Here is a 144,179-nt window from a genome sequence, read left to right on the forward strand (position 1 = left end):
CAGGATCAGTCAATATGAGGAGGGAGAAACCCTGTGTATTCTGGACCAGGATCAGTCAATATGGGGAGGGAGAAACCCTGTGTATTCTGAACCAGGATCAGTCAATATGTGGAGGGAGAAACCCTGTGTATTCTGGACCAGGATCAGGTATCAGTCAATATGGGGAGGGAGAAACCCTGTGTATTCTGAACCAGGATCAGTCAATATGGGGAGTGAGAAACCCTGTGTATTCTGGACCAGGATCAATCAATATGAGGGAGAACCCCCGTATATTCTGAACCAGGATCAGTCAATATGAGGGAGAAACCCTGTGTATTCTGGACCAGGATCAGTCAATATGGGGAGGGAGAAACCCTGTGTATTCTGAACCAGGATCAGTCAATATGTGGAGGGAGAAACCCTGTGTATTCTGAACCAGGATCAGTCAATATGGGGAGGGAGAAACCCTGTGTATTCTGGACCAGGATCAGTCAATATGAGGGAGAAACCCTGTGTATTCTGGACCAGGATCAGGTATCAGTCAATATGGAGAGTGAGAAACCCTGTGTATTCTGGACCAGGATCAGTCAATATGAGGAGGGAGAAACCCTGTGTATTCTGGACCAGAATCAGTCAATATGGGGAGGGAGAAACCCTGTGTATTCTGGACCAGGATCAGTCAATATGAGGAGGGAGAAACCCTGTGTATTCTGGACCAGGATCAGTCAATATGGGGAGGGAGAAACGCTGTATATTCTGGACCAGGACCAGTCAATATGAGGAGGGAGAAACCCTGTGTATTCTGGACCAGGATCAATCAATATGAGGGAGAACCCCCGTGTATTCTGAACCAGGATCAGTCAATATGTGGAGGGAGAACCCTGTGTATTCTGAACCAGGATCAGTCAATATGGGGAGGGAGAAACCCTATGTATTCTGAACCAGGATCAGGTATCAGTCAATATGGAGAGTGAGAAACCCTGTGTATTCTGGACCAGGATCAGTCAATATGAGGAGGGAGAAACCCTGTGTATTCTGGACTAGGATCAGTCAATATGGGGAGGGAGAAACCCTGTGTATTCTGGACCAGGATCAGTCAATATGAGGAGGGAGAAACCCTGTGTATTCTGGACCAGGATCAATCAATATGAGGGAGAACCCCCTTGTATTCTGAACCAGGATCAGTCAATATGAGGGAGAAACCCTGTGTATTCTGGACCAGGATCAGTCAATATGAGGAGGGAGAAACCCTGTGTATTCTGGACCAGGATCAATCAATATGAGGGAGAGCCCCCGTATATTCTGAACCAGGATCAGTCAATATGAGGGAGAAACCCTGTGTATTCTGGACCAGGATCAGTCAATATGGGGATTGAGAAACCCTGTGTATTCTGGACCAGGATCAGTCAATATGGGGAGGGAGAAACCCTGTGTATTCAGAACCAGGATCAGTCAATATGTGGAGGGAGAAACCCTGTGTATTCTGGACCAGAATCAGTCAATATGGGGAGGGAGAAACCCTGTGTATTCTGGACCAGGATCAGTCAATATGAGGGAGAAACCCTGTGTATTCTGGACCAGGATCAGTCAATATGGGGAGGGAGAAACCCTGTGTATTCTGGACCAGGATCAGTCAATATGGGGAGGGAGAAACGCTGTGTATTCTGGACCAGGATCAGTCAATATGAGGAGGGAGAAACCCTGTGTATTCTGGACCAGGATCAATTAATATGAGGGAGAACCCCCGTGTATTCTGAACCAGGATCAGTCGATATGAGGAGGGAGAAACCCTGTGTATTCTGGACCAGAATCAGTCAATATGGGGAGGGAGAAACCCTGTGTATTCTGAACCAGGATCAGTCAATATGTGGAGGGAGAAACCCTGTGTATTCTGGACCAGGATCAGGTATCAGTCAATATGGGGAGGGAGAAACCCTGTGTATTCTGAACCAGGATCAGTCAATATGGGGAGTGAGAAACCCTGTGTATTCTGGACCAGGATCAATCAATATGAGGGAGAACCCCCGTATATTCTGAACCAGGATCAGTCAATATGAGGGAGAAACCCTGTGTATTCTGGACCAGGATCAGTCAATATGGGGAGGGAGAAACCCTGTGTATTCTGAACCAGGATCAGTCAATATGAGGGAGAAACCCTGTGTATTCTGGACCAGGATCAGTCAATATGGGGAGGGAGAAACCCTGTGTATTCTGGACCAGGATCAGTCAATATGGGGAGGGAGAAACGCTGTGTATTCTGGACCAGGATCAGTCAATATGAGGAGGGAGAAACCCTGTGTATTCTGGACCAGGATCAATTAATATGAGGGAGAACCCCCGTGTATTCTGAACCAGGATCAGTCAATATGAGGAGGGAGAAACCCTGTGTATTCTGGACCAGAATCAGTCAATATGGGGAGGGAGAAACCCTGTGTATTCTGAACCAGGATCAGTCAATATGTGGAGGGAGAAACCCTGTGTATTCTGGACCAGGATCAGGTATCAGTCAATATGGGGAGGGAGAAACCCTGTGTATTCTGAACCAGGATCAGTCAATATGGGGAGTGAGAAACCCTGTGTATTCTGGACCAGGATCAATCAATATGAGGGAGAACCCCCGTATATTCTGAACCAGGATCAGTCAATATGAGGGAGAAACCCTGTGTATTCTGGACCAGGATCAGTCAATATGGGGAGGGAGAAACCCTGTGTATTCTGAACCAGGATCAGTCAATATGTGGAGGGAGAAACCCTGTGTATTCTGAACCAGGATCAGTCAATATGGGGAGGGAGAAACCCTGTGTATTCTGGACCAGGATCAGTCAATATGAGGGAGAAACCCTGTGTATTCTGGACCAGGATCAGGTATCAGTCAATATGGAGAGTGAGAAACCCTGTGTATTCTGGACCAGGATCAGTCAATAAGAGGAGGGAGAAACCCTGTGTATTCTGGACCAGAATCAGTCAATATGGGGAGGGAGAAACCCTGTGTATTCTGGACCAGGATCAGTCAATGTTAGGAGGGAGAATCCCTGTGTATTCTGAACCAGGATCAGGTATCAGTCAATATGGGGAGGGAGAAACCCTGTGTATTCTGGACCAGGATCAGGTATCAGTCAATATGGGGGAGAAGCCCTGTGTATTCTGGACCAGGATCAGTCAATATGAGGGAGAAACCCTGTGTATTCTGAACCAGGATCAGTCAATATGTGGAGGGAGAACCCTGTGTATTCTGAACCAGGATCAGTCAATATTAGGAGGGAGAATCCCTGTGTATTCTGAACCAGGATCAGGTATCAGTCAATATGGACAGTGAGAAACCCTGTGTATTCTGGACCAGGATCAGTCAATATGAGGAGGGAGAAACCCTGTGTATTCTGGACCAGGATCAGTCAATATGGGGAGGGAGAAACCCTGTGTATTCTGGACCAAGATCAGTCAATATGAGGGAGAAACCCTGTGTATTCTGGACCAGGATCAGTCAATATGGAGAGTGAGGACCCCCGTGTATTCTGAACCAGGATCAGTCAATATGTGGAGGGAGAACCCTGTGTATTCTGAACCAGGATCAGTCAATATTAGGAGGGAGAATCCATGTGTATTCTGAACCAGGATCAGGTATCAGTCAATATGGAGAGTGAGAAACCCTGTGTACTCTGGACCAGGATCAGTCAATATGAGGAGGGAGAAACCCTGTGTATTCTGGACTAGGATCAGTCAATATGGGGAGGGAGAAACCCTGTGTATTCTGGACCAGGATCAGTCAATATGAGGAGGAAGAAACCCTGTGTATTCTGGACCAGGATCAATCAATATGAGGGAGAACCCCCTTATATTCTGAACCAGGATCAGTCAATATGTGGAGGGAGAACCCTGTGTATTCTGAACCAGGATCAGTCAATATTAGGAGGGAGAATCCCTGTGTATTCTGAACCAGGATCAGGTATCAGTCAATATGGAGAGTGAGAAACCCTGTGTATTCTGGACTAGGATCAGTCAATATGGGGAGGGAGAAACCCTGTGTATTCTGGACCAGGATCAGTCAATATGTGGAGGGAGAAACCCTGTGTATTCTGGACCAGGATCAGTCAATATGTGGAGGGAGAAACCCTGTGTATTCTGAACCAGGATCAGTCAATATGGGGAAGGAGAAACCCTGTGTATTCTGAACCAGGATCAGGTATCAGTCAATATGGAGAGTGAGAAACCCTGTGTATTCTGGACCAGGATCAGTCAATATGAGGAAGGAGAAACCCTGTGTGTTCTGGACCAGCATCAGTCAATATGGGGAGGGAGAAACCCTGTGTATTCTGGACCAGGATCCGGTATCAGTCTATATGGGGAGGGAGAAACCCTGTGTATTCTGGACCAGGATAAGGTATCAGTCAATATGGGGGAGAAGCCCTTTGTATTCTGGACCAGGATCAGTCAATATGAGGGAGAAACCCTGTGTATTCTGGACCAGTATCAGGTATCAGTCAATATGGAGAGTGAGAAACCCTGTGTATTCTGGACCAGGATCAGTCAATATGAGGAGGGAGAAACCCTGTGTATTCTGGACTAGGATCAGTCAATATGGGGAGGGAGAAACCCTGTGTATTCTGGACCAGGATCAGTCAATATGAGGAGGGAGAAACCCTGTGTATTCTGGACCAGGATCAGTCAATATGAGGGAGAACCCCCATGTATTCTGAACCACGGTCAATATGAGGGAGAAACCCTGTGTATTCTGGACCAGGATCAGTCAATATGAGGGAGAAACCCTGTGTATTCTGAACCAGGATCAGTCAATATGAGGTAGAAACCCTGTGTATTCTGGACCAGGATCAGGTATCAGTCAATATGGAGAGTGAGAAACCCTGTGTATTCTGGACCAGGATCAGTCAATATGAGGAGGGAGAAACCCTGTGTATTCTGGACCAGGATCAGTCAATATGGGGAGGGAGAAACCCTGTGTATTCTGGACCAGGATCAGGTATCAGTCAATATGGAGAGTGAGAAATCCTGTGTATTCTGGACCAGGATCAGTCAATATGAGGAGGGAGAAACCCTGTGTATTCTGGACTAGGATCAGTCAATATGGGGAGGGAGAAACCCTGTGTATTCTGGACCAGGATCAGTCAATATGAGGAGGGAGAAACCCTGTATATTCTGGACCAGGATCAATCAACATGAGGGAGAAGCCCCGTGTATTCTGAACCACGGTCAATATGAGGGAGAAACCCTGTGTATTCTGGACCAGGATCAGTCAATATGAGGGAGAAACCCCGTGTATTCTGAACCAGGATCAGTTAATATGAGGGAGAAACCCTGTGTATTCTGGACCAGGATCAGTCAATATGGAGAGTGAGAAACCCTGTGTATTCTGGACCAGGATCAGTCAATATGAGGAGGGAGAAACCCTGTGCATTCTGGACTAGGATCAGTCAATATGGGGAGGGAGAAACCCTTTGTATTCTGGACCAGGATCAGTCAATATGGGGAGGGAGAAACCCTGTGTATTCTGGACCAGGATCAGTCAATATGAGGAGGGAGAAACCCTGTGTATTCTGGACTAGGATCAGTCAATATGAGGAGGGAGAAACCCTGTGTATTCTGGACTAGGATCAGTCAATATGGGGAGGGAGAAACCCTGTGTATTCTGGACCAGGATCAGTCAATATGTGGAGGGAGAACCCTGTGTATTCTGAACCAGGATCAGGTATCAGTCAATATGGAGAGTGAGAAACCCTGTGTATTCTGGACCAGGATCAGTCAATATGAGGGAGAAACCCTGTGTATTCTGAACCAGGATCAGTCAATATGAGGGAGAAACCCTGTGTACTCTATTCTGGACTAGGATCAGTCAATATGGGGAGGGAGAAACCCTGTGTATTCTGGACCAGGATCAGTCAATATGGGGAGGGAGAAACCCTGTGTATTCTGGACCAGGATCAGTCAATATGAGGAGGGAGAAACCCTGTGTATTCAGGACTAGGATCAGTCAATATGAGGAGGGAGAAACCCTGTGTATTCTGGACTAGGATCAGTCAATATGGGGAGGGAGAAACCCTGTGTATTCTGGACCAGGATCAGTCAATATGTGGAGGGAGAACCCTGTGTATTCTGAACCAGGATCAGGTATCAGTCAATATGGAGAGTGAGAAACCCTGTGTATTCTGGACCAGGATCAGTCAATATGAGGGAGAAACCCTTTGTATTCTGAACCAGGATCAGTCAATATGAGGGAGAAACCTGTGTACTCTGGACCAGGATCAGTCAATATGGGGAGGGAGAAACCCTGTGTATTCTGAACCAGGATCAGTCAATATGGGAGGGAGAAACCCTGTGTATTTGGGACCAAGATCAGTCAATATGAGGGAGAAACCCTGTGTATTCTGGACCAGGATCAGTCAATATGGGAAGGGAGAAACCCTGTGTATTCTGGACCAGGATCAGTCAATATGAGGAGGGAGAAACCCTGTATATTCTGGACCAGGATCAATCAACATGAGGGAGAAGCCCCGTGTATTCTGAACCACGGTCAATATGAGGGAGAAACAGTGTGTATTCTGGACCAGGATCAGTCAATATGAGGGAGAAACCCCGTGTATTCTGAACCAGGATCAGTCAATATGAGGGAGAAACCCTGTGTATTCTGGACCAGGATCAGTCAATATGGAGAGTGAGAAACCCTGTGTATTCTGGACCAGGATCAGTCAATATGGGGAGGGAGAAACCCTGTGTATTCTGGACCAGGAATCAGTCAATATGGGGGAGAAACCCTGTGTATTCTGGACCAGGATCAGGTATCAGTCAATATGGAGAGTGAGAAACCCTGTGTATTCTGGACCAGGATCAGTCAATATGAGGAGGGAGAAACCCTGTGTATTCTGGACTAGGATCAGTCAATATGGGGAGGGAGAAACCCTGTGTATTCTGGACCAGGATCAATCAATATGAGGGAGAACCCCCGTGTATTCTGAACCACGGTCAATATGAGGGAGAAACCCTGTGTATTCTGGATCAGGGTCAGTCAATATGAGGGAGAAACCCTGTGTATTCTGGACCAGGATCAGTCAATATGGAGAGTGAGAAACCCTGTGTATTCTGGACCAGGATCAGTCAATATGAGGAGGGAGAAACCCTGTGTATTCTGGACCAGGATCAGTCAATATGGGGAGGGAGAAACCCTGTGTATTCTGGACCAGTATCCGTTATCAGTCAATATGGGGAGGGAGAAACCCTGTGTATTCTGGACCAGGATCAGGTATCAGTCAATATGGAGAGTGAGAAATCCTGTGTATTCTGGACCAGGATCAGTCAATATGAGGAGGGAGAAACCCTGTGTATTCTGGACCAGGATCAGTCAATATGGGGAGGGAGAAACCCTGTGTATTCTGGACCAAGATCAGTCAATATGAGGGAGAAACGCTGTGTATTCTGGACCAGGATCAGTCAATATGGAGAGTGAGAAACCCTGTGTATTCTGGACCAGGATCAGTCAATATGAGGAGGGAGAAACCCTGTGCATTCTGGACTAGGATCAGTCAATATGGGGAGGGAGAAACCCTGTGTATTCTGGACCAGGATCAGTCAATATGAGGAGGGAGAAACCCTGTGTATTCTGGACCAGGATCAGTCAATATGTGGAGGGAGAACCCTGTGTATTCTGAACCAGGATCAGGTATCAGTCAATATGGAGAGTGAGAAACCCTGTGTATTCTGGACCAGGATCAGTCAATATGAGGGAGAAACCCTGTGTATTCTGAACCAGGATCAGTTAATATGAGGGAGAAACCCTGTGTACTCTATTCTGGACTAGGATCAGTCAATATGGGGAGGGAGAAACCCTGTGTATTCTGGACCAGGATCAGTCAATATGGGGAGGGAGAAACCCTGTGTATTCTGAACCAGGATCAGTCAATATGGGAGGGAGAAACCCTGTTATTTTGGACCAAGATCAGTCAATATGAGGGAGAAACCCTGTGTATTCTGGACCAGGATCAGTCAATATGGGAAGGGAGAAACCCTGTGTATTCTGGACCAGGATCAGTCAATATGAGGAGGGAGAAACCCTGTATATTCTGGACCAGGATCAATCAACATGAGGGAGAAGCCCCGTGTATTCTGAACCACGGTCAATATGAGGGAGAAACAGTGTGTATTCTGGACCAGGATCAGTCAATATGAGGGAGAAACCCCGTGTATTCTGAACCAGGATCAGTCAATATGAGGGAGAAACCCTGTGTATTCTGGACCAGGATCAGTCAATATGGAGAGTGAGAAACCCTGTGTATTCTGGACCAGGATCAGTCAATATGGGGAGGGAGAAACCCTGTGTATTCTGGACCAGGAATCAGTCAATATGGGGGAGAAACCCTGTGTATTCTGGACCAGGATCAGGTATCAGTCAATATGGAGAGTGAGAAACCCTGTGTATTCTGGACCAGGATCAGTCAATATGAGGAGGGAGAAACCCTGTGTATTCTGGACTAGGATCAGTCAATATGGGGAGGGAGAAACCCTGTGTATTCTGGACCAGGATCAATCAATATGAGGGAGAACCCCCGTGTATTCTGAACCACGGTCAATATGAGGGAGAAACCCTGTGTATTCTGGATCAGGGTCAGTCAATATGAGGGAGAAACCCTGTGTATTCTGGACCAGGATCAGTCAATATGGAGAGTGAGAAACCCTGTGTATTCTGGACCAGGATCAGTCAATATGAGGAGGGAGAAACCCTGTGTATTCTGGACCAGGATCAGTCAATATGGGGAGGGAGAAACCCTGTGTATTCTGGACCAGTATCCGTTATCAGTCAATATGGGGAGGGAGAAACCCTGTGTATTCTGGACCAGGATCAGGTATCAGTCAATATGGAGAGTGAGAAATCCTGTGTATTCTGGACCAGGATCAGTCAATATGAGGAGGGAGAAACCCTGTGTATTCTGGACCAGGATCAGTCAATATGGGGAGGGAGAAACCCTGTGTATTCTGGACCAAGATCAGTCAATATGAGGGAGAAACCCTGTGTATTCTGGACCAGGATCAGTCAATATGGAGAGTGAGAAACCCTGTGTATTCTGGACCAGGATCAGTCAATATGAGGAGGGAGAAACCCTGTGCATTCTGGACTAGGATCAGTCAATATGGGGAGGGAGAAACCCTGTGTATTCTGGACCAGGATCAGTCAATATGGGGAGGGAGAAACCCTGTGTATTCTGGACCAGGATCAGTCAATATGAGGAGGGAGAAACCCTGTGTATTCTGGACTAGGATCAGTCAATATGAGGAGGGAGAAACCCTGTGTATTCTGGACTAGGATCAGTCAATATGGGGAGGGAGAAACCCTGTGTATTCTGGACCAGGATCAGTCAATATGTGGAGGGAGAACCCTGTGTATTCTGAACCAGGATCAGGTATCAGTCAATATGGAGAGTGAGAAACCCTGTGTATTCTGGACCAGGATCAGTCAATATGAGGGAGAAACCCTGTGTATTCTGAACCAGGATCAGTCAATATGAGGGAGAAACCCTGTGTACTCTATTCTGGACTAGGATCAGTCAATATGGGGAGGGAGAAACCCTGTGTATTCTGGACCAGGATAAGTCAATATGGGGAGGGAGAAACCCTGTGTATTCTGGACCAGGATCAGTCAATATGAGGAGGGAGAAACCCTGTGTATTCAGGACTAGGATCAGTCAATATGAGGAGGGAGAAACCCTGTGTATTCTGGACTAGGATCAGTCAATATGGGGAGGGAGAAACCCTGTGTATTCTGGACCAGGATCAGTCAATATGTGGAGGGAGAACCCTGTGTATTCTGAACCAGGATCAGGTATCAGTCAATATGGAGAGTGAGAAACCCTGTGTATTCTGGACCAGGATCAGTCAATATGAGGGAGAAACCCTTTGTATTCTGAACCAGGATCAGTCAATATGAGGGAGAAACCCTGTGTACTCTGGACCAGGATCAGTCAATATGGGGAGGGAGAAACCCTGTGTATTGTGAACCAGGATCAGTCAATATGGGAGGGAGAAACCCTGTGTATTTTGGACCAAGATCAGTCAATATGAGGGAGAAACCCTGTGTATTCTGGACCAGGATCAGTCAATATGGGGAGGGAGAAACCCTGTGTATTCTGGACCAGGATCAGTCAATATGAGGAGGGAGAAACCCTGTATATTCTGGACCAGGATCAATCAACATGAGGGAGAAGCCCCGTGTATTCTGAACCACGGTCAATATGAGGGAGAAACAGTGTGTATTCTGGACCAGGATCAGTCAATATGAGGGAGAAACCCCGTGTATTCTGAACCAGGATCAGTCAATATGAGGGAGAAACCCTGTGTATTCTGGACCAGGATCAGTCAATATGGAGAGTGAGAAACCCTGTGTATTCTGGACCAGGATCAGTCAATATGGGGAGGGAGAAACCCTGTGTATTCTGGACCAGGAATCAGTCAATATGGGGGAGAAACCCTGTGTATTCTGGACCAGGATCAGGTATCAGTCAATATGGAGAGTGAGAAACCCTGTGTATTCTGGACCAGGATCAGTCAATATGAGGAGGGAGAAACCCTGTGTATTCTGGACTAGGATCAGTCAATATGGGGAGGGAGAAACCCTGTGTATTCTGGACCAGGATCAGTCAATATGAAGAGGGAGAAAACCTGTGTATTCTGGACCAGGATCAATCAATATGAGGGAGAACCCCCGTGTATTCTGGACCAGGATCAGTCAATATGGGGAGGGAGAAACCCTGTGTATTCTGGACCAAGATCAGTCAATATGAGGGAGAAACCCTGTGTATTCTGGACCAGGATCAGTCAATATGGAGAGTGAGAAACCCTGTGTATTCTGGACCAGGATCAGTCAATATGAGGAAGGAGAAACCCTGTGCATTCTGGACTAGGATCAGTCAATATGGGGAGGGAGAAACCCTGTGTATTCTGGACCAGGATCAGTCAATATGGGGAGGGAGAAACCCTGTGTATTCTGGACCAGGATCAGTCAATATGAGGAGGGAGAAACCCTGTGTATTCTGGACTAGGATCAGTCAATATGAGGAGGGAGAAACCCTGTGTATTCTGGACTAGGATCAGTCAATATGGGGAGGGAGAAACCCTGTGTATTCTGGACCAGGATCAGTCAATATGTGGAGGGAGAACCCTGTGTATTCTGAACCAGGATCAGGTATCAGTCAATATGGAGAGTGAGAAACCCTGTGTATTCTGGACCAGGATCAGTCAATATGAGGGAGAAACCCTGTGTATTCTGAACCAGGATCAGTCAATATGAGGGAGAAACCCTGTGTACTCTATTCTGGACTAGGATCAGTCAATATGGGGAGGGAGAAACCCTGTGTATTCTGGACCAGGATCAGTCAATATGGGGAGGGAGAAACCCTGTGTATTCTGGACCAGGATCAGTCAATATGAGGAGGGAGAAACCCTGTGTATTCAGGACTAGGATCAGTCAATATGAGGAGGGAGAAACCCTGTGTATTCTGGACTAGGATCAGTCAATATGGGGAGGGAGAAACCCTGTGTATTCTGGACCAGGATCAGTCAATATGTGGAGGGAGAACCCTGTGTATTCTGAACCAGGATCAGGTATCAGTCAATATGGAGAGTGAGAAACCCTGTGTATTCTGGACCAGGATCAGTCAATATGAGGGAGAAACCCTTTGTATTCTGAACCAGGATCAGTCAATATGAGGGAGAAACCCTGTGTACTCTGGACCAGGATCAGTCAATATGGGGAGGGAGAAACCCTGTGTATTGTGAACCAGGATCAGTCAATATGGGAGGGAGAAACCCTGTGTATTTTGGACCAAGATCAGTCAATATGAGGGAGAAACCCTGTGTATTCTGGACCAGGATCAGTCAATATGGGGAGGGAGAAACCCTGTGTATTCTGGACCAGGATCAGTCAATATGAGGAGGGAGAAACCCTGTATATTCTGGACCAGGATCAATCAACATGAGGGAGAAGCCCCGTGTATTCTGAACCACGGTCAATATGAGGGAGAAACAGTGTGTATTCTGGACCAGGATCAGTCAATATGAGGGAGAAACCCCGTGTATTCTGAACCAGGATCAGTCAATATGAGGGAGAAACCCTGTGTATTCTGGACCAGGATCAGTCAATATGGAGAGTGAGAAACCCTGTGTATTCTGGACCAGGATCAGTCAATATGGGGAGGGAGAAACCCTGTGTATTCTGGACCAGGAATCAGTCAATATGGGGGAGAAACCCTGTGTATTCTGGACCAGGATCAGGTATCAGTCAATATGGAGAGTGAGAAACCCTGTGTATTCTGGACCAGGATCAGTCAATATGAGGAGGGAGAAACCCTGTGTATTCTGGACTAGGATCAGTCAATATGGGGAGGGAGAAACCCTGTGTATTCTGGACCAGGATCAGTCAATATGAAGAGGGAGAAAACCTGTGTATTCTGGACCAGGATCAATCAATATGAGGGAGAACCCCCGTGTATTCTGAACCACGGTCAATATGAGGGAGAAACCCTGTGTATTCTGGATCAGGGTCAGTCAATATGAGGGAGAAACCCTGTGTATTCTGAACCAGGATCAGTCAATATGAGGGAGAAACCCCGTGTATTCTGAACCAGGATCAGTCAATATGAGGGAGAAACCCTGTGTATTCTGGACCAGGATCAGTCAATATGGAGAGTGAGAAACCCTGTGTATTCTGGACCAGGATCAGTCAATATGGGGAGGGAGAAACCCTGTGTATTCTGGACCAGGAATCAGTCAATATGGGGGAGAAACCCTGTGTATTCTGGACCAGGATCAGGTATCAGTCAATATGGAGAGTGAGAAACCCTGTTTATTCTGGACCAGGATCAGTCAATATGAGGAGGGAGAAACCCTGTGTATTCAGGACTAGGATCAGTCAATATGAGGAGGGAGAAACCCTGTGTATTCTGGACTAGGATCAGTCAATATGGGGAGGGAGAAACCCTGTGTATTCTGGACCAGGATCAGTCAATATGTGGAGGGAGAACCCTGTGTATTCTGAACCAGGATCAGGTATCAGTCAATATGGAGAGTGAGAAACCCTGTGTATTCTGGACCAGGATCAGTCAATATGAGGGAGAAACCCTTTGTATTCTGAACCAGGATCAGTCAATATGAGGGAGAAACCCTGTGTACTCTGGACCAGGATCAGTCAATATGGGGAGGGAGAAACCCTGTGTATTGTGAACCAGGATCAGTCAATATGGGAGGGAGAAACCCTGTGTATTTTGGACCAAGATCAGTCAATATGAGGGAGAAACCCTGTGTATTCTGGACCAGGATCAGTCAATATGGGGAGGGAGAAACCCTGTGTATTCTGGACCAGGATCAGTCAATATGAGGGAGAAACCCTGTGTATTCTGAACCAGGATCAGTCAATATGAGGGAGAAACCCCGTGTATTCTGAACCAGGATCAGTCAATATGAGGGAGAAACCCTGTGTATTCTGGACCAGGATCAGTCAATATGGAGAGTGAGAAACCCTGTGTATTCTGGACCAGGATCAGTCAATATGGGGAGGGAGAAACCCTGTGTATTCTGGACCAGGAATCAGTCAATATGGGGGAGAAACCCTGTGTATTCTGGAACAGGCTCAGGTATCAGTCAATATGGAGAGTGAGAAACCCTGTGTATTCTGGACCAGGATCAGTCAATATGAGGAGGGAGAAACCCTGTGTATTCAGGACTAGGATCAGTCAATATGAGGAGGGAGAAACCCTGTGTATTCTGGACTAGGATCAGTCAATATGGGGAGGGAGAAACCCTGTGTATTCTGGACCAGGATCAGTCAATATGTGGAGGGAGAACCCTGTGTATTCTGAACCAGGATCAGGTATCAGTCAATATGGAGAGTGAGAAACCCTGTGTATTCTGGACCAGGATCAGTCAATATGAGGGAGAAACCCTTTGTATTCTGAACCAGGATCAGTCAATATGAGGGAGAAACCCTGTGTACTCTGGACCAGGATCAGTCAATATGGGGAGGGAGAAACCCTGTGTATTGTGAACCAGGATCAGTCAATATGGGAGGGAGAAACCCTGTGTATTTTGGACCAAGATCAGTCAATATGAGGGAGAAACCCTGTGTATTCTGGACCAGGATCAGTCAATATGGGGAGGGAGAAACCCTGTGTATTCTGGACCAGGATCAGTCAATATGAGGAGGGAGAAACCCTGTATATTCTGGACCAGGATCAATCAACATGAGGGAGAAGCCCCGTGTATTCTGAACCACGGTCAATATGAGGGAGAAACAGTGTGTATTCTGGACCAGGATCAGTCAATATGAGGGAGAAACCCCGTGTATTCTGAACCAGGATCAGTCAATATGAGGGAGAAACCCTGTGTATTCTGGACCAGGATCAGTCAATATGGAGAGTGAGAAACCCTGTGTATTCTGGACCAGGATCAGTCAATATGGGGAGGGAGAAACCCTGTGTATTCTGGACCAGGAATCAGTCAATATGGGGGAGAAACCCTGTGTATTCTGGACCAGGATCAGGTATCAGTCAATATGGAGCGTGAGAAACCCTGTGTATTCTGGACCAGGATCAGTCAATATGAGGAGGGAGAAACCCTGTGTATTCTGAACTAGGATCAGTCAATATGGGGAGGGAGAAACCCTGTGTATTCTGGACCAGGATCAGTCAATATGAAGAGGGAGAAAACCTGTGTATTCTGGACCAGGATCAATCAATATGAGGGAGAACCCCCGTGTATTCTGAACCACGGTCAATATGAGGGAGAAACCCTGTGTATTCTGGATCAGGGTCAGTCAATATGAGGGAGAAACCCTGTGTATTCTGAACCAGGATCAGTCAATATGAGGGAGAAACCCCGTGTATTCTGAACCAGGATCAGTCAATATGAGGGAGAAACCCTGTGTATTCTGGACCAGGATCAGTCAATATGGAGAGTGAGAAACCCTGTGTATTCTGGACCAGGATCAGTCAATATGGGGAGGGAGAAACCCTGTGTATTCTGGACCAGGAATCAGTCAATATGGGGGAGAAACCCTGTGTATTCTGGACCAGGATCAGGTATCAGTCAATATGGAGAGTGAGAAACCCTGTGTATTCTGGACCAGGATCAGTCAATATGAGGAGGGAGAAACCCTGTGTATTCTGGACTAGGATCAGTCAATATGGGGAGGGAGAAACCCTGTGTATTCTGGACCAGGATCAGTCAATATGAAGAGGGAGAAAACCTGTGTATTCTGGACCAGGATCAATCAATATGAGGGAGAACCCCCGTGTATTCTGAACCACGGTCAATATGAGGGAGAAACCCTGTGTATTCTGGATCAGGGTCAGTCAATATGAGGGAGAAACCCTGTGTATTCTGAACCAGGATCAGTCAATATGAGGGAGAAACCCTGTGTATTCTGGACCAGGATCAGTCAATATGGAGAGTGAGAAACCCTGTGTATTCTGGACCAGGATCAGTCAATATGAGGAGGGAGAAACCCTGTGTATTCTGGACCAGGATCAGTCAATATGGGGAGGGAGAAACCCTGTGTATTCTGGACCAGTATCCGTTATCAGTCAATATGGGGAGGGAGAAACCCTGTGTATTCTGGACCAGGATCAGGTATCAGTCAATATGGGGGAGAAACCCTGTGTATTCTGGACCAGGATCAGGTATCAGTCAATTAGGAGAGTGAGAAACCCTGTGTATTCTGGACCAGGATCAGTCAATATGAGGATGGAGAAACCCTGTGTATTCTGGACCAGGATCAGTCAATATGGGGAGGGAGAAACCCTGTGTATTCTGGACCAAGATCAGTCAATATGAGGGAGAAACCCTGTGTATTCTGGACCAGGATCAGTCAATATGGAGAGTGAGAAACCCTGTGTATTCTGGACCAGGATCAGTCAATATGAGGAGGGAGAAACCCTGTGCATTCTGGACTAGGATCAGTAAATATGGGGAGGGAGAAACCCTGTGTATTCTGGACCAGGATCAGTCAATATGAGGAGGGAGAAACCCTGTGTATTCTGGACTAGGATCAGTCAATATGAGGAGGGAGAAACCCTGTGTATTCTGGACTAGGATCAGTCAATATGGGGAGGGAGAAACCCTGTGTATTCTGGACCAGGATCAGTCAATATGTGGAGGGAGAACCCTGTGTATTCTGAACCAGGATCAGGTATCAGTCAATATGGAGAGTGAGAAACCCTGTGTATTCTGGACCAGGATCAGTCAATATGAGGGAGAAACCCTGTGTATTCTGAACCAGGATCAGTCAATATGAGGGAGAAACCCTGTGTACTCTATTCTGGACTAGGATCAGTCAATATGGGGAGTGAGAAACCCTGTGTATTCTGGACCAGGATCAGTCAATATGGGGAGGGAGAAACCCTGTGTATTCTGGACCAGGATCAGTCAATATGAGGAGGGAGAAACCCTGTGTATTCTGGACTAGGATCAGTCAATATGAGGAGGGAGAAACCCTGTGTATTCTGGAATAGGATCAGTCAATATGGGGAGGGAGAAACCCTGTGTATTCTGGACCAGGATCAGTCAATATGTGGAGGGAGAACCCTGTGTATTCTGAACCAGGATCAGGTATCCGTCAATATGGAGAGTGAGAAACCCTGTGTATTCTGGACCAGGATCAGTCAATATGAGGAGGGAGAAACCCTGTGCATTCTGGACTAGGATCAGTCAATATGAGGGAGAAACCCCGTGTATTCTGAACCAGGATCAGTCAATATGAGGGAGAAACCCTGTGTATTCTGGACCAGGATCAGTCAATATGGAGAGTGAGAAACCCTGTGTATTCTGGACCAGGATCAGTCAATATGGGGAGGGAGAAACCCTGTGTATTCTGGACCAGGAATCAGTCAATATGGGGGAGAAACCCTGTGTATTCTGGACCAGGATCAGGTATCAGTCAATATGGAGAGTGAGAAACCCTGTGTATTCTGGACCAGGATCAGTCAATATGAGGAGGGAGAAACCCTGTGTATTCTGGACTAGGATCAGTCAATATGGGGAGGGAGAAACCCTGTGTATTCTGGACCAGGATCAGTCAATATGAAGAGGGAGAAAACCTGTGTATTCTGGACCAGGATCAATCAATATGAGGGAGAACCCCCGTGTATTCTGAACCACGGTCAATATGAGGGAGAAACCCTGTGTATTCTGGATCAGGGTCAGTCAATATGAGGGAGAAACCCTGTGTATTCTGAACCAGGATCAGTCAATATGAGGGAGAAACCCTGTGTATTCTGGACCAGGATCAGTCAATATGGAGAGTGAGAAACCCTGTGTATTCTGGACCAGGATCAGTCAATATGAGGAGGGAGAAACCCTGTGTATTCTGGACCAGGATCAGTCAATATGGGGAGGGAGAAACCCTGTGTATTCTGGACCAGTATCCGTTATCAGTCAATATGGGGAGGGAGAAACCCTGTGTATTCTGGACCAGGATAAGGTATCAGTCAATATGGGGGAGAAGCCCTGTGTATTCTGGACCAGGATCAGGTATCAGTCAATTAGGAGAGTGAGAAACCCTGTGTATTCTGGACCAGGATCAGTCAATATGAGGAGGGAGAAACCCTGTGTATTCTGGACCAGGATCAGTCAATATGGGGAGGGAGAAACCCTGTGTATTCTGGACCAAGATCAGTCAATATGAGGGAGAAACCCTGTGTATTCTGGACCAGGATCAGTCAATATGGAGAGTGAGAAACCCTGTGTATTCTGGACCAGGATCAGTCAATATGAGGAGGGAGAAACCCTGTGCATTCTGGACTAGGATCAGTCAATATGGGGAGGGAGAAACCCTGTGTATTCTGGACCAGGATCAGTCAATATGAAGAGGGAGAAAACCTGTGTATTCTGGACCAGGATCAATCAATATGAGGGAGAACCCCCGTGTATTCTGAACCACGGTCAATATGAGGGAGAAACCCTGTGTATTCTGGATCAGGGTCAGTCAATATGAGGGAGAAACCCTGTGTATTCTGAACCAGGATCAGTCAATATGAGGGAGAAACCCTGTGTATTCTGAACCAGGATCAGTCAATATGAGGGAGAAACCCTGTGTATTCTGGACCAGGATCAGTCAATATGGAGAGTGAGAAACCCTGTGTATTCTGGACCAGGATCAGTCAATATGGGGAGGGAGAAACCCTGTGTATTCTGGACCAGGAATCAGTCAATATGGGGGAGAAACCCTGTGTATTCTGGACCAGGATCAGGTATCAGTCAATATGGAGAGTGAGAAACCCTGTGTATTCTGGACCAGGATCAGTCAATATGAGGAGGGAGAAACCCTGTGTATTCAGGACTAGGATCAGTCAATATGAGGAGGGAGAAACCCTGTGTATTCTGGACTAGGATCAGTCAATATGGGGAGGGAGAAACCCTGTGTATTCTGGACCAGGATCAGTCAATATGTGGAGGGAGAACCCTGTGTATTCTGAACCAGGATCAGGTATCAGTCAATATGGAGAGTGAGAAACCCTGTGTATTCTGGACCAGGATCAGTCAATATGAGGGAGAAACCCTTTGTATTCTGAACCAGGATCAGTCAATATGAGGGAGAAACCCTGTGTACTCTGGACCAGGATCAGTCAATATGAGGGAGAAACCCTGTGTATTCTGGACCAGGATCAGTCAATATGGAGAGTGAGAAACCCTGTGTATTCTGGACCAGGATCAGTCAATATGGGGAGGGAGAAACCCTGTGTATTCTGGACCAGGAATCAGTCAATATGGGGGAGAAACCCTGTGTATTCTGGACCAGGATCAGGTATCAGTCAATATGGAGAGTGAGAAACCCTGTGTATTCTGGACCAGGATCAGTCAATATGAGGAGGGAGAAACCCTGTGTATTCTGGACTAGGATCAGTCAATATGGGGAGGGAGAAACCCTGTGTATTCTGGACCAGGATCAGTCAATATGAAGAGGGAGAAAACCTGTGTATTCTGGACCAGGATCAATCAATATGAGGGAGAACCCCCGTGTATTCTGAACCACGGTCAATATGAGGGAGAAACCCTGTGTATTCTGGATCAGGGTCAGTCAATATGAGGGAGAAACCCTGTGTATTCTGAACCAGGATCAGTCAATATGAGGGAGAAACCCCGTGTATTCTGAACCAGGATCAGTCAATATGAGGGAGAAACCCTGTGTATTCTGGACCAGGATCAGTCAATATGGAGAGTGAGAAACCCTGTGTATTCTGGACCAGGATCAGTCAATATGGGGAGGGAGAAACCCTGTGTATTCTGGACCAGGAATCAGTCAATATGGGGGAGAAACCCTGTGTATTCTGGACCAGGATCAGGTATCAGTCAATATGGAGAGTGAGAAACCCTGTGTATTCTGGACCAGGATCAGTCAATATGAGGAGGGAGAAACCCTGTGTATTCTGGACTAGGATCAGTCAATATGGGGAGGGAGAAACCCTGTGTATTCTGGACCAGGATCAGTCAATATGAAGAGGGAGAAAACCTGTGTATTCTGGACCAGGATCAATCAATATGAGGGAGAACCCCCGTGTATTCTGAACCACGGTCAATATGAGGGAGAAACCCTGTGTATTCTGGATCAGGGTCAGTCAATATGAGGGAGAAACCCTGTGTATTCTGAACCAGGATCAGTCAATATGAGGGAGAAACCCTGTGTATTCTGGACCAGGATCAGTCAATATGGGGAGGGAGAAACCCTGTGTATTCTGGACCAGTATCCGTTATCAGTCAATATGGGGAGGGAGAAACCCTGTGTATTCTGGACCAGGATCAGGTATCAGTCAATATGGGGGAGAAACCCTGTGTATTCTGGACCAGGATCAGGTATCAGTCAATTAGGAGAGTGAGAAACCCTGTGTATTCTGGACCAGGATCAGTCAATATGAGGATGGAGAAACCCTGTGTATTCTGGACCAGGATCAGTCAATATGGGGAGGGAGAAACCCTGTGTATTCTGGACCAAGATCAGTCAATATGAGGGAGAAACCCTGTGTATTCTGGACCAGGATCAGTCAATATGGAGAGTGAGAAACCCTGTGTATTCTGGACCAGGATCAGTCAATATGAGGAGGGAGAAACCCTGTGCATTCTGGACTAGGATCAGTAAATATGGGGAGGGAGAAACCCTGTGTATTCTGGACCAGGATCAGTCAATATGAGGAGGGAGAAACCCTGTGTATTCTGGACTAGGATCAGTCAATATGAGGAGGGAGAAACCCTGTGTATTCTGGACTAGGATCAGTCAATATGGGGAGGGAGAAACCCTGTGTATTCTGGACCAGGATCAGTCAATATGTGGAGGGAGAACCCTGTGTATTCTGAACCAGGATCAGGTATCAGTCAATATGGAGAGTGAGAAACCCTGTGTATTCTGGACCAGGATCAGTCAATATGAGGGAGAAACCCTGTGTATTCTGAACCAGGATCAGTCAATATGAGGGAGAAACCCTGTGTACTCTATTCTGGACTAGGATCAGTCAATATGGGGAGTGAGAAACCCTGTGTATTCTGGACCAGGATCAGTCAATATGGGGAGGGAGAAACCCTGTGTATTCTGGACCAGGATCAGTCAATATGAGGAGGGAGAAACCCTGTGTATTCTGGACTAGGATCAGTCAATATGAGGAGGGAGAAACCCTGTGTATTCTGGAATAGGATCAGTCAATATGGGGAGGGAGAAACCCTGTGTATTCTGGACCAGGATCAGTCAATATGTGGAGGGAGAACCCTGTGTATTCTGAACCAGGATCAGGTATCCGTCAATATGGAGAGTGAGAAACCCTGTGTATTCTGGACCAGGATCAGTCAATATGAGGAGGGAGAAACCCTGTGCATTCTGGACTAGGATCAGTCAATATGAGGGAGAAACCCCGTGTATTCTGAACCAGGATCAGTCAATATGAGGGAGAAACCCTGTGTATTCTGGACCAGGATCAGTCAATATGGAGAGTGAGAAACCCTGTGTATTCTGGACCAGGATCAGTCAATATGGGGAGGGAGAAACCCTGTGTATTCTGGACCAGGAATCAGTCAATATGGGGGAGAAACCCTGTGTATTCTGGACCAGGATCAGGTATCAGTCAATATGGAGAGTGAGAAACCCTGTGTATTCTGGACCAGGATCAGTCAATATGAGGAGGGAGAAACCCTGTGTATTCTGGACCAGGATCAGTCAATATGGGGAGGGAGAAACCCTGTGTATTCTGGACCAGGATCAGTCAATATGAAGAGGGAGAAAACCTGTGTATTCTGGACCAGGATCAATCAATATGAGGGAGAACCCCCGTGTATTCTGAACCACGGTCAATATGAGGGAGAAACCCTGTGTATTCTGGATCAGGGTCAGTCAATATGAGGGAGAAACCCTGTGTATTCTGAACCAGGATCAGTCAATATGAGGGAGAAACCCTGTGTATTCTGGACCAGGATCAGTCAATATGGAGAGTGAGAAACCCTGTGTATTCTGGACCAGGATCAGTCAATATGAGGAGGGAGAAACCCTGTGTATTCTGGACCAGGATCAGTCAATATGGGGAGGGAGAAACCCTGTGTATTCTGGACCAGTATCCGTTATCAGTCAATATGGGGAGGGAGAAACCCTGTGTATTCTGGACCAGGATAAGGTATCAGTCAATATGGGGGAGAAGCCCTGTGTATTCTGGACCAGGATCAGGTATCAGTCAATTAGGAGAGTGAGAAACCCTGTGTATTCTGGACCAGGATCAGTCAATATGAGGAGGGAGAAACCCTGTGTATTCTGGACCAGGATCAGTCAATATGGGGAGGGAGAAACCCTGTGTATTCTGGACCAAGATCAGTCAATATGAGGGAGAAACCCTGTGTATTCTGGACCAGGATCAGTCAATATGGAGAGTGAGAAACCCTGTGTATTCTGGACCAGGATCAGTCAATATGAGCAGGGAGAAACCCTGTGCATTCTGGACTAGGATCAGTCAATATGGGGAGGGAGAAACCCTGTGTATTCTGGACCAGGATCAGTCAATATGAAGAGGGAGAAAACCTGTGTATTCTGGACCAGGATCAATCAATATGAGGGAGAACCCCCGTGTATTCTGAACCACGGTCAATATGAGGGAGAAACCCTGTGTATTCTGGATCAGGGTCAGTCAATATGAGGGAGAAACCCTGTGTATTCTGAACCAGGATCAGTCAATATGAGGGAGAAACCCTGTGTATTCTGAACCAGGATCAGTCAATATGAGGGAGAAACCCTGTGTATTCTGGACCAGGATCAGTCAATATGGAGAGTGAGAAACCCTGTGTATTCTGGACCAGGATCAGTCAATATGGGGAGGGAGAAACCCTGTGTATTCTGGACCAGGAATCAGTCAATATGGGGGAGAAACCCTGTGTATTCTGGACCAGGATCAGGTATCAGTCAATATGGAGAGTGAGAAACCCTGTGTATTCTGGACCAGGATCAGTCAATATGAGGAGGGAGAAACCCTGTGTATTCAGGACTAGGATCAGTCAATATGAGGAGGGAGAAACCCTGTGTATTCTGGACTAGGATCAGTCAATATGGGGAGGGAGAAACCCTGTGTATTCTGGACCAGGATCAGTCAATATGTGGAGGGAGAACCCTGTGTATTCTGAACCAGGATCAGGTATCAGTCAATATGGAGAGTGAGAAACCCTGTGTATTCTGGACCAGGATCAGTCAATATGAGGGAGAAACCCTTTGTATTCTGAACCAGGATCAGTCAATATGAGGGAGAAACCCTGTGTACTCTGGACCAGGATCAGTCAATATGGGGAGGGAGAAACCCTGTGTATTGTGAACCAGGATCAGTCAATATGGGAGGGAGAAACCCTGTGTATTTTGGACCAAGATCAGTCAATATGAGGGAGAAACCCTGTGTATTCTGGACCAGGATCAGTCAATATGGGGAGGGAGAAACCCTGTGTATTCTGGACCAGGATCAGTCAATATGAGGAGGGAGAAACCCTGTATATTCTGGACCAGGATCAATCAACATGAGGGAGAAGCCCCGTGTATTCTGAACCACGGTCAATATGAGGGAGAAACAGTGTGTATTCTGGACCAGGATCAGTCAATATGAGGGAGAAACCCTGTGTATTCTGGACCAGGATCAGTCAATATGAGGAGGGAGAAACCCTGTGTATTCTGGACCAGGATCAGTCAATATGGGGAGGGAGAAACCCTGTGTATTCTGGACCAGTATCCGTTATCAGTCAATATGGGGAGGGAGAAACCCTGTGTATTCTGGACCAGGATAAGGTATCAGTCAATATGGGGGAGAAGCCCTGTGTATTCTGGACCAGGATCAGGTATCAGTCAATTAGGAGAGTGAGAAACCCTGTGTATTCTGGACCAGGATCAGTCAATATGAGGAGGGAGAAACCCTGTGTATTCTGGACCGGGATCAGTCAATATGGGGAGGGAGAAACCCTGTGTATTCTGGACCAAGATCAGTCAATATGAGGGAGAAACCCTGTGTATTCTGGACCAGGATCAGTCAATATGGAGAGTGAGAAACCCTGTGTATTCTGGACCAGGATCAGTCAATATGAGCAGGGAGAAACCCTGTGCATTCTGGACTAGGATCAGTCAATATGGGGAGGGAGAAACCCTGTGTATTCTGGACCAGGATCAGTCAATATGAAGAGGGAGAAAACCTGTGTATTCTGGACCAGGATCAATCAATATGAGGGAGAACCCCCGTGTATTCTGAACCACGGTCAATATGAGGGAGAAACCCTGTGTATTCTGGATCAGGGTCAGTCAATATGAGGGAGAAACCCTGTGTATTCTGAACCAGGATCAGTCAATATGAGGGAGAAACCCTGTGTATTCTGAACCAGGATCAGTCAATATGAGGGAGAAACCCTGTGTATTCTGGACCAGGATCAGTCAATATGGAGAGTGAGAAACCCTGTGTATTCTGGACCAGGATCAGTCAATATGGGGAGGGAGAAACCCTGTGTATTCTGGACCAGGAATCAGTCAATATGGGGGAGAAACCCTGTGTATTCTGGACCAGGATCAGGTATCAGTCAATATGGAGAGTGAGAAACCCTGTGTATTCTGGACCAGGATCAGTCAATATGAGGAGGGAGAAACCCTGTGTATTCAGGACTAGGATCAGTCAATATGAGGAGGGAGAAACCCTGTGTATTCTGGACTAGGATCAGTCAATATGGGGAGGGAGAAACCCTGTGTATTCTGGACCAGGATCAGTCAATATGTGGAGGGAGAACCCTGTGTATTCTGAACCAGGATCAGGTATCAGTCAATATGGAGAGTGAGAAACCCTGTGTATTCTGGACCAGGATCAGTCAATATGAGGGAGAAACCCTTTGTATTCTGAACCAGGATCAGTCAATATGAGGGAGAAACCCTGTGTACTCTGGACCAGGATCAGTCAATATGGGGAGGGAGAAACCCTGTGTATTGTGAACCAGGATCAGTCAATATGGGAGGGAGAAACCCTGTGTATTTTGGACCAAGATCAGTCAATATGAGGGAGAAACCCTGTGTATTCTGGACCAGGATCAGTCAATATGGGGAGGGAGAAACCCTGTGTATTCTGGACCAGGATCAGTCAATATGAGGAGGGAGAAACCCTGTATATTCTGGACCAGGATCAATCAACATGAGGGAGAAGCCCCGTGTATTCTGAACCACGGTCAATATGAGGGAGAAACAGTGTGTATTCTGGACCAGGATCAGTCAATATGAGGGAGAAACCCTGTGTATTCTGAACCAGGATCAGTCAATATGAGGGAGAAACCCTGTGTATTCTGGACCAGGATCAGTCAATATGGAGAGTGAGAAACCCTGTGTATTCTGGACCAGGATCAGTCAATATGGGGAGGGAGAAACCCTGTGTATTCTGGACCAGGAATCACTCAATATGGGGGAGAAACCCTGTGTATTCTGGACCAGGATCAGGTATCAGTCAATATGGAGAGTGAGAAACCCTGTGTATTCTGGACCAGGATCAGTCAATATGAGGAGGGAGAAACCCTGTGTATTCTGGACTAGGATCAGTCAATATGGGGAGGGAGAAACCCTGTGTATTCTGGACCAGGATCAGTCAATATGAAGAGGGAGAAAACCTGTGTATTCTGGACCAGGATCAATCAATATGAGGGAGAACCCCCGTGTATTCTGAACCACGGTCAATATGAGGGAGAAACCCTGTGTATTCTGGATCAGGGTCAGTCAATATGAGGGAGAAACCCTGTGTATTCTGAACCAGGATCAGTCAATATGAGGGAGAAACCCCGTGTATTCTGAACCAGGATCAGTCAATATGAGGGAGAAACCCTGTGTATTCTGGACCAGGATCAGTCAATATGGAGAGTGAGAAACCCTGTGTATTCTGGACCAGGATCAGTCAATATGGGGAGGGAGAAACCCTGTGTATTCTGGACCAGGAATCAGTCAATATGGGGGAGAAACCCTGTGTATTCTGGACCAGGATCAGGTATCAGTCAATATGGAGAGTGAGAAACCCTGTGTATTCTGGACCAGGATCAGTCAATATGAGGAGGGAGAAACCCTGTGTATTCTGGACTAGGATCAGTCAATATGGGGAGGGAGAAACCCTGTGTATTCTGGACCAGGATCAGTCAATATGAAGAGGGAGAAAACCTGTGTATTCTGGACCAGGATCAATCAATATGAGGGAGAACCCCCGTGTATTCTGAACCACGGTCAATATGAGGGAGAAACCCTGTGTATTCTGGATCAGGGTCAGTCAATATGAGGGAGAAACCCTGTGTATTCTGAACCAGGATCAGTCAATGTGAGGGAGAAACCCTGTGTATTCTGGACCAGGATCAGTCAATATGGAGAGTGAGAAACCCTGTGTATTCTGGACCAGGATCAGTCAATATGAGGGAGAAACCCTGTGTATTCTGAACCAGGATCAGTCAATATGAGGGAGAAACCCTGTGTATTCTGGACCAGGATCAGTCAATATGGAGAGTGAGAAACCCTGTGTATTCTGGACCAGGATCAGTCAATATGGGGAGGGAGAAACCCTGTGTATTCTGGACCAGGAATCAGTCAATATGGGGGAGAAACCCTGTGTATTCTGGACCAGGATCAGGTATCAGTCAATATGGAGAGTGAGAAACCCTGTGTATTCTGGACCAGGATCAGTCAATATGAGGAGGGAGAAACCCTGTGTATTCTGGACTAGGATCAGTCAATATGGGGAGGGAGAAACCCTGTGTATTCTGGACCAGGATCAGTCAATATGTGGAGGGAGAACCCTGTGTATTCTGAACCAGGATCAGGTATCAGTCAATATGGAGAGTGAGAAACCCTGTGTATTCTGGACCAGGATCAGTCAATATGAGGGAGAAACCCTTTGTATTCTGAACCAGGATCAGTCAATATGAGGGAGAAACCCTGTGTACTCTGGACCAGGATCAGTCAATATGGGGAGGGAGAAACCCTGTGTATTGTGAACCAGGATCAGTCAATATGGGAGGGAGAAACCCTGTGTATTTTGGACCAAGATCAGTCAATATGAGGGAGAAACCCTGTGTATTCTGGACCAGGATCAGTCAATATGGGGAGGGAGAAACCCTGTGTATTCTGGACCAGGATCAGTCAATATGAGGAGGGAGAAACCCTGTATATTCTGGACCAGGATCAATCAACATGAGGGAGAAGCCCCGTGTATTCTGAACCACGGTCAATATGAGGGAGAAACAGTGTGTATTCTGGACCAGGATCAGTCAATATGAGGGAGAAACCCTGTGTATTCTGAACCAGGATCAGTCAATATGAGGGAGAAACCCTGTGTATTCTGGACCAGGATCAGTCAATATGGAGAGTGAGAAACCCTGTGTATTCTGGACCAGGATCAGTCAATATGGGGAGGGAGAAACCCTGTGTATTCTGGACCAGGAATCACTCAATATGGGGGAGAAACCCTGTGTATTCTGGACCAGGATCAGGTATCAGTCAATATGGAGAGTGAGAAACCCTGTGTATTCTGGACCAGGATCAGTCAATATGAGGAGGGAGAAACCCTGTGTATTCTGGACTAGGATCAGTCAATATGGGGAGGGAGAAACCCTGTGTATTCTGGACCAGGATCAGTCAATATGAAGAGGGAGAAAACCTGTGTATTCTGGACCAGGATCAATCAATATGAGGGAGAACCCCCGTGTATTCTGAACCACGGTCAATATGAGGGAGAAACCCTGTGTATTCTGGATCAGGGTCAGTCAATATGAGGGAGAAACCCTGTGTATTCTGAACCAGGATCAGTCAATATGAGGGAGAAACCCCGTGTATTCTGAACCAGGATCAGTCAATATGAGGGAGAAACCCTGTGTATTCTGGACCAGGATCAGTCAATATGGAGAGTGAGAAACCCTGTGTATTCTGGACCAGGATCAGTCAATATGGGGAGGGAGAAACCCTGTGTATTCTGGACCAGGAATCAGTCAATATGGGGGAGAAACCCTGTGTATTCTGGACCAGGATCAGGTATCAGTCAATATGGAGAGTGAGAAACCCTGTGTATTCTGGACCAGGATCAGTCAATATGAGGAGGGAGAAACCCTGTGTATTCTGGACTAGGATCAGTCAATATGGGGAGGGAGAAACCCTGTGTATTCTGGACCAGGATCAGTCAATATGAAGAGGGAGAAAACCTGTGTATTCTGGACCAGGATCAATCAATATGAGGGAGAACCCCCGTGTATTCTGAACCACGGTCAATATGAGGGAGAAACCCTGTGTATTCTGGATCAGGGTCAGTCAATATGAGGGAGAAACCCTGTGTATTCTGAACCAGGATCAGTCAATGTGAGGGAGAAACCCTGTGTATTCTGGACCAGGATCAGTCAATATGGAGAGTGAGAAACCCTGTGTATTCTGGACCAGGATCAGTCAATATGAGGGAGAAACCCTGTGTATTCTGAACCAGGATCAGTCAATATGAGGGAGAAACCCTGTGTATTCTGGACCAGGATCAGTCAATATGGAGAGTGAGAAACCCTGTGTATTCTGGACCAGGATCAGTCAATATGGGGAGGGAGAAACCCTGTGTATTCTGGACCAGGAATCAGTCAATATGGGGGAGAAACCCTGTGTATTCTGGACCAGGATCAGGTATCAGTCAATATGGAGAGTGAGAAACCCTGTGTATTCTGGACCAGGATCAGTCAATATGAGGAGGGAGAAACCCTGTGTATTCTGGACTAGGATCAGTCAATATGGGGAGGGAGAAACCCTGTGTATTCTGGACCAGGATCAGTCAATATGAAGAGGGAGAAAACCTGTGTATTCTGGACCAGGATCAATCAATATGAGGGAGAACCCCCGTGTATTCTGAACCACGGTCAATATGAGGGAGAAACCCTGTGTATTCTGGATCAGGGTCAGTCAATATGAGGGAGAAACCCTGTGTATTCTGAACCAGGATCAGTCAATATGAGGGAGAAACCCCGTGTATTCTGAACCAGGATCAGTCAATATGAGGGAGAAACCCTGTGTATTCTGGACCAGGATCAGTCAATATGGAGAGTGAGAAACCCTGTGTATTCTGGACCAGGATCAGTCAATATGGGGAGGGAGAAACCCTGTGTATTCTGGACCAGGAATCAGTCAATATGGGGGAGAAACCCTGTGTATTCTGGACCAGGATCAGGTATCAGTCAATATGGAGAGTGAGAAACCCTGTGTATTCTGGACCAGGATCAGTCAATATGAGGAGGGAGAAACCCTGTGTATTCTGGACTAGGATCAGTCAATATGGGGAGGGAGAAACCCTGTGTATTCTGGACCAGGATCAGTCAATATGAAGAGGGAGAAAACCTGTGTATTCTGGACCAGGATCAATCAATATGAGGGAGAACCCCCGTGTATTCTGAACCACGGTCAATATGAGGGAGAAACCCTGTGTATTCTGGATCAGGGTCAGTCAATATGAGGGAGAAACCCTGTGTATTCTGAACCAGGATCAGTCAATATGAGGGAGAAACCCTGTGTATTCTGGACCAGGATCAGTCAATATGGAGAGTGAGAAACCCTGTGTATTCTGGACCAGGATCAGTCAATATGAGGAGGGAGAAACCCTGTGTATTCTGGACCAGGATCAGTCAATATGGGGAGGGAGAAACCCTGTGTATTCTGGACCAGTATCCGTTATCAGTCAATATGGGGAGGGAGAAACCCTGTGTATTCTGGACCAGGATCAGGTATCAGTCAATATGGGGGAGAAGCCCTGTGTATTCTGGACCAGGATCAGGTATCAGTCAATTAGGAGAGTGAGAAACCCTGTGTATTCTGGACCAGGATCAGTCAATATGAGGATGGAGAAACCCTGTGTATTCTGGACCAGGATCAGTCAATATGGGGAGGGAGAAACCCTGTGTATTCTGGACCAAGATCAGTCAATATGAGGGAGAAACCCTGTGTATTCTGGACCAGGATCAGTCAATATGGAGAGTGAGAAACCCTGTGTATTCTGGACCAGGATCAGTCAATATGAGGAGGGAGAAACCCTGTGCATTCTGGACTAGGATCAGTCAATATGGGGAGGGAGAAACCCTGTGTATTCTGGACCAGGATCAGTCAATATGAGGAGGGAGAAACCCTGTGTATTCTGGACTAGGATCAGTCAATATGAGGAGGGAGAAACCCTGTGTATTCTGGACTAGGATCAGTCAATATGGGGAGGGAGAAACCCTGTGTATTCTGGACCAGGATCAGTCAATATGTGGAGGGAGAACCCTGTGTATTCTGAACCAGGATCAGGTATCAGTCAATATGGAGAGTGAGAAACCCTGTGTATTCTGGACCAGGATCAGTCAATATGAGGGAGAAACCCTGTGTATTCTGAACCAGGATCAGTCAATATGAGGGAGAAACCCTGTGTACTCTATTCTGGACTAGGATCAGTCAATATGGGGAGGGAGAAACCCTGTGTATTCTGGACCAGGATCAGTCAATATGGGGAGGGAGAAACCCTGTGTATTCTGGACCAGGATCAGTCAATATGAGGAGGGAGAAACCCTGTGTATTCTGGACTAGGATCAGTCAATATGAGGAGGGAGAAACCCTGTGTATTCTGGAATAGGATCAGTCAATATGGGGAGGGAGAAACCCTGTGTATTCTGGACCAGGATCAGTCAATATGTGGAGGGAGAACCCTGTGTATTCTGAACCAGGATCAGGTATCCGTCAATATGGAGAGTGAGAAACCCTGTGTATTCTGGACCAGGATCAGTCAATATGAGGAGGGAGAAACCCTGTGCATTCTGGACTAGGATCAGTCAATATGAGGGAGAAACCCTGTGTATTCTGAACCAGGATCAGTCAATATGAGGGAGAAACCCTGTGTATTCTGGACCAGGATCAGTCAATATGGAGAGTGAGAAACCCTGTGTATTCTGGACCAGGATCAGTCAATATGGGGAGGGAGAAACCCTGTGTATTCTGGACCAGGAATCAGTCAATATGGGGGAGAAACCCTGTGTATTCTGGACCAGGATCAGGTATCAGTCAATATGGAGAGTGAGAAACCCTGTGTATTCTGGACCAGGATCAGTCAATATGAGGAGGGAGAAACCCTGTGTATTCTGGACTAGGATCAGTCAATATGGGGAGGGAGAAACCCTGTGTATTCTGGACCAGGATCAGTCAATATGAAGAGGGAGAAAACCTGTGTATTCTGGACCAGGATCAATCAATATGAGGGAGAACCCCCGTGTATTCTGAACCACGGTCAATATGAGGGAGAAACCCTGTGTATTCTGGATCAGGGTCAGTCAATATGAGGGAGAAACCCTGTGTATTCTGAACCAGGATCAGTCAATATGAGGGAGAAACCCTGTGTATTCTGGACCAGGATCAGTCAATATGGAGAGTGAGAAACCCTGTGTATTCTGGACCAGGATCAGTCAATATGAGGAGGGAGAAACCCTGTGTATTCTGGACCAGGATCAGTCAATATGGGGAGGGAGAAACCCTGTGTATTCTGGACCAGTATCCGTTATCAGTCAATATGGGGAGGGAGAAACCCTGTGTATTCTGGACCAGGATCAGGTATCAGTCAATATGGGGGAGAACCCCTGTGTATTCTGGACCAGGATCAGGTATCAGTCAATTAGGAGAGTGAGAAACCCTGTGTATTCTGGACCAGGATCAGTCAATATGAGGAGGGAGAAACCCTGTGTATTCTGGACCAGGATCAGTCAATATGGGGAGGGAGAAACCCTGTGTATTCTGGACCAAGATCAGTCAATATGAGGGAGAAACCCTGTGTATTCTGGACCAGGATCAGTCAATATGGAGAGTGAGAAACCCTGTGTATTCTGGACCAGGATCAGTCAATATGAGGAGGGAGAAACCCTGTGCATTCTGGACTAGGATCAGTCAATATGGGGAGGGAGAAACCCTGTGTATTCTGGACCAGGATCAGGTATCAGTCAATATGGAGAGTGAGAAACCCTGTGTATTCTGGACCAGGATCAGTCAATATGAGGAGGGAGAAACCCTGTGTATTCTGGACTAGGATCAGTCAATATGGGGAGGGAGAAACCCTGTGTATTCTGGACCAGGATCAGTCAATATGAAGAGGGAGAAAACCTGTGTATTCTGGACCAGGATCAATCAATATGAGGGAGAACCCCCGTGTATTCTGAACCACGGTCAATATGAGGGAGAAACCCTGTGTATTCTGGATCAGGGTCAGTCAATATGAGGGAGAAACCCTGTGTATTCTGAACCAGGATCAGTCAATATGAGGGAGAAACCCTGTGTATTCTGGACCAGGATCAGTCAATATGGAGAGTGAGAAACCCTGTGTATTCTGGACCAGGATCAGTCAATATGAGGAGGGAGAAACCCTGTGTATTCTGGACCAGGATCAGTCAATATGGGGAGGGAGAAACCCTGTGTATTCTGGACCAGTATCCGTTATCAGTCAATATGGGGAGGGAGAAACCCTGTGTATTCTGGACCAGGATCAGGTATCAGTCAATATGGGGGAGAAGCCCTGTGTATTCTGGACCAGGATCAGGTATCAGTCAATTAGGAGAGTGAGAAACCCTGTGTATTCTGGACCAGGATCAGTCAATATGAGGAGGGAGAAACCCTGTGTATTCTGGACCAGGATCAGTCAATATGGGGAGGGAGAAACCCTGTGTATTCTGGACCAAGATCAGTCAATATGAGGGAGAAACCCTGTGTATTCTGGACCAGGATCAGTCAATATGGAGAGTGAGAAACCCTGTGTATTCTGGACCAGGATCAGTCAATATGAGGAGGGAGAAACCCTGTGCATTCTGGACTAGGATCATTCAATATGGGGAGGGAGAAACCCTGTGTATTCTGGACCAGGATCAGTCAATATGAGGAGGTAGAAACCCTGTGTATTCTGGACTAGGATCAGTCAATATGAGGAGGGAGAAACCCTGTGTATTCTGGACTAGGATCAGTCAATATGGGGAGGGAGAAACCCTGTGTATTCTGGACCAGGATCAGTCAATATGTGGAGGGAGAACCCTGTGTATTCTGAACCAGGATCAGGTATCAGTCAATATGGAGAGTGAGAAACCCTGTGTATTCTGGACCAGGATCAGTCAATATGAAGAGGGAGAAAACCTGTGTATTCTGGACCAGGATCAATCAATATGAGGGAGAACCCCCGTGTATTCTGAACCACGGTCAATATGAGGGAGAAACCCTGTGTATTCTGGATCAGGGTCAGTCAATATGAGGGAGAAACCCTGTGTATTCTGAACCAGGATCAGTCAATATGAGGGAGAAACCCTGTGTATTCTGGACCAGGATCAGTCAATATGGAGAGTGAGAAACCCTGTGTATTCTGGACCAGGATCAGTCAATATGAGGAGGGAGAAACCCTGTGTATTCTGGACCAGGATCAGTCAATATGGGGAGGGAGAAACCCTGTGTATTCTGGACCAGTATCCGTTATCAGTCAATATGGGGAGGGAGAAACCCTGTGTATTCTGGACCAGGATCAGGTATCAGTCAATATGGGGGAGAAGCCCTGTGTATTCTGGACCAGGATCAGGTATCAGTCAATTAGGAGAGTGAGAAACCCTGTGTATTCTGGACCAGGATCAGTCAATATGAGGAGGGAGAAACCCTGTGTATTCTGGACCAGGATCAGTCAATATGGGGAGGGAGAAACCCTGTGTATTCTGGACCAAGATCAGTCAATATGAGGGAGAAACCCTGTGTATTCTGGACCAGGATCAGTCAATATGGAGAGTGAGAAACCCTGTGTATTCTGGACCAGGATCAGTCAATATGAGGAGGGAGAAACCCTGTGCATTCTGGACTAGGATCAGTCAATATGGGGAGGGAGAAACCCTGTGTATTCTGGACCAGGATCAGGTATCAGTCAATATGGAGAGTGAGAAACCCTGTGTATTCTGGACCAGGATCAGTCAATATGAGGAGGGAGAAACCCTGTGTATTCTGGACTAGGATCAGTCAATATGGGGAGGGAGAAACCCTGTGTATTCTGGACCAGGATCAGTCAATATGAAGAGGGAGAAAACCTGTGTATTCTGGACCAGGATCAATCAATATGAGGGAGAACCCCCGTGTATTCTGAACCACGGTCAATATGAGGGAGAAACCCTGTGTATTCTGGATCAGGGTCAGTCAATATGAGGGAGAAACCCTGTGTATTCTGAACCAGGATCAGTCAATATGAGGGAGAAACCCTGTGTATTCTGGACCAGGATCAGTCAATATGGAGAGTGAGAAACCCTGTGTATTCTGGACCAGGATCAGTCAATATGAGGAGGGAGAAACCCTGTGTATTCTGGACCAGGATCAGTCAATATGGGGAGGGAGAAACCCTGTGTATTCTGGACCAGTATCCGTTATCAGTCAATATGGGGAGGGAGAAACCCTGTGTATTCTGGACCAGGATCAGGTATCAGTCAATATGGGGGAGAAGCCCTGTGTATTCTGGACCAGGATCAGGTATCAGTCAATTAGGAGAGTGAGAAACCCTGTGTATTCTGGACCAGGATCAGTCAATATGAGGAGGGAGAAACCCTGTGTATTCTGGACCAGGATCAGTCAATATGGGGAGGGAGAAACCCTGTGTATTCTGGACCAAGATCAGTCAATATGAGGGAGAAACCCTGTGTATTCTGGACCAGGATCAGTCAATATGGAGAGTGAGAAACCCTGTGTATTCTGGACCAGGATCAGTCAATATGAGGAGGGAGAAACCCTGTGCATTCTGGACTAGGATCAGTCAATATGGGGAGGGAGAAACCCTGTGTATTCTGGACCAGGATCAGTCAATATGAGGAGGGAGAAACCCTGTGTATTCTGGACTAGGATCAGTCAATATGAGGAGGGAGAAACCCTGTGTATTCTGGACTAGGATCAGTCAATATGGGGAGGGAGAAACCCTGTGTATTCTGGACCAGGATCAGTCAATATGTGGAGGGAGAACCCTGTGTATTCTGAACCAGGATCAGGTATCAGTCAATATGGAGAGTGAGAAACCCTGTGTATTCTGGACCAGGATCAGTCAATATGAGGGAGAAACCCTGTGTATTCTGAACCAGGATCAGTCAATATGAGGGAGAAACCCTGTGTACTCTATTCTGGACTAGGATCAGTCAATATGGGGAGGGAGAAACCCTGTGTATTCTGGACCAGGATCAGTCAATATGGGGAGGGAGAAACCCTGTGTATTCTGGACTAGGATCAGTCAATATGAGGAGGGAGAAACCCTGTGTATTCTGGACTAGGATCAGTCAATATGAGGAGGGAGAAACCCTGTGTATTCTGGAATAGGATCAGTCAATATGGGGAGGGAGAAACCCTGTGTATTCTGGACCAGGATCAGTCAATATGTGGAGGGAGAACCCTGTGTATTCTGAACCAGGATCAGGTATCCGTCAATATGGAGAGTGAGAAACCCTGTGTATTCTGGACCAGGATCAGTCAATATGAGGAGGGAGAAACCCTGTGCATTCTGGACTAGGATCAGTCAATATGGGGAGGGAGAAACCCTGTGTATTCTGGACCAGGATCAGTCAATATGGGGAGGGAGAAACCCTGTGTATTCTGGACCAGGATCAGTCAATATGAGGAGGGAGAAACCCTGTGTATTCTGGACTAGGATCAGTCAATATGGGGAGGGAGAAACCCTGTGTATTCTGGACCAGGATCAGTCAATATGTGGAGGGAGAACCCGGTGTATTCTGAACCAGGATCAGGTATCAGTCAATATGGAGAGTGAGAAACCCTGTGTATTCTGGACCAGGATCAGTCAATATGAGGGAGAAACCCTGTGTATTCTGAACCAGGATCAGTCAATATGAGGGAGAAACCCTGTGTACTCTATTCTGGACTAGGATCAGTCAATATGGGGAGGGAGAAACCCTGTGTATTCTGGACCAGGATCAGTCAATATGGGGAGGGAGAAACCCTGTGTATTCTGGACCAGGATCAGTCAATATGAGGAGGGAGAAACCCTGTGTATTCTGGACTAGGATCAGTCAATATGAGGAGGGAGAAACCCTGTGTATTCTGGACTAGGATCAGTCAATATGGGGAGGGAGAAACCCTGTGTATTCTGGACCAGGATCAGTCAATATGTGGAGGGAGAACCCTGTGTATTCTGAACCAGGATCAGGTATCCGTCAATATGGAGAGTGAGAAACCCTGTGTATTCTGGACCAGGATCAGTCAATATGAGGGAGAAACCCTTTGTATTCTGAACCAGGATCAGTCAATATGAGGGAGAAACCCTGTGTACTCTGGACCAGGATCAGTCAATATGGGGAGGGAGAAACCCTGTGTATTCTGAACCAGGATCAGTCAATATGGGAGGGAGAAACCCTGTTTATTTTGGACCAAGATCAGTCAATATGAGGGAGAAACCCTGTGTATTCTGGACCAGGATCAGTCAATATGGGGAGGGAGAAACCCTGTGTATTCTGGACCAAGATCAGTCAATATGAGGGAGAAACCCTGTGTATTCTGGACCAGGATCAGTCAATATGGGGAGGGAGAAACCCTGTGTATTCTGAACCAGGATCAATCAATATGTGGAGGGAGAAACCCTGTGTATTCTGAACCAGGATCAGTCAATATGGGGAGGGAGAAACCCTGTGTATTCTGAACCATGATCAGGTATCAGTCAATATGGAGAGTGAGAAACCCTGTGTATTCTGGACCAGGATCAGTCAATATGAGGAGGGAGAAACCCTGTGTATTCTGGACTAGGATCAGTCAATATGGGGAGGGAGAAACCCTGTGTATTCTGGACCAGGATCAGTCAATATGAGGAGGGAGAAACCCTGTGTATTCTGGACCAGAATCAATCAATATGAGGGAGAACCCCTGTGTATTCTGAACCAGGATCAGTCAATATGTGGAGGCAGAAACCCTGTGTATTCTGAACCAGGATCAGTCAATATGGGGAGGGAGAAACCCTGTGTATTCTGAACCAGGATCAGGTATCAGTCAATATGGAGAGTGAGAAACCCTGTGTATTCTGGACCAGGATCAGTCAATATGAGGAGGGAGAAACCCTGTGTATTCTGGACCAGGATCAATAAATATGAGGGAGAACCCCCGTGTATTCTGAACCACGGTCAATATGAGGGAGAAACCCTGTGTATTCTGGACCAGGATCAGTCAATATGAGGGAGAAACTCTGTGTATTCTGAACCAGGATCAGTCAATATGAGGGAGAAACCCTGTGTATTCTGGACCAGGATCAGTCAATATGGGGAGGGAGAAACCCTGTGTATTCTCGACGAGGATCAGTCAATATGGGGAGGGAGAAACCCTGTGTTTTCTGAACCAGGATCAGTCAATATGGGGAGGGAGAAACCCTGTGTATTCTGGACCAGGATCAGTCAATATGGGGAGGGAGAAACCCTGTGTATTCTGGACCAGGATCAGTCAATATGAGGAAGGAGAAATCCTGTGTATTCTGGACCAGCATCAGTCAATATGGGGAGGGAGAAACCCTGTGTATTCTGGACAAGGATCAGGTATCAGTCAATATGGGGGAGAAACCCTGTGTATTCTGAACCAGGATCAGTCAATGTGAGGGAGAAACCCTGTGTATTCTGGACCAGGATCAGTCAATATGAGGGAGAAACCCTGTGTATTCTGAACCAGAATAAGGTGTTACCATATGAGGAGGGAGAAACATGTTACTATGGTAACCCCATTACCAGCAGACAGGAAGCAGTATCCGTTTCGGCTGGGAATGACAATGAATCAATATGAGGGAGAACCCCCGTGAATTCTGAACCACGGTCAATTTGAGGGAGAAACCCTGTGTATTCTGGACCAGGATCAGTCAATATGAGGGAGAAACCCTGTGTATTCTGAACCAGGATCAGTCAATATGAGGGAGAAACCCTGTGTATTCTGGACCAGGATCAGTCAATATGGAGAGTGAGAAACCCTGTGTATTCTGGACCAGGATCAGTCAATATGAGGAGGGAGAAACCCTGTGTATTCTGGACCAGGATCAGTCAATATGGGGAGGGAGAAACCCTGTGTATTCTGGACCAGGATCAGTCAACATGAGGAAGGAGAAACCCTGTGTGGTCTGGACCAGCATCAGTCAATATGGGGAGGGAGAAACCCTGTGTATTCTGGACCAGGATCCGGTATCAGTCAATATGGGGAGGGAGAAACCCTGTGTATTCTGGACCAGGATCAGGTATCAGTCAATATGGGGGAGAAGCCCTGTGTATTCTGGACCAGGATCAGTCAATATGAGGGAGAAACCCTGTGTATTCTGGACCAGTATCAGTCAATATGGGGAGGGAGAAACCCTGTGTATTCTGGACCAGGATCAGGTATCAGTCAATATGGAGTGAGAAATCCTGTGTATTCTGGACCAGGATCAGTCAATATGAGGGCGAAACCCTGTGTATTCTGAACCAGGATCAGTCAATATGAGGGAGAAACCCTGTGTACTCTATCCTGGAATAGGATCAGTCAATATGGGGAGGGAGAAACCCTGTGTATTCTGGACCAGGATCAGTCAATATGGGGAGGGAGAAACCCTGTGTATCCTGGACCAGGATCAGTCAAAATGAGGAGGGAGAAACCCTGTGTATTCTGGACTAGGATCAGTCAATATGAGGAGGGAGAAACCCTGTGTATTCTGGAATAGGATCAGTCAATATGGGGAGGGAGAAACCCTGTGTATTCTGGACCAGGATCAGTCAATATGTGGAGGGAGAACCCTGTGTATTCTGAACCAGGATCAGGTATCCGTCAATATGGAGAGTGAGAAACCCTGTGTATTCTGGACCAGGATAAGTCAATATGAGGAGGGAGAAACCCTGTGCATTCTGGACTAGGATCAGTCAATATGGGGAGGGAGAAACCCTGTGTATTCTGGACCAGGATCAGTCAATATGGGGAGGGAGAAACCCTGTGTATTCTGGACCAGGATCAGTCAATATGAGGAGGGAGAAACCCTGTGTATTCTGGACTAGGATCAGTCAATATGAGGAGGGAGAAACCCTGTGTATTCTGGACTAGGATCAGTCAATATGGGGAGGGAGAAACCCTGTGTATTCTGGACCAGGAACAGTCAATATGTGGAGGGAGAACCCTGTGTATTCTGAACCAGGATCAGGTATCAGTCAATATGGAGAGTGAGAAACCCTGTGTATTCTGGACCAGGATCAGTCAATATGAGGGAGAAACCCTGTGTATTCTGAACCAGGATCAGTCAATATGAGGGAGAAACCCTGTGTACTCTATTCTGGACTAGGATCAGTCAATATGGGGAGGGAGAAACCCTGTGTATTCTGGACCAGGATCAGTCAATATGGGGAGGGAGAAACCCTGTGTATTCTGGACCAGGATCAGTCAATATGAGTTGGGAGAAACCCTGTGTATTCTGGACTAGGATCAGTCAATATGAGGAGGAAGAAACCCTGTGTATTCTGGACTAGGATCAGTCAATATGGGGAGGGAGAAACCCTGTGTATTCTGGACCAGGATCAGTCAATATGTGGAGGGAGAACCCTGTGTATTCTGAACCAGGATCAGGTATCCGTCAATATGGAGAGTGAGAAACCCTGTGTATTCTGGACCAGGATCAGTCAATATGAGGGAGAAACCTTTTGTATTCTGAACCAGGATCAGTCAATATGAGGGAGAAACCCTGTGTACTCTGGACCAGGATCAGTCAATATGGGGAGGGAGAAACCCTGTGTATTCTGAACCAGGATCAGTCAATATGGGAGGGAGAAACCCTGTTTATTTTGGACCAAGATCAGTCAATATGAGGGAGAAACCCTGTGTATTCTGGACCAGGATCAGTCAATATGGGGAGGGAGAAACCCTGTGTATTCTGGACCAAGATCAGTCAATATGAGGGAGAAACCCTGTGTATTCTGGACCAGGATCAGTCAATATGGGGAGGGAGAAACCCTGTGTATTCTGAACCAGGATCAGTCAATATGTGGAGGGAGAAACCCTGTGTATTCTGTAAACCAGGATCAGTCAATATGGGGAGGGAGAAACCCTGTGTATTCTGAACCAGGATCAGGTATCAGTCAATATGGAGAGTGAGAAACCCTGTGTATTCTGGACCAGGATCAGTCAATATGAGGAGGGAGAAACCCTGTGTATTCTGGACTAGGATCAGTCAATATGGGGAGGGAGAAACCCTGTGTATTCTGGACCAGGATCAGTCAATATGAGGAGGGAGAAACCCTGTGTATTCTGGACCAGAATCAATCAATATGAGGGAGAACCCCTGTGTATTCTGAACCAGGATCAGTCAATATGTGGAGGGAGAAACCCTGTGTATTCTGAACCAGGATCAGTCAATATGGGGAGGGAGAAACCCTGTGTATTCTGAACCAGGATCAGGTATCAGTCAATATGGAGAGTGAGAAACCCTGTGTATTCTGGACCAGGATCAGTCAATATGAGGAGGGAGAAACCCTGTGTATTCTGGACTAGGATCAGTCAATATGGGGAGGGAAAACCCTGTGTATTCTGGACCAGGATCAGTCAATATGAGGAGGGAGAAACCCTGTGTATTCTGGACCAGGATCAATCAATATGAGGGAGAACCCCCGTGTATTCTGAACCACGGTCAATATGAGGGAGAAACCCTGTGTATTCTGGACCAGGATCAGTCAATATGAGGGAGAAACCCTGTGTATTCTGAACCAGGATCAGTCAATATGAGGGAGAAACCCTGTGTATTCTGGACCAGGATCAGTCAATATGGGGAGGGAGAAACCCTGTGTATTCTCGACGAGGATCAGTCAAAATGGGGAGGGAGAAACCCTGTGTTTTCAGAACCAGGATCAGTCAATATGGGGAGGGAGAAACCCTGTGTATTCTGGACCAGGATCAATCAATATGGGGAGGGAGAAACCCTGTGTATTCTGGACCAGGATCAGTCAATATGAGGAAGGAGAAATCCTGTGTATTCTGGACCAGCATCAGTCAATATGGGGAGGGAGAAACCCTGTGTATTCTGGACAAGGATCAGGTATCAGTCAATATGGGGGAGAAACCCTGTGTATTCTGAACCAGGATCAGTCAATGTGAGGGAGAAACCCTGTGTATTCTGGACCAGGATCAGTCAATATGAGGGAGAAACCCTGTGTATTCTGAACCAGAATAAGGTGTTACCATATGAGGAGGGAGAAAAATGTTACTATGGTAACCCCATTACCAGCAGACAGGAAGCAGTATCCGTTTCGGCTGGGAATGACAATGAATCAATATGAGGGAGAACCCCCGTGAATTCTGAACCACGGTCAATATGAGGGAGAAACCCTGTGTATTCTGGACCAGGATCAGTCAATATGAGGGAGAAACCCTGTGTATTCTGAACCAGGATCAGTCAATATGAGGGAGAAACCCTGTGTATTCTGGACCAGGATCAGTCAATATGGAGAGTGAGAAACCCTGTGTATTCTGGACCAGGATCAGTCAATATGAGGAGGGAGAAACCCTGTGTATTCTGGACCAGGATCAGTCAATATGGGGAGGGAGAAACCCTGTGTATTCTGGACCAGGATCATTCAACATGAGGAAGGAGAAACCCTGTGTGTTCTGGACCAGCATCAGTCAATATGGGGAGGGAGAAACCCTGTGTATTCTGGACCAGGATCCGGTATCAGTCAATATGGGGAGGGAGAAACCCTGTGTATTCTGGACCAGGATCAGGTATCAGTCAATATGGGGGAGAAGCCCTGTGTATTCTGGACCAGGATCAGTCAATATGAGGGAGAAACCCTGTGTATTCTGGACCAGGATCAGGTATCAGTCAATATGGAGAGTGAGAAACCCTGTGTATTCTGGACCAGGATCAGTCAATATGAGGAGGGAGAAACCCTGTGTATTCTGGACCAGGATCAGTCAATATGGGGAGGGAGAAACCCTGTGTATTCTGGACCAGGATCAGGTATCAGTCAATATGGAGAGTGAGAAATCCTGTGTATTCTGGACCAGGATCAGTCAATATGAGGAGGGAGAAACCCTGTGTATTCTGGACTAGGATCAGTCAATATGGGGAGGGAGAAACCCTGTGTATTCTGGACCAGGATCAGTCAATATGAGGAGGGAGAAACCCTGTATATTCTGGACCAGGATCAATCAACATGAGGGAGAAGCCCCGTGTATTCTGAACCACGGTCAATATGAGGGAGAAACCCTGTGTATTCTGGACCAGGATCAGTCAATATGAGGGAGAAACCCCGTGTATTCTGAACCAGGATCAGTCAATATGAGGGAGAAACCCTGTGTATTCTGGACCAGGATCAGGTATCAGTCAATATGGAGAGTGAGAAACCCTGTGTATTCTGGACCAGGATCAGTCAATATGGGGAGGGAGAAACCCTGTGTATTCTGGACCAGGATCAGGTATCAGTCAATATGGAGAGTGAGAAATCCTGTGTATTCTGGACCAGGATCAGTCAATATGAGGAGGGAGAAACCCTGTGTATTCTGGACTAGGATCAGTCAATATGGGGAGGGAGAAACCCTGTGTATTCTGGACCAGGATCAGTCAATATGAGGAGGGAGAAACCCAGTATATTCTGAACCAGGATCAGTCAATATGGGGAGGGAGAAACCCTGTGTATTCTGGACCAGGATCAATCAATATGGGGAGGGAGAAACCCTGTGTATTCTGGACCAGGATCAGTCAATATGAGGAAGGAGAAATCCTGTGTATTCTGGACCAGCATCAGTCAATATGGGGAGGGAGAAACCCTGTGTATTCTGGACAAGGATCAGGTATCAGTCAATATGGGGGAGAAACCCTGTGTATTCTGAACCAGGATCAGTCAATGTGAGGGAGAAACCCTGTGTATTCTGGACCAGGATCAGTCAATATGAGGGAGAAACCCTGTGTATTCTGAACCAGAATAAGGTGTTACCATATGAGGAGGGAGAAAAATGTTACTATGGTAACCCCATTACCAGCAGACAGGAAGCAGTATCCGTTTCGGCTGGGAATGACAATGAATCAATATGAGGGAGAACCCCCGTGAATTCTGAACCACGGTCAATATGAGGGAGAAACCCTGTGTATTCTGGACCAGGATCAGTCAATATGAGGGAGAAACCCTGTGTATTCTGAACCAGGATCAGTCAATATGAGGGAGAAACCCTGTGTATTCTGGACCAGGATCAGTCAATATGGAGAGTGAGAAACCCTGTGTATTCTGGACCAGGATCAGTCAATATGAGGAGGGAGAAACCCTGTGTATTCTGGACCAGGATCAGTCAATATGGGGAGGGAGAAACCCTGTGTATTCTGGACCAGGATCATTCAACATGAGGAAGGAGAAACCCTGTGTGTTCTGGACCAGCATCAGTCAATATGGGGAGGGAGAAACCCTGTGTATTCTGGACCAGGATCCGGTATCAGTCAATATGGGGAGGGAGAAACCCTGTGTATTCTGGACCAGGATCAGGTATCAGTCAATATGGGGGAGAAGCCCTGTGTATTCTGGACCAGGATCAGTCAATATGAGGGAGAAACCCTGTGTATTCTGGACCAGGATCAGGTATCAGTCAATATGGAGAGTGAGAAACCCTGTGTATTCTGGACCAGGATCAGTCAATATGGGGAGGGAGAAACCCTGTGTATTCTGGACCAGGATCAGTCAATATGGGGAGGGAGAAACCCTGTGTATTCTGGACCAGGATCAGGTATCAGTCAATATGGAGAGTGAGAAATCCTGTGTATTCTGGACCAGGATCAGTCAATATGAGGAGGGAGAAACCCTGTGTATTCTGGACTAGGATCAGTCAATATGGGGAGGGAGAAACCCTGTGTATTCTGGACCAGGATCAGTCAATATGAGGAGGGAGAAACCCTGTATATTCTGGACCAGGATCAATCAACATGAGGGAGAAGCCCCGTGTATTCTGAACCACGGTCAATATGAGGGAGAAACCCTGTGTATTCTGGACCAGGATCAGTCAATATGAGGGAGAAACCCCGTGTATTCTGAACCAGGATCAGTCAATATGAGGGAGAAACCCTGTGTATTCTGGACCAGGATCAGGTATCAGTCAATATGGAGAGTGAGAAACCCTGTGTATTCTGGACCAGGATCAGTCAATATGGGGAGGGAGAAACCCTGTGTATTCTGGACCAGGATCAGGTATCAGTCAATATGGAGAGTGAGAAATCCTGTGTATTCTGGACCAGGATCAGTCAATATGAGGAGGGAGAAACCCTGTGTATTCTGGACTAGGATCAGTCAATATGGGGAGGGAGAAACCCTGTGTATTCTGGACCAGGATCAGTCAATATGAGGAGGGAGAAACCCAGTATATTCTGGACCAGGATCAATCAACATGAGGGAGAAGCCCCGTGTATTCTGAACCACGGTCAATATGAGGGAGAAACCCTGTGTATTCTGGACCAGGATCAGTCAATATGAGGGAGAAACCCCGTGTATTCTGAACCAGGATCAGTCAATATGAGGGAGAAACCCTGTGTATTCTGGACCAGGATCAGTCAATATGGAGAGTGAGAAACCCTGTGTATTCTGGACCAGGATCAGTCAATATGAGGAGGGAGAAACCCTGTGTATTCTGGACCAGGATCAGTCAATATGGGGAGGGAGAAACCCTGTGTATTCTGTACCAGGAATCAGTCAATATGGGGGAGAAGCCCTGTGTATTCTGGACCAGGATCAGTCAATATGAGGGAGAAACCCTGTGTATTCCGGACCAGGATCAGGTATCAGTCAATATGGAGAGTGAGAAACCCTGTGTATTCTGGACCAGGATCAGTCAATATGAGGAGGGAGAAACCCTGTGTATTCTGGTCTAGGATCAGTCAATATGGGGAGGGAGAAACCCTGTGTATTCTGGACCAGGATCAGTCAATATGAGGAGGGAGAAACCCTGTGTATTCTGGACCAGGATCAATCAATATGAGGGAGAACCCCCGTGTATTCTGAACCACGGTCAATATGAGGGAGAAACCCTGTGTATTCTGGATCAGGGTCAGCCAATATGAGGGAGGGAGAAACCCTGTGTATTCTGGACCAGTATCCGTTATCAGTCAATATGGGGAGGGAGAAACCCTGTGTATTCTGGACCAGGATCAGGTATCAGTCAATATGGGGGAGAAGCCCTGTGTATTCTGGACCAGGATCAGGTATCAGTCAATATGGAGAGTGAGAAACCCTGTGTATTCTGGACCAGGATCAGTCAATATGAGGAGGGAGAAACCCTGTGTATTCTGGACCAGGATCAGTCAATATGGGGAGGGAGAAACCCTGTGTATTCTGGACCAGTATCCGTTATCAGTCAATATGGGGAGGGAGAAACCCTGTGTATTCTGGACCAGGATCAGGTATCAGTCAATATGGGGGAGAAGCCCTGTGTATTCTGGACCAGGATCAGGTATCAGTCAATATGGAGAGTGAGAAACCCTGTGTATTCTGGACCAGGATCAGTCAATATGAGGAGGGAGAAACCCTGTGTATTCTGGACCAGGATCAGTCAATATGGGGAGGGAGAAACCCTGTGTATTCTGGACCAAGATCAGTCAATATGAGGTAGAAACCCTGTGTATTCTGGACCAGGATCAGTCAATATGGAGAGTGAGAACCCCCGTGTATTCTGAACCAGGATCAGTCAATATTTGGAGGGAGAACCCTGTGTATTCTGAACCAGGATCAGGTATCAGTCAATATGGAGAGTGAGAAACCCTGTGTATTCTGGACCAGGATCAGTCAATATGAGGGAGAAACCCTGTGTATTCTGGACTAGGATCAGTCAATATGGGGAGGGAGAAACCCTGTGTATTCTGGACCAGGATCAGTCAATATGGGGAGGGAGAAACCCTGTGTATTCTGGACCAGGATCAGTCAATATGAGGAGGGAGAAACCCTGTGTATTCTGGACTAGGATCAGTCAATATGAGGAGGGAGAAACCCTGTGTATTCTGGACTAGGATCAGTCAATATGGGGAGGGAGAAACCCTGTGTATTCTGGACCAGGATCAGTCAAAATGTGGAGGGAGAACCCTGTGTATTCTGAACCAGGATCAGGTATCAGTCAATATGGAGAGTGAGAAACCCTGTGTATTCTGGACCAGGATCAGTCAATATGAGGGAGAAACCCTGTGTATTCTGAACCAGAATCAGTCAATATGAGGGAGAAACCCTGTGTACTCTGGACCAGGATCAGTCAACATGGGAACGGAGAAACCCTGTGTATTCTGAACCAGGATCAGTCAATATGGGAGGGAGAAACCCTGTGTATTTTGGACCAAGATCAGTCAATATGAGGGAGAAACCCTGTGTATTCTGGACCAGGATCAGTCAATATGGGGAGGGAGAAACCCTGTGTATTCTGGACCAAGATCAGTCAATATGAGGGAGAAACCCTGTGTATTCTGGACCAGGATCAGTCAATATGGGGAGGGAGAAACCCTGTGTATTCTGAACCAGGATCAGTCAATATGTGGAGGGAGAAACCCTGTGTATTCTGAACCAGGATCAGTCAATATGGGGAGGGAGAAACCCTGTGTATTCTGAACCAGGATCAGTCAATATGAGGAAGGAGAAATCCTGTGTATTCTGGACCAGCATCAGTCAATATTTGGAGGGAGAACCCTGTGTATTCTGAACCAGGATCAGGTATCAGTCAATATGGAGAGTGAGAAACCCTGTGCATTCTGGACCAGGATCAGTCAATATGAGGAGGGAGAAACCCTGTGTATTCTGGACCAGGATCAGTCAATATGGGGAGGGAGAAACCCTGTGTTTTCTGAACCAGGATCAGTCAATATGGGGAGGGAGAAACCCTGTGTATTCTGGACCAGGATCAGTCAATATGGGGAGGGAGAAACCCTGTGTATTCTGGACCAGGATCAGTCAATATGAGGAAGGAGAAATCCTGTGTATTCTGGACCAGCATCAGTCAATATGGGGAGGGAGAAACCCTGTGTATTCTGGACAAGGATCAGGTATCAGTCAATATGGGGGAGAAACCCTGTGTATTCTGAACCAGGATCAGTCAATGTGAGGGAGAAACCCTGTGTATTCTGGACCAGGATCAGTCAATATGAGGGAGAAACCCTGTGTATTCTGAACCAGAATCAGGTGTCAGTGTATGAGGAGGGAGAAACATGTTACTATGGTAACCCCATTACCAGCAGACCGGAAGCAGTATACGTATCGGCTGGGAATGACAATGAAAGGTGCACATTGTTACATAACCAGAACACTTCTATGGTTTTATATAAAGGATTGTTTATTCTACATGGAGCTGTTACTACAATTGAACGTTATCAAAACACTTAGTTTAGAATATGTACATAAATTCAACAATTGCATTCTTCTCATATTACTCTGTAGACTACTGACCTAGTCAAAGCTTCCTCTGGCGTCTCACCATCCATCTGCCTGTAGTTATTGAACTGAATCTACAGGAGGTTTGTTCGTTGTGAATGAGTGGGGAGGAAACAGCTGCAGGCAAGGTTCTGACAGATGGGTGTGTCTTGGTGGTGGCAAGGACGTCAAACCACACCCCCAAGCCAACTCACGTTTGGCTTCTGTCATAGCCGCCAGTATTTCTTCCAGCTGCTTTGTTTGTTTATTATCTAGCTGTATCCAGATCTCCAGGGCCGGCAGTAGCCTTTTGGGGGCCCCACTACCTCACTGCAAAATATTTTAGTGCCCCCCCTCTTGACGTTGGAGAGAAAAAAAACATCTGTTTTAAAGTTTATTTCCTGCAATTCTGTGAACTGTCTTGTGCAAGTTTTACATTTCCATAATACCTGTTAGTAAAGGTGTCAGCTAGAGATGACGTGCAGGAACATGCAGGGATTTGTAGTTTTTCACGATCTCTACTTTGATGCTAATTAGTGTTTTCAAATCTGAGAGTAAATAGAGCCAAATATAATCGATAAAAGTCATCTTGTCCAAGAGAGATTTAGGGGTTAATAAAATGTCACGCCAGGGTAAGCCTACATGAAACACAAACCTTATTTTAAGTGTTTCTAACAATCCCCAATGGGAAGAATGAATGGTGGAAAATAGACTGGAACCATTTCCCTGTTTCACCGCTAGGTTGTATGGGTATTATCACACCTCCAATGTGGGGCTCTATACACAGCATATACAGTTGAATCATAAGTTTACATACACTCAGGTTGGAGTCAATAAAACATTTTTTTCAACCACGCCACAAATTTCTTCTTAACAAACTATAGTTTTGGTAAGTCGGTTAGGACATCTACTTTGTGCATGACACGTAATTTGTCCTATTGTTTCCAAACAGATTATTTCACTTATAATTCACTGTATCACAATTCCAGTGGATCAGAAGTTTACATACACTAAGTTGACTGTGCCTTTAAACAGCTTGGAAAATTCCAGAAAATGATGTCATGACTTTAAAAGCTTCTGATAGGCATCAGAGTGTGGAGTGTCCACCACAAAGCCCTGATCTGGAGTGGAGTGTCCATCACAAAGCCCTGACCTGGAGTGGAGTGTCCATCACAAAGCCCTGACCTGGAGTGGAGTGTCCATCACAAAGCCCTGACCTCAATCCTATAGAACATTTGTGGGCAGAGCTGAAAAAGTGTGTACAAGCAAGGAGGCCTTGCAAACCTGACTCGGTTATACCAGCTCTGTCAGGAGGAATTCACCCAATTTATTGTGGGAAGCTTGTGGAAGGCTACCCAAAACGTTTGACCCAAGTTAAACAATTTAAAGGCAATGCTACCAAATACTAATTGAGTGTATGTAAACTTCTGACCCACATTCTCTCTACTATTATTCTGACATTTCATGTTCTTAAAATAAAGTGATTTTTACTAGGATTAAATGTCAGGAATTGTGAAAAACTAAGTTTAGATGTATTTGGCTAAGGTGTATGTAAACTTAGTTTCAGTAACGTACTGAGCTGATGGAGGAATTTAGTAACGTACTGGAGGATGAAAGACGACACCTGGGCTGTTTTACGCGACAGATTTAAATGATTGACATGAAAGAGGAGAGGGACACAAATCAGATGAAGGCTGCTGGGAAAAACTTCAAAGCCAAAAATAATGCAGCAGATGAGAGGCGGAAGATATTTCAGACCAGAGTCTCTCTCTCGGGACATATGTGATGATACCGAACAGTTAACCCTATGATGACAACAGACAACTAGTCCCACCAATACTTAGTAAGCATAAATAACTGGTTAACATCAATGACTACAATGCATGTCAAAACTACCCAGTGGTGTAAAGTACTTAAGTTAAAATACATTAAAGCACTACTTTAGTCAGTTTTTTGGGTATCTGTACTTTACTCTTTATATATTGGACAACTTTTATTTTTACTTCACTACATTCCTAAAGAAAAGACTTAAACAAGGTTTTACTCCATATAATGTTCTTGAGTACTTAGCAGGAACCTGGTCCAATTCGGGCACTTATCGAGAGAACATCCCCTGGTCATCCCCACTGGCTCTGATCTGGAGGACTCACTAAACAGAGAACATCCCTGGTCATCCCTACTGGCTCTGATCTGGAGGACTCACTAAACAGAGAACATCCCCTGGTCATCCCCACTGCGTCTGATCTGGAGGACTCACTAAACAGAGAACATCCCCTGGTCATCCCCACTGCGTCTGATCTGGAGGACTCACTAAACAGAGAACATCCCTGGTCATCCCTACTGCCTCTGATCTGGAGGACTCACTAAACAGAGAACATCCCCTGGTCATCCCTACTGCCTCTGATCTGGAGGACTCACTAAACAGAGAACATCCCTGGTCATCCCTACTGCCTCTGATCTGATAGACTCACTAAACAGAGAACATCCCTGGTCATCCCTACTGCATCTGATCTGGAGGATTCACTAAACAGAGAACATCCCTGGTCATCTCTACTGCCTCTGATCTGGAGGACTCACTAAACAGAGAACATCCCTGGTCAGCCCTACTGCCTCTGATCTGGAGGACTCACTAAACAGAGAACATCCCTGGTCATCCCTACTGGCTCTGATCTGGAGGACTCACTAAACAGAGAACATCCCTGGTCATCCCTACTGCATCTGATCTGGAGGACTCACTAAACAGAGAACATCCCTGGTCAGCCCTACTGCCTCTGATCTGGAGGACTCACTAAACAGAGAACATCCCTGGTCATCCCTACTGGCTCTGATCTGGAGGACTCACTAAACAGAGAACATCCCTGGTCATCCCTACTGGCTCTGATCTGGCAGACTCACTAAACACAAATGTTTCATTTGTAAATTATGTCTGAGTGTTGGAGTGTGACACTGGCAAACTGTCAATGTAATAAAACCGTGCCATCTGGATTTCTTAATGTAAGGAATATTAAATAATTCATACTTTTACTTTTGATACTTAAGAACATTTAAACCCAAATACTTTGACTTTTTACTTTACTTTTTACTGGCTGACTTTTACTCAAGTTATTTTCTATTAAGATATCATTACTTTTACAACAGTATGAAATTACTTTTTCCACCACTGAAACTAACGCTACTAGTAATTTACTGTTCTCAGTCCCGTTACAGCATGTTGCATAACGTCATCATTCGACCAAGGTGTATCATAAGCTCTAATTCAATTACAAAATGGGAAGATAAGTTCTAATAATGAGTTGATTCTCTTTAGTTGAGCTGACACCCTGTTGTCGTGGAGAAACAGCAATGCCTGGATCTTGAACTAGCCGGGCCAATCAAACGCCCCCCAGAACCCGAGACGAAAACAGCTCATATTGATGTTTTGGCGCTGGAGGGAGAGAAAAATATTCCTCAGACTGAGATTCTGAGTTTACAAAAAAAGAGCTACTGCGAATTCAGAAACAGAAACGCCTTCAGGGAAACAAATGTGGAAAGAATGCTAATCTTGTTATTTATTAAAACAATGCTTTCCCAAGCAATGTGGTTCCCCCGCTCATGTTCTGGTGCTTCCAGTTCCCCCCTTTATGATAGAGAATAACAATGACTTAATAATACATTTTAATACAGATAGTCTTATTAAAAATTGCACGTCAGTCAAAATATAATATTGCTTTTTACATGTTACACTACACACACACACACGTTAGGCTGCAAAAATTGTTCTCAATCAAGGTTCTCCTCATCGCATTCACATCAACAGCATGTTGCACCTGGCCATCTTCTCCATTCTCCTCATCCTCCTCAGGTAGCTTGTCTCCTTGTCTCTTGCTAAAGTTATACAGAACTTCCACTGCAATTGTGATTGTCAGTGTAGTGTCCATCTTCATGCAGAGCACCACCTGTAGGGGAGGGAATCTTTTCTTCCATACTACAAAAACTCTCTCTATGAGATCTCTTGTCAGGATATGAGAGGTGGTGTGTTCTCTCTCTATGAGATCTCTTGTCAGGATATGAGAGGTGGTGTGTTCTCCCTCTATGAGATCTCTTGTCAGGATATGAGAGGTGGTGTGTTCTCCCTCTATGAGATCTCTTGTCAGGATATGAGAGGTGGTGTGTTCTCTCTCTATGAGATCTCTTGTCAGGATATGAGAGGTGGTGTGTTCTCTCTCTATGAGATCTCTTGTCAGGATATGAGAGGTGGTGTGTTCTCTCTCTATGAGATCTCTTGTCAGGATATGAGAGGTGGTGTGTTCTCTCTCTATGAGATCTCTTGTCAGGATATGAGAGGTGGTGTGTTCTCCCTCTATGAGATCTCTTGTCAGGATATGAGAGGTGATGTGTTCTCTCTCTATGAGATCTCTTGTCAGGATATGAGAGGTGGTGTGTTCTCTCTCTATGAGATCTCTTGTCAGGATATGAGCGGTGGTGTGTTCTCTCTCTATGAGATCTCTTGTCAGGATATGAGGTGGTGGATTGTCTCTCTTCAGGTGTCTGGGGGTTTAAAAGGGGAGTCATAAGGTTCCCATGACAATAATATCCATTGTTACGTAGTAGGGGGCCTTCATATGCTCCCCTTTCCAGCATTGCACACAGACGACTATTGTCAAAGTATCTGCTGTCATGGGTGGATCCTGGCCATCTAGCTAGGATGTTGGTGAGCTGACCTTTGACATCACAGACAGCCTGCAGGTTGACGGAGCAGTAGGATGTTGGTGAGCTGACCTTTGACATCACAGACAGCCTGCACGTTGACGGAGCAGTAGGATGTTGGTGAGCTGACCTTTGACATCACAGACAGCCTGCACGTTGATGGAGCAGTAATCTTTCTGATTACAGAATAGTTCTCCATTCCCACCACCAGGGTTCGGAATAGGAATGTGTGTCCAGTCTATTGCCCATAGTACACATGGGAATCTAGCTTTTCTGTAAAAATCCAGCTGCTGTTTCCTCTGTCGGACTGAACCTGATGTACTCATTCTTCAGGCCGGCAAAAGCACTGGACACTCTGGCTACAATCCTGTAGACGGTTGACTTGTGGAGTCCAGAAAGGTCCACATCCATCCACCATCTGGAAACATCCAGTTACATAGAACCGTAGAGTCATCAGGAGCTGAAGTAGTAGGGGTACATCCTCGTTACAGTCGTTCCCACGCTTGGTCCAACCTTTCTTTCCAGTAGCATTACAGATTCCTTGGAGAAGCGGCATCTCCTTGAAAACTCATCATTATCATAAAAAAACTCAACAGGATACAACCTGTCTCGTAATGTTCTCTGAGGAACTCTGTCGTTCTGGTCTCTCCACAGTCGATATCCTGTCATTTTATCAGTTCAACCACATCAAGTGGCAGTTCAGAATTCATCTCCAATCTAAGTTTATATTCAAGCTTAAAATGACTCTAGGTTTAAAGTGAAAACTAAAACTTATGATTAGAGGAAGGATTCATTTTAACTAGGATTAATTTAAAAATAGATTTAAAGTTTGGTGCAACAAGATGAAGATGAAACTGGGTTAAATTAAGGCTTAAGAGTTCCTCCATGTTGGTGCAACCTACCCTGTATATTAGGTTTTCCTAGATTTAGGCAGATCCCTGTATTTGGCATGACAATGAGTGAAAGGTAGTTGCATGACAGCACCAACAAACTGGACCTCTGGTCAGCTGTATTAGAGGTGATATCACTCAGGTCAGCTGTATTAGAGGTGATATCACTCAGGTCAGCTTTATTAGAGGTGATATCACTCAGGTCAGCTTTATTAGAGGTGATACTCAGGTCAGCTGTATTAGAGGTGATATCACTCAGGTTAGCTGTATTAGAGGTGATATCACTCAGGTCAGCTGTATTAGAGGTGATATCACTCAGGTCAGCTGTATTAGAGGTGATATCACTCAGGTCAGCTGTATTAGAGGTGATATCACTCAGGTCAGCTGTATTAGAGGTGATATCACTCAGGTCAGCTGTATTAGAGGTGATATCACTCAGGTCAGCTGTATTAGAGGTGATATCACTCAGGTTAGCTGTATTAGAGGTGCCCATCAATTGCATTAATGCCATCAATACACCTCCTGTAAGCAATTCAGGCCATCTATAGACCATAACTGTAGATAGATCGAGAGACACTCCCTTGCCGATGGTCATTGTCCAGGACAGAGTGTGTTAACCTGAATGTCTGACATTAAAACATCAGGAATGTACACGCTTTATGATCAGTCGTGTTTGACAACGACAGACTTTGGGGTGGAATCTGGCCAAAGCGAGAGTTGGGTAAAACAGGTCACCAAGCTTTCAGTTAATGGATCCAACATACTTGGCAACAGAAAGTTAAAATTATGAACAGGTCTATGTCCCCAATGGAACCCTATTCCCTTTGTAGTGCACTACTTTAGACCAGGACCAATTTGGGACACAGGCCAGGTCTTGGCAGACTAACGACTTGGTTGGCCCCCTTTGGTCTGGCTCAACAACAGAATACAGACAGTAACAAGTATCTAAGTCGTGTGGTCACAATGAAGGCCCAAAAGACCTGGGTAAAAGCTGTTCAGCCGTTTAGTCAGACCCTTCTTCCTATTGTGATGGTAATATGGATATAATGATAGTTAAGACGTTTAGTCAGAGAGAGGGGGGATACAGAGAGCTTCTGCAGGTAAGTCCTTCACATCATCATACATTAAAGTCTTTAAATAGTTAATGTGGTGTCAACACTTTAACAAAATAGAAAACAAATAACTAACAACCAATAAGAGTCTTGCAATGAATCTGCCCTCTGTTCCGACCCGTCTCCATGGCAACACCCTGGTCAATTATAGTAGGTCCAATTGTCCATCTCCTGGCCACCCACCTCCCTGGCCCCAGCCTGCCCTCGTCCCCCCACCCATCTTCTGGCCACCCCTGGGCTGGGCTTCACACTGCAGCCCCCTCTCCTCTGTTCTCTAGCCCCAGTCCTCTCCTCCTGTCTCCAGCTCCTCTTCTGCTACCTCCGGCCCTTCTCCTCTCCTCCTGTCTCCAGCCCCAGTCCTTCTCCTCCTAGCTCCAGCCCCAGTCCCTCTCCTCTCCTGCCCCAGTCCTTCTCCTCTCCTCCTCTCTGCAGCCCCAGTCCCTCTCCTCTCCTCCAGCCCCAGTCCTCTCCTCCTAGCTCCAACCCCAGCCCCTCTCCTCTCCTGCCCCAGTCCTTCTCCTCTCCTCCTCTCTGCAGCCCCAGTCCCTCTCCTCTCCTCTCCTGCCCCAGTCCTTCTCCTCTCCTCCTCTCTGCAGCCCCAGTCCCTCTCCTCTCCTCCAACCCCAGCCCCTCTCCTCCTGTCTCTAGCCCCTCTCCTCCTGTCTCCAGCCCCTCTCCTCCTGTCTCCAGCCCCTCTCCTCCTGTCTCCAGCCCCTCTCCTCCTGTCTCCAGCCCCTCTCCTCCTGTCTCCAGCCCCTCTCCTCCTGTCTCCAGCCCCTCTCCTCACACCACTGAGTGATCATTGTTTTGTTTCCCTCCACTCAGCACGGTGTGATTGATAGAGGAGGCTGAGCGGTCGGAGCCCTCGGCTGCCGTCCCGTTAACGTTCTCCTGGCGCTGACAGCACAAGATCTGCTTGAAGGTGGCGCTCATCTCCTTGTCCCGGTAGCTGTAGATGATGGGGTTCATAGCAGAGTTAAACTCAGCCAGAAGCAGGAAGAACTTCTCAAAGTCCAGGACGTTACAGTTGGCACAGAACACATCGAGGAGGATGAGAACCAGCCCTGGCGTCCAGCACACGATGAACGCACCTGGAGGAGAAGAGAAAAGTGAGAAAGTAAGACTATTCAGTTAGAGAATGAGACTGTTCAGTTAATCTGACCACCAGAAGGAGATGACTGGTTAGAGAATGGGACTGCTCAGTGTGGCCAGAAGTTAGTCTCAACCTACAATTGTTGATTGTTGATTTGAATGAAACCATACAAGTTGTTCCATTGTAGAAGTGGTCAGGAAGTGATTTTTGACCTGAATGGCAAAACATTCAGGAGATGGGGTCAAAGTTGACCCCGTCTACATACCTTACCATGAAACATTCGTCTTCGTCACTGGAAAATATAAACGACTGAAATGGATATATCTTTTTAAAAGCTTACAAGCAGGGATTGTCAAACTGTTTTATAATTTCTTAACCTTAAAAGTTAAAACTATCTAAATGTTGTGTTGCATATATGTTGTAGCTTGGACCTTATTTTACATCAGAGGTGTTTGTGTTGTGCCATCAGTTGAGACACAACGTGCACTTGAACACAAGTGCACCCCTAGAATGTTTATTCTAACAATGTGCCCTCTAAACTGGGTGCTTGGAGACGCATGCGATCCGCCCCATTAGTTTGTGGTGTATTAGATCCACGTTGTTTCTATGATAGAATCAACAACATTATATCAGCCCCATTTGAATGCAACAAACCAAAACAAATGTAACTTTGCTAGATTGAGTATGATTTTGTTGCAGGCAGAGCCAGAGCGCAACGGTCTTTCAATCATCCGCAAAGTGAAAACGCTTTTCAGATCAGTTAAGATTCGGAGCGCAGAGCCGCACATGCACATTTGTTGATATTCTTTGCTAGTTAGCAAGTTAATAGCCCAATTAAATAATGGGGAGTTACTGTTTCCTACAAGAGCACAAAAACCACTAAACCAGGCCTGTATTCAACATCTCATATAGACTACTGTAGGCCTGAACACCTCATACAGACTACTGTAGGCCTGAACACCTCATACAGACTACTGTAGGCCTGAACACCTCATACAGACTACCGTAGGCCTGAACACCTCATACAGACTACCGTAGGCCTGAACACCTCATACAGACTACCGTAGGCCTGAACACCTCATACAGACTACCGTAGGCCTGAACACCTCATACAGACTACCGTAGGCCTGAACACCTCATACAGACTACTGTAGGCCTGAACACCTCATACAGACTACTGTAGGCCTTCACACCTCATACAGACTACTGTAGGCCTTCACTGAACACCTCTTATAGACTACTGTAGGCCTGTATTTAACACCTCATATAGTCTATCATAGAAATCAAAAGCTGTTTCCATGTGAAAATGTTATGTGCTTTACTCCATTGGTTTTGTTGGTAGGCCTACATTATGCTCCAATATCCACAATAACCTATTGGCTCATGTCTAAAACTGTCAGGGTGCAGCCTATTGGCTACTGTCTAAAACGGTAAGGGTACAGCCTATTGGCTACTGTCTAAGACTGTAAGGGTACATACAATCTATTGGCTACTGAAACTGTAAGGGTACAACCTATTGGCTACTGAAACTAAGGGTACAGCCTATTGGCTACTGAAACTGTAAGGGTACAGCCTATTGGCTACTGAAACTAAGGGTACAACCTATTGGCTACTGAAACTAAGGGTACAACCTATTGGCTACTGAAACTAAGGGTACAACCTATTGGCTACTGAAACTAAGAGTACAACCTATTGGCTACTGAAACTAAGGGTACAGCCTATTGGCTACTGAAACTAAGGGTACAACCTATTGGCTACTGAAACTAAGGGTACAGCCTCAGTGTCCACTGTAAAACGCTCACCAGAAGTTGCACACAATTCTCACAACGTTCAAGTTTCCTCTCACAAAGCCTACAATTTGCTCAGTGCCCCAAAACGTTGGAGGGAACATTGGACATGACCATTTAAAGTTGGCATTTGATGGTGGGTGGACAGGAAGCCATCTTCGTGGTAGTAATTACAAAGTTTAAATTCTAATTTCAATGGTGCACCAGGTAAATTAGAGTGTTCTGAAGGCATAGGTCCATTCTATGAATTGTGTTTCTATGATTGAAATGACACCCACCCTGTAGTCAAGAGCATGCTGTGTCTCAACCGATGGCGGCACGACACAAAAACCTGGATGTAAATTAGGGTCTAAGCTACAACAGAATTGCATCTGTTTTTACATGCATACTTATTTTCCACCATAATTTGCAAATAAATTCATTAAAAATCCTACAATGTGATTTTCTGGATTTTTTTTCTCATTTTGTCTGTCATAGTTGAAGTGTACCTATGATGAAAATTACAGGCCTATCTCATCTTTTTAAGTGGGAGAACTTGCACAATTGGTGGCTGACTAAATGCTTTTTTGCCCCACTGTATATCCAACACCGAATGAGACATTTTCTACATGCGCTGATATATCCAACACCGAACGAAAGATAGTCTACCTGCGCTTGTTGGAGGATGGGAAGCCAGTCAATCACATGGTCGGAAAACAGACCCTTGAGCACTCTCATGCCATTGGTAAATTGTTCCTCTTTATAGGCTTTAGTCTTGTGTAAAGTTTAACCGTTATTCATATTTGGGATCATTTAATTTAGTTTGTCAGAAATACTTTTGTATAATTTTTTTTTTGTGTGTTGTCATTCGAGGCGTTTTGGATGCCACAAAGGCCACATTTTGTGCTGTTTGCCCGGAGGGTCATGGATGAAGAGGTGCATCTCCTTCGGGGCAGATCGTGTCTCCGTGAACATGGGCCACCGTGGGGGAGTGATTGCCCACCTGCAGAGAAAGGCAGGGGGGCATATAATCCCGATCCACTGTATGCCACATAGAGAATTTATTAGTTACAAACCTATGATTTAGTGTGTGCATGCGCTAAGTGCTGGAATGGTAAATACCACAGAATTATTGTTTTCTGTTGGCACAAGAGACAGGGGGGAGATGGTGAATTTTTTTGGAAGATTCTGTTCTGACTTTCACAGACTAGAACTGGCACTACTGACCATTCAGAAGGTGGCGTGGATGATCTCAAAGCCATGTTTGGTGGTTTGCTAAAGGATGAGGGTGTCCAGACCCCAGTGGAGTCTTTCAGAGTGCTAAACATGACCAGGCCAAGCCTCCTCACCTTCGGCGATGATGGTGTGGCAGAACTGATGAGGCATTTCAAGGAGCCTCTAGAGAGGTAAGAATGTATTTGACACTGCATTGCCATATGAGACAATGTTATGTTTGGAAAATATGCAAACTCACTTGCTCTCTTCAATCCTGCAGATCAGGGTACAACATGGCTGCAATCCAGGATGAGTGGCAGGGGCTGAAAATCCTGGTCAGCCACAGTGTCAAGGACAAGTCCTACAGTGGCCTGTGGGGGACCATGTTGACAAAGGATCCCTACAGGCACGATTACAAGGTCGACTAACAGTCCTGAGTGCTATCCTATGGTTGGTTTGATAAGTTGATGGTAAGAGTTTAAATGAAATTGAAAGATATCTTTTCCCTAGAACATACTGGAGTTGGTGCAGCTTATGCAGGTTCTGCCCATTTCAGCTGCCAAGTGAGAGCGAGGCTTCTCTGTGCAGAACCGGATTAAGAATTCGACAAGAAGCTGCCTTGTGATCTCCATCAACAAAGACCTGATGAGGATCAGCCTGGAGGGGCCTTCTGTCGAGGAGTTGGATCCCACTCCTGCCGTGGACCGCTGGCTGACCTCTAAGCGTGCCAGACGGCCAACATACAAAACCAGCTGGACAACTGATATCCTTTGCGTTTAGTAGGCATGGGTCATGGGTCAATGTGCAATTTTGGTGGTATGTGCTGTTCCACAGATGTGTGTCCCTTAGTACTTAGTATAAATATGTATGTAATAAATTGTTAATAAACTCTTACATTTTTCACTGTGCTCCTACATTTTTTCATTTAGGAGCACATGTACTCCTTGGGGAGAAAGTTAGCGTAGAGTCCTGTTATACCACCCCTACTTTGTCACAACACAACCGATTAGCTCAGACGCATTAAACTCTTTGGGAAAGGTGGGGTGCTGGGAAAGGGTCCCAGCTACATAAATGGTCATTTTGTTCGATAAAGTCCTTCTTTATATCCCAAAAAAGTCAGTTTAGTTGGCGCGCTTGATTCAGTAATCCACCTGTAAGGGAATCCCAAAAGTTACCAATAAACTTCATCCAAACAAGTCAAATAACGTTTCTAATCAATCCTCAGGTACCCTAATATGTAAATAAATGATCAAATTTAAGACGGAGAATAGTATGTTTATTACCGAAGATAAATAACGAAGTGGCCGCCCTTTTCCACGCGCACCACAAGATTACAGCCAAAACGAGAGCCACCTTGAAAAACTACAAATTCTGGTTCATTTTTCAAAACACAAGCCTGAAACTCTTTCTAAAGACTGTTGACATCTAGTGGAAGCCCTAGGAACTGCAATCTGGGAGATATTCCTTTGATTTTCCCATAAACAAGCATTTGAATGGGCAGAAACCTCAACAACAAAATAAACTTGGGTTTTCACCTGCCATATCAGTTCTGTTATACTCACATGCATTATTTTAACAGTTTTAGAAACTACAACCAATTATATGCATATCCTAGCTTCTGTGCCTGAGTAGCAGGCAGTTTACTTTGGGCACCTCAGTCATCCAAACTTCTGAATACTGCCCCCTAGCCTTAAGAAGTTTTAAAGGAGGAAATAAATTCCAAAAATGAACTTTTAACAAGGCACACCTGTTAATTAAAATGCATTCTAGTTGACTACCTCATGAAGCTGGTTGAGAGAATGCAAAGCTGTCATCAAGGCAAAGGGTGGCTACTTTGAAGAAGGTCAAGTTTAAAATATATTATGATTTGTTTAACTCTTTTTTTGGTTACTACATAATTCCATGTGTTATTTCATAGTTTTGATGTCGTCACTATTATTCTACAATGTATAAAATAGTAAAAATAAAGAAAAACCCTGGGATGAGCACGTGTGTCCCAAATAGGACGCATATATAGTTAGTAGTTCTCTGTTAAGGTCAAGGCCTCTCCTTGGTTCCTCTGAGTAGTTCTCTGTTAAGGACAAGGCCTCTCCTTGATTCCTCTGACACAAAATGATCCTCCTTATCTCCAACTAAAGACAACATGTTCTTGACCATCACAGCAACATCATTTACACATATAGCTACAATTCTGCTTTTAATCAACATAACATTCTGATTATATCCAAAGACGAAGATGCATGAAGATTTACGCTCTACGATGACATTCAGCTGAAAATCTCTGTGTTAAAAACATAACAATATTCAGACTTTGTAAGAGAGCAGATGTTTTGTTGAAGCAGAGAGAGAAGCTTTATGTTCTGCTCAGCGGGTCTGGCTGTACACCTCATGTCTCAGATATTCCGAGAGAGGCTCTCAGGAGTTAAACAAGCTGTAAGAGAGGAGCAGTCGACTCACGTTCTACCTGGAACCCAAAATAACATTTAGGTTCTCCCAACCGACAGGACAGAGACAGGGAGAGAGAGAAGAGCAGCCGACTCACATGTTCTACCTGGAACCCAAAATAACATTTAGGTTCTCCCAACCGACAGAGACAGAGAGACAGAGACAGAGACAGAGACAGAGACAGAGACATAGACAGAGAGAGAGACAGAGAGAGAGACAGAGAGAGAGACAGAGAGAGAGACAGAGAGAGAGACAGAGAGAGAGAAGACAGCTGTGGGTTGTGAATGGAAAGAGAGAGAAACAATGACATCTGAAATATCTATTTTTGGGGGGAACTTTGAGTGTAATGTTTACTGTTCATTTTATATTGTTTATTATCTATTTCACTTGCTTTGGCAATGTAAACATACAGTATTTTTCCCATGCCAATAAAACCAATCGAATTGACAGCTGTGAATTGTGAATGAGGAGAGAGACAGACATCTGTCAAATTTAATGTTATGTGTCACATGCTCTGAAAACAACAGGTAAATACCATGAAATGCGTAATTACAAGCCCTTAACCAACAATGCAGTTCAGGAATTAGAGTTGAGAAAATTTAATCAAGTTAATTTGTACATTTAGGTAGGGTAGTTAATTTGTACATATAGGTAGGGGTGTGTCAAGTGACAATGTACAGTGCCTTGCGAAAGTATTCGGCCCCCTTGAACTTTGCGACCTTTTGCCACATTTCAGGCTTCAAACATAAAGATATAAAACTGTATTTTTTGTGAAGAATCAACAACAAGTGGGACACAATCATGAAGTGGAACGACATTTATTGGATATTTCAAACTTTTTTAACAAATCAAAAACTGAAAAATTGGGCGTGCAAAATTATTCAGCCCCCTTAAGTTAATACTCTGTAGCGCCACCTTTTGCTGCGATTACAGCTGTAAGTCGCTTGGGGTATGTCTCTATCAGTTTTGCACATCGAGAGACTGACATTTTTTCCCATTCCTCCTTGCAAAACAGCTCGAGCTCAGTGAGGTTGGATGGAGAGCATTTGTGAACAGCAGTTTTCAGTTATTTCCACAGATTCTCAATTGGATTCAGGTCTGGACTTTGACTTGGCCATTCTAACACCTGGATATGTTTATTATTGAACCATTCCATTGTAGATTTTGTTTTATGTTTTGGATCATTGTCTTGTTGGAAGACAAATCTCCATCCCAGTCTCAGGTCTTTTGCAGACTCCATCAGGTTTTCTTCCAGAATGGTCCTGCATTTGGCTCCATCCATCTTCCCATCAATTTTAACCATCTTCCATGTCCCTGCTGAAGAAAAGCAGGCCCAAACCATGATGCTGCCACCACCATGTTTGACAGTGGGGATGGTGTGTTCAGCTGTGTTGCTTTTACGCCAAACATAACGTTTTGCATTGTTGCCAAAAAGTTCAATTTTGGTTTCATCTGACCAGAGCACCTTCTTCCACATGTTTGGTGTGTCTCCCAGGTGGCTTGTGGCAAACTTTAACCGACACTTTTTATGGAAATCTTTAAGAAATGGCTTTCTTCTTGCCACTCTTCCATAAAGGCCAGATTTGTGCAATATACGACTGATTGTTGTCCTATGGACAGAGTCTCCCACCTCAGCTGTAGATCTCTGCAGTTCATCCAGAGTGATCATGGGCCTCTTGGCTGCATCTCTGATCAGTCTTCTCCTTGTATGAGCTGAAAGTTTAGAGGGACGGTCAGGTCTTGGTAGATTTGCAGTGGTCTGATACTCCTTTCATTTCAATATTATCGCTTGCACAGTGCTCCTTGGGATGTTTAAAGCTTGGGAAATCTTTTTGTATCCAAATCCGGCTTTAAACTTCTTCACAACAGTATCTCGGACCTGCCTGGTGTGTTCCTTGTTCTTCATGATGCTCTCTGCGCTTTTAACGGACCTCTGAGACTATCACAGTGCAGGTGCATTTATACGGAGACTTGATTACACACAGGTGGATTGTATTTATCATCATTAGTCATTTAGGTCAACATTGGATCATTCAGAGATCCTCACTGAACTTCTGGAGAGAGTTTGCTGCACTGAAAGTAAAGGGGCTGAATAATTTTGCACGCACAATTTTTCAGTTTTTGATTTGTTCAAAAAGTTTGAAATATCCAATAAATGCCGTTCCACTTCATGATTGTGTCCCACTTGTTGTTGATTCTTCACAAAAAAATACAGTTTTATATCTTTATGTTTGAAGCCTGAAATGTGACAAAAGGTCGCAAAGTTCAAGGGGGCCGAATACTTTCGCAAGGCACTGTATAGATAATAAGCAGCGAGTAGCAGCAGTGTAAAAACAAAGGGGTGTCAATGTAAATAGTCCAGGTGGCCATTTTCCTAATTGTTCATCAGTCTTATGGTTTGGGGGTAGAAGCTGTTAAGGAGCCTTTTGGACCTAGACTTGGCGCTCTGGTACCGCTTGTTGTGCGGTCGCAGAGAGAACAGTATATGACTGGGGTGACTGACACATTTTTGGGCCTTGGATGGCAGGAAGCTTGGATGGCAGGAAGCTTGGATGCAGGAAGCTTGGATGGCAGGAAGCTTGGATGCAGGAAGCTTGGATGGCAGGAAGCTTGGATGCAGGAAGCTTGGATGCAGGAAGCTTGCCCCCAGTGATGTACTGGGCCGTACACACTACCCTTCGTATCGCCTTACAGTAGGATGATGAGCAGTTGCCGTACCAGGTTGTAATGCAACTAGTCAGGATGCTCTCGATGGTGCAGCTGTATAACTTTTTGAGGATCTGGGGACCCACGCCAAATATTTTGTCTCCTGAGGGGGAAAAGGCATTGATGTGCCCTCTTCACAACTGTCTTGGTGTGTTTGGACCATGATAGATCGTTGATGATTTGGACACCAAGGAACTTGAAACTCTCGACCCGCTCCACTACAGCCCCGTCGATGTGAATGGAGGCCTGTTCGGCCTGCCTGTTCCTTTAGTCCACGATCAGCTTATTTGTGTTGCTCACGTTGAGGGAGACCAAACTGGAGGTCTCTGGCACCAAACTGCTAGGTCTCTGACCTCCTCCCTAAAGGCTGTCTCATTGTTGTCGGTGATCAGGCCTACTACCGTTGTGTCGTCACCAAACTTAATGATGGTGTTGGAGTCGTGTTTGCCATGCAGTCGTGGGTGAACAGGGAGTACAGGAGGGGACTGAGCACGCACCCCTGAGGGGCACCTGTGTTGAGGATCAGTGTGGCAGACGTGTTGTTGCCTACCCTCACCACCTGGGGGGGCAGCCCGTCAGGAAGTCCAGGATCTAGTTGCAAAAGGTGTTTAGTCACAGGGTCCTTAGCTTAGTGATCAGTTTTGAGGGCACTATGGTGTTAAACGCTGAGCTGTAGTCAATGAAAAGTATTCTCACATCGGTGTTCCTTTTGTCCAAGTGGGAAAGGGCAGTGGAGTACGATTGAGATTGTGTTATCTGTGGATCTGTTGGGGCAGTATGCGAATTGGGGTGGGTCTAGGGTTTCTGGGATAATGGTGTTGATGTGAGCCATGAGCAGCCTATCAAAGCACTTCATGTCTACTAGTCATTAGACTACATGTCTATTAGTCATTTAAGCAGGTTACCTTGTATGAAAGGGGAGAGAGGCTGTATGATAGGGGAGAGATGCTGTGTGAGAACACTTCTCCCTCCTAGTTACTGAGACCTGGGAAGTTGTGGGAACATGATGAGGACAAATTTATACCAGATGGCAGGGATGAACAGAGACTAAAACACAACACAGCCCAACCCTAACACACCCCTGAGAAAAGAAAACACACACCAGAGAAAAACAGCAAATTAACATTCACATTGTCTGCCTATTCAGTTAGGAACATTCACATTGATTGTCTATTCAGTTAGAAACATTCACATTGTCTGTCTATTCAGTTAGGAACATTCACATTGATTGTCTATTCAGTTAGAAACATTCACATTGTCTGTCTATTCAGTTAGGAACATTCACATTGTCTGTCTATTCAGTTAGGAACATTCACATTGTCTGTCTATTCAGTTAGGAACATTCACATTGTCTGTCTATTCAGTTAGGAACATTCACATCGTCTGTCTATTCAGTTAGGAACATTCACATTGTCTGTCTATTCAGTTAGGAACATTCACATTGTCTGTCTATTCAGTTAGGAACATTCACATTGTCTGTCTATTCAGTTAGAAACATTCACATTGTCTGTCTATTCAGTTAGGAACATTCACATTGATTGTCTATTCAGTTAGGAACATTCACATTGTCTGTCTATTCAGTTAGGAACATTCACATTGTCTGTCTATTCAGTTAGGAACATTCACATTGTCTGTCTATTCAGTTAGGAACATTCACATTGTCTGTCTATTCAGTTAGGAACATTCACATTGTCTGTCTATTCAGTTAGGAACATTCACATTGATTGTCTATTCAGTTAGGAACATTCACATTGTCTGTCTATTCAGTTAGAAACATTCACATTGTCTGTCTATTCAGTTAGGAACATTCACATTGTCTGTCTATTCAGTTAGGAACATTCACATTGATTGTCTATTCAGTTAGGAACATTCACATTGTCTGTCTATTCAGTTAGGAACATTCACATTGTCTGTCTATTCAGTTAGGAACATTCACATTGTCTGTCTATTCAGTTAGGAACATTCACATTGTCTGTCTATTCAGTTAGGAACATTCACATTGTCTGTCTATTCAGTTAGGAACATTCACATTGTCTGTCTATTCAGTTAGGAACATTCACATTGTCTGTCTATTCAGTTAGGAACATTCACATTGTCTGTCTATTCAGTTAGGAACATTCACATTGTCTGTCTATTCAGTTAGGAACATTCACAGTCTGTCTATTCAGTTAGGAACATTCACATTGTCTGTCTATTCAGTTTGAAACAATGTGAATGTTCCTAACATATCATATCTCAGTCTAACTATCTTCAGATGTCAGACTGGGAGAGTTAAAATAACACATCTGTTCCTCTCATGTCCTCTGAAAGCTGTTCTAGTATTCTGCTATAGTACTCTCGCTATAGGCCAGTCACTACTCTGTGGTCTGGTGTCCTACTAGGGTACATCACAAAGGCCCCATATAACAAACAGACGACACAATGTGCTGAAAGGAACCATCTCTGCCTCATCATCATTCTCATCAACAGCATCACTTCCTCATAGATCTCTTATAGAAATGGTTCTGAATGACTAAATCGTCACCCTCTTCTGCAGAAATGGAAACTATTTCCTGAACTCATTTGGTCTAAAAGGCACTTTCAATAATTCTGTTTGAAAATGGCACTGGGGGTAAATGCAGGAATTGGTGTCCTATTTCTCTATTACAGGAAGCCATTATGATGTTGTTTTTAATATCATTTCTAATATTTATGTCGTCGTCCCAAATGGCACCCCATTCCCTACATATTGCACTACTTTTAGTGCACTATGTAGGGAATAGGGTGCCATTTGGGACACATACAACGTCTCTGAGGAGGTTTTGGTTTCAGTCATGGAGTAGTCTCGCTGAGATAAAAAGCTATAACGTCAACACAATTTTTCACCCAATTTTCACCCAAGACTGAGCTGAGCCGTGCTACAGTACAGGAGGCCGTGCTACAGTACAGTAGGCTGTGTTACAGTAGGCTGTGCTACAGTAGGCTGTGCTACAGTAGGCCGTGCTACAGTACAGAAGGCCGTGCTACAGAAGACCGTGCTACAGAAGACCGTGCTACAGAAGGCAGTGCTACAGAAGGCAGTGCAATAATAGGCCGCTCTACAGTACAGGAGGCCGTGCTACAGGAGGCCGTGCAATAGTAGGCCATGCTACAGTACAGGAGGCCGTGCTACAGTACAGCAGGCTGTGTTACAGAAGGCTGTGCTACAGTAGGCCGTGTTACAGAAGGCCGTGCTACAGTACAGTAGGCCGTGCTAGAGGTAGAAGCCACCATAGAAGCCAACATTTGGACACACCTACTCATTCAAGGGTTTTTCTTTATTTGTACTATTTTCTATATGGTAGAATAATAGTTAAGACACTATGAAATAACACATATGGTATCAAGTAGTAACCAAAAAAGTGTTAAACAAATGAAAATATATTTTATATTTGAGATTCTTCAAAGTAGCCACCCTTTGCCTTGACAGCTTTGCACACTCTTGGCATTCTCTCAACCAGCTTCACGAGGGAGTCACCTGGAATGCATTTCAATTAACAGGTGTGCCTTGTTAAAAGCTGTGAAATATCTTTCCTTCTTAATGCGTTTGAGCCAATCAGTTGTGTTGTGACAAGGTAGGGGTGGTATACAGAAGATAGCCCTATTTGGTAAAAGACCAAGTCCATAGTATGCTTATTTAAGCTGTTTTTGCCAAAGAGAAAATTACATTCCATCATTACTTTAAGACATTAAGGTCAGTCAATACAGAACATTTCAAGAACTTTGAAAGTTTCTTAAAGGGCATTCACAAAAACCATCAAGTGCTATGATGAAACTGGCTCTCATGAGGTCCATCACAGGAAAGGAAGACGCAGAGTTACCTCTGCAGAGGATAAGTTCATTAGAGTTACCAGCCTCAGATTGTAGGTAAAATAAATTCCTCACAGAGTTCAAGTAACAGACACATCAACTGTTCAGAGGAGACTGCGTGAATCAGACCTTCATGGTCAAATTGTTGCAAAGAAACCACTACTAAGTGTCCAATAAGTAGACATTTGCTTGGGCCAAGAAACACGAGCGATGGACATCATGTCCTTTGTTCTGAAGAGTCCAAATGTTTCATGTTTTGTTCCTACTGCAGTGCCTTTGTGAGATGCAGAGTAAGTGATCGGATGATCTCTGCATGTGTTGTTCCTACGGTGAAGCATGGAGGAGGAGGTGTGATGGAGCTTTGCTGGTGAGAGTGTCTGATTTGTTTATAATTCAAGGCACACTTTATCAGTATTGCTACCACATCATTCTGCAGCGATACGTCATCCCATCTGGTTTGCGCTTAGTGAGACTATCATTTGTTTTTCAACAGGACAATGACCCAAAACACACCTCCAGGCTGTGTAAGGGCTATTTGAGTGGAGTGCTGCATCAGATGACCTGGCCTCCACAATCACCCAACCTCAAGCCAATTGAGATGGTTTGGGATGAGTTGGACCGCAGAGTGAAGGAAAAGCAGCCAACAAGTGCTCAGCATATGTGGGAACTCCTTCAAGACGATTGGAAAAGCATTTGGGACCTCCTTCAAGACGATTGGAAAAGCATGTGGGACCTCCTTCAAGACGATTGGAAAAGCATGTGGGAACTCCTTCAAGACGGTTGGAAAAGCATGTGGGACCTCCTTCAAGACGGTTGGAAAAGCATGTCCCAGTGAGGCAATGACAACAATCAATCAATCAAGCATCACAGAAAATTGCTAAAAAATAGCCCACATTAATGTAGCCTAAGAAACAAGGTTTATGAAATCAATAACTTCTTAGTAACAGATTACATGTATATTCTGACTCTGAAACTCACTCCAATAATAGCTTTGACGATGCAGTGGTAGTAATACATGGTTATAACATCTACAGAAAAGCCAATGGTGGAGGTGTTTCTGTTTATATTCAGAACCACATTCCTGTAAAGCTTAGAGGCACATCATCTGTTGAAGTAAATATGGCTACAGGTTCGTCTGCCTTACCTAAAGCCCATTCTGGTGGGAAGCTGCTATAGACCACCAAGTGCTAACAGTCAGTATCTGGTTAGCATGTGTGAAATGCTTGATAATGTATGTGATATCAACAGAGAGGTATATTTTCTGGGTGATTTAAATATTGGACTGGCTTTCATCAAGCTGCCCACTCAATAATAATTTTAAAAAACTCCAACCAGTCCCTGCACCCTGTTTCAGATTATCAGTCAACCTACCAGGGTAGAGCCCCCGAGTGGCACAGCGGTCTAAGGCACTGCATCGCAGTGCTAGAAGCGTCACCAAAAACCCTGGTTCGATTGCAGGCCGTATCATAACCGGCCGTGATTGGGAGTCCAATAGGGCGGCGCACAATTGGCCCAGGATCATACGGGTTAGGGTTTGGCCAGGGTAGGTGGTCATTGTAAATCAAAATGGTGTTCTTAACTGACTTGCCTAGTAAAAATAAAAGGTTCAATAAATACAAATAATAATAATAATAATAATAATTCAACAGCGCAGGAATTAAATAAACCATCAACATGTATTGATCACATCTTTACAAATGCTGTAAAATTTTGCTTTAAGCAGTATCCAAATTCGTTGGATGTATTGTTCGGAATAGCCATATCTAGGAAAACCAACGTTCCAAAGGCTGGGCCTAATACAGGGTATAAGAGGTCATACAAGAAGTTTCATAATGATACCTATGTTGATGATGTGAAGAATATTTGCTGGTCTGTGGTGAGTAATGAGGAACAACCAGACGCTGCACTTGACACATTTATGAAATTGCTTATTCCAGTTACTTTTAAGCTCATTAAGAAAATTACTGTAAAAAATTACATCTAAATGAATTTATGAGGGATTTTAACATTGTATGGTTGAGAGGGATGAGGCAAAAGGAATTGCAAATAAGTCTGGCTGCACAACTGATTGGCAAACGTACTGCAAATTGAGAATTCATGGGCTATTTATTTTTAGCACTTTTCTGGGTTGCTTGATTGTTTTTAATGCTTTTACTGGGAAGCTTATCAGAGGTAGACTTACACATGTTATTTACATTGGAGCTAATAGTGCAGGGTGAGCTGCATAAATTGGACTTCCTACTATTGCACACCGCCTCAGTGCTAACAGTGTAACTCTGGTTTATAGGCTCGTGATTACTGCTTACAATAGCTGTAGGATAAACAAATGTATTCGGTGTAATTGGGGGTACATAAATTAAATTACTTACATTGTGTTTGCCAATGCCCCTAGGATCATGTGCATTTGATGCATCATTATGACGACTCATTGTCACAATGGTAGGGATTAACTGAGCTGGTCTTGGATCATTTACCAGTCATTGTTTCAACGCAGCCTTGAAATGCGTGGACAGAGTCCAGGAGCCAAGATGATTTGGATGGACTCCATCATTCCTGTAGTGGTCAGGTGGCACAAAGAGGGCCCTTAAATGAACATGGAGAGCTAGCGTTAATAATGGCTCAAAGTGGAGGAGGAGGTTGACTTCATTTCTACTTGTTTTTGTAAGAAGTATTGACATGCTGAATGCACCAAGGTGTCCTGTTTAACGTCTACAGGATCACAGTCTCAAAATCGGGACAGTTTTTGCTCAATAATGTGACTAGAACGGCATTGTAAACAGCCAACTTTCCAGGACATAGACATTATATAATCAGAAGCCTTAAAAAGGTGTGTTAATCTGCAGGGTCCAATCTACAGTAGCTGTCACAGCAAAACAAACAGCTATTGGTTGAGGACACAACAACAAAACACTTAAAGGCAACTGGTTGGATACATTCACCTCTGACGGTAAACAATGTACTTACATTCAGTAATCTGGCTCTGATTTGTCATCCTGAGAGTCAGAGATAAAATGTAGCATAGTTTTGTTTGATAAAATCCGTCTTTATATCCTAACACGGTCCAGGAAAACGTTGCTTAACCCGGGCAGTTTCTGTACAATCTTCACTCGAGAAGGTAACCAAAGTTGTTTCATTATTCTATATTAAGTTACACAACACTCCAAATCAGCCCATGAAGGTCAGCCATCATTATGAACCACCAAGCCGTCATATCGGCTTAGCCCACTTGGGAATCTTCCCTATCATTGTTACCAATATCTACTGTTTGATTAGTTAGTTAGTAAATAAATGATTAAGCCAATTGGTGTTGATGATGATTCATAGTTTAGGCTGGGTTCATGCAGATAATCAAGAATTCTACGGCGTTTGAAATGAGACTGACTTAAGGTAAAGAATTAATAATTAATTGATCAGATATTAAAATTATATCTTTGTAATCTGAAGATTTTCCTTGGTGCCCCGACTTCCTAGTTAATTACGTCTACATGATTAGTTTAATCACGTAATAATAATTACAGAGAATTGATTTGATAAAATAAGTCTTCACCTTTAATGATGCCAAAGACACGGCCCCACACACACACACTTGGGGTCACTTAGAAATGTCCTTGTTTTTGAAAGAAAAGCACATTTTTTACCATTACCACAAATTTATCAGAAATACAGTGTAGACATTGTTAATGTTGTAAATGACTATTGTAGCTGGAGACAACTGATTTTTAATATAATATCTTCATAGGCGTATAGAGGCCCAGCATCAGCATCCATCACTTCTGTGTTCCAACGGCACGTTGTGTTAGCTAATCCAAGTTTATCATTTTAAAAAGGCTAATTGATCATCAGAAAATCCTTTTGAAAGGATGTCTATAGGGTCCTATCCAGAAGAGGTGTTTAAACTACAAGCACACAGCTTGGACACCCATTCATATCCCACAAGTAGGGATGAACGATATATTGGCGAGCGTATCGGAATTGGACGATATAGGCTGAAAATGCCAACATTGGCCCGATGTCTAGTTTAATGGCGATGTGCAAAACTGATGTCAAAGCTGACGTGCATACCTATATAACGTAGGTAGATGACCTACATACCTGTATAACGTAGGCAGATGACCTATATAACGTAGGTAGATGACCTACATACCTATATAACGTAAATAGATGACGTAATGACGCCATGAAAAATACACCGCTACTCAGAACAAAAGCAGAAAAACACTAAGTGCACACTTCCAACAACTACACACTTCCAACAACTACACACTTCCAACAACTAAACAAGTCGAGCACTCATTTGAAAGAGTAAGAACATTTCAGCGAGACAATTAACGCCAAGACAATGGATTTCATTGCCCGTGACAATCAACCGTCCTCTGTCGTGGATGATATTGGCTTTCGCCGACTGGTCGAGCCCCGGTACACACTATTTTTCAGATGTTGCCCTACAGGAGGTACACAGGAAGTGAGCAAAATTTGAGCCGCTGTTTTCCATTGTCTCCTTATATGGCTGTGAATGCGCAAGGAATGAGCCTACACTTTCTGTCGTTTCCCCAAGGTGTTTGCAGCATTGTGACGTATTTGTAGGCATATCATTGGAAGATTGACCATAAGAGACTACATTTACCTGGTGTCCTTTGTCGAAATTGGTGCGTAATCTTCAGCTGCAAGCATTCTTCCATGTGATTCAGAGGTGAAACCAGACTTCCACGAACAATATATCATCGAAGAGATATGTGAAAAACACCTTGAGGATTGATTCTAAACAACGTTTGCCATGTTTCAGTCGATATTATGGAGTTAATTTGGAAAAAAGTTTGGCATTTTGATGACTGAATTTTCAGGTTTTTTTGGTAGCCAAATGTGATGAACAAAACAGAGCGATTTCTCCTACACAAAGAATCTTTTTGGAAAAACTGAACATTTGCTATCTAACAGAGTCTCCTCATTGAAATCATCCGAAGTTCTTCAAAAGTAAATTATTTTATTTTAACGCTTCTCTTGTTTTTGTGAAAATGTTGCCCGCTGAATGCTAGGCTAGCTATCAATACTGTTACACAAATGCTTGTTTTGCTATGGTTGAAAAGCATATTTTCAAAATCTGAGATGACAGTGTTGTTAACAAAAGGCTAAGTTTGAAAGCTAGCATATTTATTTCATTTCATTTGCGATTTTCATGAATAGTTAACGTTGCGTTATGCTAATGAGCTTGAGGCTGTATTCACGATCCCGGATCCGGGATGGCTAGTATCAAGAGGTTTTAACAGGCATTCTCTCTGAGCCTCTTTACTGTGTCTCCACCATGCTCGATTGCTAGGTACAAGGACCGCTACTTCTTTAACAGGCATTCTCTCTTTACTGTGTCGCCACCATGCTCGATGATAGGTACATCATCGAGCCTGGCCCAGGAGTGGGAAGGTGAACGGAAAGGCTCTGGAGCAACGAACCGCCCTTGCTGTCTCTGCCTGGCCGGTTCCCCTCTTTCCACTGGGATTCTCTGCCTCTAACCCTATTACAGGGGCTGAGTCACTGGCTTACTGGGGCTCTCTCATACCGTCCCTGGGAGGGGTGCGTCACCTGAGTGGGTTGAGTCACTGATGTGGTCGTCCTGTCTGGGTTGTCATATCGGTGTATCCCTACCCCACAAGACATGCCACCAAAGGTCTCTTCACAATCCCCAAGTCAAGAACAGACTCTGGGAGGCGCACAGTACCACATTGGCGTCATGCCTACATAGAACTATTCCACATCAGGTAACTGATGCAAGCAGTAGAATCAGATTTTTTTTAAACTTAAAAATACACCTTATGGAACATCGGGGACTGTGAAGAGAGACAGGAACAGACACGCATGCATTGTATTATTGGTGGTATTATACGTGTTGTATTGTAGATATGTAGTGGTGTAATAATGCTATATACTGTACTGTTTTACTTTTTGTTGTGTGTGTGATGTAAGTGCCTTAATTGTTTGGACCCCAGGAAGAGTAGCTGCTGCCTTGGCAGGAACTAATGGGGATCCATAATAAATACAAAAACTCTATCTTTAGCGTGTTGTGTTCCTCAAGGCAGCTTGCCTAGGACCAATCCTCTATTCTCTTTATCTTATGGTGTTCCTCAAGGCAGTTGCCTAGGACCACTCCTCTACTCCATCTTTACTAATGGTTTACCCTCAGTAATGAACGAAGCAAGAGTGGTTAAGTATGCTGATGACTATACAATGTATAGTGCTGCATCAACATTTAATAAACTAACATATGTAGTACTGAGCAGAGAACTAAGAACAGTGTCTGTCTTGCTTCGTTCATTACTGAGGGTAAACCATTAGTAAAGATGGAGTAGAGGAGTGGGTTAATTTGAACACATTGGTATTGGAATATTTTTCTAAAACAAAATGTATTGTATTTGGTCCAAGATATATGCTTACTGGTGACCATCAATTCAACTTTTTGAAGGAAGGGTTGGCTGTAAAATAAGTTAAAAAGACCAGACTACTGAACGTCACATCCAATGCAGCTCTATTCTGGTCTGAACATATAGATAACGTTGTAATTCAAATTGCTAAGGACATTGCCATAACAAGACAATGTTCTGACTATCGAACATCCAGCACTCTGCATCAGGTGATTCAAACTCTGGTTCTGTCACACCTAGAGTAGTGTCCAGTCATATGATCATCTGTAGCAAAACAAATACCTAAAAAAGCTCCAACTCTCAAAACATGGCTGCCAGACTAGCTCTTCCTCGCTCTATATGAATAAACATCAACCCAATGAATCTTAATCTCGCATGGCTTCCCCTAGAACTTCAACTCAATGCATCTGAACTGCTCATGGTTTCCTGATGAAAGCAAATTAGTGTCCAGTCTTGATTTTTTTTTAAGAATGTAAAAAAATATATACATATTTCAGACCAATTAATGTCTACTAGCAATAAACATAACCACCAAACCAGACAGGCAAATTCAGGTAATCTGACACCCCTCAGACCAAGGACAAATCTCCAATAATATACAGAGCCATCACTAAATTGAATGCTTTACAAAATCAGGTAAAAAGTAAATCCAACTTCAAGAAAACATCAAAATAACATCTAACGCTATCGATCATATGTCTGGACAGATACTAAATCACATAAAATGTTAAGTGTATTACAAGGTATTTTCTCTGTAACATCTACTTGTTCAATGTTTGTAATGTCTTAATGTATATTTTGTTTTATGTTGGACCCCAGGAAGAATAGCTGACGTTATGGAAACAGCTATTGGGATCAGCTATTGGGATAAAAAAAAATAACTGACCAACATTGTTGGATCCCCAGCTTTGCAGAATTAGGCAGACTGCAGAAGTGTAGACATGGAAAGACAGAATGAAGCGGATGAGTTGTGCTCAGGAGAATGCATACTGAATGCATACATACATACATACATACATACATACATGGGAGGACATGGTCCATGGTTCAAGACGGGAGGACATGGTCCATGGTTCAAGACGGGAGGACATGGTCCATGGTTCACGACGGGAGGACATGGTCCATGGTTCACGACGGGAGGACATGGTCCATGGTTCACGACGGGAGGACATGGTCCATGGTTCACGACGGGAGGACATGGTCCATGGTTCAAGACGGGAGGACATGGTCCATGGTTCACGACGAGAGGACATGGTCCATGGTTCACGACGGGAGGACATGGTCCATGGTTCACGACGGGAGGACATGGTTCATGGTTCACGACGGGAGGACATGGTCCATGGTTCAAGACGGGAGGACATGGTCCATGGTTTAAGACGGGAGGACATGGTCCATGGTTCACGACGGGAGGACATGGTCCATGGTTCACGACGGGAGGACATGGTCCATGGTTCAAGACGGGAGGACATGGTCCATGGTTCAAGACGGGAGGACATGGTCCATGGTTCACGACGGGAGGACATGGTCCATGGTTCAAGACGGGAGGACATGGTCCATGGTTCACGACGGGAGGACATGGTCCATGGTTCAAGACGGGAGGACATGGTCCATGGTTCAAGACGGGAGGACATGGTCCATGGTTCAAGACGGGAGGACATGGTCCATGGTTCACGACGGGAGGACATGGTCCATGGTTCACGACGGGAGGACATGGTCCATGGTTCAAGACGGGAGGACATGGTCCATGGTTCACGACGGGAGGACATGGTCCATGGTTCACGACGGGAGGACATGGTCCATGGTTCAAGACGGGAGGACATGGTCCATGGTTCAAGACGGGAGGACATGGTCCATGGTTCAAGACGGGAGGACATGGTCCAAGACGGGAGGACATGGTCCATGGTTCAAGACGGGAGGACATGGTCCATGGTTCACGATGGGAGGACATGGTCCATGGTTCAAGACGGGAGGACATGGTCCATGGTTCACGACGGGAGGACATGGTCCATGGTTCAAGACGGGAGGACATGGTCCATGGTTCACGACGGGAGGACATGGCCCATGGTTCAAGACGGGAGGACATGGTCCAAGACGGGAGGACATGGTCCATGGTTCAAGACGGGAGGACATGGTCCAAGACAGGAGGACATGGTCCATGGTTTAAGACGGGAGGACATGGTCCATGGTTCACGACGGGAGGACATGGTCCATGGTTCACGACGGGAGGACATGGTCCATGGTTTAAGACGGGAGGACATGGTCCATGGTTCACGACGGGAGGACATGGTCCATGGTTCAAGACGGGAGGACATGGTCCATGGTTCACGACGGGAGGACATGGTCCATGGTTCAAGACGGGAGGACATGGTCCATGGTTCACGACGGGAGGACATGGTCCATGGTTCACGACGAGAGGACATGGTCCATGTTTCAAGACGGGAGGACATGGTCCATGGTTCAAGACGGGAGGACATGGTCCATGGTTCAAGACGGGAGGACATGGTCCATGGTTCACGACGGGAGGACATGGTCCATGGTTCACGACGGGAGGACATGGTCCATGGTTCAAGACGGGAGGACATGGTCCATGGTTCACGACGGGAGGACATGGTCCATGGTTCAAGACGGGAGGACATGGTCCATGGTTCACGACGGGAGGACATGGTCCATGGTTCAAGACGGGAGGACATGGTCCATGGTTCAAGACGGGAGGACATGGTTCAAGACGGGAGGACATGGTCCATGGTTCAAGACGGGAGGACATGGTCCATGGTTCAAGACGGGAGGACATGGTCCATGGTTCACGACGGGAGGACATGGTCCATGGTTCACGACGGGAGGACATGGTCCATGGTTCACGACGGGAGGACATGGTCCATGGTTCACGACGGGAGGACATGGTCCATGGTTCACGACGGGAGGACATGGTCCATGGTTCACGACGGGAGGACATGGTCCATGGTTCACGACGGGAGGACATGGTCCATGGTTCACGACGGGAGGACATGGTCCATGGTTCACGACGGGAGGACATGGTCCATGGTTCACGACGGGAGGACATGGTCCATGGTTCAAGACGGGAGGACATGGTCCATGGTTCACGACGGGAGGACATGGTCCATGGTTCAAGACGGGAGGACATGGTCCATGGTTCACGACGGGAGGACATGGTCCATGGTTCAAGACGGGAGGACATGGTCCATGGTTCAAGACGGGAGGACATGGTCCATGGTTCAAGACGGGAGGACATGGTCCATGGTTCACGACGGGAGGACATGGCCCATGGTTTAAGGCAGGCAGGCCAGAGATGGGAGGGCTTGGCCCATGGTTTAAGGCAGGCAGGCCAGAGATGGGAGGGCTTGGCCCATGGTTTAAGGCAGGCAGGCCAGAGATGGGAGGGCTTGGCCCATGGTTTAAGGCAGGCAGGCCAGAGATGGGAGGGCTTGGCCCATGGTTTAAGGCAGGCAGGCCAGAGATGGGAGGGCTTGGTCCATGGTTTAAGGCAGGCAGGCCAGAGATGGGAGGGCTTGGCCCATGGTTTAAGGCAGGCAGGCCAGAGATGGGAGGGCTTGGCCCATGGTTTAAGGCAGGCAGGCCAGAGATGGGAGGGCTTGGCCCATGGTTTAAGGCAGGCAGGCCAGAGATGGGAGGGCTTGGCCCATGGTTTAAGGCAGGCAGGCCAGAGATGGGAGGGCTTGGCTAGTGTCTGTGCCCCAAATGGCACCCTATTCCTACATAGAGCCCTACGACCATTATGTAGGGAGCCCCTATGGGCCCTGGTGCCACTTGTGACGCAGCCAGTCGTTTGTTCTGAATTCACAGGGCAGAAACACACAACTCATTGTTTCAAAGGCAGTGTGTCTGAATCTAGAACAGTATTATTGTATTTCTCTCTCATTCTCTCCCTCTGTGTGCATGTGTGAAAGAGTGATATAACAGTGAATTAGACAGGGTTATTCAGTAATCTGAAACTTTACATTTGGTGTCATTACAGAGATTCGTTAACAAGGACAATCAATCAGATTCAGGTTACAGTCCTGGGTTGTGAGTGCGTGAGTGAGTGAGTGAGTGAGTGAGTGAGTGAGTGAGTGAAGGTTAGTGTGAGTGAGTGAGTGAGTGAGTGAGTGAGTGAGTGAGTGAGTGAGTGAGTGAATGTTAGTGTGAGTGAATGAGTGAGAGTTAGTGTGAGTGAGTGTTAGTGTGAGTGAATGAGTGAGTGAGTGAGTGAGTGTTAGTGTGAGTGAGTGAGTGAGTGAGTGAGTGATAGTGTGAGTGAGTGAGTGAGTGAGTGAGTGTTAGTGTGAGTGTCCGTGTCAGCCAGCCCAGGTCCCATAGCTCCATCTCTGTCATCTTTAGGAGCTGCTGGGAAACACACCTGGTACTAATAAAACTCTTGTTTCACACCTGAGTGGCTCTTCATCACAGTGACACTGGTCTTCCTTAGCCAATAAGAAGTGACAGGTGAATGTGGATGTTCCTGGGTATTATATCTTCGTCCCTTTGTATTACACTTCAGAGCCCTGGTCAAACGTAGTGCACTATTCCCAGAAAAGGTTATCATGTGGGGTGTGTTTATGGGCAGATGGGTTGGTGCTAGTTGGGGATCCTTTTCTCTGATAGATGTTCCCAGGAGAAATCAGGACATATTTTAAGCAGAAAGCTGTAATCTGCCCTCATCTGCTTTCCAGATGTGTTACTTGGAAATATGTTAAGTTTCCCTCCAACTATTAAACTAAACTCACTTCAGCTGAAGAGAGAGAAAACTTCAAAATCCACCCACCGTGCTTCCTCAGAAATATACACATCATTAGTAAATGGTAGGCAGCTGAAGCAAACAATAACTTTGAGAAGTGATATATTGTGATACTGAGAACCTCACAACTCATTCTACAAAATACAATAGATATCACTATTGTACCTGGTGGTCAATTTATCTAACTTAGAGCCCTGTCATTTTAGAAAACAAATTGTAGTGTTGGTTGATTGCGACAAATCTGACAGAACAAAAAAAAAGAATTGGATGTGCTTGACTGTAAATTCTCCTCAGTCCGGTGAGAAAGGGACTGAGATAATGCTGAAACTGGAATGGTAAGTCTGACAAACCACTGGCCTCCTCCACCGTACTGGGGTTCATGGCTTGGCTTTTGCTATGACCTATGACCTGTACTACTGTAAAGACTGGTTCTGGTGCTTCAACAATGTGACGTTATGCCGTGCTTTGCAGACACTGGGACATGTCTGGCAGCAGGGCTGCTATGGTGTCAGGCACTGCAGTTGTCCCGGACAATCAGTTGTATTGTTCAACTCCACAACCCTGACACATTAACCACTGAGGAGGAAGCTTAAGAGTCCATCTCTCTTTGCTAGGACCTAACTAAAACGCTATGTAAACGCAACATGCAACAACTTCAACGGTTTTACTGAGTTACAGTTCATATAAGGAAATCAGTCAATTGAAATAAATAAATTAGGCCCTAATCTATGGATTTCACATGACTGGGAATACAGATATGCATCGGTTGGTCACAGTTACCTTAAAGAAAAGGTAGGGGGCGTGGCTCAGGAAACCAGTCAGTATCTGGTGTGACCCCCATTTGCCTCATGCAGTGTGACACATCTCCTTCACATAGAGTTGATCAGATTGTGGCCTGTGGAATGTTGTCCCACAGTGTGAAATTACTGGATATTGGCGGGAACTGGAAAAAGCTGTCATTCACGTTGATCCAGAGCATCCCAAACATGCTCAATGGGTGACGTCTGGTGATGGAAGCCATGCAGGCCATGGAAGAACTGGGACATTTTCAGCTTCCAGGAATTGCGTACAGATCCTCGCCACTCTGGTTATTTTGTTGTGCAACAGGTGATATTCCACCTAAACTCTGGATGCCATGGGCTCTCCTACCCTGTTCATGCAGCTACCCAGTACTCTGGATGACATGGGCTCTCCAACCCTGTTCATACAGCTACCCAGTACTCTGTATACCATGGGCTCTCCAACCCTGTTCATGCAGCTACCCAGTACTCTGTATACCATGGGCTCTCCAACCCTGTTCCTGCAGCTACCCAGTACTCTGTATACCATGGGCTCTCCAACCCTGTTCCTGCAGCTACCCAGTACTCTGTATACCATGGGCTCTCCTACCCTGTTCCTGCAGCTACCCAGTACTCTGGATGCCATGGGCTCACCAACCCTGTTCATGCAGCTACCCAGTGATTAATGTGGGAAACCAAGTGAAATCTGTTTGGGAACATCAATAGTAACATGTTTTCACAAGGACACATATTTCATTAAACTGTTGACAGCCCATCTCTGTGTTCTGGAGAAAGGAATGAAGAAGAGGGGAGGAAATTAGAGGTCGATATGATTTTTCAACGCCGATACCGTAACCAATTATTGGAGGACCAAAAAAAGCTGATACCGATTAATCGGCCGATTTTCATAAATATATATTTGTAATAATGACAATTAAAACAATATTGAATGAACTATTTTATTTTAACTTAATAGAATACATCAATAAAATCAATTTAGCCTCAAATAAATAATGAAACATGTTCAATTTGGTTTAAATAACGCAAAAGCAAAGTGTTGGAGAAGAAAGTAAAAGTGCAATATGTGCTATGTAAGAAAGCTAACGTTTCAGTTCCTTGCTCAGAACATGAGAACATATGAAAGCTGGTGGTTCCTTTTAACATGAGTCTTCAATATTCCCAGGTAAGACGTTTTAGGTTGTATTATTATTATTATTATTATTATTATTATTATTATTATTATTATTATAGGACGTTGCTCTCTATAACATTTGTTTTTCATATACCTTTGACTATTGGATGTTCTATTAGGTACTTTAGTATTGCCATCCTCATCTCAGGAGTTGATAGGCTTGAAGTCATAAACAGCGCAATGCTTGAAGCATTGCAAAGAGCTGCTGGCAAACGCAGTAAAGTGCTGTTTGAATGAATGCTTACGAGCCTGCTGGTGCCTACCACTGCTCAGTCAGACTGCTCTATCAAATCATAGACTTAATCATAATAAACACACAGAAATATGAGCCTGCTGGTGCCTACCACCGCTCAGTCAGACTGCTTTATCAAATCATAGACTTAATTATAACATAACACACAGAAATACGAGCCTTTGGTCATTAATATGGTCGAATCCGGAAACTATCATTTCGAAAACAAAACTTTTATTATTTCAGTGAAATACGGAACTGATGAGGAGAGATGTTCTGGAGAAAGGAATGAAGAAGAGGAGGAGATGGAAACACATGGTGGAGAGATGTTCTGGAGGAAGGAATGAAGGAGAGGAGAGGAGGAGATGGAAACGCATGGTGGAGAGATTCTGGAGCTAGAGGTAAATGTGTCACCCAACTAATTATGAAAATATAAAACAACGCCCTCTCACTAGGTTATACAAAATTAAATACAAATGCGTTATAAATTGTAAGCTAAATCTGAATTTGTTTAATTTAGGCTAGACCAATTTTTTTTTTTTTACCTTTATTTAACCAGGCAAGTCAGTTAAGAACAAATTCTTATTTTCAATGACGGCCTGGGAACAGTGGGTTAACTGCCTGTTCAGGGGCAGAACGACAGATTTGTACCTTGTCAGCTCGGGGGTTTGAACTCGCAACCTTCCGGTTACTAGTCCAACGCTCTAACCACTAGGCTACCCCTAGGTAATAAAGATATTTTAAATCAGTACTTTTGTTGTTGTTAATGCTTATCTGCCACGTGTGATACGCAGTAGGCTATGTATTGTATAAAGGCACAATCATTATTTTAATTCATTTTTGGAAGGGGGGGGGGGGGGGTTTGGGCTCATTGATAGGCTTATACATAAGCCCTAATATGGGTGTTTTGAATGAATCATCACCTTAGAAAGCGCTGTCCATTTCTTTGTGCTTTGAAACAACATCCACAACGACCATGTTTTACAAATCAACCTGCGGTTGCCCTTCTTCCTTCAAATTGATCAATCACAGTGAGGTGAGTTTTAAAAGCACAATACTGTTTTGATAATAAGTGTTTGCGATTTTCGATTTCATTGCTTTCCAGATTAGGTTAGAGGGCCAACAAACCCCTGAGTACCAGGCCATTAGGACCTGATGGAGGGACAATAGAGCCCTGAGTACCAGGCCATTAGGACCTGATGGAGGGACAATAGAGCCCTGAGTACTAGGCCATTAGGACCTGAAAGGAGGGACAATAGAGCCCTGAGTACCAGGCCATTAGGACCTGATGGAGGGACAATAGAGGGGATTACCTGGGCTCAACAGTCACGTGGAATTTTACTGCGGTCGTGACTGACAACGTCCAGTGTGGCGGTCATGACAACATCCCTAATCCTTACTCCAGGTCCCTGACCTCAGTTTTACAGGGATACTGTGTTACAGGGATACTGTGTTAAGTTATTATGGGATGTCAAGGGTAAGGTCTTACCCAGTACAATCCTGACAGTCTTCAGCAGGCTCATCATGATGTCTCTGTTCCTACGTGGTTCTACGCAGTACTAGTATCTAACACATAGTGTATGTTGTGAAGGTAGTGGAGGTTCTTACCCAATACGATGACGACAGTCTTCAGCAGACTCATCATGGTGTCTCTGTTCCTGCGTGGCCCAGAGCTGTGTCTGCTCATCCTCATGGTCCTCTGTCTCACGTACATAAAGATGTGAGCGTACAGCACCACCATGACCAGGAAGGTGACCAGGTTGAATACAGCCCAGAACACCAGGTAGGAGTTACAGTACAGCGGAGCCATGCTAGAACACGTGCCGATGTCACAGATACAGTTCCACCCTACCGACGGGATGGCTCCCATGACGATAGACAAGGTCCAGATGACTACAATCACCACCACCACACGCCGGTTGGACATGCGCGTGTGTAGCTGCATGCGGAAAACGGTGATGTGGCGCTCGATGGCGATGGCGAGGAGGTTACACACGGACGCCGTGAGGGACGTGTCGATGAGACCCTGTCGGAGCAGCCACGTGGAGACCGTGAGGCGCCGCGTGTTCGGGCCCGTGTTGAACATCAGGTAGAAGTACGCCAGACCGGCAAAGAAGTCCGCGGCCGCCAGGTTGGCCATCAGGTAGTAAATAGGGAAGTGGAAGCGGCGGTTGACGTATATAGCCACCATGACCAGCAAGTTAGCCAGCATGATGAAGATACATACTGTGATACCCAGCCCCATCACCAGCTTACTGACAGTATTCCACTCTGTAGCCAGGTACTTTCCACTGTGGTTGTAGAAGAAGGCAATGGACTCATTGTAGAAGCACTGTTCCTCCTCCATCTTGAAGACTGGCTAGGGGATCTGGAGGAGAGGAGACAGGGGTTAGAAGGAGTCACAGTGGGTGCGAGGGAGTCACAGTGGGTGCGAGGGAGTCACAGTGGGTCAGAGGGAGTCACAGTGGGTCAGAGGGAGTCACAGTGGGTCAGAGGGAGTCACAGTGGGTCAGAGGGAGTCACAGTGGGTCAGAGGGAGTCACAGTGGGTCAGAGGGAGTCACAGTGGGTCAGAGGGAGTCACAGTAGGTTGTTAGGGGTCTGGAGGAGAGGAGACAGGGGTTGGAGAGACACAGTAGGTTGTTAGGGAGACAGGTGCTAGTAGTAATCTAGGACAAGCAAAAACTGGAGGGGCCCTGACCTGTCACTCAGATATCATATTAGCATACCTTAAGGGAACATTTTGACATTCGCCATATATTTAGTGAGATAGTCCATATTGCAATGGGGCGGCAGGGTAGCCTAGTGGTTAGAGCGTTGGACTAGTAACCGGAAGGTTGTGAGTTCAAACCCCCGAGCTGACAAGGTACAAATCTGTCGTTCTGCCCCTGAACAGGCAGTTAACCCACTGTTCCCAGGCCGTCATTGAAAATAAGAATTTGTTCTTAACTGACTTGCCTGGTTAAATAAAGGTAAAAAAAAAAAAAAAAAATGTACGGTCCCTTACTAGACGCCCGAAAACGTTTGTAAAATTTGCAGACGGCGTCGGGCCGTGAGGCAGGGCCGGATCTACCCGGAAGTCATCAAACGAACTCTCTCGGACATTTGGTTTCCGTTTTATAAAGTAATTACATTTTGGTCATTTTTCCGCTGTCCCGATAAATCCCACAAGAGGGCGAATGGAATCATATTGCAAATGTACAAAACATCACGAATCACGACGTGGCCTTATCTCCTAAACGGAAAATATTTTGAAGCCGAAACTTGGTGAGCATAGGTTTGGCATAATGGGCAGTTGGCCCCGAACAAGATGGTGTCTTGGCCTCAACGGTTTTTGAGTTATGGCTATTTTTCTGGGAAAAAAGGTCCAAAATGAAAATAGAGCAATAATTTTTCTGCTTCACGTCAAAGTAAAGGAACCTACGGTGTCAATAAAAAAAAGAACCAGACATTTATCTATCGTCGTCTTTTTTTAAAGAACGTCTTCGGTTTTATCAAGAATAAATCTAAAAACTTGCCATGCCGTTCAAGAGGTTTATTCTACCTTTAAAATTTATGGGAAGAATGTTCCATTTAATTAGATCTGCTTTCATATTATTGAGTAAATGGAATAAAGTTATCTTTATATATTTGTCACTTATTAATAACCTCTACGGGATCGGTGTCCCTCAACCAGGACAGTTGTTGCTTAATATGAGATAATGAGACTAGAATGACATTGTAAACAACAGCCATCTTTCCGGGACATAGACATATATTATATGGGTAGAAAGCTTAAATTCTTGTTAATCTAACTGCAGTGTCCACCTTACAGTAGATTTCACAGCAAAAAAAAAATAACATGCTATTGTTTGAGGATAGTGCAAAAATATCAAAATCACAGCAACTGGTTTGATACATTCAGTAATTTTGCTCTGATTTGTCATCCTGAGGGTCCCAGAGATAAAATACAGCATAGTTTTGTTTGATAAAAATCTATTTTTACACTCAAATGTAGGAACTGGGTTCTACAGCTTGAACACCTGCTGTCTCCACACCCACCCCACCCGGCCATCTAGATGTGTGAAGGTTAGTGTCTTTTCTGTAGGGAAGCTAATGATCCATCGTGTATGACATTCCTGGGAATGTGTAAACTAAACAAAAATGTATTACCATACAAACATGCTATGTTTTCTATAGTTAGTCTCTATGTAGTTGAGAATGTATAAATTGACCAATTCAGCACATTTGTGCAAAATTGATGCAAAATATTGTGTAGTGATGTAATTCTTCACTGGATCAGTCTGAAACTTTGCACACACACTGCTGCCATCTTGTGGACAACATTTACATTACACCTAAAACCCAATCTCAATGTATGGTCATTTGGAACAAAAAACAAATAGAAAACATATTTTTATATGATCTTTTACCAGATCTAATGTGACATTCTCCTACATTAATTTCACATTTTCACAAACTTCAAAGTGTTTCATTTTAAATGGTATCAGGAATATGCATATCATTTAGGTCCTTAGCTACAGGCAGTTAGATTTGGGTGTCAATTTAGGAATACAAATTTAAAAAAAGGGTTTGATCCTTAAGCATGCAGTATTTTTGTGGTCCACTTAAAGGATTGCTGTAGATGGTGAGTTATTCTTTTACATTTTTCCTATTGCCATTATTTCTGTTTTTGCCACATGCATTTTTTAATTGAGAGATTTTGGAATATTCTGAAAATATTCATAGCAAGGGGGACATAGAGTTTTCAGTATTGGTCAGGTATATCAGGAGATCTGTAAATCATTTTATTTGATTGTTTACCAACACCTGTTAACGTTTGGGTCCTGTCAAATTATTTCTGCAAGCGGTTCATTCCGGTCTTATGCCCCTTTCTAAAGCAATTTCATCAGATAATCTACTATTTGTGTATATTTTTGCTTCAGGACATTTTTATAAATATTTTTATTACATTTATTATTTAGGATGTAAAGTTGAACGCTTCCAAAGTTCTTAATAGAAAAGGCAAGATGGTCAGAAGGCTTTTTGGATGGTAAATTACTGAGATTGGTAAATACATTGTGACTTGTTTTCCACATCTTCAATTTAAGCCTAGAAAACTGTGTGTGCCCTCAGACCTGGAGGGGGTCAACGGTCATTCAGCTACCCAAGAAGAGCAGATCACCCTTTCATAGTTCAAACAGCTGATCAACCAGTGCTTAGTAAACTTTTGGGAAAAAATGTATTTGATCAAATACAAAGTTAATTTACAAAATAAAATGCTTATAGGACAGGGCACTCATCATGCTCAGCACAGAAATGACTGAGGATTGGCTGAAAGAAACTGATAGTAAATACACAATGCTCAAAAAATAAAGGGAACACTAAAATAACATCCTAGATCTGAATGAATGAAATATTCTTATTAAATACTTTTTTCTTTACATAGTTGAATGTGCTGACAACAAAATCACACAAAAATAAATCAATGGAAATCAAATTTATCAACCCATGGAGGTCTGGATTTGGAGTCACACTCAAAATTAAAATGGAAAACCACACTACAGGCTGATCCAACTTTGATGTAATGTCCTTAAAACAAGTCAAAATGAGGCTCAGTAGTGTGTGTGGCCTCCACGTGCCTGTATGACCTCCCTACAACGCCTGGGCATGCTCCTGATGAGGTGGCGGATGGTCTCCTGAGGGATCTCCTCCCAGACCTGGACTAAAGCATCCGCCAACTCCTGGACAGTCTGTGGTGCAACGTGGCGTTTGTGGATGGAGCGAGACATGATGTCCCAGATGTGCTCAATTGGATTCAGGTCTGGGGAACGGGCGGGCCAGTCCATAGCATCAATGCCTTCCTCTTGCAGGAACTGCTGACACACTCCAGCCACATGAGGTCTAGCATTGTCTTGCATTAGGAGGAATCCAGGGCCAACTGCACCAGCATATGGTCTCACAAGGGGTCTGAGGATCTCATCTCGGTACCTAATGGCAGTCAGGCTACCTCTGGCGAGCACATGTAGGGCTGTGCGGCCCCCCAAAGAAATGCCACCCCACACCATGACTGACCCACCGCCAAACCGGTCATGCTGGAGGATGTTGCAGGCAGCAGAACGTTCTCCACGGCGTCTCCAGACTCTGTCACATGTGCTCAGTGTGAACCTGCTTTCATCTGTGAAGAGCACAGGGCGCCAGTGGCGAATTTGCCAATCTTGGTGTTCTCTGGCAAATGCCAAACGTCCTGCACGGTGTTGGGCTGTAAGCACAACCCCAACCTGTGGACGTTGGGCCCTCATACCACCCTCATGGAGTCTGTTTCTGACCGTTTGAGCAGACACATGCACATTTGTGGCCTGCTGGAGGTCATTTTGCAGGGCTCTGGCAGTGCTCCTCCTGCTCTTCCTTGCACAAAGGTGGAGGTAGCGGTCCTGCTGCTGGGTTGTTGCCCTCCTAGGGCCTCCTCCACGTCTCCTGATGTACTGGCCTATCTCCTGGTAGCGCCTACATGCTCTGGACAGTATGCTGACAGACACAGCAAACCTTCTTGCCACAGCTCACATTGATGTGCCATCCTGGATGAGCTGCACTACCTGAGCCACTTGTGTGGGTTGTAGACTCCGTCTCATGCTACCACTAGAGTGAAAGCACCGCCAGCATTCAAAAGTGACCAAAACATCAGCCAGGAAGCATAGGAACTGAGAAGTGGTCTGTGGTCACCACCTGCAGAATCACTCCTTTATTGGGGGTGTCTTGCTAATTGCCTATAATTTCCACCTGCTGTCTATTCCATTTGCACAACAGCATGTGAAATGTATTGTCAATCAGTGTTGCTTCCTAAGTGGACAGTTTGATTTCACAGAAGTGTGATTGACTTGAGAGTGACATTGTGTTGTTTAAGTGTTCCCTTTATTTTTTTGAGCAGTGTATATAAATCTTTGACAAAAACGTAAAGCATCACAGCATAATTGAAAAATATATATGGCACATGGAAACCAAACAGGTGGTCTGAGTGGCTGAGGGTTGGGATAAAGAGCTTATGTTCAGTAACATATTTTTGTTATGTGATCGCTGTATAGAGAAGTACAATGTATGTCAAAATGTATATTTAAAATGTACAGTACCAGTCAAAAGTTTGGACACCTACTCATTCAAGGGCTTTTCTTTATTTCGATCATTTACTACATTGCAGAATAATAGTTAAGACATCAAAACTATGAAATAACACATATGGAATTATGTAGTCAACTCCCTGACCAAGGACCTTCTCCCCTAATTGCTCATTTTGTCTGGGCGGTCAGCTCTAGGAAGAGACTTGATGGTTCTGAACATCTTCCTTTTAAGAATGACGGAGACCACTGTGTTCTTGGGGAACTTCAATGCTGCAGAAATATTTTGGTACCCTTACCCAGATGTGTACCTCGTCACAATACGGTCTTGGAGCTCTACGGACAATTCATTCGACCTCATTACTTGTTTTTTCCTGCATTGTCAACTTCGGAACTTTATTTAGACAGGTGTGTGTCTTCCCAAATCATTTCCAACTAATTGAATTTACCACAGGTGGACTCCAATCAAGTTGTAGAAACATCAAGGACGATCAATGGACACAAGATGCACCGGAGCTCAATTTTGAGTCTCGTAGCAAAGGGTCTGAATACTTTTGTAAATAAAGGTATTTGTTTGTAATTTTCAATACATTTGCAAAAATTTCTAAAACCTGTTTTCACTTTGTCATTATGGGATATTGTGTAAATTGATGAGGATTTTTATTTATTTAATCCATTTTAGAAAAGCTGTAAATGAACAAAATGCTGAAAAAGTCAAGGGGTCTGAATAATTTCCGAATGCACTGTTTGTTTGATATAGTACCAGTCAAAAGTTTGGACAAACCTACTCCTTCAAGGGGTTTTTCTTTATTTTCACTACTTTCTACATTGTGGAAAAATAGTGAAGACATCAAAACTCTGAAATAACACATAGTGACCAAAAGTGTTAAACAAATCAAAATGTTTTATTTTAGATTTTTCAAATAGCCACTCTGTGCCTTGATGACAGCTTTGCACACTCTTGGCATTCTCTCAACCAGCTTCATGAGGTAGTCACCTGGAATGCATTTCAATTAACAGGTGTGCCTTGTCAAAAGTTAATTTGTGGAATTTCTTTCCTTTGTAATGTGTTTGAGCCAATCAGTTGTGTTGGGACAAAGTAGGGATGGTAGGGATGGTATACAGAATATATCCCTATTTGGTAAAAGTCAATTTTATGGCAAAAACAGCTCAAATATGCAAAGAGCAACAAAAGTAAATTATTACTTTAAGACATGAAGGTCAGTCAATAATGAAAATGTTCAACAACTTAACGTTTCTTCAAGTCCAGTCACAAAAACCATCAAGCGCAATGATGAAACTGGCTCTCATATGAGGACCGCCACAGGAAAGGAAGACCCAGAGTTACCTCTGCTGTTGAGGATAAGTTCATTAGAGTTACCAGCCTCAGAAATTGCAGCCCAATTAAATGGGTCACAGAGTTAAAGTAACAGACATCTCAACATCAACTGTTCAGAGATTGCGTGAATCAGGCCTTCATGGTTGAATTGCTGTAAAGAAACCCCTTTAAAAAGGACACCAATAACAAGAAGAGACTTGCTTGGGCCAAGAAACAGGTGCAATGCACATTAGAAAGGTGGAAATCTGTCCTTTAGTCTGATGAGTCCAAATGTGAGATTTTTGGTTCCAACTGCCTAGTCTTTGAGATGCAGAGGTGAAGTAGGTGAACAGATGATCTCCGCATGTGTGGTTCCCACCATGAAGCAAAGAGGAGGAGGTGTTGTGATGTTGTGTGGGGGTGCTTTGTTGACGATACGGTCAGTGATTTATTTAGAATTCAAGGCACACTTAACCAACATGGCTACCACAGCATTCTGCAGCGATACGCCGTCCCATCTGGTTTGTGCTTAGTGAGACTATAATTTGTATTTCAACAGAACATTGCCCCAACACACCTCCTGGCTGTGTAAGGGCTATTTGACCAAGAAGCAGAGTGATGGAGTGCTACATCACATGACCTGGTCTCCACAATCACCTGACCTCAACCCAATTGAGATGTTTTGAGATCAGTTGGACCGCAGAGTGAAGGAAAAGCAGCCAACAAGTGCTCAGCACATCTGGGAACTCCTTCAAGAACATTGGAAAAGCATTCCTCGTGACGCTGGTTGAGAGAATGGTGAAGCTGGTTGAGAGAACACCAAGAGTGAGCAAAGCTGTCATCAAAGCAAAGGGGGGCTACTTTGAAAAATCTCAAATATAAAATACTTTTGATTTGATTAACACTTTTTTGGTTACTACATGATTCTATGTGTTACTAAATAGTTTGTTTTCACTATTATTCTACAATGTAGGAAATAGTCAAATTAAAGAAAAGAAAAACCCTTGAATGAGTAGTTGTCCAAACTTTTGACTGGTGCTGTATGAATTTCAGCCATACCCTCCCCTCTCCTCTCCAGTCATATGTAATACAGCCATACCCTCCCCTCTCCTCTCCAGTCATATGTAATACAGCCATACCCTCCCCTCTCCTCTCCAGTCATATGTAATACAGCCATACCCTCCCCTCTCCTCTCCAGTCATATGTAATACAGCCATACCCTCTCCTCTCCAGTCATATGTAATACAGCCATACCCTCCCCTCTCCTCTCCTCTCGAGCCATATGTAATACAGCCATACCCTCCCCTCTCCTCTCCAGTCATATGTAATACAGCCATACCCTCTCCAGTCATATGTAACACAGCCATACCCTCTCCTCTCCTCTCAAGACATATGTAATACAGCCATACCCTCACCTCTCCGCTCCAGTCATATGTAATACAGCCATACCCTCCTCTCCTTTCCAGTCATATGTAATACAGCCATACCTTCCCCTCTCCTCTCCAGTCATATGTAATACAGCCATACCCTCCTCTCCTCTCCAGTCATATGTAATACAGCCATACCCTCCTCTCCAGTCATATGTAATACAGCCATACCTCCTCCCCTCTCCTCTCCAGTCATATGTAATACAGCCATACCCTCCCCTCTCCTCTCCTCTCCAGTCATATGTAATACAGCCATACCCTCCTCTCCAGTCATATGTAATACAGCCATACCCTCCCCTCTCCTCTCCAGTCATATGTAATACAGCCATACCCTCCCCTCTCCTCTCCAGTCATATGTAATACAGCCATACCCTCCCCTCTCCTCTCCAGTCATATGTAATACAGCCATACCCTCTCCTCTCCAGTCATATGTAATACAGCCATACCCTCCCCTCTCCTCTCCTCTCGAGCCATATGTAATACAGCCATACCCTCCCCTCTCCTCTCCAGTCATATGTAATACAGCCATACCCTCTCCAGTCATATGTAACACAGCCATACCCTCTCCTCTCCTCTCCAGACATATGTAATACAGCCATACCCTCACCTCTCCGCTCCAGTCATATGTAATACAGCCATACCCTCCTCTCCTTTCCAGTCATATGTAATACAGCCATACCCTCCCCTCTCCTCTCCAGTCATATGTAATACAGCCATACCCTCCTCTCCTCTCCAGTCATATGTAATACAGCCATACCCTCCTCTCCAGTCATATGTAATACAGCCATACCTCCTCCCCTCTCCTCTCCAGTCATATGTAATACAGCCATACCCTCCCCTCTCCTCTCCTCTCCAGTCATATGTAATACAGCCATACCCTCCTCTCCAGTCATATGTAATACAGCCATACCCTCTCCTCTCCTCTCCAGTCATATGTAATACAGCCATACCCTCCTCTCCAGTCATATGTAATACAGCCATACCCTCCCCTCTCCTCTCCAGTCATATGTAATACAGCCATACCCTCCCCTCTCCTCTCCAGTCATATGTAATACAGCCATACCCTCCCCTCTCCTCTCCAGTCATATGTAATACAGCCATACCCTCCCCTCTCATCTCCAGTCATATGTAATACAGCCATACCCTCCCCTCTCCTCTCCAGTCATATGTAATACAGCCATACCTCCTCTCCAGTCATATGTAATACAGCCATACCCTCCCCTCTCCAGTCATATGTAATACAGCCATACCCTCCTCTCCTCTCCTCTCCTCTCCAGTCATATGTAATACAGCCATACCCTCCTCTCCTCTCCAGTCATATGTAATACAGCCATACCCTCCTCTCCAGTCATATGTAATACAGCCATACCTCCTCCCCTCTTCTCTCCAGTCATATGTAATACAGCCATACCCTCCTCTCCAGTCATATGTAATACAGCAATACCCTCCTCTCCAGTCATATGTAATACAGCCATACCCTCCCCTCTCCTCTCCTCTCCAGTCATATGTAATACAGCCATACCCTCTCCTCTCCTCTCCAGTCATATGTAATACAGCCATACCTCCTCTCCAGTCATATGTAATACAGCCATACCCTCCTCTCCAGTCATATGTAATACAGCCATTCCCTCCCATCTCCTCTCCAGTCATATGTAATACAGCCATACCCTCCCCTCTCCTCTCCAGTCATGTAATACAGCCATACCCTCCCCTCTCCTCTCCAGTCATATGTAATACAGCCATACCCTCCTCTCCAGTCATATGTAATACAGCCATACCCTCCCCTCTCCTCTCTAGTCATATGTAATACAGCCATACCCCCCCCTCTCCAGTCATATGTAATACAGCCATACCCTCTCCTCTCCAGTCATATGTAATACAGCCATACCCTCCCCTCTCCTCTCCAGTCATATGTAATACAGCCATACCCTCCCCTCTCCTCTCCAGTCATATGTAATACAGCCATACCCTCCCCTCTCCTATGTAATACAGCCATACCCTCTCCTCTCCAGTCGTATGTAATACAGCCATACCCTCTCCTCCAGTCATATGCTATACAGCCATACCCTCCCCTCTCCAGTCATATGTAATACAGCCATACCCTCCCCTCTCCTCTCCAGTGATATGTATTATCCATGTATCACCTTCTGCTGGGCAGATGGAAGTACTGTGTCCCAAATGGAACTCTAGTCCCTGTGACAGTCTAAAGTAGTGCACTAAATACAGAAGAGAGAGCCATTTGGGAACGCATCCATTGATTCTCATGGAATGGCTGTGTTTAATTGTATCCCCGACCAGATAAGAGTTCCTTTGTTCTGTCTCTTCTGGGAGCGACAGGATAATAGGCAGGCTGTGACCTCATCAGTACTAGACACAGGGTGCTCCAGGGTGGTCCTGTCTACAAGAGAAGACGAATGGACGTGTCCCAAATGGCCCATGTGCATCTGGTGAGAAGTAGTGCATTATATAGGGAATGGAGTGCCATTTAGGATGCACACCGCCTGGTCTTTTTATCCCATTGATGGAGAGAGAGAGAGGGAGGACTGTCTGCACACAGTTAAGCATAGAAAGCTTTTGTCCTCCCTTCACTTCAACACAGTCCCATCAAAAGGTTCACAGACAGGGCCGGCCCTAGCCTTTTGCCCCCCCCCCCACATCTCTCGACAAAACATTTTAGTCGCCCCCCTCTTCACGGTGGAAAGATAATTTCCAGCAAATCTACATATTTTGCCGTAAAGAAAATGTTTTCTGGAAGTTTTCTGCAATTCCGGAGGGCAGAGAGAACTTTGCAATTTTATAACATAAGATAAAAAAAAGCAAGCCCCTACCAAGCCCAGAAATCTGCTCCTTTATTTCTCTGCCCCTAACGCCCTAGACGACCAGTTTTGATAGCCTTTAGCCGTACCCTCATCCTACTCTGTTCCTCGGTGATGTAGAGGATAACCCAGGCCCTGTGTGTACCCAGGCACTCTACTTTTTGCTGACTTCTGTAACCGTAAAAGCCTTGGTTTTGCGATGTTAACATCAGAAGTCTCCTCCCAAAGTCTGTTATACTCACTGCTTTAGCACACTCCACCAACCCTGATGTCCTAGCCATGTCTGAATCCTGGTTTAGGAAGGCCACCAAAAATTCTGAGATTTCCATACCCAACTACAACATTTTCCATCAAGATTGAACTGCCAAAGGGGGAGGAGTTGCAATCTACTGCAGAGATAGTTTGCAAAGTTCTGTCATACTTTCCAGGTCTGTCCCCAAACAGTTCGACCTTCTGGTTTTAAAAATTAATCTCTCCAGAAATAAGTCACTGTTGCTGTTTGTTATAGACCCCCTCGGCCCCAGTTGTGCCCTGGACACCATTATATGTGAGTTGATCGCCCCCCATTTATCTTCAGAATTTGTACTGTTAGGTGACCTAAACTGGGATATGCTTAACACCCCGGCCGTCCTAAAATCTATGCTGGATGCCCTCAATCTCACACAAATTATCAAGGAACCCACCAGGTACAACCCTAAATCTGTAAACATGGGCACCCCCATAGATATTATCCTGACCAACTTGCCCTCTAAATACACCTCTGCAGTTTTCAATCAGGATCTCAGCAATCACTGCCTCATTGCCTGCGTCCGTAATGGGTCAGCAGTCAAACGACCACCCCTCATCACTGTCAAACGTGTTATAGTAAGCTTCTGCGAGCAGGCCTTTCTAATCGATCTGGCCCAGGTATCCTGGAAGGATATTGACCTCATCCTGTCAGTAGAGGATGCCTGGTTGTTCTTTTAAAGTAATTTCCTCACCATCTTAAATAAGCATGCCCCGTTCAAAAAATGTAGAACTAAGAACAGATATAGCCCTTGGTTCACTCCAGACCGGACTGCCCTCGACCAGCACAAAAACATCCTGTGGCGTACTGCATTAGCATCGAATAACCCCCGTGATATGCAACTTTTCAGGGAAGTGAGGAAAAAAAATACACACAATCAGTTTCTAAAAGCGAGCCTTTCCTAACAGAAATCTCCAGCTCTAACTCCAAAAAGTTCTGGGACACTAAAGTCCATGGAGAATAAGAGCACCTCCTCCAGGCTGCACACTGCACTGAGGCTAGGAAACACTACCACCACCGATAAATCCACGATAATCAAGAATTTCAATAAGCATCTCTACAGCTGGCCATGCTTTCCTCCTGGCCACCCCAACCTTGGCCAACAAGCGCCGCACCCCACGCAGCTACTTGCCCAAGCCTCCCCAGCTTCTCCTTCACCCAAATCCAGATAGCAGATGTTCTGAAAGAGCTACAAAACCTCCTATTAGCTGGGCTAGAAAATCTGGACCCTGTCTTTCTAAAATTATCCGCCGCCATTGTTGCAACCCCCAATCACTAGTCTGTTCAACCTCTCTTTCGTATCATCCGAGATTCCTAAAGATTGGAAAGCTGCCGCGGTCATTCCCCTCTTCAAAGGAGGTGACAATCTAGACCCAAACTGTTACAGACCTATATCCATCCTGCCCTTCCTTTCTGAAGTCTTCGAAAGCCAAGTTAAACAGATTTCGACCATTTCGACCAGACCATTTAGAATCCCACCGTACCTTCTCCGCAGTGCAATCCGGTTTCCGAGCTCGTCACGGGAGCACCTCGGCCACGCTCAAGGTATTAAACAATATCATAACCACCATTGACAAAAGACAGTACTGCGCAGCCGTCTTCATCGACCTGGCCAAGGCTTGACTCTGTCAATCACCGTAATCTTATCGGCAGATTCAACAGCCTTGGTTTCTCAAATGACTGCCTTGCCTGGTTCACCAACTACATCTCAGATAGATTTCAAATCGGAAAGGCCTGTTGACCAGACCTCTGGCAGTCTCTATGGGGTACCACAGGGTTCAATTCTCAGGCTGACTCTTTTCATTGTATATATCAATGATGTCGCTCTTGCTTGCTGGTGGTTCCCTGATCCACCTCTACGCAGACAACACACTTCTGTATACATCTGGCCCTTCTATGGACACTGTGTTAACTAACCTCCAAACAAGCTTCAATGCCATACACCACTCCTTTCGTGGCCTCCAACTGCTCTTAAAAACGCTAGAAAAACCAAATGCATGCTTTTCAACCGTTTTCTGCCCTCACCACACACACACAACTAGTATCACTACTTTGAACGGTTCTGACTTAGAATATGTGGACAACTTCAAATACCTAGGTGTCTGGTTAGACTGTAAACTCTCCTTCCAGACTCATTAAAACATCTGCAATCCAAAATTAGAAATCAGCTTCCTATTTCACAGCAACGCGACCTTCACTCACGCCGCCAAACACACCCTTGTAAAAAACTGACTATCCTAACGATCCTCGGCGATGTCATTTTCAAAATGGCCTCCAACACTCTACTCATCAAATTGGATGCATCACAGTGCCATCCGTTTTGTCACCAAAGCCCCATATACTACCCACCACTGCGACCTGTATGCTCTTGTCGGCTGGCCCTCGCTACTTATTCGTCGTCAGACCCACTGGCTCCAGGTCATCTATAAGTCTTTGCTAGGTAAAGCTCCGCCTTATCTCAGCTCACTGGTCACCATAACACCCACCCGTAGCACGCGCTCCAGCAGGTATATCTCACTAGTCATCCCCAAAGCCAACACTTCCTTTGGCCGCCTTTCCTTCCAGTTCTCTGCTGCCAATGACTGGAATTAATTGCAAAAAAAAAAAAAATCACTGAAGTTGGAGACTCCCATCTCCCTCACTCAGTTTAAGCATCAGCTATCTGAGCAGCTTACCGATCGCTGCAGCTGTACACAGCCCATCTGTAAATAGCCCACCCAATCCACCTACTTTATCCCCATATTGTTAGACTTTTTTTGCTCACCAGTATTTCTACTTGCACATCTCACTCCAGCGAAGATTTAGCTAAATTGTAATTACTTCGCTACTATGGCCTATTTATTGCCTTAGCGCCTTACTCCATCTGCACACACTGTATAGACTTTTCTATTCTTATTGACTGTATGTTAGTTTACTCCATGTGTAACTCTGTTGTTTGTGTCGCACTGCTTTGCTTTATCTTGGCCAGGTCGCAGTTGTAAATGAGAAGTTGTTCTGAAATGTAAAGTGTTGGTCCCATGTGTGGACCCCAGGAAGAGTATTTTTCTACCATAAGCTGCCTCCAATGTCATTTTAGAGAATTTGTCAGTACGTCCAAACGGCCTCACAACCGCAGACCACGTGTAACCACGGGAACACATCCAGCTTCTTCACCTGCAGGATCACGTGATCAGTTAGGATGAAATGATTGAATAACATGCTTACGTAAATGTATTTTGCAACGCTCGCACACAAAGCTCCCTCAAGACAGACTCCCAAATTGCAACCTATAGTATCTGGTCAAAAGTAGTGCACTAGTAGGGAATAGGGTGCCATTTGGGATGTATCCTGATTAATGACAGACGTGTGTTAAGTGTTTCTTTCATCCACACACACACACTAAAAAAAATGGGGACTGCTCTTAAGTGTTCCTGCTAATTTATTGAGTATTCAGTAAGACAAGCAGTGGAGTGTGAGGTGGTTCATTGATAGAAATGGAGGTGGGACTCAATACATTCAAGGCTTTCAACACTTTGAGGCTTTTAAAAGTTAATCCCATAGTTCCACAGCCGTGGAAGTTGATGTTACGGAATCTGAGGATTTGGCCGAGAGGGAGCTTGTAAAGGACGGACAGAAACATAGCCCGGTGGGACATCATGGTGGGACATTGCATGTGACTAAAGACTCCTCCGATCTGGACTCTCCCAATGGAGAGATTGGAACAACTGGTTCTCCTAGAGACAGCCGTGTGCTCTCTGAGACGCCGCAGGAGGATGTGCTCTGAGACACCGCAGGAGGATATGCTCTCTGAGACACCGCAGGTGTGGTCCGCAGGAGGATGTGCTCTCTGAGACGCCGCAGGAGGATGTGCTCTCTGAGACACCGCAGGTGTGGTCCGCAGGAGGATGTGCTCTCTGAGACACCGCAGGTGTGGTCCGCAGGAGGATGTGCTCTCTGAGACGCCGCAGGAGGATGTGCTCTCTGAGACACCGCAGGTGTGGTCCGCAGGAGGATGTGCTCTCTGAGACACCGCAGGTGTGGTCCGCAGGAGGATGTGCTCTCTGAGACACCGCAGGTGTGGTCTAGAGACAGCAGCAGTGTGCTCTGAGACACTGCAGGAGGATGGTGTGGTCTAGAGACAGCAGCAGTGTGCTCTGAGACACTGCAGGAGGATGGTGTGGTCTAGAGACAGCAGCAGAGTGCTCTGAGACACTGCAGGAGGATGGAGTGATCTAGAGACAGCAGCAGTGTGCTCTGAGACACTGCAGGAGGATGGAGTGATCTAGAGACAGCAGCAGTGTGTTCTGAGACACCGCAGGAGGATGCTATGGTCTAGACAGCAGTGTGCTCTCTGAGATGCTGCAGGAGGATGCTATGATCTAGAAAGCAGCAGTGTGCTCTGAGACACCGCAGGAGGATGGAGTGATCTAGAGACAGCAGCAGTGTGTTCTGAGACACCGCAGGAGGATGCTATGATCTAGAGACAGCAGCAGTGTGTTCTGAAACACCGCAGGAGGATGCTATGGTCTAGACAGCAGTGTGCTCTCTGAGATGCTGCAGGAGGATGCTATGATCTAGAAAGCAGCAGTGTGCTCTGAGACACCGCAGGAGGATGCTATGGTCTAGAAAGCAGTGTGCTCTCTGAGATGCTGCAGGAGGATGCTATGATCTAGACAGCAGCAGTGTGCTCTCTGAGACACCGCAGGAGGATGGTGTGGTCTAGACAGCAGTGTGCTCTCTGAGATGCTGCAGGAGGATGCTATGATCTAGACAGCAGTGTGCTCTGAGACACTGCAGGAGGATGGAGTGATCTAGACAGCAGCAGTGTGCTCTCTGAGACACCGCAGGAGGATGGTGTGGTCTAGACAGCAGTGTGCTCTCTGAGATGCTGCAGGAGGATGCTATGATCTAGACAGCAGTGTGCTCTGAGACACTGCAGGAGGATGGAGTGATCTAGACAGCAGCAGTGTGCTCTCTGAGACACTGCAGGAGGATGGTGTTTTCTACGGCAGGGTTCCCCAACTGGTGGCCGTTTTATTTATCCCCCCAAAGTTGAGCAAAATGTTTTATTTGTTATTGATGGTCAATAGACTGTAAAAACACCAGTAAATCAGCTCCAAGTGATTTTAATGAAGACATATTTTCCCAAGTATTCCAACGCGTAATAGAGACACACGTGATCGTATAGAGATGTACGTTTATAATGATTGTGTTTTAGTTAAACACACCTGTTTGGGCTTCTTGCGGTCAATTTGCAGTCTACAAATGATTTGTAATTATGTTCCAGCCTCCCCGACCATCCGCTCAAGAAAGAAACAAACAAAAAGAGGACGCTGGGAGATCCAGAATCTGCAGTCAACAGCAGATTGTTAATACCTTTCACCACAGCTGTTTCGGTGTTGAGCAAGAGCCATGCAGAAGGTTGGAAGATTTTACATCATTATTTTACAAACAGCTGTTAAGGGGGATCTGAAATAGCGTCAGGCCGTACTCATAAAAGCAGAACAGATGGAAATGTTTTACATACTGACAGATATAACACTAAGTTGTGCTAACACACCCAACCCCCAAAGTCCTCCATTTCAGGCACAGCCCATGAATTCCACAGTTTATAGTATTTAGACAGGACCCCCCCCCCCCCCCCAACCCCTAACTTACACAGACCCCCGCCGAACCCCTGACATAGCTTAGGACTATACTGAACAAAATGAGCTTCCCTGAGCCTGTTTCTGACAGTTTGTGTAGAAATTATTAGGTTGTGTAAAACAGTTTCCTGGTCTCAGCCCGCAGATGAAGGAGGAAGATGTGGAGGTCCTGGGCTGCCGTGGTTACTTGTGGTCTGCAGTTGTGTGGCCAGTTGGACATACTACCAAATTCTCTAAAACAATGTTGGAGGTGGCTTATGGTAGATAATTTAACATAAAATTATCTGGCAAAATCTCTGGTGGACGTTCCTGCAGTCAGAATACCAGTTGTACGCTCCCTCAAAACTTGAGACATCTGTGGCATTGTGTTGTGTGACAAAACTGCACATTTTAGAGTGGACTTTTGTCCCCAGCACAAGGTGCATCTGTGTAATGATTATGCTGTTCAATCAGCTTCTTGATAAGGCCACACCTGTCAGGTGGATGGATTATCTTGGCAAAGGAGAAATGCTCACTAACAAGGATGTAAACAAATTTTATGCATCATATTTGAGAGAAATATGTTTTTTTTGTGCGTATGGAACCTTTCTGGGATCTTTTATTTCAGCTCATGAAACATGGGACCTACACTTTACATGTTGCTTTCATATTTTTGTTTATTTAGTATTCAATTAGGATCCACATTAGCTGCTGCCAAAGTAGCTACTCTTCCTGGGGTCAAAACAGGGTTAGTTTATATATTTTTTCAGTATAGTTCAAGAATTGTTGTGTCACGCTGCTATAGAGACACTAAGGAATGTGAACATATAAGATGACCACACACATCCACATTGCTGTGCGTAAATGATAAGGATTCGATTACAAGACCCACGCTGAGGCTCCAGGCTTTTTCACAAACATGTGCACGTGCTCAAGGCACAGCCCAGAGGCCCATTACTTCCTGCCAGGGTGTTGGGGGAGAAGAGAATCAGCCAATTCAACTCTAGAGCTCTGGCCTGAATACACTGGACATGCACCATGTGTGTGTGTGTGTGTGTGTGTGTGTGTGTGTGTGTGAATGTGTATATGTATGTGTATGTGTGTGTGTGTGTGTGTGAGAGAGAGAGAGCCTGTGTTTAACTCAACCAGTGCATTGCTCTGCTGACTGAGTTCCTCTGTTGAGTTTTAAAGCAGGAAAACTCTGAAAAACACAGCCCAGACGGAAAAGACCCGTTTTCAATACTGCTGGGTGGTAATACAACCTAGTGAGATATCTGTTAGTCACACTGTGTCACAATGTCTGTTTTGTCACAAACACCTCATGAGAAATCTCCTTTTGACTTACCTACAGTGCCTAAAGAAAGTACAGTTGTCGGAAGTTTACATATACCTTAGCCAAATACATTTAAACTCAGTTTCACAATTCCTGACATTTAATCCTAGTAAAAATTCCCTGCCTTAGGTCTGTTAGGATCACCACTTTATTTTAAGAGTGTGACATGTCAGAATAATAGTAGAGAGAATGATTTATTTCAGATTTTATTTCTTTCATCACATTCCCAGTGGGTCTTAAGTTTACATACACTCAATTCATATTTGGTAGCATTGCCTTTAAACTGTTTAACTTGGGTCAAATGTTTTGGGTAGCCATCCACAAGCTAACCACAATATGTTGGGTGAATTTTGGCCCATTCCTCCTGACAGAGCTGGTGTAATTGAGTCAGGTTTGTAGGCCTCCTCGCTCGCACAGGCCTTTTCAGTTCTGCCCACAAATGTTCTATGGGATTGTGGTCAGAGCTTTGATGGTCACTCCAATACCTTGACATTGTTGTCTTGAAGCCATTTTGCCACAACTTTGTAAGTATGCTTGGGGTCATTGTCCATTTGGAAGATCCATTTGTGACCAAGCTTTAACTTCCTGACTGATGTCTTGAGATGTTGCTTCAATATATCCACATAATTTCCCCTCCTCATGATGCCATCTATTTTGTGAAGTGCACCAGTCCCTCCTGCAGCAAAGCACTCCCACAACATGATGCTGCCACCCCCGTGCTTCACGGTTGGGATGATGTTCTTCGGCTTGCAAGCCTCCCCCTTTTTCCTCCAAACATAACGATGGTTATTATGGCTAAACAGTTCTATTTTTGTTTCATCAGACCAGAGGACATTTATACAAAAAGTACGATCTTTGTCCCCATGTGGAGTTGCAAACCGTAGTCTGGCTTTTTTATGGCAGTTTTGGAGCAGTGGCTTCTTCCTTGCTGAGCGGCCTTTCAGATTATGTCGATATAGGTCTTGTTTTACTGTGGATATAGATACTTTTGTACCTGTTTCCTCCAGCATCGTCACAAGGTCCTTTACTGTTGTTCTGGGATTGATTTTCACTTTTCGCAACAAAGTACGTTCATCTCTAGGAGACAGAACGCGTCTCCTTCCTGAGCAGTATGACGGCTGCGTGGTCCCATGGTGTTTATACTTGCGTACTATTGTTTGTACAGATGAATGTGGTACCTTCAGGCATTGGGAACTTTTTTGAGTTCTACAAATTATTTCTGAGGTCTTGGCTGATTTCTTTTGATTTTCCCATGATGTCAAGCAAAGAGGCACTGAGTTTGAAGGTAGGCCTTGAAATACATCAACATGTACACCTATCAGAAGCTTCTAAAGCCATGACATAATTTTCTGGAATTTTCCAAGCTGTGTAAAGGCACAGTCAACTCGTGCATGTAAACTTCTGAACAACTGGAATTGTGATACAGTGAATTATAAGTGAAGTAATCTGTCTGTAAACAATTGTTGGAAAAATGACTTGTGTCATGCACAAAGTAGATGTCCTAACCGACTTGCAAAACTATAGTTTGTTAAAACCTGTTTGGGCTAGGGGGCAGTATTCGGAAGTTCGGTTGACTGATGTGCCCAAAGTAAACTGCCTGTTACTCAGGCCCGGAAGCTAGGATATGCATATAATTGGTAGCATTGGATAGAAAACACTCTGAAGTTTACAGAACTGTTAACTTCTTAGACAACAAATCTTACTACAAAATATTCATATGCTTTACAGCCAAAGCAAGACAAGCATTTGTGTAAGTTTATCGATAGCCTAGCATAGCATTATGTCCAGCGAGCAGCAGGTAACTTGGTCATGAAAATCAGAAAAGCAATCAAATTAAATCGTTTACTTTTGATGAGCTTCGGATGTTTTCACTCACGAGACTCCCAGTTAGACAGCAAATGTTCATTTTGTCCCATAAAGATTATTTTTATAGCCGAAATACCTCAGTTTGTTCTTCACGTTTGGTTGAGAAATCCACTGGAAATTGCGGTCACAACAACCCCGAAAAATATTCCAAATTATATCCATAATATCGACAGAAACATGGCAAACATTTTTTTATAATCAATCCTCAAGGTGTTTTTCAAATATCTATTCGATAATATATCAACCCGGGACAATTGGCTTCTTAGTAGGAGCGAGAGAAACAATGGCTGCCTTTGTCTGTTACGCACAAATCACTCGGAGAGCCACCATCTGACCACTGACGCAATGTTGTCGTTCACGCTCATTTTTCAAAATAAAAGCCTGAAACTATGTCTTGTGACTCTAGACACATTAGGGAAGCAGAAAAAGGAATCTGGTTGATATCCCTTTCAATGCTCAATAGGGAGGCACAGGAACGCAGAAGTAAAAAAAAAAAAAAAAAAAGTGTCACTTCCTGATTGGATTTTTCACAGGCTTTCGCCTGCAATATCAGTTCTGTTATACTCACAGACAATATTTTTACAGTTTTGGAAACTTTAGAGCGTTTTCTATCCTAAGCTGTCAATTATATACATATTCTATTATCTTGTCCTGAGAAATAGCCTGTTTACTTTGGGAACGTTATTTTTACAAAAATGAAAATACTGCCCCCTAGTCTCAAGAGGTTAAAATGATGTCTGTGAGTGTAACAGAACTGATATGGCAGGTGAAAACGCAAGGAGCATCCATTCGGGAAAAAATATTTGTTGAGGTCACAGGCCATTTCAATGCTAGTCTATGGGATATTCAAAAGACTTCCTCCCAGATTACAGTTCCTATGGCTTCCACTAGATGCCAACAGTCTTTAGAAAGGGTTTCAGGCTTGTTTTTGAAAAATGAGCAAGTAGTTGTAGTTTCTGCCTCTGCTGTTTTGAGCAAGTAGTTGTAGTTTCTGCCTCTGCTGTCCTCAGATAATTGCATGGTATGCTTCCGCCGTAAAGCCTTTTTGAAATCTGACAAAGCGTCTGGATTAACAAGAAGTTAAGCTTTTAAACGATGTAAGACACTTGTATTTTCATGAATGTTTAATATTATGATTTTTGTATTTTGAATTTAGCGCTGTGCGATTTCACCGGATGTTGTCGTGGTGGGTCACTAGTATTCACCCGTCTTGGAATACCTGATGGACAAATGCAGATCCTTCACCGTAATAATGTTCACTTTAATAATGTTCACATATTTTGTATTAAATCATCTCATATGTATATACTGCATCTTAGTCTTTGCCGCTCTGACATTGCGCGTCCATTTATTTTAAATATTCTTAAATACATTACTTTACTTAGATCTGTTTGGGAATATGTGGTGAAATTGTTAGATATTACTGCACTATTGGAGCTAGAAATACAAGCATTTCAATACAAATTCAAATTATAAAAAACATTTATCAACCATATAAATCTAGAGACACCAAACCAACTTTCTCATGTTCAGACTAATACCTACTGTAGTCACTACCACTACTAGAACCAGTCACTACCATTACTACTGTAGACACTACCACTACTATAACCAGTCACTACCACTACTAGAACCAGTCACTACCATTACTACTGTAGACACTACCACTACCACTACTAGAACCAGTCACTACCATTACTACTGTAGACACTACCACTACTAGAACTATAACCCGTCACTAACATTACTATAACCATAACCAGTCACTAACATAACTAGTCACTACCACTACTATATCCAGTCACTACCACTACTATAACCAGTCACTACCATTACAACTATAACCAGTCACTACCACTACTGTATACAGTCACTACCACTACTATAACCAGTCACTACTATAACCAGTCACTACCACTACTATAACCAGTCACTACTATAACCAGTCACTACCATTACTACTGTAGACACTACCACTACTATAACCAGTCCCTACCACTACTATAACCAGTCACTACTATAACCAGTCACTACCACTACTATAACTCGTCACTACCACTACTATAACCAGACACTACCACTACTACTGTAGACACTACCACTACTACTGCAGACACTACCACTACTATAACCAGTCCCTACCACTACCACTACTATAACCAGTCACTACTATAACCAGTCACTACCACTACTATAACTATAACCCGTCACTACCACTACTATAACCAGTCAATACCACTACTATAACTATAACCCGTCACTACCACTACTATAACCAGTCACTACCACTACTATAACCAGTCACTACCACTACTATAACCAGTCACTACCACTACTATATCCAGTCACTACCATTACTACTGTAGTCACTACCACTACTATAACCAGTCATTACCACTACTACTGTAGACACTACCACTACTAGAACCAGTCACTACCACTACTATAACTATATCCAGTCACTACCACTACTATATCCAGTCACTACCACTACTATAACCAGTCACTACCACTACTATAACCAGTCACTACCACTACTATATCCAGTCACTACCACTACTATATCCAGTCACTACCACTACTATATCCAGTCACTACCACTACTATATCCAGTCACTACCACTACTATATCCAGTCACTACCATTACTACTGTAGTCACTACCACTACTATAACAAGTCACTACCACTACTATAACTATATCCAGTCAATACCACTACTATATCCAGTCACTACCACTACTATAACCAGTCACTACCACTACTATATCCAGTCACTACCACTACTATAACCAGTCACTACCACTACTATAACCAGTCACTACCACTAATATAACTATAACCAGTCACTACCACTACTATATCCAGTCACTACCACTACTATAACCAGTCACTACCACTACTATATCTATAACCAGTCACTACCACTACTATAACCAGTCACTACCATTACTACTGTAGTCACTACCACTACTATATCCAGTCACTACCACTACTATGTCCAGTCACTACCACTACTGTATACAGTCACTACCACTACTATAACCAGTCACTACCACTACTATAACCAGTCACTACCACTACTATAACCAGTCACTACCACTACTACTGTAGTCACTACCACTACTATAACCAGTCACTACCACTACTACTGTAGTCACTACCACTACTACTGTAGTCACTACCACTACTATATCCAGTCACTACCACTACTATAACCAGTCACTACCACTACTATAACTATAACCAGTCACTACCACTACTATATCCAGTCACTACCACTACTGTATACAGTCACTACCACTACTATATCCAGTCACTACCACTACTATATCCAGTCACTACCACCACTATAACCAGTCACTACCACTACTATATCTATAACCAGTCACTACCATTACTACTGTAGTCACTACCACTACTATAACTATAACCAGTCACTACCACTACTAGAACCAGTCACTACCACTACTATAACCAGTCACTACCACTACTATAACCAGTCACTACCACTACTAGAACCAGTCACTACCACTACTATAACCAGTCACTGCCACTACTATAACTATAACCAGTCACTACCACTACTATAACCAGTCACTGCCACTACTATAACCAGTCACTACCATTACTATAACTATAACCAGTCACTACCACTACTATAACCAGTCACTGCCACTACTATAACCAGTCACTGCCACTACTATAACCAGTCACTGCCACTACTAGAACCAGTCACTGCCACTACTAGAACCAGTCACTGCCACTACTAGAACCAGTCACTGCCACTACTAGAACCAGTCACTGCCACTACTAGAACCAGTCACTGCCACTACTAGAACCAGTCACTGCCACTACTAGAACCAGTCACTGCCACTACTAGAACCAGTCACTGCCACTACTAGAACCAGTCACTGCCACTACTAGAACCAGTCACTGCCACTACTAGAACAAGTCACTGCCACTACTAGAACCAGTCACTACCACTACTAGAACCAGTCACTACCACTACTATATCCAGTCACTACAACTACTATATCCAGTCACTACCACAACTATATCCAGTCACTACCACTACTATAACTATAACCAGTCACTACCACTACTATAACCAGTCAATACCATTACTACTATAGTCACTACCACTACTATAACTATAACCAGTCACTACCATTACTACTGTAGTCACTACCACTACTATAACTATATCCAGTCACTACCACTACTATATCCAGTCACTACCACTACTATAACCAGTCACTACCACTAATATAACTATAACCAGTCACTACCACTACTAGAACCAGTCACTACCACTACTATATCCAGTCACTACCATATCCAGTCACTACCACTACTGTATACAGTCACTACCACTACTATATCCAGTCACTACCACTACTGTATACAGTCACTACCACTACTATAACCAGTCACTACCACTACTATATCCAGTCACTACCATATCCAGTCACTACCACTACTGTATACAGTCACTACCACTACTATATCCAGTCACTACCACTACTGTATACAGTCACTACCACTACTATAACCAGTCACTACCACTACTATAACCAGTCACTACCACTACTATAACCAGTCACTACCACTACTATAACCAGTCACTACCATTACTACTGTAGTCACTACCACTACTATATCCAGTCACTACCACTACTGTATACAGTCACTACCACTACTATAACCAGTCACTACCACTACTATAACCAGTCACTACCACTAATATAACTATAACCAGTCACTACCACTACTAGAACCAGTCACTACCACTAATATAACTATAACCAGTCACTACCACTACTAGAACCAGTCACTACAACTACTATAACCAGTCACTACAACTACTATATCCAGTCACTACCACAACTATATCCAGTCACTACCACTACTATAACCAGTCACTACCACTACTATAACTATAACCAGTCATTACCACTACTAGAACCAGTCACTACCACTACTATATTCAGTCACTACCATTACTATATCCAGTCACTACCACAACTATATCCAGTCACTACCACAACTATATCCAGTCACTACCACAACTATATCCAGTCACTACCACTACTATAACCAGTCACTACCACTACTATAACTATAACCAGTCATTACCACTACTATATCCAGTCACTACCACTACTAGAACCAGTCACTACCACTACTATAACCAGTCACTACCACTACTATAACTATAACCAGTCATTACCACTACTATATCCAGTCACTACCACTACTAGAACCAGTCACTACCACTACTATATTCAGTCACTACCATTACTACTGTAGTCACTACCACTACTATAACCAGTCACTACCATTACTATAACTATAACCAGTCACTACCACTACTGTATACAGTCACTACCACTACTGTATACAGTCACTACCACTACTATAACCAGTCACTGCCACTACTAGAACCAGTCACTGCCACTACTAGAACCAGTCACTGCCACTACTAGAACCAGTCACTGCCACTACTAGAACCAGTCACTGCCACTACTAGAACCAGTCACTGCCACTACTAGAACCAGTCACTGCCACTACTAGAACCAGTCACTGCCACTACTAGAACCAGTCACTGCCACTACTAGAACCAGTCACTGCCACTACTAGAACCAGTCACTGCCACTACTAGAACCAGTCACTGCCACTACTAGAACCAGTCACTGCCACTACTAGAACCAGTCACTACCACTACTAGAACCAGTCACTGCCACTACTAGAACCAGTCACTGCCACTACTAGAACCAGTCACTACAACTACTAGAACCAGTCACTACCACAACTATATCCAGTCACTACCACAACTATATCCAGTCACTACCACAACTATAACCAGTCACTACCACTACTATAACCAGTCACTACCACTACTATAACCAGTCACTGCCACTACTAGAACCAGTCACTGCCACTACTAGAACCAGTCACTGCCACTACTAGAACCAGTCACTACAACTACTAGAACCAGTCACTACCACTACTATATCCAGTCACTACAACTACTATAACCAGTCACTACCACTACTATAACTATAACCAGTCACTACCACTACTATATCCAGTCACTACCACTACTATAACCAGTCACTACCACTACTATAACCAGTCACTACCACTACTATAACCAGTCACTACAACTACTATAAACAGTCACTACCACTACTATAACTATAACCAGTCACTACCACTACTATATCCAGTCACTACCACCACTATATCCAGTCACTACCACTACTATAACCAGTCACTACCACTACTATAACCAGTCACTACCATTACTACTGTAGTCACTACCACTACTATAACCAGTCACTACCATTACTACTGTAGTCACTACCACTACTATAACCAGTCACTACCACTACTATATCCAGTAGCTACCACTACTATAACCAGTCACTACCACTACTATAACCAGTCACTACCACTACTATAACCAGTCACTACCACTACTATAACTAAGGTGTAAAAATAAATAAATACAAATCGGCGCCCAAAAACACCGATTTCCGATTGTTATGAAAACTTGAAATCGGCCATTCCGATTAATCGGTTGACCTCTACTACAGAGTAACCACGTGTTATTCTCCCTCCAAGTTTGGCATGGAGTGTGACCGACGTGGGTATATAATACACCAGACAGACAGTGTGAGGGGTGTTACATGTTTACTTGCCCAATGAACATGAAGCCATCCCTGGGAGAGCTTAGGAAGGGGCTGGGGTTGAGGCTGGGACAGGACGCAGGTCTCTCCTGTGACTGACCTGCATTCCATCTGACCTACCGGCCGGTGCAGGCTCTTCCCATCTGGTTGGTTTGACAGCACCAACAATCACTATCACCACTCATCATTTGTCACATTCACAAAAAGACAGGGACAGTCCCAAATTGCACCGTATTCCCTATATAGTGCACTACTATAGACCAGGGCCTATTCCCTATATAGTGCACTACTTTAGACCAGAGCCCCTATTCCATATATAGTGCACTATTATAGACCAGAGCCCTATATAGTACACTACTTTAGACCAGAGCCCTATATAGTACACTACTTTAGACCACACCCCTATAAAAGGGCAAGCCATTTAGAAAACCACCGAGGTGCCTTTAATCTACTTCCTGCCTCACGTCCCTGTGATACTGATGCCCATCGTGTTAACGTGGTGAAACCCATACCAGGGTCTTCTTACTATGATGCCCACTGTGTTAACGTGGTGAAACCCATACCAGGGTCTTCTTACTATGATGCCCACTGTGTTAACGTGGTGAAACCCATACCAGGGTCTTCTTACTATGATGCCCACTGTGTTAACGTGGTGAAACCCATACCAGGGTCTTCTTACTATGATGCCCACTGTGTTAACGTGGTGAAACCCATACCAGGGTCTTCTTACTATGATGCCCACTGTGTTAACGTGGTGAAACCCATACCAGGGTCTTCTTACTATGATGCCCACTGTGTTAACGTGGTGAAACCCATACCAGGGTCTTCTTACTATGATGCCCACTGTGTTAACGTGGTGAAACCCATACCAGGGTCTTCTTACTATGATGCCCACTGTGTTAACGTGGTGAAACCCATGCAGTGTTTCCGACTAGCGGCTATAAAGCCGATTACAGATACATTTTCAGAAGGCAAATTTTAACACTTAACCTGCTATGGTCGATGTCTACGCCCCCGCGGAAATCTAAATAGCATAATACTAAACAAATGTCTCAAGCTACCACATCTGCCTATATCGCACTTTTGCATCTGCTGTGAAAGATGACAGAGCGGTGTCTGCACAGACCATGAGACATCACGAAAAACGGTCTTCTCACAAAATCATCTGGAACGGTTTGTCCTACAAACTGTTCTGCCACGCACGCAACGGCTGGGGAGGCGTAAAGCTCACCGCCATTGGAATCTGGAGCAGTGGAAACACGTTCTCTGGAGTGATGAATCACGCTTCATCATCTGGCAGTCCGACGGACAAATCTGGGTTTGGTGGATGGCAGGAGAAGACTATGCGTAGTGCCAACTGTAAAGTTTGGTGGAGGAGGAATAATGGCCTGGGGCTGTTTTTCATGGTTCGGGCTTGACCCCTTAGTTCCAGTGAAGGGAAATCTTAAACGCTACAGCATACAATGACAATCTAGACGATTCTGTGCTTCCAAATTTGTGGCAACAATTCCCCCGTGCAGAAAAACGAGGTCCAAACAGAAATTGTTTGTCGAGATCGAAGAGGAAAAACTTGACTGGATTGCACAGAGCCCTAACCTTAGATGGGGTTAACACCTTTGGGATGAATTGAAATGCCACCTGCGAGCCAGGCCTAATCACTCAACATCAGTACCCGACCTCACTAAAGCTGTTGGACACGCCGCAATGTTCCAACATCAAGTGGAAAGGCTTCCCAGAAGAGTGGAAGCTGTTATAGCAGCAATGTCCCAACATCAAGTGGAAAAGCTTCCCAGAAGAGTGGAGGCTGTTATAGCAGCAATGTTCCAACATCAAGTGGAAAGGCTTCCCAGAAGAGTGGAGGCTGTTATAGCAGCAATGTTCCAACATCAAGTGGAAAAGCTTCCTAGAAGAGTGGAGGCTGTTATAGCAGCAATGTTCCAACATCAAGTGGAAAGGCTTCCCAGAAGAGTGGAGGCTGTTATAGCAGCAAAGGGCGGGGATGGGGGCAAGTCCATATTAATGCCCATGACTTTAGAATGATATGTTCAACGAGCAGGTGTCCACATCCTTTCGGTCATGTAGTCCATGTATTAGATGACAGGATCTGACAAATTCTATTTTCAATATTCAGTTAATTTTAAGGCGTTGTCAGCACCATATCAAATCCATGTACATCTTAATGTATTGGCAAATAAAGGTAGTTCTGATTCAAAGCAAAACAAAGTGAAAAAAAAAAAGGATTACTTTTGTCAAATGTCCAAACCATTGTTATTGAGACCTCAGATCGGCACCCAGCATTGAACACAGGCCTCTCAGAGCCAGAGAGAGACTACACCAAGGCGTAGACTTTGGGGACATGCCAAAAACCAACAGGAATGTTTGATGACTATCAATCTGTCCTAGACAATGTTTAAGCAAAAGACTGAACTAATCTGTAAGAGCTACGGGACAGCATAGAGCCTGGGAGATTACAGGATAACAGCATAGAGCCTGGAGGATTACAGGACGACAGCATAGAGCCTGGAGGATTACAGGACGACAGGATAGAGCATGGAGGATTACAGGACGACAGCATAGAGCCTGGAGGATTACAGGACGACATTATAGAGCCTGGAGGATTACAGGACGACAGCATAGAGCCTGGAGGATTACAGGACGACAGCATATAGCCTGGGGGATTACAGGACAGGATAGAGCCTGGAGGATTACAGGACGACAGCATAGATCCTGGAGGATTACAGGACAACAGCATAGAGCCTGGAGGATTACAGGAATACAGCATAGAGCCTGGAGGATTACAAGAATACAGCATAGAGCCTTGAGGATTACAGGACGACAGCATAGAGCCTGGAGGATTACAGGACGACAGCATAGAGCCTGGAGGATTACAGGACGACAGCATAGAGCCTGGAGGATTACAGGACGACAGCATAGAGCCTGGGGGATTACAGGATGACAGGACAGCATAGAGCCTGGGGGATTACAGGACGACAGGACAGCATAGAGCCTGGGGGATTACAGGACGACAGGACAGCATAGAGCCTGGGGGATTACAGGACGACAGGACAGCATAGAGCCTGGGGGATTACAGGACGACAGGACAGCATAGAGCCTGGGGGATTACAGGACGACAGCAAAGATCCTGGGGGATTACAGGACGACAGCAAAGATCCTGGGGGATTACAGGACGACAGCATAGAGCCTGGGGGATTACAGGACGACAGGACAGCATAGAGCCTGGGGGATTACAGGACGACAGGACAGCATAGAGCCTGGGGGATTACAGGACGACAGGACAGCATAGAGCCTGGGGGAATACAGGACGACAACATAGATCCTGGAGGATTACAGGACAGGATAGATCCTGGAGGATTACAGGACAGGATAGATCCTGGAGGATTACAGGACAGGATAGATCCTGGAGGATTACAGGACGACAGCATAGAGCCTGGAGGATTACAGGACGACAGCATAGAGCCTGGAGGATTACAGGACGACAGCATAGAGCCTGGAGGATTACAGGACGACAGCATAGAGCCTGGAGGATTACAGAACGACAGCATAGAGCCTGGAGGATTACAGGACGACAGCATAGAGCCTGGAGGATTACAGGACGACAGCATAGAGCCTGGAGGATTACAGGACAACAGCATAGTGCCTGGAGTAATACAGGAAGACAGGACAGCATAGAGCCTGAAGGATTACAGGACGACAGGATAGAGCCTGGGGGATTACAGGATGACAGCATAGAGCCTGGGGGATTACAGGACGACAGGATGGAGCCTGGGGGATTACAGGATGACAACATAGAGCCTGGGGGATTACAGGACGACAGGATAGAGCCTGGGGGATTACAGGACGACAGGACAGCATAGAGCCTGGGGGATTACAGGACAACAGGACAGCATAGAGCCTGGGGGATTACAGGACGACAGGACAGCATAGAGCCTGGGGGATTACAGGACGACAGGACAGCATAGAGCCTGGGGGATTACAGGACGACAGGACAGCATAGAGCCTGGGGGATTACAGGACGACAGCAAAGATCCTGGGGGATTACAGGACGACAGCATAGAGCCTGGGGGATTACAGGACGACAGGACAGCATAGAGCCTGGGGGATTACAGGACGACAGGACAGCATAGAGCCTGGGGGATTACAGGACGACAGGACAGCATAGAGCCTGGGGGATTACAGGACGACAGGACATCATAGAGCCTGGGGGATTACAGGACGACAGGACAGCATAGAGCCTGGGGGATTACAGGACGACAGGACAGCATAGAGCCTGGGGGAATACAGGACGACAGCATAGATCCTGGAGGATTACAGGACGACAGCATAGAGCCTGGAGGATTACAGGACGACAGCATAGAGCCTGGAGGATTACAGGACGACAGCATAGAGCCTGGAGGATTACAGAATGACAGCATAGAGCCTGGAGGATTACAGGACGACAGCATAGAGCCTGGAGGATTACAGGACGACAGCATAGAGCCTGGAGTAATACAGGAAGACAGGACAGCATAGAGCCTGAAGGATTACAGGACGACAGGATAGAGCCTGGGGGATTACAGGACGACAGCATAGAGCCTGGGGGATTACAGGACGACAGGATGGAGTCTGGGGGATTACAGGATGACAACATAGAGCCTGGGGGATTACAGGACGACAGGATAGAGCCTGGGGGATTACAGGACGACAGGATAGAGCCTGGGGGATTACAGGACGACAGCATAGAGCCTGGGGGATTACAGGACGACAGGATGGAGCCTGGGGGATTACAGGACGACAGGATAGAGCCTGGGGGATTACAGGACGACAGGACAGCATAGAGCCTGGGGGATTAGAGGACGACAGGACAGCATAGAGCCTGGGGGAATACAGGACGACAACATAGATCCTGGAGGATTACAGGACGACAGCATAGATCCTGGAGGATTACAGGACGACAGCATAGATCCTGGAGGATTACAGGACGACAGCATAGAGCCTGGAGGATTACAGGACGACAGCATAGAGCCTGGAGGATTACAGGACGACAGGATAGAGCCTGGAGGATTACAGGACGACAGCATAGAGCCTGGAGGATTATAGGACGACAGCATAGAGCCTGGAGGATTACAGGACGACAGCATAGAGCCTGGAGGATTACAGGACGACAGCATAGAGCCTGGAGGATTACAGGACGACAGCATAGAGCCTGGAGGATTCCAGGACGACAGCATAGAGCCTGGAGGATTACAGGACGACAGCATAGAGCCTGGAGGATTACAGGACGACAGCATAGAGCCTGGAGGATTACAGGACGACAGCATAGAGCCTGGAGGATTACAGGACGACAGCATAGAGCCTGGAGGATTACAGGACGACAGCACAGAGCCTGGAGGATTACAGGACGACAGCATAGAGCCTGGAGGATTACAGGACGACAGCATAGAGCCTGGAGGATTACAGGACGACAGGACAGCATAGAGCCTGAAGGATTACAGGACGACAGGATAGAGTCTGGGGGATTACAGGACGACAGGATAGAGCCTGGGGGATTACAGGACGACAGGATAGAGCCTGGGGGATTACAGGACGACAGGATAGAGCCTGGGGGATTACAGGACGACAGGATAGAGCCTGGGGGATTACAGGACGACAGCATAGAGCCTGGGGGATTACAGGACGACAGCATAGAGCCTGGGGGATTACAGGACGACAGCATAGAGCCTGGGGGATTACAGGACGACAGCATAGAGCCTGGGGGATTACAGGACGACAGCATAGAGCCTGGGGGATTACAGGACGACAGGATAGAGCCTGGGGGATTACAGGACGACAGGATAGAGCCTGGGGGGGTTACAGGACGACAGCATAGAGCCTGGGGGATTACAGGACGACAGCATAGAGCCTGGGGGATTACAGGATGACAGCATAGAGCCTGTGGGATTACAGGACGACAGCATAGAGCCTGGGGGATTACAGGACGACAGGATAGAGCCTGGAGGATTACAGGACGACAGCATAGAGCCTGGAGGATTACAGGACGACAGCATAGAGCCTGGGGGATTACAGGACGACAGGATAGAGCCTGGGGGATTACAGGACGACAGGATAGAGCCTGGGGGATTACAGGACGACAGGATAGAGCCTGGGGGATTACAGGACGACAGGATTGAGCCTGGGGGATTACAGGACGACAGGATAGAGCCTGGGGGATTACAGGACGACAGCATAGAGCCTGGGGGATTACAGGACGACAGCATAGAGCCTGGGGGATTACAGGACGACAGCATAGAGCCTGGGGGATTACAGGACGACAGCATAGAGCCTGGGGGATTACAGGACGACAGCATAGAGCCTGGGGGATTACAGGACGACAGCATAGAGCCTGGGGGATTACAGGACGACAGCATAGAGCCTGGGGGATTACAGGACGACAGCATAGAGCCTGGGGGATTACAGGACGACAGCATAGAGCCTGGGGGATTACAGGACGACAGCATAGAGCCTGGGGGATTACAGGACGACAGCATAGAGCCTGGGGGATTACAGGACGACAGCATAGAGCCTGGGGGATTACAGGACGACAGGATAGAGCCTGGGGGATTACAGGACCCAGGTGTTTTATTCTGAATAATTAGTCTACCAAGGATTCATGGAAGAAAAAGTGAAAAAAATTGCCCAAATCAATCAACCCAGGTAACAGTTATTCCCATTTTCTAAAACCCACATTTCATCTGTTGTTTTTTTGTCGATGCAAAAACGAAGATTCATATATTGAACTAATGTAAAAAATTAAATAGCTTGACATGGCGCTGCACAGGCGCAACAAGTTATGATTCAGCTGTACGGTTTTCTGCCGTGAGATCCAGACATATTAAATAGACGTTGACCAGGAACACGACATCGGCGGTAACTACCATTAAACAGTTGTCAATTGATTGTGAATGATAATACGTGGCCGGTAACATACTAGTTCGACTTTTGAAAACAACCTACCTACGTTTGCATAGACACCTGAAGATGCAGCTGAAGGTGCGCGAGGGAGAAGGAAAAATGGACACATCTCGTAAATATCTATAGGCTACGCGTTGGAGATTAAAATGTTTTAAGTTCGAGATAAACAAATAAATTCCTACTTACAGTCGTTCTGTCTCAGCGATATTTACAAACTGTTGCTTGAAACGCCAAAAGATTATTTCGGAGTGAACTCCCAAACTCCAAAAAGTGAATTCCGTTATTGTGTTGGTCATCAGAGTCGCATGTGTTGTTTCTTCCAATCCAAGTTGAGGATGTGTGATCTTTTCATTTTACAGTCCATAGAGACGACTGTGTTTTTGTGATTGCATAGTTATGGTGGCTCTCTACTTCCCTGGCGTCCTCCTCTGCAGCGTCTCAGAGTCCTGTTCGCCACTCGACGGGACTGGACCGCTGTATGACGTCACACTTTTTTCTTGAGCGCATAATTGAAAACACTCTTTTTTGTAGCGCGAGGGGGGGAGACACGCGATTGTATTATTTACCAATTAGCTTCCTATATGTTCTAATTTAGGTCGTTTTATTTTTCTTTGTGATATTATAGGCTAAGATTAAATACATAGAAAGATTGTTTTTAATAACGTTGTATTGGCACGCAAACGTTAGGTCTACAGTGACGCTAATGAGCATCACATGACGCAGCATCATAGCTAGTCAAATTGAAAATTAATTTAAGACAGAACTGCTACTCATGCATGCCTAATTAGTTTAAAATGCATATTTTATTTTTAATTAAGCAGGTGACAGCATGATTTCCTGATAAAGTTTGCTTTGAACAACATGGCTAGATTTATGTTATGCAACAGTAGGTGACATGTTTTCAGGGATGAGGGGGGCATCAGAAACGTGTAAGTATTTTTGAACACGAGATATGTTTACATAAGCACATTTCCTAGATAAAGCTCTTTAGTTGTGTTGTGTTTGTGTTTACATAAACACACATTACCTAGATCAAATCAAATAAAATCAAATGTATTTATATAGCCCTTCGTACATCAGCTGATATCTCAAAGTGCTGTACAGAAACCCAGCCTAAAACCCCAAACAGCAAGCAATGCAGGTGTAGAAGCACGGTGGCTAGGGAAAAACTCCCTAGAAAGGCCAAAACCTAGGAAGAAACCTAGAGAGGAACCAGGCTATGTGGGGTGGCCAGTCCTCTTCTGGCTGTGCCGGGTGGAGATTATAACAGAACATGGCCAAGATGTTAAAATGTTCATAAATTACCAGCATGGTCGAATAATAATAAGGCAGAACAGTTGAAACTGGAGCAGCAGCACGGTCAGGTGGACTGGGGACAGCAAGGAGTCATCATGTCAGGTAGTCCTGAGGCATGGTCCTAGGGCTCAGGTCAGTTGAAACTGGAGCAGCAGCACGGCCAGGTGGACTGGGGACAGCAAGGAGTCATCATGTCAGGTAGTCCTGGGGCATGGTCCTAGGTCTCAGGTCCTCCGAGAGAGAGAAAGAAAGAGAGAAGGAGAGAATTAGAGAACGCACACTTAGATTCACACAGGACACCGAATAGGACAGGAGAAGTACTCCAGATATAACAAACTGACCCTAGCCCCCCGACACATAAACTACAGCAGCATAAATACTGGAGGCTGAGACAGGAGGGATCAGGAGACACTGTGGCCCCATCCGAGGACACCCCCGGACAGGGCCAAACAGGAAGGGTATAACCCCACCCACTTTGCCAAAGCACAGCCCCCACACCACTAGAGGGATATCTTCAACCACCAACTTACCATCCTGAGACAAGGCTGAGTATAGCACACAAAGACCTCCGCCACGGCACAACCCAAGGGGGGGGGCAACCCAGACAGGATGACCACATCAGTGAATCAACCCACTCAGGTGACGAACCCCCTCCAGGGACGGCAAGAGAGAGCCCCAGTAAGCCAGTGACTCAGCCCCTGTAATAGGGTTAGAGGCAGAGAATCCCAGTGGAAAGAAGGGAACCGGCCAGGCAGAGACAGCAAGGGCGGTTCGTTGCTCCAGAGCCTTTCCGTTCACCTTCCCACTCCTGGGCCAGACTACACTCAATCATATGACCCACTGAAGAGATGAGTCTTCAGTAAAGACTTAAAGGTTGAGACCGAGTTTGCGTCTCTGACATGGGCAGGCAGACCGTTCCATAAAAATGGAGCTCTATAGGAGAAAGCCCTGCCTCCAGCTGTTTGCTTAGAAATTCCAGGGACAATTAGGAGGCCTGCGTCTTGTGACCGTAGCATACGTGTAGGTATGTACGGCAGGACCAAATCAGAGAGATAGGTAGGAGCAAGCCCATGTAATGCTTTGTAGGTTAGCAGTAAAACCTTGAAATCAGCCCTTGCTTTGACAGGAAGCCAGTGTAGAGAGGCTAGCACTGGAGTAATATGATCAAATTTTTTGGTTCTAGTCAGGATTCTAGCAGCCGTATTTAGCACTAACTGAAGTTTATTTAGTGCTTTATCCGGGTAGCCGGAAAGTAGAGCATTTGCAGTAGTCTAACCTAGAAGTGACAAAAGCATGGATACATTTTTCTGCATCATTTTTGGACAGAAAGTTTCTGATTTTTGCAATGTTACGTAGATGGAAAAAAGCTGTCGTTGAAATGGTCTTGATATGTTCTTCAAAAGAGAGATCAGGGTCCAGAGTAACGCCGAGGTCCTTCACAGTTTTATTTGAGACGACTGTACAACCATTAAGATTAATTGTCAGATTCAACAGAAGATCTCTTTGTTTCTTGCGACCTAGAACAAGCATCTCTGTTTTGTCCGAGTTTAAAAGTAGCCATCCACTTCCTTATGTCTGAAACACATTCTTCTAGCAAGGGCAATTTTGGGGCTTCACCATGTTTCATTGAAATGTACAGCTGTGTGTCATCCGCATAGCAGTGAAAGTTAACATTATGTTTTCGAATAACATCTCCAAGAGGTAAATATATAGTGAAAACAATAGTGGTCCTAAAACGGAACCTTGAGGAACACCGAAATTTACAGTTGATTTGTCAGAGGACAAACCATTCACAGAGACAAACTGATATCTTTCCGACAGATAAGATCTAAACCAGGCCAGAACTTGTCCGTGTAGACCAATTTGGGTTTCCAATCTCTCCAAAAGAATGTGGTGATCGATGGTATCAAAAGCAGCACTAAGGTCTAGGAGCACGAGGACAGATGCAGAGCCTCGGTCCGATGCCATTAAAATGTCATTTACCACCTTCACAAGTGCCGTCTCAGTGCTATGATGGGGTCTAAAACCAGACTGAAGCATTTCGTATACATTGTTTGTCTTCAGGAAGGCAGTGAGTTGCTGCGCAACAGCCTTTTCTAAAAAAAATTGAGAGGAATGGAAGATTCGATATAGGCCGATAGTTTTTTATATTTTCTGGGTCAAGGTTTGGCTTTTTCAAGAGAGGTTTTATTACTGCCACTTTTAGTGAGTTTGGTACACATCCGGTGGATAGAGAGACGTTTATTATGTTCAACATAGGAGGGCCAAGCACAGGAAGCAGCTCTTTCAGTAGTTTAGTTGGAATATGGTCCAGTATGCAGCTTGAAGGTTTAGAGGCCATGATTATTTTCATAATTGTGTCAAGAGATATAGTACTAAAACACTTGAGCGTCTCTCTTCATCCTAGGTCCTGGCAGAGTTGTGCAGACTCAGGACAACTGAGCTTTGAAGGAATACGCAGATTTAAAGAGGAGTCCGTAATTTGCTTTCTAATAATCATAATCTTTTCCTCAAAGAAGTTCATGAATTTATCACTGCTAAAGTGAAAGTCATCCTCTCTTGGGGAATGCTGCTTTTTAGTTAGCTTTGCAACAGTATCAAAAAGGAATTTCGGATTGTTCTTATTTTCCTCAATTAAGTTAGAAAAATAGGATGATCGAGCAGCAGTAAGGGCTCTTCGGTACTGCACAGTACTGTCTTTCCAAGCTAGTCGGAAGACTTCCAGTTTGGTGTGGCGCCATTTCCGTTCCAATTTTCTGGAAGCTTGCTTCAGAGCTCGGGTATTTTCTGTGTACCAGGGAGCTAGTTTCTTATGAGAAATGTTTTTAATTTTTAGGGGTGCAACTGCATCTAGGGTATTGCGCAAGGTTAAATTGAGTTCCTCAGTAAGGTGGTTAACTGATTTTTGTCCTCTGGCATCCTTGGGTAGACAGAGGGAATCTGGAAGGACATCAAGGAATCTTTGTGTTGTCTGTGAATTTATAGCACGACTTTTGATGTTCCTTGGTTGGGGTCTGAGCAGATTATTTGTTGCAATTGCAAACGTAATAAAATGGTGGTCCGATAGTCCAGGATTATGAGGAAAAACATTAAGATCCACAACATTTATTCCATGGGAAAAAACTAGGTCCAGCGTATGACTGTGACAGTGAGTGGGTCCAGAGACATGTTGGACAAAACCCACTGAGTCGATGATGGCTCCAAAAGCCTTTTGGAGTGGGTCTGTGGACTTTTCCATGTGAATATTAAAGTCACCAAAGATTAGAATATTATCTGCTATGACTACAAGGTCCGATAGGAATTCAGGGAACTCAGTGAGGAACGCTGTATATGGCCCAGGAGGCCTGTAAACAGTAGCTATAAAAAGTGATTGAGTAGGCTGCATAGATTTCATGACTAGAAGCTCAAAAGACGAAAACGTCAATTTGTTTTTGTGTAAATTGAAATTTGCTATCGTAAATGTTAGCAACACCTCCGCCTTTGCGGGATGCACGGGGGATATGGTCACTAGTGTAGCCAGGAGGTGAGGCCTCATTTAACACAGTAAATTCATCAGGCTTAAGCCATGTTTCAGTCAGGCCAATCACATCAAGATTATGATCAGTGATTAGTTAATTGACTATAATTGCCTTTGAAGTAAGGGATCTAACATTAAGTAGCCCTATTTTGAGATGTGAGATATCACAATCTCTTTCAATAATGACAGGAATGGAGGTCTTTATTCGTGAGATTGCTAAGGTGAACACCGCCATGTTTAGTTTTGCCCAACCTAGGTCGAGGCAGAGACACGGTCTCAATGGGGATAGCTGAGCTGACTACACTGACTGTGCTAGTGGCAGACTCCACTATGCTGGCAGGCTGGCTAACAGCCTGCTGCCTGGCCTGCACCCTATTTCATTGTGAAGCTAGAGGAGTTAGAGCCCTGTCTATGTTGGTAGATAAAATGAGAGCACCCCTCCAGCTAGGATGGAGTCCGTCCCTCCTCAGCAGGTCAGGCTTGGTCCTGTTTGTGGGTGAGTCCCAGAAAGAGGGCCAATTATCTACAAATTCTATCTTTTGGGAGGGGCAGAAAACAGTTTTCAACCAGCGATTGAGTTGTGAGACTGCTGTAGAGCTCATCACTCCCCCTAACTGGGAGGGGGCCAGAGACAATTACTCGATGCCGACACATCTTTCTAGCTGATTTACACGCAGAAGCTATGTTGCGCTTGGTGATCTCTGACTGTTTCATCCTAACATCGTTGGTGCCTACGTGGATAACAATATCTCTATACTCTCTACACTCGCCAGTTTTAGCTTTAGCCAGCACCATCTTCAGATTAGCCTTAACGTCGGTAGCCCTGCCCCCGGTAAACAGTGTATGATCGCTGGATGATTCGTTTTAAGTCGAGTAAGAGAAAGTAAGTAAGAGAAAGTTGTTCGGCTGCAGGGACTGTGCCAGGGGATTTATACTACTATCTGTACTTACTGGTGGCACAGACGCTGTTTCATCCTTTCCTACACTGAAATTACCCTTGCCTAACGATTGCGTCTGAAGCTGGGCTCGCAGCACAGCTATCCTCGCCGTAAGGCGAGTACAGCGACTGCAATTAGAAGGCATCATGTTATTGTTACTACTTAGCTTCGGCTGTTGGAGGTCCTGACGAATCGTGTCCAGATAAAGCGTCCGGAGTGAAAAAGTTGAGGAAAAAAATATATATATATATAAACAGTAATTAAAAAGTAAAAACCGTAAATTTGTCAGGTAGCAAAACAGGTTGGCAACAAAACGCACAGCAACTCAAAAACAAGTCTGCAAGTTGTGACAAATCTCTTTAGTTGTGTTCTGTTTACAAAAACACATTACCTAGCTAAAGCTCTTTAGTTGTGTTCTGTTTACAAAAACACATTACCTAGCTAAAGCTCTTTAGTTGTGTTCTGTTTACAAAAACACATTACCTAGCTAAATCTCTTTAGTTGTGTTCTGTTTACAAAAACACATTACCTAGCTAAATCTCTTTAGTTGTGTTCTGTTTACAAAAACACATTACCTAGCTAAATCTCTTTAGTTGTGTTCTGTTTACAAAAACACATTACCTAGCTAAATCTCTTTAGTTGTGTTCTGTTTACAAAAACACATTACCTAGCTAAATCTCTTTAGTTGTGTTCTGTTTACAAAAACACATTACCTAGATAAATCTCTTTAGTTGTGTTCTGTTTGTGTTTACATAAACACACTTATTCCACTTATTCTGTTCCATTACCACGAGTCCATCCTTCCCTATTAAGATACCACCAGCCTCCTGTCTTTAGTACAGTCAGTTTACCTCCACTCATGACTGTATGGGTCAGTAGAGGGGGTGGGGGGTCAGTACAGGGGCTAGGGTGGTCAGTAGAGGGGGTGGGGGGGTCAGTAAGAGGGGGTGGGGGGTCAGTACAGGGGCTAGGGTGGTCAGTGGAGGGGCTAGGGTGGTCAGTGGAGGGGCTAGGGTGGTCAGTGTAGGGGCTAGGGTGGTCGGTAGAGGGGGTGGGTGGTCAGTGAAGGGGGTGGGGGTCAGTAGAGGGGGTGGGGGGTCAGTAGAGGGAGTGGGGGGGTCAGTGAAGGGGGTGGGGGTCAGTAGGTCAGTAGAGGGGGTGGGGGGTCAGTAGAGGGGGTGGGGGTTCAGTAGAGGGGGTGGTTGGTCAGTAGAGGGGGTGGTTGGTCAGTGAAGGGGGTGGGGGGTCAGTAGAGGGTGTGGGGGGTCAGTAGAGGGGGTGGGGGGTCACTTCCTTGGGGAACTAAGGGTAAGTCCCATATGACACCCTATTCTCTGGGGAACTCGGGATCCACTATTTTTTTTCTTCCTTTTCCTTTGGTTTTTCCACGTTTCCTGCTAACTGAGATTATCCCCTGTGGCCGTCAGTCAGGAATCATCAACAAGTTGAATGTCGCTGTTGTTTCCTTCAGTTTGCTCTGAGTTGCTTGTGGCTTTAGAGAGGTTTATGTAATTACTGTTTTTCAGTCTGTCAGTCTAAATTGCACAGCCCAGATGCTGAGAAGTCAGTGACTGAATGTGTTTCACTTCTTCCCCGCCGGTCTGGTCTAATCACTCTCCAGCCAGGAGACGTAGTGATGTCAGGACAGAGTGTGACATAGTGAAATGGCAACACAATGGAGATGAGTTTACAACCTCCCTGTTCCATTAGACAGCCACTATGACTCAACTCAGAGTAGAGTTTACAACCGCCCTGTTCCATTAGACAGCCACTATGACTCATCTCAGAGTAGAGTTGACAACCTCCCTGTTCCATTAGACAGCCACTATGACTCAACTCAGAGTAGAGTTGACAACCTCCCTGTTCCATTAGACAGCCACTATGACTCAACTCAGAGTAGAGTTTACAACCTCCCTGTTCCATTAGACAGCCACTATGACTCATCTCAGAGTAGAGTTTACAACCTCCCTGTTCCATTAGACAGCCACTATGACTCAACTCAGAGTAGAGTTTACAACCTCCCTGTTCCATTAGACAGCCACTATGACTCATCTCAGAGTAGAGTTTACAACCTCCCTGTTCCATTAGACAGCCACTATGACTCATCTCAGAGTAGAGTTTACAACCGCCCTGTTCCATTAGACAGCCACTATGACTCATCTCAGAGTAGAGTTGACAACCTCCCTGTTCCATTAGACAGCCACTATGACTCATCTCAGAGTAGAGTTTACAACCGCCCTGTTCCATTAGACAGCCACTATGACTCAACTCAGAGTAGAGTTGACAACCTCCCTGTTCCATTAGACAGCCACTATGACTCATCTCAGAGTAGAGTTGACAACCTCCCTGTTCCATTAGACAGCCACTATGACTCATCTCAGAGTAAAGGCACCCTCATAGATATCATCCTAACTAACTTGCCCTTCCAAATACACCTCTGCTGTCTTCAACCAGGATCTCAGCGATCACTGCCTCATTGCCTGCATCCGTAATGGGTCTGCGGTCAAACGACCACCCCTCATCACTGTCAAACGCTCCCTAAAACACTTCAGCAAGCAGGCCTTTCTAATCGACCTGGCCCGGGTATCCTGGAAGGATATTGACCTCATCCTGTCAGTAGAGGATGCCTGGTTATTCTTTAAAAGTGCCTTCCTCACCAAAAAATTAAGAACCAGGAACAGATATAGCCCTTGGTTCATTCCAGACCTGCCTGCCCTTGACCAGCACAATAACATCCTATTAGCATCGAATAGCCCCCATGATATGCAACTTTTCAGGGAAGTTAGGAACCAATATACACAGGCAGTTAGGAAAGTTAAGGCAAAATTTGCATCCTGTAACACAAACTCAAAAAAGTTATTGGACATTGTAAAGTCAATGGAGAATAAGAGCACCTCCGCCCAGCTGCCCACTGCACTGAAGATAGGGAACATTGTCACCACTGATACATTTTTCTACAGCTGGTCATGCTTTCCACCTGGCTACCCCTACTCCGGCCAACAGCCCTGCACCCCGCACAGCAACTGGCCCAAGCCCCCCCCCCCCCCCCCCCCCCCCCTGCTTCTCCTTCACCCAAATCCAGACAGCTGATGTTTTGAAGAGCTGCAAAATCTGGACAACTACAATTCAGCTGGGCTAGACAATCTGGACGCTCTCTTTCTAAAATTATCTGCCGAAATTGTTGCAACCCCTATTATTAGCCTGTTCATCCTCTCTTTCGTATCGTCTGAGATTCTTAAAGATTGGAAAGCTGCCGCGATCATCCCCCTCTTCAAAGGAGGAGACACTCTACTCAACAAATTGGATGCAGTCTATCACAGTGCCATCTGTTTTGTCACCAAAGCCCCATATACTACCCACCACTGCGACCTCTATGCTGTCGTTGGCTGGCCCTCGCTTCATACTCGTCGCCAAACCCACTGGCTCCAGGTGATCTACAAGACCCTGCTAGGTAAAGCCCCGCCCTATCTCAGCCTACTGGTCACCATAGCAGCACCCACCTGCAGCACGCGCTTCAGCAGGTATATTTCACTGGTCACCCCCAAAGCCAATTCCTCCTTCGGCCGCCTTTCCTTACAGTTCTCTGCTGCCAATGACTGGAACGAACTGCAAAAATCACTGAAGCTGGAGACTCGTATTTCCCTCACTAGCTTTAAGCACCAGCTGTCAGAGCAGCTCACAGATCACTGCACCTGTACACAGCCCATCTGTAAATAGTCCATCCAACTACCTCATCCCCATACTGTATTTATTTATCTTGCTCCTTTGCACCCCAGTATCTCTACTTGCACATTCATCTTCTGCACATCTATCACTCCAGTGTTTAATTGGTATATTGTGATTAAATTGCCACCATGGCCTATTTATTGCCTTACTCCCTTATCTTACCTCATTAACAGACACTGTATATAAACTTTTTCTACTGTATTATTGACTGTATGTTAGTTTATTCCATGTGTAACTCCGCTGTTTGTGTCACACTGCTTTGCTTTATCTTGGCCATAAGAACTTGTTCTCAACTAGCCTACCTGGTTAAATAAAGGTGAAGTAAATATAAAAGTAACTTAGCAGTAGCAGTAGTGTGATAGGCTAGCCTTGTTAGCAGTAACCTAGCAGTAGCAGTAGTGTGATAGGCTAGCCTTGTTAGCAGTAACCTAGCAGTAGCAGTAGTGTGATAGGCTATCCTTGTTAGCAGTAACCTAGCAGTATCAGTAGTGTGATAGGCTAGCCTTGTTAGCAGTAACATAGCAGTAGTGGTACTGTGATAGGCTAGCCTTGTTAGCAGTAACCTTGCAGTAGCAGTAGTGTGATAGGCTAGCCTTGTTAGCAGTAACCTAGCCGTAGCAGTAGTGTGATAGGCTAGCCTTGTGTTAGAAGAAACCTAGCGGTAACTACATTCCCCAGAGTTGAGTCATTCAGTGGGCTGTCTGACTGGGAGACTGAGTGGAGATGGGGTAGAGCAGCAGCTGAAACATGAATCTGATTAGCATCTTTAGCGCCACGGTAAACTGCTACACACACACACACATACTTCTAGAAAGAACTCCAGCCACCCTCAGATCGGAGGAATGGAAAAGGGCCTATTATTTAGAGAAGCAGGCAAAGAGCAGAAACTTGACACCAGGAAACAATTACCCTTCTTTCCACACAGACTGGCTGTAAACGCCCACTCTAACTCTCTCTACCTCCCCACGTCTCTCTGCCTCTACACCTTACTCTGCCTCTACCTCTCTCTACCCCCTCCTCTCTAACTCTACCTCGCTCTACCTCTACCTCTCTCTACCTCTACCTCTCTCTACCCCACCTCTATACCCCTCTCTACCTCTCTCTACCTCTACCTTCCTCTACCCCCTCCTCTCTGACTCTCCCTCCCTCTACCCCCTTCTCTCTTTACTACACCTCTCCACTTCTCTCTACCCCACTTCTCTACCTCCACCTCTATGCCCACCTCTATCTCTCTCTACCCACCTCTATACCCCTCCCTACCTCTCTCTACCCACCTCTATACCCCTCCCTACCTCTCTCTACCCCACCTCTCTCTCTCTACCTCTATCCCACCCCACCTCTACCTCTACTTTACCTCTACCTCTCTCTGTCCCACCTCTACCTCTACTTCACCTCTACCTCTCTCTGCCCCATCTCTACCTCTACTTAACCTCTACCTCTCTCTACCCCACCTCTCTCTCTCTACCTCTATCCCACCCCACCTCTACCTCTACTTCAACCCTACCTCTCTCTTCCCCACCTCTACTTCACCTCTACCTCTCTCTGTCCCACCTCTACCTCTACTTCACCTCTACCTCTACCTCTATAACACCTCTACCTCTACTTCACCCCTACCTCTCTCTGCCCCACCTCTACCTCTACTTCACCTCTACCTCTCTCTGTCTCACCTCTACCTCTACTTCACCTCTACCTCTCTCTGCCCACCTCTACTTCACCTCTACCTCTATCCCACCTCTACCTCTACTTCACCTCTACCTCTCTACCCCACCTCTACTTCACCTCTACCTCTCTGCCCCACCTCTACCTCTACTTCACCTCTACCTCTCTGCCCCTCCTCTACCTCTACTTCACCTCTACCTCTCTCTATCCCACCTCTACCTCTACTTCACCTCTACCTCTCTCTACCCCATCTCTACCTCTACTTCACCTCTACCTCTCTCTACTCGACCTCTACCTCTACTTCACCTCTACCTCTCTCTACCCCACCTCTACCTCTCTCTGCCCCACCTCTACCTCTTCTTCACCTCTACCTCTCTCTGCCCCACCTCTCTCTCTACCTCTAACCTCTATCCCACCCCACCTCTACCTCTACTTCACCTCTACCTCCACTTCACCTCTACCTCTCTCTACCCCACTTCTACCTCTACTTCACCTCTACCTCTCTCTACCCTACCTCTACTTCACCTCTACCTCTCTCTGCCCCACCTCTCTCTACCTCTACCTCTATCCCACCCCACCTCTACCTCTACTTCACCTCTACCTCCACTTCACCTCTACCTCTCTCTACCCCACTTCTACCTCTACTTCACCTCTACCTCTCTCTACCCCACCTCTACCTCTACTTCACCTCCATCTCTCTCTACCCCACTTCTACCTCTACTTCACCTCTACCTCTCTCTGCCCCACCTCTCTCTCTCTACCTCTACCTCTATCCCACCCCACCTCTACCTCTACTTCACCTCTACCTCCACTTCACCTCTACCTCTCTCTGCCCCACCTCTACCTCTACTTCACCTCTACCTCTATCCCACCTCTACCTCTACTTCACCTCTACCTCTACATCTCCTCTACTTCTCCTCTACCTCAACCTCTCTGCCCCACCTCTCTCTCTCTCTACCGCTCTATCACAACCCACCTCTTTACCTCTCTACCCCACCTCTCGCTCTACCTCTCTCTACTCCACCTCTCTACCTCTACCTACCCCCAACTCTACCTCTCTCTACCCAACAACTTTCTACCCCATCTCTCTATCCTCCCTGGCCTCTCCCACCCCTGGCCCCTCCCACCCTGCCCCCCCTCTCCCTGGCTCCGCCCCTGCCCTGCCCTCCCTGGCTAACTAGCTAACATTGAACCTATTTGGTTAACTTTAGCTAGTTATGACATTTGGTTTGTATTGATAGTACTCTATGGATTGGGATTGTGGTTCATTGTTTAGCTGGCTAGCTACATGTCTAAACAAAAGTCTCCGTTTTGCCAGATGATTACACGACTCATCAAGTTAACCAGGTGTGTCTGACGGTGATTACGGCCACCTATTGTATAATAATGACAAAATATTTGTATCTGGAATTTGTCTTTCAGCATCAGTAGAACACGCCTGACTCTCCTCACCAGTCATACAGGGAGAATGGTCTAATGTCTCCCATCAGAAAGACCTGTAGAACACACCTGACTCTCCTCATACAAGGAGAATGGTCTAATGCCTCCCATCAGAAAGACCTGTAGAACACATCTGACTCTCCTCATACAAGGAGAATGGTCTAATACCTCCCATCAGAAAGACCTGTAGAACACACCTGACTCTCCTCACCAGTCATACAAGGAGAATGGTCTAATGCCTCCCATCAGAAAAACCTGTAGAACACACCTGACTCTCCTCTCCTCATACAAGGAGAATGGTCTAATGTCTCCCATCAGAAAGACCTGTAGAACACACCTGTCTCTCCTCATACAAGGAGAATGGTCTAATGCCTCCCATCAGAAAGACCTGTAGAACACACCTGACTCTCCTCATACAAGGAGAATGGTCTAATGTCTCCCATCAGAAAGACCTGTAGAACACACCTGACTCTCCTCACCAGTCATACAAGGAGAAAGGTCTAATGACTCCCATCAGAAAGACCTGTAGAACACACCTGACTCTCCTCACCAGTCATACAAGCAGAATGGTCTAATATCTCCCATCAGAAAGACCTGTAGAACACACCTGACTCTCCTCATACAAGGAGAATGGTCTAATGTCTCCCATCAGAAAGACCTGTAGAACACACCTGACTCTCCTCACCAGTCATAAAAGGAGAATGGTCTAATGTCTCCCATCAGAAAGACCTGTAGAACACACCTGACTCTCCTCAGCAGTCAAACAAGGAGAATGGTCTAATGCCTCCCATCAGAAAGACCTGTAGAACACACGTCTCTCCTCATACAAGGAGAATGGTCTAATGTCTCCCATCAGAAAGACCTGTAGAACACACCTGACTCTCCTCATACAAGGAGAATGGTCTAATGCCTCCCATCAGAAAGAGAGCTGGCCCGAGCACAGGTTACACCTGAAGCATGAGGACTTGCAGCGAGTGGTGAACTTCATCAACAACTACACAGAGGATAATGCCATAGTGTTACCAGGACGCCACCCAGGACACCAACACTTTGGAGGAAAGCTGCTGCCGTCCCATGTGACAAAAGCAGCAGTGTGGCGTTTCTACAAGGAATCGATGACAACACTTGGTATGTAAAACATACACAACACGTTATGATTATCTAACTGACCTCCAATATGATTGGCACTGCTTTTATGGATCTCACATCATTTGTACATTTTTAAGAGGTACGTGTAGTCGAGCTGCCTTCCTTCAAGAATCTGTGGAGAGATTGCTGGTGTTGTGAAGGACGTCTCTGTGACAGGGGTCAACATCCCACAGCTGGTTGGACTGGAGGATGGTACGGTGCTGGTGGAAAGCTATGGCTGGCAACAACACCTGATGAAGTAGGACCAGCACTGTGACAGGGGTCAACATCCCACAGCTGGTTGGACTGGAGGATGGTACGGTGCTGGTGGAAAGCTATGGCTGGCAACAACACCTGACTCCCTACTTCAGGCCGCTGGCACGGAGCAAGCATCACTTCAGGTGAATATAGTTTTCAATGTATGAGGTTATTCTTATTATCTCAACTTGAGAGGTCAATCGATGTTATGCAAGGTTGTGATTTTCTATTTTCCTGATTACCGTTTTACAGGTGTATGACTGCTACAAGATCAATTCCCTCTCTGAGGAAATTAAAGTTTTCTGATGCTCTGGAGCCTGATGTTGTTGTCGCCAAAGAGCTTTTGGCCTTCATGGTTGAATTGCTGCAAAGAAACCACTACTAAAGGACATCAATAAGAAGAAGAGACTTGCTTGGGCCAAGAAACACAAGCAGTGGACTTTAGACCTGGGGAAATCTGTCCTTTGGTCTGATGATTTTGGTTCTAACCATCGTCTCTTTGTGAGACGCAGAGTAGGTTTACAGATGATCTCCGCATGTGGCGGTTCCCACCGTGAAGCATGGAGGAGGAGGTGTGATGGTGTGGGGGTGCTTTGCTGGTGACACTATATAGAATTTATTTAGAATTCAAGGCACACTTATCCAGCATGGCAACCACAGCATTCTGCAGCGATACGTCATCCCATCTGGTTTGAGCTTAGTGGGACTATCATTTGTTTTTCAACAGGACAATGACCCAACACACCTCCAGGCTGTGTAAGGGCTATTTGACCAAGAAGGAGAGTGATGGAGTGCTGCATCAGATGACCTGGCCTCCACAATCACCCGACCACAACCCAATTGAGATTACTTGAAGGAAAAGAAGCCAACAAGTGCTCAGCATATGTGTGAACTCCTTCAGATACCACTCTACTGTAGCTCTGTCTCCTTTCACCACAGATGGGATGTCTCCTGGTCTGGTCAGATACCACTCTACTGTAGCTCTGTCTCCTGGTCTGTTCAGATACCACTCTACTGTAGCTCTGTCTCCTTTCACCACAGATGGGATGTCTCCTGGTGTGTTCAGATACCACTCTACTGTAGCTCTGTCTCCTTTCACCACAGATGGGATGTCTCCTGGTCTGTTCAGATACCACTCTACTGTAGCTCTGTCTCCTTTCACCACAGATGGGATGTCTCCTGGTGTGTTCAGATACCACTCTACTGTAGCTCTGTCTCCTGGTCTGTTCAGATACCACTGTACTGTAGCTCTGTCTCCTGGTCTGTTCAGATACCACTCTACTGTAGCTCTGTCTCCTGGTCTGTTTAGATACCACTCTACTGTAGCTCTGTCTCCTTTCACCACAGATGGGATGTCTCCTGGTCTGTTCAGATACCACTCTACTGTAGCTCTGTCTCCTGGTCTGTTCAGATACCACTCTACTGTAGCTCTGTCTCCTGGTCTGTTCAGATACCACTCTACTGTAGCTCTGTCTCCTTTCACCACAGATGGGATGTCTCCTGGTCTGGTCAGATACCACTCTACTGTAGCTCTGTCTCCTGGTCTGTTCAGATACCACTCTACTGTAGCTCTGTCTCCTTTCACCACAGATGGGATGTCTCCTGGTCTGTTCAGATACCACTCTACTGTAGCTCTGTCTCCTGGTCTGTTCAGATACCACTCTACTGTAGCTCTGTCTCCTTTCACCACAGATGGGATGTCTCCTGGTCTGTTCAGATACCACTCTACTGTAGCTCTGTCTCCTTTCACCACAGATGGGATGTCTCCTGGTCTGTTCAGATACCACTCTACTGTAGCTCTGTCTCCTGGTCTGTTCAGATACCACTCTACTGTAGCTCTGTCTCCTGGTCTGTTCAGATAACACTCTACTGTAGCTCTGTCTCCTTTCACCACAGATGGGATGTCTCCTGGTCTGTTCAGATACCACTCTACTGTAGCTCTGTCTCCTTTCACCACAGATGGGATGTCTCCTGGTCTGTTCAGATAACACTCTACTGTAGCTCTGTCTCCTGGTCTGTTCAGATACCACTCTACTGTAGCTCTGTCTCCTGGTCTGTTCAGATACCACTCTACTGTAGCTCTGTCTCCTTTCACCACAGATGGGATGTCTCCTGGTCTGGTCAGATACCACTCTACTGTAGCTCTGTCTCCTGGTCTGTTCAGATACCACTCTACTGTAGCTCTGTCTCCTTTCACCACAGATGGGATGTCTCCTGGTCTGTTCAGATACCACTCTACTGTAGCTCTGTCTCCTGGTCTGTTCAGATACCACTCTACTGTAGCTCTGTCTCCTTTCACCACAGATGGGATGTCTCCTGGTCTGTTCAGATACCACTCTACTGTAGCTCTGTCTCCTTTCACCACAGATGGGATGTCTCCTGGTCTGTTCAGATACCACTCTACTGTAGCTCTGTCTCCTGGTCTGTTCAGATACCACTCTACTGTAGCTCTGTCTCCTGGTCTGTTCAGATAACACTCTACTGTAGCTCTGTCTCCTTTCACCACAGATGGGATGTCTCCTGGTCTGTTCAGATACCACTCTACTGTAGCTCTGTCTCCTTTCACCACAGATGGGATGTCTCCTGGTCTGTTCAGATACCACTCTACTGTAGCTCTGTCTCCTTTCACCACAGATGGGATGTCTCCTGGTCTGTTCAGATAACACTCTACTGTAGCTCTGTTTCCTTTCACCATAGATGGGATGTCTCCTGGTCTGTTCAGATACCACTCTACTGTAGCTCTGTCTCCTTTCACCACAGATGGGATGTCTCCTGGTCTGTTCAGATACCACTCTACTGTAGCTCTGTCTCCTGGTCTGTTCAGATACCACTCTACTGTAGCTCTGTCTCCTGGTCTGTTCAGATAACACTCTACTGTAGCTCTGTCTCCTTTCACCACAGATGGGATGTCTCCTGGTCTGTTCAGATACCACTCTACTGTAGCTCTGTCTCCTTTCACCACAGATGGGATATCTCCTGGTCTGTTCAGATACCACTCTACTGTAGCTCTGTCTCCTTTCACCACAGATGGGATGTCTCCTGGTCTGTTCAGATAACACTCTACTGTAGCTCTGTTTCCTTTCACCATAGATGGGATGTCTCCTGGTCTGTTCAGATACCACTCTACTGTAGCTCTGTTTCCTTTCACCACAGATGGGATGTCTCCTGGTCTGTTCAGATACCACTCTACTGTAGCTCTGTTTCCTTTCACCACAGATGGGATGTCTCCTGGTCTGTTCAGATAACACTCTACTGTAGCTCTGTTTCCTTTCACCACAGATGGGATGTCTCCTGGTCTGTTCAGATAACACTCTACTGTAGCTCTGTCTCCTTTCACCACAGATGGGATGTCTCCTGGTCTGTTCAGATACCACTCTACTGTAGCTCTGTCTCCTTTCACCACAGATGGGGAAGTGTGAAACTGGCAGATGCAGTAGATTGATAATGGAGATAAAAACCCTGATATCTCTTAAACTGATGGATTTTGATGGGGATATTTGTTATGTAATTTAGATTGATGCACCGTGCATTAATAGACTCTAGGGGGTTAAATCACATTATCTGGGCTAACAATCTGTAGCTAAGAAACCTGGTGATCAGCCGATGATGGGAGAGGTGGTCATGATGAAATTGGCATTCCAAAGAAACATATAGTTAGTTCAGGGAATACTTGTAAAGCTGTGGGAGGAGTGTTGTCATGATCAGACTGCCATTCATTCAGATATGACAGACTCTCTCTCGCTCTCTCTCTCTCCATTTTATGGGCATGGGGAACATATGTTAACTTTGATCTTTATGGGCATGGGAAACATATGTTAACATTGATCTTTATGGGCATGGGAAACATATGTTAACATTGATCTTTATGGGCATGGAAACATATGTTAACATGGATCTTTATGGGTATGGGAAACACATGTTAACGTTGATCTTTATTGGTATGGGAAACACATGTTAACATTGATCTTTATGGGCATGGGAAACACATGTTAACATTGATCTTTATGGGCATGGGAAACACATGTTAACATTGATCTTTATGGGCATGGGAAACACATGTTAACATTGATCTTTATGGGCATGGGAAACACATGTTAACATTGATCTTTATGGGCATGGGAAACACATGTTAACATTGATCTTTATGGGCATGGGAAACACATGTTAACATTGATCTTTATGGGCATGGGAAACACATGTTAACATTGATCTTTATGGGCATGGGAAACACATGTTAACATTGATCTTTATGGGCATGGGAAACATATGTTAACGTTGATCTTTATTGTCATGGGAAACACATGTTAACGTTGATCTTTATTGTCATGGGAAACACATGTTAACATTGATCTTTATGGGCATGGGAAACACATGTTAACATTGATCTTTATGGGCATGGGAAACACATGTTAACATTGATCTTTATGGGCATGGGAAACATATGTTAACATTGATCTTTATGGGCATGGGAAACATATGTTAACGTTGATCTTTATTGGCATGGGAAACACATGTTAACATTGATCTTTATGGGCATGGGAAACATATGTTAACATTGATCTTTATGGGCATGGGAAACATATGTTAACGTTGATCTTTATGGGCATGGGAAACACATGTTAACATTGATCTTTATGGGCATGGGAAACATATGTTAACATTGATCTTTATGGGCATGGGAAACATATGTTAACGTTGATCTTTATTGGCATGGGAAACACATGTTAACATTGATCTTTATGGGCATGGGAAACATATGTTAACGTTGATCTTTATTGGCATGGGAAACACATGTTAACATTGATCTTTATGGGCATGGGAAACACATGTTAACATTGATCTGTATTGGTATGGGAAACATGTTAACGTTGATCTTTATTGGTATGGGAAACATGTTAACATTGATCTTTATGGGCATGGGAAACACATGTTAACATTGATCTTTATGGGCATGGGAAACATGTTAACATTGATCTTTATTGGTATGGGAAACATGTTAACATTGATCTTTATTGGTATGGGAAACATATGTTAACGTTGATCTTTATGGGCATGGGAAACACATGTTAACGTTGATCTTTATTGTCATGGGAAACATGTTAACATTGATCTTTATGGGCATGGGAAACATATGTTAACGTTGCTAATGCAAGTGAAGTAGATAATAACTAAAGTGAAAGAAACAATAAAAAGTAACAGTAAAAATTACACTGTAATGATTTGCAAATGGTTAAAGTACAAAAGGGACAATAAATAAACATCAATATGGGTTGTATTTACAATGGTGTTTGTTCTTCACTGATTGCCCTTTTCTTGTGGCAACAGGTCACAAATCTTGCTACTGTGATGGCACACTGTGGTATTTCACCCAGTAGATATGGGAGTTTATCAAAATTGGGTTTGTTTTCAAATTTTATATAGGTCTGTATAATCTGAGGGAAATACGTGTCTCTAATATGTTCATACATTGGGCAGGAGGTTAGGAAGTGCAGTTCAGTTTCCACCTCATTTTGTGGGCAGTGTGCACATAGCCTGTCTTCTCTTGAGAGCCAGGTCTGTCTACGGCGGCCTTTCTCAATAGCAAGGCTATGCTCACTGAGTCAGTACACAGTCAAAGCTTTCCTTAAGTTTGTGTCAGTCAAACGTGGAAAATGTATGCTGATAACACAGACCACTTTTAGGAAAGGGAACAATCACTTACCTTTGACAGTAACAAATATAAATAGTCATTTTTCAAATGTATTGCTCGAGATCGACTAAGGCTACCTGATATGATTTCAGCTGGTTATAATGAATGATAAGTTATATTAGGCGACATACAACATTTGATGGTAGTTTGAAATATAGTTGGTTGTGAAAAGTTGGTTTGAGGGTGTTTTGTCCATATGGCTGGGGAAGTGGTGATGTGAACACACACCCAGGTGTGTGTGTCTGTGTGGTGTGTGTGTGAGACAGAGTTGTTGTATGTGTGTGACATCAAAGCAGCCAGTTGCCCAAGAGGAAAACAATGTATATTTTCTATATATTGCGAGTATTTGTAAAGGATACTCCAAATTGAAATCATATACTTAAAATACTGTACTTTTCAATGTGTTATTTCTATTTTTACTCCACCTTTATTTAACCAGGTAGGCTAGTTGAGAACAAGTTCTCATTTACAACTGCGACCTGGCCAAAGCAGTTCGACACATACAACAACACAGAGTTACACATGGAATAAACTAACATACAGTCAATAATACAGTAGAAAAAAAAGAAAAAAAAGTCTATATACAGTGAGTGCAAATAAGGGAGTTAAGGCAATAAATAGGCCATGGTGGCGAAGTCATTACAATATGGCAATTAAACACTGGAATGGCAGATGTGCAAAAGATGGATGTGCAAGTAGAGATACTGTGGTGCAAAAGGAGCAAAATAAATAAATACAGTATGGGAATGAGGTAGATAGATGGGCTGTATACAGATGGGCTATGAACAGGTGCAGTGATCTGTGAGCTGCTCTGACAGCTGGTGCTTAAAGCTAGTGAGGGAGATGGGAATCTCCAGCTTCAGTGATTTTTGCAGTTTGTTCCAGTCAGTGGCAGCAGAGAACTGGAAGGAAAGGCGACCAAAGGAGGAATTGGCTTTGGGGGTGACCAGTGAGATATACCTGCTGGAGCGTGTGCTACGAGTGGGTGCTGCTATGGTGACCAGCGAGCTGAGATAGGGCGGGGCTTTACCTAGCAGAGGCTTGTAGATAACCTGTAGCCAGTGGGTTTAGCGATGAGTATGAAGCGAGGGCCAGCCAACGAGAGCGTACAGTACATGTAGGTAAAGTGACTATGCATGGATAATAAACAGAGAGTAACAGCAGCGTAAAAATGGGGTTTGAGGGGGTGGGGACAATGCAAATAGTCTGGGTAGCCATCTGATTAGAGGTTCAGGAGTCTTATGGCTTGTGAGAAGAAGCTGTTTAGAAGTCTCTTGGACCTAGACTTGGCGCTCCGGTACCGCTTGCCGTGCGGTAGCAGAGAGAACAGTCTATGACTAGGGTGGCTGGAGTCTTTGGCAAATTTTTGGGCCTTCCTCTGACAACGCCTGGTATAGAGGTCCTGGATGGCAGGAAGCTTTGCCCCAGTGATGTACTGGGCCATATGCACTACCCTCTATAGTGCCTTGCGGTCAGAGGCCGAGCAGTTGCCGTAACAGGCGGTGACGCAACTAGTCAGGACTCACTTGATGGTGCAGCTGTTGAACTTTTTGAGTATCAGAGGACCCATGCCAAATCGTTTTAGTTTCCTGAGGGGGAATAGGCTTTGTTGTGCCCTCTTCACAACTGTCTTGGTGTGTTTGGGCCATTCTAGTTTGTTGTTGATGTGGACACCAAGGAACTTGAAGCTCTCATCCTGCTCCACTACAGCCCCATTGATGAGAATGGGGGTGTGCTGGGGGTGTGTGTAGTCCACAATCATCTCCTTTGTCTTGATCATGTTGAGGGAGAGGTTGTTGTCCTGGCACCACACTGTAAGGTCTCTGACCTCCTCCCTATGAGCTGTCTCATCGTTGTCGGTGATCAGGCCTACCACTGTTGTGTCGTCAGAAAACGTATTGATGGTGTTTGAGTCGGGCCTGGCCATGCAGTCATGGGTGAACAGGGAGTACAGGAGGGGACTGAGCAAGGACCCCTGAGGGGCCCCCCGTGTTGAGGATCTGCGTGGAAGATGTGTTGTTACCTACCATCACCAACTGGGGGCGGCCCGTCAGGAAGTCCAGGATCCAGTTGCAGAGGGAGGTGTTTAGTCCCAGGGTCCTTAGCTTAGTGATGAGCTTTGAGGGCACTATGGTGTTGAATGGAGTCAATGAATAGCATTCTAACGTAGATGTTCCTTTTGTCCAAGAGGGAAAGGGCAACGTGGAGTGCAATAGAGATTGCATCATCTGTGGATCTGTGCGAAAAGCATGTCCTCGTCAAGTTTTCCATCAAAACTGATGAATACAAGTTGACTCATCTAGCTGCAAAACATGTTGTTTCCCTCCCTTCACCCTGTCAATCATTTGCCATGTCATTAATACACTGAGCAACAATGTCATTATACAGCAGGACTGTTTAAGCTCACAGGCTATTTTAGCACCATACATGGCCACTGCAGTGGGCTTGATTAGGGTTTTCCCCATTGTATGTGGCTTTTTGGACTGTGGTCTTGAACTTCATAGGATGCCTTTTCAGCTCTGGTGGGGATTGTGGTTTGCTGAGTTATCCTTTGGCCCCACAGCCTTCCAGCTCTCCTTCCTTCCTCTGGTAAAAGTCTATTGATTCATCGGCATGGTGTTTCTGCTTTCAGAGCCCAGAACACATTGAATGAGAATGGCGACAAAGGAGATGGCAGCCATTTTACAATCACGATATTGTGCTATTGTGTATGTTGTTGTGCGTTATTTGTAACTTATTTTGTACATAATGTTTCTGCCACCGTGTCTTATGACCGAAAAGAGTTTCTAGATATCAGGACAGCCATTACTCACCTCGTAAAGAAGGAATATGCTATATCAGGCGCAAACCCAACACCTCTCATCACCCCGAGAAAACCATCCCCACAGTGAAGTTTGGTGGGGACAGCATCATGCTATGGGGATGTTTTTCATCAGCAGGGACTGGGAAACTGGTCAGAATTGGAGGAATGATGGATACCGCTAAATACAAGGAAATTCTTGAGGGAAACAAGTCTTCCATAGATTGGAGACTGGGATGGAGGTTCACCTTCCAGCAGGACAATGACCCTAAGCATACTGCTAAAGCAACACTCAAGTGGTTTAAGGGGAAACATTTAAATGTCTTGGAATGACCTAGTCAAAGCCCAGACCTCAGTCCAATTGAGAATCTGTGGTATGACTTAAAGATTGCTGTACACCAGCAGAACCCATCCAACTTGAAGGAGCTGGAGCAGTTTTGCCTTGAATAATGAGCAAAAATCCCAGTGATTAGATGTACCAAGCTTATAGAGACATTCCCCAAGAGACTTGCAGCTGCAATACTATATAAGGTGGCTCTACAGAATACTGACTTTGGGGGGGTGAACAGTTATGCACGCTCAAGTTGTAATTTTTTGGGGTCTTATTTCTTGTTTACTTCACGAATAAAACATATTTTGCATCTTCAAAGTGGTAGGCATGTTGTGTAAATCAAATGATACAAACCTCCCAAAAATCTATTTTAATTCCAGGTTGTAAGGCAACAAAATAGGAAAAATGCCAAGAGGGGTGAATACTCAATGAGCTGTATAAGGCCATAAGCAAACAGGAAAACGCTCATCCAGAGGCAGCGCTCCTAGTTTCTGCTCAGTCCACTCCTGTACTCCGTGTTCACTCATGACTGCATGGCCAGGCACGACTCCAACACCATCATCAAGTTTGCCGACAACACAACAGTGGTAGGCCTGAGCACCAACAACGATGAGACAGCCTATAGGGAGGAGGTCAGAGACCTGGCCGTGTGGTGCCAGGATAACAACCTCTCCCTCAACGTGATCAAGACATAGGAGATGATTGTGGACAACAAGAACATGAAGACTGAGCATGCCCCATTCTCATCAATGGGGTTGCAGTGGAGCAAGTTGAGAGCTTCAAGTTCCTTGGTGTCCACATAAACAACAAACTATTATGGTCCAGACAGTAGTGAAGTGAGCACGACAAAGCCTATTCCCCCTCAGGAGACTGATAAGATTTGGCATGGCTTCTCAGATCCTCAAAAGGTTCTACAACTGCACCATCGAGAGCATCCTGACTAGTTGCATCACTGCCTGGTATGGCAACTGCCCGGCCTCCGACCGCAAGGCACTACAGAGGGTAATGCGTATGGCCCAGTAATTCACTGGGGCCAAGCTTCCTGCCATCCAGGACCTCTATACCAGGCGGAGTCAGAGGAAGGCCCTAAGAATTTTCAAAGACTCCAGCCACCCTAGTCATGGACTGTTCTCTCTGCTACCTCACTGCAAGCGGTACCGGAGTGCCAAGTCTAGGTCCAAAAGGCTTCTGAACAGCTTCTACCCCCAAGCCATAAGACTCCTGAACTGCTAATCAAAGGGCTACCCAGACATTTTGCATTGCCCCACATCTCACAGTTTTTCACTACTGCTACTCTCTTACTTATTATCTATGCATAGTCACTTTAACTCTACCTACATGTACATATTACCTCGACTAACCGGTGCCTCCTGTATATAGCCTCCACATTGACTCTGTACCGTAATACCCTTTATTCAGCCTCCACATTGACTCCGTACCGTAATACCCTGTATATAGCCTCCACATTGACTCTGTACCGGTACCCCCTGTATATAGCCTCCACATTGACTCTGTACCGGTACCCCCAATATATAGCCTCCACATTGACTCTGTACCGGTACCCCCTGTATATAGCCTCCACATAGACTCTGTTCCGGTACCCCCTGTATATATCCTCCACATTGACTCTGTACCGGTACCCCCTGTATATAGCCTCCACATTGACTCTGTACCGGTACCCCCTGTATATAGCCTCCACATTGTCTCTGTACCGGTACCCCCTGTATATAGCCTCCACATTGACTCTGTACCGTAATACCCTGTATATAGCCTCCACATTGACTCTGTACCTGTACCCCCTGTATATAGCCTCCACATTGACTCTGTACCTGTACCCCCTGTATATAGCCTCCACATTGACTCTGTACCGGTACCCCCTGTATATAGCCTCCACATTGACTCTGTACCGTAATACCCTGTATATAGCCTCCACATTGACTCTGTACCGGTACCCCCTGTATATAGCCTCCACGTTGACTCTGAACCGGTACCCCCTGTATATAGCCTCCACATTGACTCTGTACCGGTACCCCCTGTATATAGCCTCCACATTGACTCTGTACCGGTACCCCCTGTATATAGCCTCCACATAGACTCTGTTCCGGTACCCCCTGTATATATCCTCCACATTGACTCTGTACCGGTACCCCCTGTATATAGCCTCCACATTGACTCTGTACCGGTACCCCCTGTATATAACCTCCACATTGTCTCTGTACCGGTACCCCCTGTATATAGCCTCCACATTGACTCTGTACCGGTACCCCCTGTATATAGCCTCCACATTGACTCTGTACCGTAATACCCTGTATATAGCCTCCACATTGACTCTGTACCGGTACCCCCTGTATATAGCCTCCACGTTGACTCTGAACCGGTACCCCCTGTATATAGCCTCCACATTGACTCTGTACCGGTATCCCCTGTATATAGTCTCCACATTGACTCTGTACCGGTTCCCCCTGTATATAGCCTCCACATTGACTCTGTACCGGTATCCCCTGTATATAGCCTCCACATTGACTCTGTACCGGTTCCCCCTGTATATAGCCTCCACATTGACTCTGTACCAGTACCCCCTGTATATAGCCTCCACATTGACTCTGTACCGGTACCCCCTGTATATAGCCTCCACATTGACTCTGTACCGGTTCCCCCTGTATATAGCCTCCACATTGTTATTTTACTGCTGCTCTTTAATTATTTGTTACTTTTCTATTTTTTACTTATTAACACTTTTATTTCTTAAAACTTCTTAAAGCATTGTTGGTTAAATGCTTTTACGTAAGCATTTCAAGGCCTACACCTGTTATTTCGGCACATGTGACAAATACAAATTGATTTGATTTGGATGATGCACCTACTGGTAAATTCCTCCTGATATTTCCAACGCTTGGATTGGCTGGTTAAACCTACCCTTGCAGTTGTCATTCCCCATTTTTATTTTTTTTTTGAGTTGGAAATTCCGCAGTTGTTTGAGACTCTCGTTTCAGTAGGAATGTGAATTCCGGTGGGTTGCCCCCTTCCAGGTAGTGGCAGTGCTGGCAGCAGTAACCTATGGGGAGGGGCTCACACTCTGACAATCAGAGAGGGGGCAAATTATTGTGGCCCTGGTGGGAAATGGTCACAATGGGGGACCAGTGTATGTTTGTTTCTGGAGAAGGGGTAGTATCTGTTCTCCATCAGCTAGGACTTACCATTGGTTAATCAAATCTACCCATTATTGCTGAATTTTGCAAACCTTCTCAAAAAGCTACAACTGTATATGCATTCAGACATTAAGTCTTCTGTTGAGGCTCAGGATGGGCTCAGGATGGAGCAACTGTTGAACATCTGAGCTTGTCGTTGTTTGTGGGGGAAGGGTGGTGAGTGTGTGTGTGTCCTACAACTGTTGCTATGGGGTAATGATGTTAGGGACAGTATAGAATGTATACTACATCTGTTGCTATGGGGTAATGATGTTATGGGATGTATTGGATGTATCCTACATCTGTTGCTATGGGGTAATGATGTTATGGGATGTATTGGATGTATCCTACATCTGTTGCTATGGGGTAATGATGTTAGGGACAGTATATAATGTATCCTACATCTGTTGCTATGGGGTAATGATGTTAGGGACAGTATAGAATGTATCCTACATCTGTTGCTATGGGGTAATGATGTTAGGGACAGTATAGAATGTATTCTACATCTGTTGCTATGGGGTAATGATGTTAGGGACAGTATAGAATGTATTCTACATCTGTTGCTATGGGGAAATTATGTTAGGGACAGTATAGAATGTATTCTACATCTGTTGCTATGGGGAAATGCTGGAATGTATTGGATGAATCACAGTAGTTGTTTGCCAACAAATAATAATTGCTTGCCAAAAATGTTATTTTTTAATACCAATGCCGGTTATAGGTTAAAAAAAAGCAGATGGTATAATCAGGAACATGAGGGTGATGATGTCAGATGGTACAATCAGGAACATGTGGGTGATGATGTCAGATGGTACAATCAGGAACATGTGGGTGATGATGTCAGATGGTACAATCAGGAACATGAGGGTGATGATGTCAGATGGTACAATCAGGAACATGTGGGTGATGATGTCAGATGGTACAATCAGGAACATGTGGGTGATGATGTCAGATGGTACAATCAGGAACATGTGGGTGATGATGTCAGATAATCAGGAACATGTGGGTGATGATGTCAGATAATCAGGAATATGTGGGTGATGATGTCAGATAACCAGGAACATGTGGGTGATGATTTCATCAATACCTTGTTTTGTTAATCAGATCAACTACTATATAGTATGAGGAGAGGTACTTGGTTGAGCATTATGTCAGCCCCATGCTCATTACAGGAAAAAAACACCCTGAATTCTAATGTATTTCACCTAAATGACTTATCCCATGGAATCAGCAGGATATCACTCTCCCCAGGTTGGGAGGAAGGTGGTTACTGTCTGTAGCCAAGCCCAGTCAACAGGTCGGACCCCTGGACAGAATAGAGCAGTGTTACACCCTCTCCTATCCCCATACTGGCTGCAGAACTGTAGAAAGGTTGGGAGGAAGTTAAAGAGGGAAAAAGTAAGATATCTGCCCTACCGTTACATCCTCCCTTGGTACTAGGAGTTCCCCTGCTACAGCACAGTTAGACATGTTTCCACCCAGCCTCAGCTTTGCTTTCAAGTAGTGTTTGTTTTCTTTCAAAATACTCAGATAGCCTGCCTGGAGTGTCAGATGGGTAGGTTTTGGAACTGTTCCATCGATTCTATTTCAACAGGAAAGCTCGATAAGAGCGGCGGCTAAGGTATTGAGGTATTTGAAAGTAAACAATTACTTCTTGAACCCAGGTGGTCGGGTTTCAAGCCAACCTTGACCTGATCCATCTCTGGCAGTCATACACAGCAGCAGCTAGGAGAGGGGGGAAGGAGAGGAGCCTACCCAGGTTTAGTGGGTTGGAGTGCCCCCCCCCCCCCCCCCACCCCCTTGTAATCATACAATTAGGCTACATGTAGAATCCCTATTCATTCAATATAATCTCTATGGGTTTAGTAGCCCTGATATGTCGTTTAACTTTTAAAATTTATTAGCCCACCTTTTAACGTGGTATAAACACAACCAGTCATGACTGTAAAAACAATGACAAAACAAAACGCTCATGTAGGCCCTTAGTCATGATCATCTGATCTTTTACATTACGCGTAAAAGTCATTGGCCGAAGGCGTCTTCTGTAGGGGAGATTTTTGCTCAGAGCAACGCTCCGTCTGAACATTAAGGAACTTATCTTTCATATCAGCGAGAAATAATTTCCAGAAAACAAATAATTTAATTGATACACACCTTTATGGGGTTAGGGTTAGTGTTCCCACACGCCGATATCTCGATGTTACAGCGAGTGTTTACCGAAGACAGAGGGACCACCTGTGCTAATTAGCTATCTAACATGCTACAAACACCTGTGGTAATTAGCTATCTAGCATGCTCCTAACACCTGTGGTAATTAGCTATCTAGCATGCTACAAACACCTGTGGTAATTAGCTATCTAGCATGCTACAAACACCTGTGGTAATTAGCTATCTAGCATGCTACAAACACCTGTGGTAAATACACCATGTACACCATTTTGTCACAGAGTGCTGTTGAGGCTACTGTAGACCTTGCAAAACAATGTGTTTTAATAAATTATTTGGTGACATGAATATATTTAGTATAGTTTTATCTAAAAAGGATAACTTTTTAATTGTCTCACTATTTTTTTGAAATTCACTGAATAGGAATGTCCTCCCCTTCCTCCAGTGGTCTGTAAAGTCCCTCAATCGAGTAGTGAATTTCAAGTACAGATTCATCCACAAAGACCAGGGAGGTTCCTCAGTGCCTTTGTGAAGAAGGGCACCGATTGGTAGATGTGTAAATATAAAAAAACAAACCATGAATTCCATTTGAGTAAGTTTATCCATCGTCAAGGACCAGGGAGTTGTTTTGGATAAAAAATAAATGGAATACAGCTAAGCCCAGGCCCCAAACCTGGTTCAGTCTGCTTTCCACCAGACACTGGAAGACCCATTTACCTTTCA

At 45.2% G+C, this 144,179-nt stretch overlaps 1 protein-coding gene across 2 annotated transcripts; it reads right to left on the reverse strand.

Annotated features, from left to right (window-relative positions):
- Positions 1-54,189: 54,189 nt before the first annotated feature.
- On the reverse strand, positions 54,190-115,803 carry lpar1 (lysophosphatidic acid receptor 1). Of its 2 annotated transcripts, none has more exons than XM_021601520.2 (3): positions 115,507-115,803; positions 81,549-82,308; positions 54,190-54,612 (listed from the first exon to the last, which is right to left on the reverse strand). In XM_021601520.2, the coding sequence occupies exons 2-3, from the start codon at positions 82,285-82,287 to the stop codon at positions 54,305-54,307; spliced, it is 1,047 nt and encodes a 348-aa protein (XP_021457195.1). In that variant the 5' UTR covers positions 82,288-82,308; positions 115,507-115,803; the 3' UTR covers positions 54,190-54,304. The 2 variants fall into 2 exon arrangements, with proteins under 2 accessions (XP_021457195.1, XP_036832514.1); XM_036976619.1 differs by lacking the exon at positions 115,507-115,803 and adding an exon at positions 115,363-115,441.
- Positions 115,804-144,179: the final 28,376 nt, after the last annotated feature.

This window comes from Oncorhynchus mykiss, chromosome 5 (genome assembly GCF_013265735.2).
Source record: "Oncorhynchus mykiss isolate Arlee chromosome 5, USDA_OmykA_1.1, whole genome shotgun sequence".
Lineage (NCBI taxonomy): Eukaryota > Metazoa > Chordata > Actinopteri > Salmoniformes > Salmonidae > Oncorhynchus > Oncorhynchus mykiss.

What these genes read in the sequence shown, in the direction of transcription:
- lpar1 (XM_021601520.2), bottom strand. Translation starts at nt 82,287, where the DNA reads ATGGAGGAGGAACAGTGCTTCTACAATGAGTCCATTGCCTTCTTCTAC. An exon ending in GACTGTCGTCATCGTATTGG is followed by an intron (nt 54,613 to 81,548) that starts GTAAGAACCTCC and finishes CTTCTCCTCCAG; the next exon opens with GTGCGTTCATCGTGTGCTGG.